The sequence below is a fragment of the Sphaerodactylus townsendi genome, linkage group LG01, assembly GCF_021028975.2.
Source record: "Sphaerodactylus townsendi isolate TG3544 linkage group LG01, MPM_Stown_v2.3, whole genome shotgun sequence".
NCBI classification, from domain to species: domain Eukaryota; kingdom Metazoa; phylum Chordata; class Lepidosauria; order Squamata; family Sphaerodactylidae; genus Sphaerodactylus; species Sphaerodactylus townsendi.
In genome coordinates this window covers 87937492-88057249 of record NC_059425.1, presented here as the reverse complement: position 1 = coordinate 88057249, position 119758 = coordinate 87937492, and the positions used below count along the sequence as shown (strand labels likewise).

Genomic DNA, 119758 nt, shown 5'->3' with positions numbered 1-119758 from the left:
CGAGTGTCTTCCATGGCAACACAAGTGACACTGGGACTCTGCCAATTTGTTTCAGGTGCCACACTTCAAGCAGGCTATGTCCTGGATTTGATCTTCAGTATGGGGGTGGATATTAGTTTGATCTCTATTGACAACGTGCCATTTTGCCTAGAAAGCCTCTTTAGGCATTGTATAAGTGGTGAGCAGATTTATGCTTGCCCATGGAGACTTATGGATCCAATTAGATTTCAGAATTCTGTGGGGGATCCCATGCCTCCAGCTCACTGGAAGACTGGCACAGCCCATTGTTTTGAAGCCATTAATGGGATTGCTCCATGACATCCTCTTAATTCCCATCCCAAGCTAGCTCCTGGATATACCTTGGAGCTACAGAGAATGAAATGGGAACTTAGATGACTGGAGTGAGTCTGGCAGAGTACTCAAGGAGGCAAGAACATTTTATATGACATTTATAAAATCCTATGAAGGTTGCAAAAATGGATTTTAATACAGTCAGCATTGCATCTGCTAGCTTTTGCATGGTGCAATTGTTTAGGGTAATTTGTTCTCTGACAGCCCTCACAGAGGGCACTTCAAATAGTAGAAAGTCAGTCAATAGCTGGAAGTCATTTGTGAACTTTTTTGTGAATAAAATCTTGTCCCTCCACCAAGGCTTCCTCACCAACTTTGATACAATTAGTGAACTAGGTGCCCCTTGACTGTCTTCAGGTCCAACACTGGACCAATTCAGCCAACTCAGCAAATTTGATGTTGACAGGATCATGGTGGCTGTAAAGCCTGTCACTTGCCCCTTGGATCTTTTCCTGTCTTGGCTGGCAAAAGCCAGTGGAAATAGTGTGCAGTGGGAGAGCCCTACAGTGGCTCATCTCAATTCTCTGGGGACTGGGGACAGAGGGTAGCACTAGGGGAGAGGACATCACTATGATATTCATTGGTGTGCAGTGTTCCACAAGGGGCGATCCTCTCCTCAATGCTGTTTAACATCTACATGCACCCCCTTGCCCAGTTGATGTGGAGTTTCAGGCTGGGTTGGCACCAACACACTGATGACACCCAGATGGATCAGTTGATGGATGCTGGCCATATTCTGCCTGGATACTTTGGCCAGTTGAAACACAGCTATTGAAACTGAATCCATCCAAGATGGAGGTACTGTGGTTGGGTTGGGGAGACTGCCTCCATTCACTTTCCTCCTCCTCTTTCTTTTCCTTTTCCTCCCCCCCCCCCTTCTCCTTTTAATTCATTCCTCTTAGTTTAATGAGGGATTAATTTTATGGTGCCTTCATAATTTACTATTGTAAATGTTAATCTGGTAAACTGTAAACTGCCCTAAACCCATTAAGAGCAAGGGTAACCTAGAAATCAAATTATAAATAATATAAATAAATAAATGTCCATAGTCATTACCTCTTCTTCATTTTGCTTTTTGTGATCGTCTTAAAATGTAGGAATGAATAGCTACCATTACTGAAATCATACTTTTTGAAACAAATACCACACATTTCTGCTTTTCAGTGGATTGTAGGGCAAGTTCATAATAAGTTGGAATAATCTCACTTCAGAAAACAGCATCTAAAGCCATAGCATCCAAAGCCATATTTCTGCCAAACAAGTAAGCTTGCATGATTGAAATAACATTTTGTGGGTTTATTTTATTTTATTTTGCTGCTCAGCAGTTTTAGAAATCTTTTTTCAAATGTTGAGATCATTTTGCAAATCCAATAAGACCACATTTGCAACACCCTTCAGGGAAACTAAAAGTCAGCCAGAAGTGAATTGCAACATGTTTTTTGAAAAGAGGGATTGAAATTTGAAAGAACTGGTTTTAGAACAGAAAAACAAGATCTATTTTAGTAGTTCATTGAGTCATTTAATACAATAAAAATATGTTTTTGCTTCTACTTTTACTTAAACTAAAAAAAACCCCTTTTAATTAGATGTGTATCTAAGGATGCCAGCCACAGATGCAGGTGAAGCGTCAGGAGAGAATGCTGCTAGAACACGGCCATACAGCCCGGAAACCACACAGCACCCAAGATGTGTATCTGTCTGTCTGTCTTTCACCGATCCAAGGAGATTGAAGAATAACTGCTTTTTTTATTTTGGGCTTTGAATCTATGACTGCAAGACATTTTAGCCTTACTCCATTGAGAGCCAAACTTAGGTGTTCTAAGCATGGAGGTTTCCATATGATCAAAAGAAAAAGAATTGTTCCCAAGATATACCTAGCAGTCACTGGGTGCTGCAGATTGTTTTTTTAAATAATAATTTCAGAATTGAGAATAGTAGAGGCATTTGTAGTACAAATGAGCATTCTATATTCCCATTATGAAGCCAAGTGGAACAAGAGCTACTTTAAGCCCCTTGTGTTAAAATGCACTACAACTGTGGGGAAAGACATTTTAAAAGAATATTACATTTATTGCTTTTCTCTCCTTTTCCTTGTACTTCTTTTTCTTTTTGATTATCTCTTTATTTCACATACTTTCTCACATAAAAAAATGGAATCCCACTGTCATTATACAGATGGCAGACATTTGGGGGACCCTTGGAATGGCACAACACAGTAAAAGAGAAGATACTCAAGAAGTGTATTATATTAGCATAGACAAAAGACAACAAAAGTTCACAATGTATTGGAATAAACAGAACTGCTGTGCATGCAGCCTGAAAATAGCCTTTGTGAGCCAAAGATGTAGGATGTACTGTTATTACAATGGAGATACAAAGCAGTATTTTTGTATATAACCTGATCTTTCAAAGGGTATATATATGTTTGAGTGAGTGAGTGAGAGAGAATGAATGAATGAACACACTATCTTCCAAAAGGCCCTTTTGCTTTCCTTTACAGTAACATTTTTATATCTTCCAGATACCAGAAATTTCAAGTATATAAAAGCTTTTTTCTCAGCCAAGGGGAGCTGTGTTAAAAATGTTTGATCAAAAACAGGTGCAAGCCTGCTGGTCTGCATAAAAAAGTTACAGTTTATTTTGAATAAGTCTTTGGCAATAGAGGGTAAAGATTGTATATTTTATGAGGAAAAAAATAAGTGTGGTTTTAGATTTGGCATTATAAAAAATGAGTGTGATTTTAGATTTGGCATTATAAAAAATGAGTGTGATTTTAGATTTGGCATTATAAAGAGAATTAAGAATTATGGTTCCTGTGGTAAATTTTAGCTGTGCCTTAAAAATGTTTTCAAAAATACTTGAATTTATTACCTCAACAAAGTGTATTTTGAAACCAATCATTCTGTCTGCCTCTTGCATAGAAGCTGTGTTGATCAGATGAAAACAGTCAGCCCCCCTATCTTAATGGAACAGTTAGATTTGAGTCCAGCAGCATTTTCAAGAGCAACAAGAGTTTCTAAGGTGCTACTGGACTCAAACCGAACTCTTCTACTAAAGACCAACTTGGCTACCCTCTGGAACAGTCTTAAAGGTACTACAACCACCTTGCTTTGGGCAGCTATTCGTGGGTTTTTTGGCGGGGGGACAGGTTATGGCAGATACTTTCTCACTGCAATGCATTGAACAGGGGTGGAGCGAGGGAAAACTGCACCCATAGTGCATGCACAACATGCACCCCTGCCGCAGCACAGCCCGCCCCAGCCCCGGAACAGCCCTGGAACACCCCCACCTGGTGCTACGCCACTGCTGTGAGCAGTTACCATTTTTGGACTCCAACCCTAGCTTTGTATATTGCCTGTCATAAAACCCCTTTGTTTTTGCAAAAATTGGTGTAAAGTGTAAACTAAGAGAGTGCCCAGAATCCTTTATAAAAATGTGAAGGGTGGGTAAAGTGCACATCCAGTAGTACCTGAAGAGAGGAAACCAAAATTTGGTACATCAGTGGCCGATTACGCACAAAGTCTTTGCTGCATAGTGGAGGCCAGTATTCACCGCAGCAAGATTTCTTGTACGAATGTATTTTGTGGAGCCCTACTTCCACTTTCCACTCTCTTCCTGGCAAGTGAAACCCCTTATAGCATGATTTAAATCTTGCTTTACCACCAAAGTGGAACAGGTTTGCCCCAGACCTCTTCCCTCTGCCCACGGCCAGTCTTCCCACTCCCTCACACCACTTTACATGCCTTCCCTCTCACCACATTCCTTCATGCTGTCGGCTCCCCATTGCTTCCCTAAGTGCACTGACCAAGTTATTGAGAGATCAATCTGTCAGATGTATGGTGGTGGTGGGAGAACACCCCCCCCCCCCACTCTGTCTAATGTCTTTGTTCAATCTCTCCTCCACCAGCACAGCCTCAGTTGCCAGGTGTCCTGGAGTCTTCCCCCTCGTCCCCCTCTCCTTGCTGCCGGCTCCTTCCTGCATCTCTAAAGTGTATACATTGAGAGATTGGGAGATCGATCTTTTGATACAAAATAAGAACCAAGAGGATTTTTGCAAGGAACAGTAGGAGCAGGCATCTTTTTGGCTCTACCCCACCTCCCCCGCTCTGCTTCTGGCTTCCCTGATGACTGAGAAGGCTTTCAAAACTTTATTTCAGGCAAGACTCTGCTTTAAAATAAGCCTCTCTCTTCTCTTCTCTTCTCTTCTCTTCTCTTCTCTTCTCTTCTCTTCTCTTCTCTTCTCTTCTCTTCTCTTCTCTTCTCTTCTCTTCTCTTCTCTTCTCTTCTGATGGTGACAGAAAGTTTGCTTGTGTGGAGGGGAAGCGAGTGGGGAATAGAATATCAGCTCTGTGCTTTTAAGGCTGTTGATGAGTTAAGAGAACTGGGAGAAGCAGAGACCCAGCAGAGTTCTGCAGACAAACTGTGCTGTATGCTGTGGGCTGCCCCCTTGCATGTAAACAGAAATGCAAGAAGGGCCCACTGCACATAGAACAGGCTCAACGTAAGTTTTCCATTCATAATAGGCCAGTAAGTTATGATATAGGTAAGCCCCTGAGTTTGGCTTGGTGAAACTTAAAAATTTAATACAGTTTTGCAAAAGACAACCAACTTTTCACAAACATTTGTAATCAGAATCTCAGCATAAGTGTTTCAAGCCTGCTTTATTTGTTCTGCCCTTGAAAATTTCCCACTGGAATTCCCAATTCATTTTCCCCCTAGATGTTTGATCCATCCATCCAACCCCATTAACATATGGAAGCTATGATTCTGACAAGACCTGTTAATCTGACCTCTTTTCTATTTCAGTCACATTTCTTGTCCTCTGGGAAATGAATCAGATCAGCATTTCAAATCCACTCCTTTGTGGCACCAGGCAATCTGTTTTCAAACTAAAAATTGACTCAGGAAGGACAATGATCTATTTGTAATCTCTGTTTCAGAGGTCAATCAATCAAAGCACAGGGCTGTCAGAACATTTTCCAAGGTTTTCAGTTTCAACTCTGGGAGCCCCGTTTATGCAATACAGAGAAAAATGCCACAAATTGTGAAGTCACTGCAAACACTGCAGTGTTGATTATGGAGTTCCCATTTCACTCAGCTGTGATTCCCAGAATAAAGGAGCAGCTTTTAATAATTCCTTTAATGGATTTTTATGAACACTGTACTTTTTATTTTCTAGGAAGTAAGCTGTCAAAAAATATTTCACCATACCTTTCTCACATTTGAATTACAAAATATGGGAAGAAGGACTGGAGCAGACAGCTGGTGAGAAATTATTTATTAACAAGGACTTAGATTGCAAATTCTTTATCCTTTTCAATGAATTACATGGAAATCTGTGCTCAGTGGCTATGCTCAGACCCCAGTCTTCCCAGATTACTGACATGGAATTTAGAAGAGTTGCATTTCACTGCATTATTATACTCTGCTTTCTATAAAAAAACACACACTGCATCTTTGGAGATCAGGTGGATGCCCCAACACAATGTATGCTCGGCTGAAGAAAAAAAAAACCAGGCCCTACAATGACGTAAGGGTACCTCAGGTAACAAACACAAGCCAAGTGCAATGAGATGTCTACTTATCTGATGGATCCAGAAAGAAGATAAACTTATAGGAAATAGTTTCTGATGGGCTGGTCAGAATCATTCTATTTGCTCAAGGAAGCCCAAAACATCATTACTTTGAAAAAGAAATGACTGCTTAAGGGGAGTTTACTTGCTTTGTATAGTGCATTTTTCTATTCCACCAATAACAGTCCATGAGCTGCCAATGACAGGACCAACTTTCAGATTATTTTCAGTCTAATCCTCCATTTTATTGAGCTGGATTATAAAAACATCTGCTCATGTGGAAAAAACAAAAGGAAAATGCAATGGGAAGAGTTCTAGTGTGAGACAAGTGTACTGGGAATTAAAATAATGTTTCATAAAAATGGCAGTGATTACTTATAACTCCTCATTTCATGCAATATAAGTGATAGATTGGACTTTGTATCAATACAAACTCATATTTCTAGTGTGTGATATATACATACATTATATACATTTCAATCTTAATTTTTTCAAAAACTTTATCGTAATGTGATCAGGGTGAATATAATAAAAGATAGCAGATTTCAAAAATTCCCTATTTTCAATGACCTGTTAAAAGATCCAATCTTTAGAACTTGATTTAAGAGACATATACAGGGAAAGCCAGACTGGACTTTGTCAGATGTTCATAGTCAAGTTGATAAACTAAAAGAAAGAGAGAAAGCCTACATGTTACAATTTGTATGCCGAATTCATCACTGTCTGAAAACTTACTATTATGACTGTCTGTTGCAGTGGGTTTTAATTGGGACCACAGAGGACAGGTCTATGCTTCTCAACGGGCAGTAGAGCAGTCCTCCATGAGGCTAAGATTCTTGTATGGGTGTCTGCGTTTCTTTGCAGACACCTCATTGCAATAGGATGAAAAGGTGCCCCGGATCAGCCCCTGCAAAGCAAATGTACTGGAACAACCTTCAGCAAATGAAGGTGGGGAGACTCCCTGCAGCAGCACACAAAATGTTGGGTGCAAGCTGAGGAGAAAACTGACCAGAGAACTTACTGGTCAGGCAGGAGAATGCCTCTATCCCCCTTTGAAGCCTGTGTTGTCTGGACAAAACATGAGAGGCAGCTTTTTAAAAGCCGTCTGCAGGATGTAAAAAGTAGTCGCCTCTTTTTAAGATGCCCCCCAGACATCTTTTTTTGTAACGTGCGGAATGGACCTATATTTGAATTAGCCCAGACTACTGAACTCCAACTGTGTAAATGAAGTTGATTTCAAATGATTTAGATCATTTATATGATTATGTAAGGCTAACAGGAGATACTTCTGCAAAGAAAATTACCTGGTGGTCACATTTGTCTGATTTTTCTGGACAGCAGATTTCATTATTTGCTGTGGTGTGGTCAATTAATAGCCTCTGCTTCCTATTTACTTCTACCAAGATTCTCATTTTGATCTAAGCAAGTTCTTAAGGGCTAAAAGTATTGGGCCTGTCCTTTGATTCACTCCTGCACAAATCAAGGTCTAGACGAAAGCCTCTTGACCCCCAAAGTAAACAGCAATGAAGGCTTTGACAGAGTGGCCGTACCAAAACAAGCTAGTTATTTCAAGTCTCAGGAAAATGCTGGCTCTCCTTACACTCTGTCACTTCTTTGGTTTTATGATGGTGAACCCATAAAGGCCACAGGCTCCTGGGCAGAATTTGTCAGGCCAGTTGATTAAGTGGGAGAACAAACCCATTTGAAAACTTTCACTCACTTGCATCAGTAGTAAAATGTGCCCATAAAAAGTGAACTACGCAAGTAGGTAAAATAAAAGAAAAGTGAGAAATTGAGTTGAGAATGCTACACTCAAATATTTATCTTTTACAGACTTTCTAGTTAAGTACATTTTGAGTTTATGCTTATTTATACTTACCTCACTTATATTCAGATTAATGAAGTCTCTGCTTTTTGTGCTTAAGGCTTGAAATACCCCTGCAAGAAAAAACAGAATGCTACAGGTAGCTTCCACTCTAATTTCATATATGCCCAAATGCCCAGAGTCTGTTGCAGTAAATATCAAACACACACACAGAATGGTGACTTTTACTAGCAATTCTTGAGATTTGAACAGTCTCAGTGGGAAACAAAAGATATGTTTGTGTCAGCTTGCTTTTGACATCACTCATAAGTAAACATAAGTAAACAATATAAATAAGAGTGGCATTTGAATATTAACTGAAAGCACTCATGTGAATACCATGTTTCTCTGAAAATAAGACAGTGTCTTATATTAATTTTTGCTCCCAAAGATGTGCTATGTCTTATTTTCAGGGGATGTCTTATTTTTCTGCTCCACAGCTGCATGCTCTGGTGTTCTGTTCGACGGGCATGCTTCCAAACAAAACTTTGCTACATCTTATTTTCGGGGGATGTTTTATATTTAGCCCTTCAGAAAAACCTCTACTATGTCTTATTCTCAGGGGATGTCTTATTTTCGGAGAAACAGGGTATTATCTGAAAGAATTTCATTTGGGGGATTTGCTGGTGATTCCTTTGACATTTGATTCCAGGCGTCTTCAAATTTAAAGAATAGCAAATAAATGCAAATAACTTAGGTAAACTGCTGAAATTGACTCCAATGTCTCCATGCACTACCTTTCTACATAGTATGCCATTAAAACTTGAGTCATACTGCCAGACTGTCAACCCCCCCCCCCCATCCTTGGTTTCAAATGAGTGATGAAGTTATGACATAGTACTGTGCAACCTTACATTGAGTTACAGTTCAGTAGACTTAGAGGGGTGTTTAGGATTGCCCTATAAATCTCATAACTGCACTTACTATGGACAAAACCAGAGCAATAAAGGACAAAAATAACATGTACTGGCCATCATGTGCTAATAGGGGCTGTGCAAAAAGGATGTCAAAGAGTACTAATGAAGGCTCTGTGATAGGATACTCACGGCATGCATTTTCTAGACGAATTAGACAGTTTAAGAAGTCATCAAATTCAATCTGGTATTGGTCATCAGAGTATCTAAGAACCATCAGCTGAAGTAGGTAATTATTAAGCTGAAAACCTTTAAAAACAGAAATATGCTTCCTCAGCAACTTTTCTACCACTACTCCTCTTCTAGCTAGCATCTTTAAACTTTGTGCAGTCCTCAGATGCGAAGTATGCTAAGAAAAATTGTGGGACTAAAGCAGAATCTGGCCATCAGAAAACCTTGGTCATGTCCCATATATGTTTTACTGTCCACAGTTATGGCTTCCTCTATTCCCTTCAATCAAGGCAGAAAATCACCACTGAAATCTTAATTCTTGAAAGCAGAAAAATCTTATGCAAAATATATATTGCCAATATGCTACTTACTTTATTCTGACCAAAAACTGTATAAAAGCAGAATCTACTGGCAAGAAAAAATGGAACCATATATCAAAATGGTCTACTTTGGGGAAGAGGGGGAAACAATATGGTTATGGCCACTAACCTGGATAGCTTTAAAAAGGGCTTGGACAGATTTATGGAGGAGAAGTCGATCTATGGCTACCAATCTTGATCTGCCTTGATCTCAGACTGCAAATGCCTTAGCAGACCAGGTGCTCAGGAGCAGCAGCGGCAGAAGGCCATTGCTTTCACATCCTGCATGTGAGCTCCCAAAGGCACCTGGTGGACCACTGCGAGTAGCAGAATGCTGGACTAGATAGACTCTGGTCTGATCCAGCAGGCTAGTTCTTATGTTCTTAATATCCTTCGCCACTAGTTGAAAAGGAGCGGCTGCGGCTCAACTGGGGCCCGCCATTGCAGCCAGCCGGGCCTTGGCACAAGCCACACTCACCCAGGCAAGGGCGGTCATGCGGCTCAGCATTCCCGCGGAACCGAAGAAGGGATGCCATATGCAGGCGCTGGCTAGCGCTTGCATATAAAAGGGGGTATCCACGCGGGCGAGTCATTCTTGCCTGGATGCCCGAGGAAGGAATTGCCCACCAATTCCTGTTTTTTCATGTTATTTCAAGGTGTTTTCTTTGGTTGCTGTTTTGTGTGTCATAGCCAGTTGGTGGGTTGCGTGGGGCGGGGGGTGATCGGCTGGAAAAGAAAACTGTGGAAACCTTGAAACGCCTCCTTAAGAGGTAGGGGTGGAGAAAGCCAGAGGTCAGGACGCCCGGCAGGGGCTACCAGGCTTGCGCCCTAGCGGCAGATTGGAATGGATGCCAGGAAGGGGTCCATCGCTCAACTGGCATCCCCTGTTTCAATCTGGCCCATCATGGTCAATTACTCTAAGCAGGCGGGCTGAGGATTTGCTTGGCTCTGGGAAACAGCACTCATGCTGCCCAGATGTTCAGATCACCCCCTATGCTGCACCATTTCACTTCCTGTTAACTCCTTACCAATAAATACATCTGGCTATGGCCAAATTATTTTCTCACAAAAAGAATGTGTTGCATGCTTATTGGGCCAAAAGAGGGGATGGTAGTATTTCTTGGGCCAACAGGGTCCTGCCTCGGCCCGCAATGTTATACGCACGACTACCCTGCTGGTTTCTTGGGTCTGAACTACAAATCCTTTGCTACATGTAGGGGCTGTGGCTCTGTGGTAAAGTACCTGCAGAAGGTCCCAGGTCTATGCTCTGACACCTCCAGTTAAAAGGATTAGGCAGTAAATGATATGAAAGACCACTACCCAAGACTCTGGACAGCCACTGCCAATCTGAGTTGACAATACAGTCTTTGACGGATAATGAGTCTGATTTAGCTTCATGAGTTCACCACAGCAATGCTTGATACATACTACTGCTGTTCATTCTGTGTCTGATAGAACGAATTCATATGGTTGATATATTCATGGTAGGTCTACTAATTCTTAAAACAGAAATATTGGGGGTGGATCCAACAGAGGATTTCTACAGACAAAAGAGATTTCTATCTACTGAGCATAACTTCCTCCCTCCCCCATCATGATGTAACCCAAATATCCCCCAAAGGCTATTTATGGGTAAAAAGGGACCCCCGAATAGTTGGAGTATCATAGATCTGTCCACAGGAGGGGAGATTCAGCAAAACTCCTCTCCATCTACAAAATCATTTATGGGATCCAAGTCTCTGGTTCTTGGATGAGACTTAGGGACAGAGTTTACTGTGAATCAAACTAACCCTATGGTTTCTAGTGGGAGGTTGGACCCAGAGGTTTCTTGCAGACTAGGGTGTAGGACCTGGTCGTTTTTGATATTTGTAGTAGAATAGCAGAATCTGATAGGTGTGAGGGAGAAGCAGCAGTTTTTGGTAGAGTCATAAGGCAAAAGCTTTCTATTCCCAGACAGTGTCCTGCTTTGAATAATAACTCAGCAGAAAGGAACTGGTCCTGCCTCTTGCTAGTTTGGCAGCTGATCCTAATGTAAAAGGACACTTTTCTTCCTGATTGGTTTAGAACTTTTGCTCAGGGTGGATAATTTTTTTAAAAAAATTCATGCTTACAGTAAGCTGACTGTGTCACCGATTTGCCATGAGCAGAAACTGCCAGTTGGCATATTACCACCAACCTACGTCAATGTGGTGTAGAACTGGCAGCATCCACTAATTTTATATGAGCCAGATGACCTACTTACCTCAAGTTAGCCTGACAAAAGAAGCAGCCAGCTGCCTCAAGCCAGCTGTCATGTTGATTGGCTCTTATGGAGGCAAACCTGGAAGGCCTCCACAGTTCACTCATCACTGGTGCCTCCCAGACTCTTTCTGAAGGCTCTCCAGGCAGTGCATCTTTCCCTGCCTCAGGCAACCATCTTGGATCACCAAGTGCCAAGGCAAGGATTGAGGAAAAAAAGGGGAACAACAAAAAAGGGAACAACAAATTCTGTACCTGCTGCTTTTAAAGCAAGACGAAGTTCATAGGAAGACATGGTGCCCGAATGATCAGAATCAAAATGAAGAAAGATACCCTGAGTGGAAAAAGGTATAGGCAATTCAACGCACAGGAAATATATATATATATACATACACTATGAAGTATTTGGACTATTTTGTTTGTTTTTAGGTATCTTTTAAAAGCAATTATGATTTTACAAAAATCATGTGAATAGCTCTGATGTGCTTTGTATCGGACTCATTTTAAGTAAGAATATATGAAGACTAGAGGCGTAGCTGGGCCATACTGTGCCTGGTGCGAACTCTACATTTTCTGCCACTCCCCCCCACTCTCTTTAGTTCAGCCTGAAAGTGAAGGCTGGAAAAAGCGGCCTGTTCACTTAAGGCTGAAAACGGCCTAGTGGGAACTATACATCCCAGGAGACCTTGGGGCTCGCAAGGTCTCCTGGAAAGTGTAGTTCCCACCAGGCCAATTTCAGCCTCAAGTGAACAGGCCGCTTTTCCAGCCTGCACTTTTGGGCTGAACTAAGGTAAGTGTGGGGGGGCAGGGGAGCCGCAAGGGGGAGTAATTTTCTCCCCCCCCCAGGAGTGTGCCCGGTGTAATGCGCCCCCTACCCTCTGGTAGCTCCACCTCTGATGAAGTCCCTAATTTTAATAAATTTAGAGTGCAGTTCTCACTGAAGCAATCAGGAGTCCCACATCTGAAGGGATAGCAGAGCAGAGAACATTTTTGGAGTGCCTTTGCAACCAATAGGATTTTTCTTACACAGTCTAGGGTTTGCTCAAGGACGTAGGTAAGGGGGGGGGGTTCTTGGGTTCAGACACCCCCATTGCATGTCCAAAGCTCTGCCCGCCGTTTGTGGGGTTTTGTATTTTTAAAGTGTTTTTCGGTTTTTGGCCTGCAGGGGGCGCAGTTTTTAGACTAGCGGCACCAAAATTCCAGGCTATTGTCAAGTGACACTCCTGATGATACCACCCCGGTTTAGTGAAGGTTGGTCCAGGGGTACAAAGTTATGGACTCCCAAAGCGGGTGCCTCCATCCCCCATTGTTTCCAATGGAAGCTAATAGGAGATGGGGGCTACACCTTTGAGAGTCCATAATTTTGGACCCCCAAACCAAACTTCACCAAACCTGGGTGGTATCATCAGGAGAATCTCCCAAAGATACCCTGAAAGTTTGGTGCTGCTAGTTTGACAATTGTACCCCTGACAATTGTTCCCAAATTTTCCCAGATTCTCTTTTGAAATCCACCTCCTTCGGCATGGATTTAAAAGGAGAATCTGAGGTCCCCAGTTTAAACATTGAAAGTGATGTTGTTTCAGGGTGGGGGATAATCCACCCCAAAACAGCATCACTTTCAATATTGTTTTATCTGGGGACCTCAGATTCTCCTTTTAAGGTGGATTTAAAAGAAAAATCTGGGCTCCCTAATTTAAACACCATTGAAAGTGATGGGGGTGGATTCCAGCATCACAGCAGTCACCCATGGGGGGGGGGTGTGCGCAAACCTCACATTTTGCACTGAGCTCCATTTTCCCTAGCTACCCCTCTGCCTGGAGGGGAGAGAGAAGGGACTGCCGGCTGCCAGCTGGGAGTCCAGCCGGTGGGGGAGGCGGGGCGGGCGGGTCATGGGAGTCTGCCATCCCTTGCCTCGGAGAGCTGCTTTTATAAGCACTTGGGCCGGGGGTGGGGCTTGGGGAGGCGTGGCCATGCCCTCAGAGGCAGGTGGGGGCGTGGCCTCGCCCCCAACCCCCCCCATAAAAAATCTATACCTACGTCACTGAGTTTGCTACTAAAAGTTCACTGACTGGTCACAGAACCACACTCATTCCTCTCCTGAAAAGTGGTCTTCATTTACTCATAAGGTTTATCAAAAGGAGAAAGATTCTTGGAAAATCTTGGCTTTTCATTTTCCCTTCACATGAAGTTCAGAAACTGAAAACATCCTGATTTGAGGTGGCAGAAAGTTCCATCAAGACACTTGGCAAACTTACAACAACCCCATAGAATTTTCAAGACCAGAGATGAACAGAGGTGGTTTGAATTGCCTGCTTCTGTGTAGCAGTTCTGAAGTTCCTTAGTGATCTCCCATTCCATAACTAACTTGGGATGATCCTGCTAAGCTTTCAAAATCTGATGAGACTGGCCTAGCCTGGCGTATCCAGGACCTGGTCTGTAGCAAATTTATCATTTTCTGAATCATGGTTTCTTTCTTGTCTGCAAATTCAAATTCTAAACCAGATTTAAATCCAGGTTCGAGGCAAGGCAACAGCAGTATTAAATGCTAGCTATCTAATTGGTTATGGAGCAGAAGTGGTGGTGATGGTGGTTAGCAGTCAGCCCTTCTACTGCAAAAAGGAAGAGAACAGAAGCAAGATTCTGTATTTGCCAAACAAAAGCAGTATTGAGGTCAAGAAAAAGTTAGTGACCCACCAACCACAAACTATCAGTGACCCTCAGTGACCCTCTAATGAGGAAGCAGATGCCTTTAGGGGTTACTCAACTCTTGCAAGAATTCAGCAAAAATATCCAAGTGCCCCTGGACACATAGCCTTATGTGCTTGTTCACTGTTAAGTGGCTATGCGATTTCAAATCCCATTTGCTGCTTTAAGCACCCGCGATAAGCAAAGGAAACACTTAGCAAGAATGTTTTCTCCAAGTCATGAGCCAGCAGTTTTTATTAGGACTAACATAAATATATTTTGTTCAAATTTTATTTTACTTGGCCTCCTTCTGAGGAACATTTCTGATGTTCCTTATCACAGCCATAGTTTCTTACCCTAAGAAAAATGTCAATTCTCTCTATTGTGGTTTGGGTTATGGAAAGCAAAGAATGCTTCCTAGAAAGAACAAGCTGCTTTAGAACATACATAAATTAAAATGCAGTGCTTCTTTTAAAAGGTTACGGCCATACAGCTGCTTCTGAAATGGCCTAAGAAAGCAATTGATAAAATAAAGATAAGAGTATATCAACTTACAATCCATTTCTTCAGTTTGTCCCAGAAAACTTTGAACTCGTTGAATTCCAGTTTTCCATTGCCACTAGTCTGATAACAGTCCCCATTAAGGAAAAATACCAGTACTATACATAGCCTACATTTTATGGCCCAATGCCACAACAGCTGCTGTGGCAGAACAGCACTGCTTCCTCTGCAATAGCTAATACAAATCCACACGGCCAAACTGTGAGGTCAGCTTAACAACATAAATGAAATGAGGTGGAGGCTTCCTGATGAGTTCCCCGTGCAATGTGATTCGACTCCTTTATTACAGGAGAAGAGTTGCATACAATTAAGGAGATGTTCCCACATACGGAACCGATGAATCTCTCACTGCATAAAACATGGGTTGGTTCCCTCAGGTGGTTCATGGAGCCCAACCGGCAGGGTCATAAACCCCCACATTTTGCTGCTAGTGCACGTGAGTGGAGAGCAAGAATGCCATGTCCCTACCTCTCTTCCCATATGCCAAGAAGAGAAGGACAGCGAGTCAAGGTTACAAAATGGTTAAGGGAGCATTCTATGGCTCTGAACCTCGCTACAGTTTCCTCTTGGTTCTTGGCTGATTCTTCCTGGCTGTCCTGGAATGTTTCATGTGATTCTACTCTTGACCTCTGACTCTTTATTCCTGTCATGTGTTCATGATGCCACATGCTGTCTGTGGATTAAAAGTAGACCCCAGTTCTGGAAAAACTGAAGATCACAGGGCCACTGGACCAGAGCATACTAGATTCACATAGCTGGCTCCATTTTGGTCTATGCTGCAAGGGGAACAGTGCTGGTGCAAGAATCCTAGCCAGGAAAGCCATCATTGAGTTACCAAGAGCAGCAATCCTGCACTTCTACTTTTTTTTCTGCTTTTACAATGTCTATTACAAACTATGTGATACAACTATGTGATAAGGGAATTCATGAGTTCCTTTACTCCAAGTCTTCAATAAAAAGCAATGCTGTGAGTAAAAACAAGCAGTAAATCCTCCACTTCCATTATTATGATTGAACAATTTAAAATTTCACTTGTTTTTATAATAAAAGCTGGAAAAACATTAAGATTACCCATTCAGCCTTCTTCCAAGACAGATATACTTGTTATTGATTTTATATCAAGGTTGGGAAAGCACAGGCTTCATATCAGTTTGGCTCATTGAAGTTCTTAGTCACTATTTGAAAGGATACGTCCATTAAGGAAATGATGTTTCTACATGACAGGAGAGCTATTTTCTTGAATTTAATGTTCTTTGCTGCAAAGGAATAATCACCACCATAATAAATAAAAATCAGCTAGTGGGCATTCTCCCCTCCTTTAACCTAACCAGAAGCAGACAAACCCCCCCCCCCCCCCCCCGCTCCACCCCAGCCCAAGTGAAAACGTCTAGAAGTTCCCTGGATGTAACATATATATATGTTTGGTCATGTCACAAAAGAGAAAATGTGATGGCTACAAGAGGACATGTGGCTCTTGTCTGCATGTTCTCCTGGGGGAGGGGAATCATCTCACAGATGCCTAATTAGTATCACAGATCATCACATAAGCTGCACTGAGCCCCTTGGTTGATATCAACAAAACCAGGACATTAGACTGTGAGGCTTTGGATTTTTTCTCTCGAATGCTTCAATGCTATGCTAACTGCATGAATTACTATGGTATCCTCAAGTCTGTTGAGGTAGAGTACACAGATTTATGTCAGGCTGGTGCCATGGAGGGTGAAAGCTGATTAATATTTGCAAAGTAGTGAGACCAATTTTGAAGGACTTTTATCATGCTCGGTTCAAATGTACCTTTTCCTCTCCAGAGTCAAGCTTGAAAAAAAAGCACAAACAGACAAATTCTTTGGAACATTTCTTAGAAAGTGGATAACAACCTGCTGCATGTGGGAAGAACAAAACTGTTGCCTGATCTAGGCTTTGACGTGGTAGATGATACATCTGTTATATTAATTGCAGTACCCAGAAGGGGGGCAGGCTCACATTACATATGAAGAACCACACTGTGACGTGACCTCTCTTTAAATATTGCATCTATCTTTGCCTTTATCTAAGAACTAAAAAACTAAGGCTAAAATGCTATGGACACTTCCTTGATGTCAAGTCCAGTTAAATATAATGGGACTTCTGAGTAATACTGTAAAAAAAAAGTGACATCATTTGACATAACCCAAAAAAAGTGATTTGACATAACCAAAAAATGATTTTACACAGTAGATCTATGTACAGGGCTGGTCAGCAAAATATGATCAATAAAAGCAAGGGTAAGAAGAATTGCAGTCTTGTGGCACTTACTTTTTTCTAACACAGCATTGAGAACATATTCAAGTTCTTCAGCACTTATTTCCATATCCTACAGGTAAAGAAATAAATGCAGCTTTCATATTTATATGTTCCACATGAGACCTACTTTCATAATTGTGTTTTTAAAAGAATATTTCTACTTATCCCCCCCTTCCATTTTTTCTCTAGGTGACTAATGATCATTAAACGCTAATATTTCTGATTTAAAAATAAAATAAATCATCATCAAAGCAGTTGTATGAAGTCAGTCTCATATTCCTTCACTCCTCCTATTTTTCATTTACTAGTGAAACACCATGGTAGAATGACAAGCCTTACAGCACTGGCTAAACTAAAGGAAAGAGGAGCGCAGGTGGATCTCATGAGGAAGGCTATTCCAGAGAACCCAAGAAGCCACCAAAAATTATCTGTCCTCTATTCTCAGACACCCTCATGTTCCAAACAGAGGGAACCTTCATGAGGCACCTGACAGGAATAGAGAAGAGCTTTCTGGGATATGTGAGTTGCATGCCCGCTTCAGAATTGGGCCTGACAACTTCCTGGCAGCCAATGCAGTTGGAGCAGAACTGCGCAGGCAGTACTGGAGCCCTATCTGAATGTCACATATTTTTGGTTTTCATGAATGATCTTTCAAGGCAGAAAAGACCATATTACAGCACAGAATTATTTCCAGCACATTACTGTCCAGCCACGTTAACCATTTACCGTCTCTGTGTGCCAACAAATCTTATATGTGACACCACAATTTAAAAACAAGGATCTGTGATCTCTTCTCAGTCACTGTGATGGAATAAAACTACCAACTATAAAATGTGAACTTTTTATAAGGGAAGTAGAAGGTCATTTTGGATCAGAGAAAAGATTTCCACAGCAATGGGCATTTGGATAAACAAGCAGTCCTACAATTCTCATTGTAGGGACACACTCAATGGCCAAATGACACAAGATGCAATGTTGGGGATCATGGTACATGCATAGCCAACCTCACCTAAGTCTCCATGTGGGTTGGGAGTAGTAAGGAGCAGAATTAAGTGAGATTAATTGGAAAACCTGATTGGGTTCAACTACCTATCTCCTGCCAAGCTCTAGGTAATAAAAATATGCAGCCAGGAATGTCCTGTAAAAACAAGGTTCTTATGACATCTAGGGTTTCAATAATACACTGCAGTTAACTAAGAGAACGCTTACATTTCCATATTATCTATAATTATGAATCAGAAACTTTTTTTCAAGCACATAACTCTCAATCTTCAGATTCTCATACGGAAAGATAATTTATAAGCATGCTGCTGAATGATGTTTTGTGTCCTGAACAAGATGGTGGACATGCTGACTTCAGTAGTGTTAATCCCATGGATAGGGGAGGAAAAAGGTACATGGATTCCATGACCACACCCTCTGTCTGTGGAGTGGATGTGTACATAATCACATTTCAGGAAGAGACATCATGCATTGAACTACAGGACTGGTTGTGAGTTTGTTGTGATTTTTGTACTGTATGTACCATGTCTGGGTATATGTGGACTGCATCAGAGCATCTGGGTTGCACTCACTAGCCATCTAGAGATCTGCTTAGAGTGTGATTTCACTTCTATTTTATTTCTAAGCAATTACCTGTCCTGCAATCTGTTCAAACAATGCTCGGAATTGTTTCTCTTCTTCTGTTTCTTCTGGTGGTGGTGTTGGTTTAGGAAGCTAAAATGACCGAAAAATAATTAAGGGAGAGGAAAAAAAAAAGCATTTTAAGGTTTGTATTTGCCAAGCATAGATTCCGCTGAAATTGTCTGATAGCCATTCTTTTTCATTGGGGTTGTCATAAACATAAGCTCTTTTCAAAACTTCTTACTGAGTATGAAATGGGTAGGGGAGCTCTTTTCTGACCTTCCATTAATATTATATTGATATAAAAATACTTCAGATTAAAAAAAACCGCCTGAAAAAGACCCAGGCCTTGGCATGGCTGCTGCCAGGGAACTGAGAATAAGAAACTACAGGGAAACCTGCCATGTATGAGCCCCCTTAATTCTGAGCTATCCTGACAGCTGCAGAAGCAGATGAGAACCACACTGGCCAGTCCCCATGTACAAGACATCGTAGTCTTCTTTAATTTTACTAAAATATATTAGATAATTTTGTCCTCTCATTAATTTAATTAGTCCACTCACTAATTTAACTCTGATGACATACCTCTGGTAGCTCGATATCAACATTTCCATCCATTTCCCTATGAGAAACAAACAGGAATCCAGTAAAAGCAAACAAAAAGAGTATCCTGGTAAGATGAATATCTTTAGAATCCTGTAAATGCAAATTAGATACCCAGAACAGAATCCAGATCTAGTTAAGTGTGCCTAAGGCCCAGTTGTTAGATTATGCAAAGTTTGGGTGCAGCTTCATGGTGCCCTGTTCCAGAGTATGAAAAAGTGTAGCAATCAAGTGGGATCTTGAAAAAACATGGTAAAATTCAGATGCTAGAACAGAGGGGTGACATTAACCTGGTTTCCCCCATATAATCCCCAAACTCTCATGTGGTTTCTATATTCTGCCGGTGATAACAGGAGCTACGTGGGAGCAGCTCCAAAATGGTGGTCGCTGTGTCACTCCAGGTAATACACGGAGCAGGCTTCAGTCCTCCCAAATGTACATTGTTCCCAGAATGCAAGCCAAACCATGGTCAGACTGGAGCAAACTGGAATGCATCAGTGAAAGGAAAAACATTCTTTTCATAGGATTCAGTCCCAGCTTCCCGTTCCCTCCAAACTCTTAAGAAATTCAGAAGGAAACATGAAAGAGAACTGAAGCTAGTAAACTAGAAAGTACCTTTCAAGGGCCCAATCCACCTACAGGCTATGGGACTTTTGCTGCAGATTTTTATGGGACTTTTACTGCAGATTTTTAGTTAAAGATGGTTTCTTGTATTTTGAAAATGTCTTTCTAGTAAGGATATTTGACATGTTAATACTTACTTAGTAACAGCTTTTTTCTCAGAAAATATTCTCAGGCAGAAATCAGCCTCCTGATGTGGCTCAAATGTGGTTGGAATAATAATGTAATTCCCAGGGGGCAGCTTGAATCGGTCAGAGACTTCCCTTACGTTTATATAACTTTTGCTCCTGGCTTTGGATGCGTGGTAGCGGAAAAAGTCTTTTGCCAGGTGTTCATCATCACTAGGGCTCTACAATAGGATTTTTAAAATAATAATAATAATATTTTGTTAGAAATTCAAATCTTATGTAATGTTGATTCACTTCTCATTTCAATCACTGCCTTTATTTGTGACTTTTCATACACTATCTAGTTCTTTTTTGTACAAAAGCAGGATTACAAATACTAATGTGTAACTTTACACCCCTTAGCCCTTGAGAGGGCCCTCTCAAGGTTGTGGTACTATCAATGAGTACAACCACAAAAAGCCCTGCATTTAACTTAAGTGTAGCAAAATGAATACTGGACACAAAATCCAAAGCTATGTAAAAGAAGGCTGCTGTGAGGCAGGGGTAAATATCTGTCACAGCAGGATTTCTTGTACAAGAGATAAAACATAGTAAACCTCCATATGGTTGACCTTTGGTTTTGTCTGCAGCCAGATAAAAGGAATTATATCCAGTTAGTTTGCAAGAGTTACTTTTCCAGGATTCCTGCACCATAATACAATCAGTGGTGGTTAGCATTGCAATGCCATCAGTGTCTGATGTTTCCTTATTCCAACCTGCTACATTCCAACTAATGATTTTTATTTGCTTTCAAGAGAGATTGTTGGCATCCTGGTTACTATTTAGCCTTAAAAAATTCAATTTTGCCACTAGCTTGATTTTGGACGGAGACATTTGATATCACCACTTTTGGTGAAAGATGTTTTAGCTACTGAAGAAGAGGCTTTTGTATTGAGTCATCAGATTGAGTTGCTCTAATTTCAAGTTCAAGTTCTTTTCCTATGGAGAGATCAAGAAACAGACCATTTTAGTGTAGTGAAACATCCACTTGCTTGCTCCGTAGTGCCTGTAGAGATTCTTGACTGTCCTCTTCTAGGTGCTTTTGGTGGCTGATTTACCATTTCGTCCATTTTTTTTCTTTGGAGGATCACCTCCCGACTAAATTTGGGCATTCCGTCTTTCATGTTGTCTGCTGATTACTTTCCAGTTTTGTAATTTTTTTTCTTTCAACAAGTTTTATGAATTCCCCCATTGAACACTCAGGGTAAGTGCACGGCTGAATACACTGCTCAGTCCAATTCAGCACCACAGTGACAGGAACTGCAGTGCTAGCCTCAAAGCCTGAATTGATCTAATAGTGATGTCCCAGACATTTAAACATTTTTTTTGCTTGCATCAGCACAAACAGCAGCCAGAGACTGAAGCTGGCCTCTATTCCTCAGGGGCTTTTTTCTAAGCAGGATTTGGTTCAGAGACAGAGACAGCATTTGAAATGATAATATATCAAGGATCAAGCAGCTGATGAAAAGACAAGCCACATAGTAACAGTGAAGGAAAGCCCTAAATGTGCTCAGTGGGACTGGCAACAGCATACCTTGAGCTGAGGCAGCTGCCAGGGCTCAGTGGGAGCCTATTGCTTCTGACCTCCACCTCCCCTGCCATCTGCTTGCACCTATGCTCTCAGGTGCCCAAATATTATTGAGGAAGGGAATATGGGTGGCACATTCCTGATGGCAGAGGCAACAGCACTCACAACTGCATTCACTGGCCAGTGCTGTTGAGGAAGGGGTGTGTAGATGGTACAGGAAACTGAGCATGGGAAGTGGGAGAAGGATGCACAGGCAGATAGGTGTACGCAGGGGTGGGAGTGGAAAGGAGGACATGAGGGTCCTGTTGGTGGCCAGATGCCCAGGGCACTTCAAAACTAGCCCTGGTAATAGGGTTGCAAACCTCCAGGTAGGGCCTGGAAATCTCCCAATATTGCAAATGAGAAAACTGGCTGCAGAAAATGGCTGCTTTGCAGGGTGGACTCAGTGACATTGTACCCTGCTGAGGTCACTCCTCAAATTCTGCATCCACCAGGCTCCATTCCCCAAATCTCCAGGTATTTCCCAACCCACAGCTGTCAACCTAGTGCCTATTAGTTATCACCAGGTGAGAGTTTTTCCCTGTGAAGAGCCTGGCACATCTTTGCCAGGGCTAATTCTCAGAGTGTAGTAGAGGAAAATACCTCGTAGATAGCATATCCTATTGTTAACATTTCAGCTCCCAGTTTCTTGAGTTTACGGCGATCTTTTTGCATCAGAGCTGCTATAAATGTGCATTCATCTTGACCATCATCCTTTTCTGTCAACTGGAGCTTGATCTGTGGATTTGTCCAAAAGGTTTCTGAAAAGCAGACAGCAGAAAATAAGGAATTAGTGCTCACTATGTACTGGACTACTTTCATGAAAGTATTCACACCACCATAATATCTTTCCAGTGGTAGCAGCCTATGGCCGATTTTCCATGGTAAAAATGCCCCGTTGTTAGCACAGAGAATACTCCGGTGCAGCCAGGAGTTCTCCACAGCTCCTGGTGCTGCAACGTGTCTGTCACACTGTTGACCTGGCGCCCCCCCTCGCAGCATTGGCTTTGCTCCATAAATTTCAAGAACTGCCAACTTTGAGGTTCTTTTGAAATGCCCCTTTGTTGCTCCAGTGCCTTCTGCTGCTGCGGAAAACTCCACGGCAGAAGAACTGGAGCCATTTTTCCTGCCTCGCCACTCTGGCCCACCCCAATGAACTGGTGCTGAGAATCAGCGTCCTTTCCCCACCCTTTGCAGTGGAAACAAAAACATGGAGAGAGAAACCTTGTTTTTTAAACAGAAAAGCGGCATGTGAAGGCACCGTGAACAGGAGGACGGCGATTCTCTTGCACATGCAAAGATTTTAGATTTAGATTTTAGACTGGGGGTGGGTGGAGGGTTAGGGCAATTCCCTCGTACATGCAAGGATTTTAGATGGGGAGGGGGCGAGGGTGCCGATTCTCAGCACCTGTTTTGTGTTCAGAATCATGTAAAACTAAAATAGTGAAAGTGAGTAAGGGGAACGGGGGAGATTCAGAACGCAGGAAACTGAGGTTGTCTGCACATGCGTGGAAGACATTGCGGAAGAGTTTGCGGTGCAAATGGAGAAGCACCGGGCTCGTGAAGAAACAGTTGGGACATAATGCGCTTGAATCCCTGGAAGAACCGGGGAGTAGTGAAGAATCAAAAGCAGGGCAAAAAGCGCCACGGCAGGTACACTCCTGGATCTACCATGGGGCATTTTGACTGTGGAAAATCAGCCTATGAAGACTCCCATATTTCCCCACTCTCCTACATTCTCTTTGGAGTCTATTGAATTCTGAGACTCTATCTACAGATTACAAAGCCTTTGTTTGGGAATGACATAAGTATCACATGTGCAACGGGTGTTTTGTGCTTCCCAGGTGCACACTGTCTCTTTTCTATTTGCAGCCACAGAACATAAGGAGAAGCTGCCCTGTCCACCATTCCACCACCACCCCACCCTCAGTATCTGTGCATCCTCAGACTGTCCCGTGGATCTGCTATATGGCAAAAATCACATTACTTATATGGATACACTAAAGTTTCACAAGCCTCCCATGGCATGTATGATACAAAGTCTGCAATAAACATGAGACCTACTGTTGTTTTCCAGTAAACATGATGGCTTTGTAATATGGAAATGGAGCCTAAGATCACTATGACATTAATCCTTGAAGGAAATTCCAGGGGACTTAATATCCATGAGGTTCATTAAAAATATTTTAAAAGTATAACAGTAATCAAATGTCAGTGTTTTTTATTACTTTTATCTTGGGCTATTAGAATCTACCTTTAAAACAGTCAATATTGGTAACTAATTTTAGATTACACACATGCACACACTAAGAGAAGCAACAAAGTATATATATATATGAACCACTTTGTTAATATTTATAATTGTAACAATTATAGGATCTGTTTCTCTTTTTATCTTCTTTCTCTGTTACACAAATCAATTAAATTTTTTTGTGACTGATGTGAGCCTGGTTGTGATTCTGCACAACCTCCTTTCTCCCCTCATGTGGCACCCTGAGATTGAAGGCAAGAGGCCTTCCTTTAGTTGTGTCCTCAAAACATAAGTATTTCTGCTGTTGACTCATTAACTGGGAGTCTTAACCAGGAAACAAACAGTAAACATGCTGGAAAATATCTAAGTGGTATGAATCTAGGGTGATTGTTTCAACTTAGTGTGCTACCAGTAATAATTATGTATGGAAGGTTTTGACACAAAAGAGAACCCATGGCAGTTAAACCATCATTAAGATATAGATTTGATTTGAGATTATAAGGATTGACTTACAGGACACATGTCTTGCCTATGCAGACAAACCAGACAGCCTGTAGTATCATATTCATATGGGCAATTGTGGCATCTGATTCAAGTAATCATAGATACAGCTGGCTTTATCTGTGGTACTTTTCTTTAAATTTGCATGAGTGTGCATCAGAGGAAGTTATGTACTGCTTAGGACAAACAATGTAGTGTATGACCTGGCCCTTAGTGAGAGGGTATCCCAGCCCCAACACCTAGGCACAAAATCTCAGACTGTTTAACCTTCTTGCAGTGCCATCCTAAGCAGAGTTATATACTTCTAAGCCCATTGAATTAGGCCTGTTGCTGTGTTAGAAAATGAAGATTTATAGGTGTCTCTTCTGGACTGTTTCCTAAGAGTATAAAACTATGATGTGCACACCTATAAAGTTTCTGCATCCTCCAGCAGTGGCACCCCTGACCCAGCTGCCTTGATGAACTGTCACCTCCCACTTATGAGTAGCATTGCTTTCCAGAGCATCAGGAGTGAGGTTGCAGATCTCAACTTTGTCAAAATGGGATAGGAAATCCTCATACTTCATCCTGTACAAGATGGAAAGAGTAATCACATTATGGACTTCTGCTTCCCCAGCAAATATGATCCCCCAAGTTTCTAAGCTCGTTATCGTAATCAGTCTGAATGCTCAGCATTGTGATCAAGTGCAACACAGCAGAGAATGAGCTGTGACCCAGAACTCTCACAAGTGAACTTTGGCCTCCCCCAAGACCTCACTAGACAGCTTTTAGAAAAAGCCTCTTTCTCTGATGTCTGCTCCTTATCTCATGGGGACAATGATATAGGATACCTTGCATGGCAATTAATAAATTAGATTTGATAGACTGCTCACCCCCGAATGGTTCTGGGCGATGTACAATACATATATTAAAACTATACAAATAAAACAATTTACAGTGGAAGCATAGCAGAACATAGTAGAAACATCTTTGCTTTGGCTATCCCCCCCCCCCTCCCCAAAGGCTCAGTGGAATAATACCATTTTGCAGTCCCTGCGGAACTGTTCAAGGTCCCATTGGGCCCAGATGGACATTGGTAAAGAATTCCACCAGACGGGGGCCAAAACGCTGAAGGCCCTGGCCCAGGTGGAGGCCAGCCAGATTGTAGAGGGGTCCGGGACCACTATTGTGAAGATTATATCAAGTTAATGAGTGCAAACCACTTTCAGTACTGAATTTGCTGTGTAAATTGTTATAATAATTATTAGTGTACAGCCTAGACCAGGGGTGTCAAGCATGTGGTCCAGGGGCTTATCAGGCCTGTGACCCAGCTGAGCAAGGGGGGGTTGCCTCAGCTGGCTTGCGGGCCTGATAAGCCCTCTCAAAGCAACCACTCCACCTTGCTACAGGCTTGCCAGTCCAGGCACACACTCCCCCTACTCCAGTGCCATTCTGGGGCCAAGCCAAGACAGCCACCTCCCTCCATGGGCCAGCCTGGCCAAGTCACATTTATGTCCTATCTGGCCCTCGCAACAAATGAGTTTGACACCCCTGGCCTAGACGACTGCATGGGTGAAAACTGCCATCATTTTAGCTTAGGACTCAGCAGCTAAAGTGAAAGCAATTTACTGCAGTGTCATTGTCAGGCCATACAATCTAATAATGATAGCTTAATCTATATATGCAGCCCAATGAGAATGTACTCAAAGAGTGTTTTCCCCTTCCAGGATTAATTAATCTGAAATAAAAATCCATCATCTGGTACTTCTGGGTCACTAGAGTAAATTAGAACAATCACTCAACACAGTAAGAAAATTTATTAATGTGAGTTAACTCATACTGTACTCAGTTTATCAGCCTTCAGTTCTTCCAATGTAGCAGGAGAACTCATTCTCAAAGAGTTCACTCAATGTTTGTGGGAATGATCTGAAAATATGGGATTTCCCTTTTCTGAATTAAATTGGAAAGTTTTTTTACAATCACTACCACTTTGCATCAACACTTTTCTTCTTTAAAATACGATTTAGAGGTTATAAAACACACCCTTTTATTATATCCTAACACAAGTGAAATTTGTACCAAGTGTCCCTTGCATGGCAGTAGCAGCAAACAACTTGGGAATGGGCAGGAATGGCATCTACATGTCCCATCCCTGCTGCTGTCATATCTTCCTCCACACTCATCTCATCTGTGCAAAAGAGCAGCTGCAATAATAATAACTTTGAATCCCTCCCCACACTGTGGCACAGAACTCTCCTTGCCCTAAAAGGAGAAGGGAGAATGGCATGTGGCAGGGAGTTGCTCCATGCTATTTTGAATGCTTACCTTAGTTCCGCTACCCTTGCCATGATGATAGTGTGTCAAAGACAAGCCACCCTGAACCAGGCTTTGCGAGGAAAAGGCAGTACAAATCAAATCCAGTAAAAAAGAAAAAGAAGGACTAAGTCCACTGGTCTCCCTCTCTCCTAGACAAGTCTACTTCAAAATGAACACAACACTATATGGGTATAATTGCCTTGTGATATTTCTGCTAATGGAGATGATGATGCCTATGTGCTAACATTCAGTATGTGCATAGGATATTATGCCCCCATTTGGGTGAATGTACAGTGGTGGAGAAGAGGAAGGTCAGCATACTCAGACGCAAGCATGGTACACTTGTTATTTTTTCCCCTCTGGGCATATTGAATATAAAACCCAGTGGGCCCATGGGAGGTCCTCTTCTCCAGGCCCTCCCAAACCTAGAGCTGTCTCTGCTTAACATATTCGCTGTTTCCTTTATGTCTGTCAGCAGATGGTCAACAAATCTGATAATTTAAAAGCAAATAAATTCAAAGAAAAAAGATACTGACAGGGAAGTTCCAACACCCTTTTGTGACCATTGACTTCAGTGGATACAGAAGTGTGTAACTTCTAACTGCTTACGATTGCACTGTAAATGTGGTAAAAATGATCAGCTGTAGAGAATGTAAAATAAAGTATTTTAAATATTTTCATTGTATTATGCTTGCCTTCTGCTTCAGCTAAAACAATAATCAGCAGTGGTTTGCTCTTGCGAATGCATTTAACATTGTAATCAGCATGTTCATTTACCAGAACTCTCCATCATCTAGCGCTGTCTGATGTAAACGCCTTTGCTCAGATGGGCTGACAGAACGCCATTCAGAGGAACTTGGAAGAGAAGGAGGTAATCCTTATTAATGTTTTAGAACTCATTTCGCAAAGAGATTCTAGCATCTCACATTAAACTTTGTTACATTTTTCATAGTTCAGTCCATTAGTTGATGTCTTAATTTCTGTCACTGGCAAACTTTCACCAAGCGCAGAGGACTAGTAGCAGAACTAAACATCTGCATATTTTAAAAGCTTAACACATTCTGGAAAAATTGCAAAGATATAAAATCTGTTAACAAGATAATTGTATTTATTGAAACAGATTTATAGAAGTAGAGCTTTGGACACATAAATCCTTCGTCAAGCTAGACTTGACCAATGATATTTGGTGCACTTTTTAAAATCACAACTGCATGAAAAATAAAGAAGTCATGTAAAAATCTGACAGTCCTTTTACTAATATTTGTGGCAAATTTATAAACTATTGATACAAATTATCCATAGGTCTATTGGAAGAATGATTGCTGGTAGGCCTAAAATATTGCATTAATTTACAATTTATCTTTTATTGCACTGATAGTACTTTCTGTACATAAGACAGGAAAAACTATCTTCTGGGTGTATTGTCTTCTGTACTTTTTAAAAAATCTCAACGTTCTCTGATTAGATTCATATAATCTTCATACATATATTTACTCCTGTCTCCTTCAGCAGCCTAAAGCACACTTTGAAATCCTTCTGCTGGGGGGCGGGGGGTGGGAGGGACGACAATGTATCTCATAGAATTGTAGAGTTGGAAGGGGCCTTATAGGTCAACTACCTCAACCCCCTGCTCAATACAGGATCTGCCTAAATCATCTTGTCCAGCCACTGTTTAAAGACTGCCAGTGAGGGGAAGTGACTACTTCTTTGGCAGCCAATTTCACTGCGGAACTACTCTAACAGTAAATCTCCCCTTCAATGTCCAGCTGGTACCTTTCCACCTATAATTTAAACCCATTATTGAGAATCGTATTCTCTGCTGCCAACAGGAATAGTTCTCTGCCCTCTTTTAAATGACAGCCTTTCAAATACTTAAAGAAAGCAATCTCATTTCCCTGGCTTAAATTTCAAAAAATGTTACATAACATTTCCTATTTTTATAAACTTTTTTTTTTTTTTTTTAAATCTCTTTATTTCAGACAGTGAATTAGCTTTCACACCAATTCCTGGGTATTTTATTACAGTGTCAACATTTAGTAATTATAATACATTTTTAAACGTGTGTTTGAGTTCTCAGAACATAAAATACTAACTTGTCACTCCATGCGCCATTCCATTCTACTTGACCCCATGGATTTCTAATTCGAATAAGCTTAACCTTCCGGCCTTGATAGCTTACCTACAAACCAGCAGAAGCAAACAAAAGAAAGACGAATTAAAAAATTACATGTAAGAAAACTGTGGCTGCATGCTTTACGAAAAAACATCATGGCTCATAAGCTACTGAATCTCATTTTGGATACAAAATGATCTCCCTAATATGGACACTCTGCATTGTTTACTTCTTGAATCTCAGCAGTTTTACAACATTCTGTATCATTAACCTGACTGTAATCATTGGAGGGGGGTGGGATGCAGTGGGGAAATAAGAATCCTTGAAACTCAAAACAGTGTTTTGCTCCCTTCTTATTAAAGTAGCTTCTCCCCTCCCTTCTGTCAACTTTTACTCCATCAAAAGGAAATCACAATTTTTAAAAAAGCTTCTTACCTCATCAGTACCAGTTACTGAATATGCGTGGCCCTTTATGAGACCACGTGGGGTTCGAGCTTCTGACTCAGCTGAACTGCTGATCTAAAAGATGGAAATACATGCGGTCAAAGTTGTGCCTTACTGAAACTATCATTTACAACAGGTTCGATCCTAAGATGACTTGTCCAGAAGGAGATTACAGGGGCAGATTTTTTGTGCCATTTCTCATCCTGTTTGGGATGCCAGTCACCAGGTGGGATTTGGGGAGCCTCCAGAATTATAGCTTACCTCCAAACTACAAAGATCAGTTCCTCTGGAGAAAATGGAAGTTTTGGAAGATAGTCTCTGGCATTTTCCCCATGGACCATATATCCTGGGATAACGAGGTGAAACATCCTGGTTTGTCCATGACTACCGAATGGCTTCCGGGCCTAAATTGGGCCCACCCCACAAGATTTCCCTTATCCCGCGGCTTTCAAAAAACGATAAAATTGGAGGTTCTTTTTAAAAAGCTTGGGCCGCTCCTGCTCCTGTCCAGCAACCACCATAGGAGATGGACCAGTTTATTTTTCTTGCCTCACTGGCTGCTCTCCCCACTCCACAGCTACAGCTAATCGGAATGTCAGAAAAACAGGAATGTTCGCACATACACAGGAATCTACATAAACTATGTAAATGTAAACTACATAAATTATGTAAACTACGTCAATTACATAAATGTATATATATGTACGTAAACTACATAAACGTAAACATTCATGTGGAAAATCAAAATAAACCTGGGCCTCATGGAGTTCTTCCTCCCGGCCTGAACATGCTGACGGGGCAGCTGTGTGAAGGGAGAAACCAAGATACAAACAACCCGGTATGTTTGATCCCGGTTTTCCCTCAGGATATTATGTCCAAAGGGAAAATGCCCCTGTAGCATTGTACCACATGGAATGTCCTGTCCTCCCCAGGCTCTATCCCCAAACTTCTAGGAGTTTCCCAACTTGGATCTGGCAACCCTCCTCTCCCCCCATCCCCATTCAGTGCTGGTGGGACCTGGCAACCCTACATTCCTCAACCTCCCCACCCCCCGCAATCCCTAAAAGTACAGCCCAGAGCCCTAACACCTGGTCAGTAGCAGGGCTGCGAACTCCTGGTTCATAAATTCCTAGAGATTTGGGTGTGCAGACTGGGGAGGGTGAGAGCTCAGCAGGGTATACTGCCCTACAGTTCACCCTCCATAGCAGCCATTTCTCCAGGTGAAGCCATATTTTTCAGTCTGGAGATCAGTTGTAATTCCAGGACATCCCCATCTATAGGCTGGCAACCCTAGCAGAAAGCTAAGACTATGGTTTATTATGCAAGGAGTGCTTTCTGCGCCATTCCTTGGCTTGCAGTGCCTTCGCAGTGGAGTATCCTTGCATTTCCTTGTTTACATGCAAAGAGGTGCCCCACTGCCCACTACGCAGTTTGCCTGCCCCCACTTGTGGGTCACTACTCTGTCCAAGCCAAGAATGAAAATTGCTATTTTTAGTTTTTTAGCCCTTTAAATGTAATATTGATATTCCTTATATAAATACCGTGCAGGCTGCTGTCAATATTGTGCAGGCCCCCACTCCTCACAGGGATTAACAACCCACGTTTCCCTAAAACCCCCCAAAATAATAGTAGCAGCCTTCACAATATTTATATAAGGAATATCGATATTACATTAAAAGGGCTAACCTCTCCCCGTGGCAATCTTCATTCTTGACTTGAATGGGGGAACAACTTGGAAGGAGTGAGACCCCAAAGCAAGGAAAAACTGAGGTTTCCCCACTCACACTAACCACAGGGCATCCAGCACCACCCTAAGTATAAGTGTGTCTGTACAGAAATCTCTGCCGCAAAAGGAATCATAGTTAGTCTATGTGTCAAGATTCAGCTCCATCATTATTTCTTAGCATTGCATATAATATTAGAAAAAGTCAGAAAAATTCTCATGTGATTGCCTCTGGACACACGCGGAGTTTATGGTGGCTCAAATGGAAGCACCAGAGACAATGGTCTGGAGACTGCTGATTGTATAAAGTCACTCTCATATTATGAGCTGGATCATATGAAGGTGACCCACAAATCCTATGAATGGAGAAGAGTGAGGAGGCTCCTGTCTACCTCCATATTTCATGTAGCTTCCATCTATCTGTGTGGGTGCTCAGTGTTCAGGTCAGGCATACAAGCAGGCATACTGAAATCAATTTTACAGTTGGTACATGCATACATCTTATTTGAAATTTAAGCTTCCACAAGAATGTTCAGGAGTGAGGTAGGTGTGCAATATGGGATAATTGGTCAGACATGACTCCACTTCCAATCAAATGCAGAGGAATATGTTGCCTTCATATAATTTGATCTCGCACTTAGAGGCTTTCCGCACAGCAGAGGCGACCTAGGTTCGACTCGTGACCGCGGAAATCGTTACCTGAGCTCGACTCTGCTGTTACTTGGCACAGCAGCCGGGTCGTCTCTCTGGAGCCAAGTTCAGAGGGTGGGATTACCTCCTCACATCTTTCGCTGCTCATTCCCGATTGGCTGCCATTCTATGGCGGGAAACGTGAGTGCGCATCTCTCTTTTTTTGTTTTGCCACCCCTGTCAGAACATGCTACCAGAAAGGAGGGACAGAGGGAGGGTGGCAGGGAGTTTGATTGGCCAACCCACAGAGATGTGGGATAAATGTTACAATTTCTGGCCGTTGCTTCGTGCACGAGAAGGGTTTTTTTGAAGGCATGCTTTTCGTCACGGTGAGTCTCCCAATCTGCGCATGGCCAAAATAGTATACTGTGATTGGCTGGCCAAGAGAGTCGAGGTGAGGGAGATTCCGCACTGTGCCAGCTTCAGCTTGAGTGCAACCTGGGTTCGCCAAAAAGTTGTACCTCCCAGTCGAGCTCGAAAATTTGATGGTGAGAGGAGGGGAGCAGAGACAGACACGAGTCAAACTCTATGGCTATGTGGAGTACCCAGGTCGGACATACATCAAACTAAGGTCTAATCCTACAGTGCAGAAAGGGCCATTGTATCATGGCATCATGTATCACGGTACCACAAGAACATCTGTCTCCGTCCAATCTCATATTTTTTGAGGAAGCTATGGGATTTGATAATTTAGGCAAACTTCACTGCAATAAAGTAATCTGAATTTCTGTGCACAACCAATCCCCCCCCCCAAAAAAACAACCTTCTTAAAGCTTTTACTTACATCAATAGAACAGCCAACCATTGAACCCCTCTTAAGAGCCTTTTCTAAGACTTCAGGGAAGTTTTCTGGAGCCTTTTTAACTTCATACATTTCTCCAACTCCGCCTGTAAAATCTTCCATGGCTTCTATTGTACTTCCACCTTTTAGAGCTTCATAACTTCCATTCAACCTGATTAATATTGATAATTACAATATCACACCATAAAACAAGATTCATTTGATAAAGGGCTTATATGCATAATCCACTTGTTTTAATTGTATCTATTTATTGTTTTACTGATTGTACGCTGCCCTGAGCTCTTTTTGGAAATGGGTAGCCTAGAAATCCCAAACAAACAAACAAACAAACAATATGAACAGTGCTCTTGCTAGAAGTAACCCATTCACTCACCTCCTGATAAATTCTATGACTGCTTCCCTTGGCTTTCTTCCTTTGCAATACAGGATCCTCCAGAAATGCTTTTACATCCCCCCATTAGACTAGGCACAGTAGAAAACCAGCTTGCCACACATTGCTATTTCCACCATTGCAAAACTTGTTATACTTAGTACCAGAGTCAGACAGAGCTAGAAGAGGTCATTGTGCAGTGCCCTCAATATAATGATCATCCAGGGCCACAGGTATGTAGTAGGAATTATTGCATCTTTCAATTTTCATCAGTCTAGCATACTTTACTTCCTTTTGTATTCTCACATCCCAATTTTTTAAACTAAGAAACTTTGACCTTCGGATCTATCATAGTCTCATAATACTATCCCTCTCCTAAGCTACTTCTTGATGTTCTATTGCCCCTGTTCCCTAATACCTGGCTTCCTACCTTCCTATGAGTCTTTGGGTGTGGAACTGTGTCACTGCTGTGTTCTGATCAGGCCTTGGCACACTATTGGTGTTAAGGTAGTTAAGTGGCAGCAGTAGCAAAAGTGTTGATTTATTTGAAAATTTATCAGTTGCCTTTTCTGGAGGAACAATATTGACCAAGGCAAAGGTTCATTAAACATCAATAAAACATCAATAATGCAAAATGAAAAGAAGTATCTCCTAAGAGATCGCAGAGTAGTAGCAGCAGAGCTAAAATGTCAGGGCTCGATATCTGACCCAGTTCCTTGAAGAAACTTTTAACTGAACACACACACCATTCCATCACAAAAGAGTTCAGATAGCAGTGAAATACAAGTGGGCATAGCTGGGAAACTGAAAACAATATCCAGATCACAACTTCTACTGGGCTTACTTGGCATAAGCTTTTTCCAGCAGCGCACTCCAGAATTCATTGTGGTCAGCCGAGTGCAGGAAAACCAAACGATCTTTGAAGGTGGGCAGTCGGTCATCAATGACAACATCCAGCCACTCATTGTGCTGCCAAAACTGTTTGGTAAATGGTAAAAGGGAATAACTGGACAGCTTTTTATTCTGACTCCTCTTATTATCACAGAGTTACAAAGTACACGTTTACTTAGTTGGAACACAGCCAGATTAGAGTCAGTCTGTGTAGCTTCCCTAAAGGTTGGAGGTTGCCAAGAAAGAACCACTATGATTACTGTCACTCCTTAGGCCATCAAGAGAATTTGGATTTTACACTTTGAGTAAGCTTAATTTTTTTTAATGCCTTAACTTGATGGAATTGTTCCCACTTACAGAACAAGTATATAAATATTTAGAGTCAGCTGTGCTACTGTAATGCCATAATTTTACAGCTTCTGGAAAGATGTCTCTTCTTCTTCCAGCAGAGGAGAGACAGACACACGGACACAAATAGGCTGCACAGATACCCAGACTGAGCATTTGCATAGATAAGAGTTTGATATTCTTATATTTAGTGTAACTTCAATTGTTATCCAGTAAAGATCTACAAAACAACTCTCTTGCATCTCTGCCCTATTATTTCCTCTGCTAATTCATTGCAATACCAGATTAGCAATATTTAAAGACACAATGAATTCAAGTATTCCATAAATTTGTTTATTTATTATTCATGAAAACATTTATCTGTTTCTTTTTTTTTTTGAGCGAGTTTTAACTTTCCCAAACAGAGTCTGGCTAAAGGTGGCTAACAATAGCTGAAATATGCAATTAAAATGAATACTCTGTCTAAAAATATAGATTTGGTATAATTTGAATTTTTACAAAATATAAAAAGACATCACCTGCACAAGACAATATCAGTAATGAGGAGAGCCATCAGGGAAGAAGTAATGAGGAGAGCAATCAGTAATGAGGAGAGCAATCAGAGGAAAGGGAGGGAGGAGCGGAAAGGAGGAGGGGGGACAGGATAAGGGAGGCCAGCTAGAATGGAACCATTGCTGCCCTTATCCATAGGCTCAGTGGAACATCTTGGCCTTACAGTCCCTGTGGAACTGAACCAAGTCCCACAGGTCCCAAATTTCATTTGACAGAGAGTTCAACCAGGTCAGAGCTCAGCTAACCAAAGAAGCCTGACCCTGGTTGAGGACACCCAGACACTTTTTGGGTTAGGCACCATGAGTAAGTGGTAACCAACAGAGCCTAATGCTCTTTCCGGGGGGGGGGGGGCTATTGGAAGAGTCAGTCCTGCAGATATGACGTTTAGAGCTTTAACAGTCAACACCAGAACCTTAAACCTGAACCGGTGCTCAATTGGGAGCCACTGCAGCTGGTGGAGCACAGGTCAAATATGTGCTCTCCATGAATTCTCCATAAGGACCTATGCCACCAAATTCAGGACCAGCTTTAGTTTCCAGAGTTGCCTTTTGAATGGTATCTCCAAAGAAACTCACAACAATCTAAAAAACCTCATGAATTATGACAAGAGTTTATCCTATTACTCTGCTTAGCAAAAGATGGTTCATGGTTCATTAAGACTGTTGGGTAACTTTGGGCCAGTCACAATCTGTCAGCCTAACTTTCTTCACAATTATAATGAGGGTAAAATGGTGGACAGACCTATGCATGCTACCCTGAGGTCCTTGAAGAAAAGGTGAGATTAAAATGTAGAAGATGAAAGAAGCTCCTTTTCTGGCAGGACGCACCTTGTGCTGTCAGAATGTGTGGAGTGGTAGATTGCACTCCAATATATTGATGTAGTGTTTGATGTGGCAAGATGATAGCAACCTCCCACAATTCACTAGTCTGTAAAAATGTTTCCATATGACATTTAATCATTTAGATTGCAAGAGCTATCTTACCTGAAAATGAAAGATTCCAGCATAACCTGGTCCAAAATCCTGATCCTGTGGAACCACTCTGGCTAGTGTATTTTCATTAAGGGTAAGAGATGCTATGGCAGCTAATAACCAACAATCACCTGAAAATCAGGAAGAACAAGAACATAAGGATGTAAGAACATCAGACCAGTGGTCCATCCAGTCCAGCATCCAGTCTTACACAGCGGCCAACCAGTTATGGAAGGCCACCAAACAAGGTAGGGGCTGAAGTCTTCCTTGTTATTGCCTCCTGTTGCTAGTATCCAGAGTCTTACTGCCTCTGAATGTGGATGTTCCTTTTAATAACTATGGCAAGTAGCCACTGATAAACAAGCTACAAATTAGTCTTGCCATCTGATCTAAACAATCAGAATGATTTCTAATTCATACTTTAAAAATATGTATTCCTTTAATTCCTAAAGCAACCAACAATGGAAAATTTCTATTAAACCTTCCTTGCCTAAACCTCCTGATCATTCAGTTCATTTAATATGGCCTCCTTCCCTAAAGTGAGTTAAATGGAAGCCAAAAATGTAGGCAACAAAGTTTTCAGTATACGAACCAGACCCCAAAACAGATGAAATATATATTATTGTTTTATGCAGAACTTTTATATGCCCCCTTTCTATTAGAATACTGAAAGTAATTCAAGCAATAACTCAAGAGATTACAAAAAAATGTTAAACGCTAAGATGGTAGGAAAGGTTGTGTGTCAAGGTAATTTTATTTAAAGAATATCCAAATTTATCCAGAGAGCACAGACAGAGTTATAATTTTGTCAATGGAAAAACAATTACCAAGATCTCCTTGACAAATGTCAGTTCTTGTGGCGCCTCCAAGAATAAACTGTGGCTCTTTAACAATGTCCTGGAATAATATTATAGAAAAAAGGTTAAGTACTTTAAACAGAATACATTGCACTATGACACTGTTGGAACATTGTGTTTGCTTTATCCAGGTGGAAGCCTAGGCCTAAGCAATTAACAGACATTAATGTCTGACATGCCCTGGCCTTTTTTATTTTAATTCACTAACCCCTTCCTACTATGACAATTTGACATTGCCAAGAGTTGAAGATGTCCTTTATATAGTACTGCTAGAGATACCATTTTATGCTGCAGTGGTAAATAATGACTGCCCACTTCCCAAATTACCAAAGTATTAGAGAATGCATTTGTGTATATAATAGTTCCTCTGGGAAATTATTACAGAATTTTTATGTTATTAATTTCTGCTTCCTGACTAGTTAGTCAATTGAATGACTATGTTTAAATTGTGATTCATATAACTAAACTGTGATTCATATAACTGAAAGGTAAAGATGCCTTTCTGAGGATTCTGAAGGATGCATGGTACACTATTTAATAAATAAAAATGTTATTTTGTTGTAATAAACATTAGAAGTGCTGGGATTCATTTCACCCCAGGTTAATGTGAGTCTTTGCTTAACCCAAGGTGTTATGTTGGGTGGAAAAGAAAGAATATGCTCTATTTCCATCACAATTTCCCTATCAGATTACCAGTTTCTTTCACCTTAAAAACTCAGTGCGAACAGAAAATAACAGAGCAGAGAGTAAGGTACAGTCCCTTATTTTTGCTTACTCTTCTATTTGCAGAGCATTTTACTATGAGGAAAATAAACAGCAGCCTCATGGCACCCTAACATGGGAAGCATTCCAAAAGTGATCTTCTGATATCAGTCTTAAAATAGTACAGTCCTTTTCACGGACTCAGGTTCTACCACATCATGCCACTCTCCTACAAGCATAGCCATGTCTACGATCATTACTGCATTCCCTATGTGCATGTCTTGCTACCTTTTATACCCCTTTCATACCTCTCTGGTTTTCTCAGTGTAAGATTTTAAGGACCTTGGGAGGGAAAATCAGTTTGGAGATATGCAGCCAATGAGGTCACAAGGCAAAAGTTGTATTCATATAGTGCCCAGGTCGGAGACAGTCCTGTATCCCGTCTGATGGCCAGCAAGAATAAATTTTATGGTTGCCAACTTTGTCTCTAGATCCTGAAGATTTGAGGACAGTGCTTGGGAAGGGATACATTTGGGGTGCAGAAGGATCCTAGCAGTAATGTGATTCTTTTGGCCCATCCACTGAAGATGCCATTTGTTGTAATTCTGGGAGGAATTGGTGGGAGGCAATTGGTGGGAGGGCTGTGGGTGTGGATGTGGAGATGCCATGACATTGACTGCAGCTCTTTGTCTAGTCAGGTAAAACCATAGAGTTTCTGGTGATTCCTTTAGCCACCCATTATGCTGCATGTGGTACTGCCTTTCCCCCCCTCCTGCTCTATTTAAAGTGGTAGTGGGTAATAGGAGCTGAGTCATGGAATCCCTCCCCCCCCCTCCCCCAATAATGCCCAAAATAATGGTTTTGATAAAGGCAGTGCATAAAAATGAATAATTCTCATATTCCTTTGGGACTATATTCTAATGCAGAAGCATACCATTTTTGCAACTTCTGAATTTCAACTGACCATACCAACATATTTTTCTGAGACAGAGTATAGCAACCCTGGGCTATCTCATGTGGGCTGCTGTTTTTAAGGTGGCCAGATGAGGAACTGGGAGAACAGAGCCTGGCACCCTAGCATTGAACCAGTATAAAAATAAAACCAGTTTGCATGTTACAGTGGGTAAATTTCAACAAAGAAGAGAAAAACCCATCTGATCCTAGCCCAAGGTAAGCAAAGAGGGAGGAGCAGGAAAAGCTCCTTGATTTAAAGGCCAAGTTCTGTTCCTCAGCAGGAAACATAAGCCAGTAGACCAAACTTTTTATTCCAATGGCTAAGGAGGCCAATCACATTTACACAGCAGGCGATACTGAGAAATACCCACTAACAGTAGAGGCAATTAATAGAAGCTGCAAACTTTGCTCTAGCTGTGTATCATGAATATAGGGCACAGACTTGGCCTTCCCACTCCCACCACACACCCCTAGCATTTCACTGCTTCACAGCAAATGTCAAGGAGAACAGGTGACTGACTCAGCTGCATTCCTGCTGCTCAGTGTATTTTCAAGGAAGGAACTTTGCTTTGGTTGGTGTGTCACTATTAGGAAGGAACAAAGGCAAGTCAAACCATCAGAACAAAGGCAAATTCATCACGGGCACCACCTGCTTGTTCAACATGCTGCGGTCGCGTTTAGCTTGTTAACTGAACTAAAACACATAAAAGCAGTTATTTATGTAGCACGGGAGATTCAGAGGAAGAAAAGAATTCTTCTGGAATACCACACATTTCTGTAATCATGTATGCTCAGAGTATACAACATGCTGCCTATAGCCTGGAGTGTGCATACATTACACTATGCAAAAGAAAAAAAAGAAAATGTCCCAATAAAAGTTTAATCATTTAACTATGCAAATGAAACACATTCTGTGGCCTCTTGTTGTATACAGATATCCAGGCTCGAAGGTATATGATTCAGGGGAATACAAACTTGCTTTCATGTATAGCTTTCCCCATTTCTTATCTTTCATTTTTCCAGAAGGCACCACATTTTAGAACAGTTAGCACGAAACCAAGGGTTTCAATTGGGAAACAACCTAGGTTTCCTTCCATGGCAGAGCTCCCCAAGTCTGAAAATATATAACTTGAGATAATCCAAAGCTTATTTTGAGATGCAAAGTACTATCAATATTTGTGGCTGAATTCACAATTAAGCAGCTGTGGGTAAGGAGCTAGGAATGAACATCAGAAACCTATCTAGGTTGGTGGTTAATCTTTATGATGTGAGAGCCACTTGTAAACTAACTCTGTTTTTCAGAATACACTTACAAAGCAGCTCCATACTGCTTCCCCCAACATAAAATATAAGAAGCTCACATCAGTTAACGGAACAAGTTTATATTTTATTTTTCTCATTTAGAATTATATATACACACACACACTAACAATCAATGTATACTTTGTGGTCATTTCACAGAGGCACACTTGAATTTGCCATCGAGCCTCCCGGGGCCTTCTCTCCCAGCTCACCCTGTTCTTTTTTCTCCTTCCTAGCCTCATAACTCACCTCCAAGAGAGTTGTGGCCCATCTTGGATCCTGACCTGCAGTCTGAAAACCACTAGCCTAGGCAACTTCATAAGTTCCATTTTAGCATGAAGTATCATCACATCTTAACTTTCAAGTTATCTTCATCTATGTCATATTTTGATCCCTTGTGTTATTATCCTAATTTTGTTTACCATAAAACAATTATGTAAAAATGACCGTGTGGAGCTGACCTCAATTCGCTTCCACCCAGAGTTTGGGTTGGGGGTTGGGTTCATTGAGCCCAATGGAGGGCTTCTGGTGGCAGCCATTCTCTCCCTGCGCCACCGTAAAGACCTCTGGAAGTGGCAGGCTGGGACTGCAAAGGCGCGATTCCCACCCACCTGGGGCTCTTGATTGGGCTGCCCATTTATGATAAATCCAAGTATATGTTAATAAATATACCAAGTAATGTCCCAAAAATGTAACATGAACTATTCAAATATATGGTGATAATATCTAAAATAATATTTGCAGCAAAATGGAAAGCAAATAAATGCCCAAGTCTAACAGAATGGGAGAACAAATTAGCTGAATATGCTCTCATGGCAAAGCTAACATCTTACATACATAAAAATGTCAGAATTTCAGAAAAAATGGAATGTTTTAATACCTATAAGGCTAGATGAGAATTAAAGCAAAAAAAAAGATTTAGGAGAAATTTTTGTAACAAGAAATTATTCTGTTAAAGGAAAACCAGACTGAGATGTATTGCAAATCTAATGTAATGTTTGATATAAAAGTCATTTATTAGAAATGTTAAGTAATAAGTTCTATATATAGCAGTCAAACTTAACCCAAGACACTTTAGCAAAAAATTCTAGGCAGTATACATTTCATACAAAAAGACATTTTTAGACTTGCACAAAAGTCCTCAAAAGTTTGTGAGGGAATACATCCTGTTTTTGAGCATGAAAGATCTTGATCCTCCTTTCATTTTTTAACTCCCTTCCCCACAGCAGCTTTTTGTGATACCTGAAAATTCATTGCTGGAGCCTGTGGAACTCCCAAGGACAAAAAAAAAAACACACTGGGTCTCACTGGGAGTGACATTGGGGATGGAAAATCTATCAAAGTTATCCCCCCATTATTCTAGTGCTGATGGACGTTTTAGTGGAGGAAACACAGCAGAGTCATTTGGTGCAAAAGCAAAGTGCAGGCAATACCTGCTAATTCCTCCTTCTTTAATTATAAATAATCAGATGCCTGATTCTCCACAACATTGTACATAATGAGAGTAATAGAAAAATACATTTCTGCTCACCCCAGGCCTTTTCCACACAAAGGGAACGGGAGGCTTCTCACTGAAGAAAAGTGAAGAGTCCTTGGCTGGGAAGTCACAGTCCTCAAAGAGTATCCCCTTCTGTTGGCATTGAAGCTTTAGCTCCTTGTACGACTGGCCCGTGGAATGTGTAGAGCGTGCACTTTGGGGCACAGAGGGAACCTGTGGACTTGAATCCTGGTAGATGTAAGGCATTGCTGTACCCTTAGTTGTGCCAGGTAGCTAAGATGGGGGAAGCAAAAAGCTAGGAGGAGAAACTGTAAAACTCCAGCCCACAAAATGAGGGAGATACAATCAAATTGATCCTTACAGTAAGCAACAAATTGGGGAAGTGAAAAAGCAAGTCTCTGGGTAGAAAGCCCCTCCTCTTTTGCACCTTTTTGACTGGCAGAAGAAACAATGAAAGAAAGGAACACCCTGATAACAAACAGAAAAGAAAACTTGTTTGGCCTCTTCAGGTGCTCCAGCTGTTCAATGTATGCCCTCTGGGACATTAACTCAGAAACCACAGTGCTGAGCACAGAGAATATTCTGTACTGACCATTACTCTCGGTGCACCCAGAGACACTGGGCACTCCCAAACCAGTTCTTTTGTGTCCCAGTGATAAGCAGAGGGCGTGAAAGTTGTGTCATTACCTTAGCTGGCTGACTGGGTTTGAGAAATGTTAATAGGCATGATATCTGAAATATAAGAAATGTGAAATGAAGTGGTGTTAGGAGATTTTTACTAAGTTCCTATTACACTGAAAGATCTTAGTTGAGTCAGTCATGTTAGAATGCCCACAGGTGTCTGCCATGGGTCCCATTGACCAAACATACTCTGAAAGTTCTGAAAATTCTGTAATTTAATTCCCAGGTATGTGCAGGACCAATTCAAACTTTGGCTGTGACAAGCGAGAAGGGGCTTGCTTGATAGAAACACAGCTGGAAGGAAATAATGTGGTAAGTCTCTCCAAATTAATGCTCCCTGGTTATGCTGTCCTCCACCAGCCCTGTGGCCATGGGTCCTTCAACTTCTACAAATTTCCGGTACACACTATAACTGGCATTAACTATGCCAAAGATGCCTCACCAGCCCAGGATTTTATAGTTTCTTTCACTGCCTTGGGCCTCTATCAAATTGTGTCAGGCCCAACACATGAGAGAGGTCACACACTGGTTTTAAGCTTTTGCACAGACCAGCTGAGGGATGGCCTGGTTTCAGTTTGATCTGAAGCATGATCTGACCACTACCTACTTAAAGCCAAGGTAAACATAACTTCAATACCCCTTAGGAGAGGTGGTCCCATTAAAATGGTCCTCTCATGGAGGCTCGTGAATCCTACTGGATTGGAAAAGGCTCTGGGGGATTTTAGAATCCCAAACATACGTTCAACTGTGGCTTGTGAAGTGCCTTGAAGCTATCAACAAAGTTGCCCCTCTAACAGCACTCCCATCCCTGGGGTGTAAACTGACCCCCAATTTACTATGGAACTGGGTGACCTGGAGAGTGCTGGGAGACATCTAGAATGACTTTGGCAGTGAGCCCATATTTAATCTAACTGAACATGCTATAGAGCCCATTGGAAGATTTATTTCCTCTCGGTGTTCACTTAATTCCTTCACAGAAATGGGCAGCCATGGTCGATTCCCCACTTACGATTAGATGCGCGCTCGTCACACAAAATATCCAGGTTTCCAGCAGAACTCCCCACTACACCAGCACCGAAAATGCATTCACTCCGACTCTGCCCCCCCCCCCCCCCTGCTCAGCGCGTGTCTTTTCAGAACCTGGAAGAAAGTAGACCTTTTTGAAAAACACGCGCCAAACAAGGAGAGGTGGGAAAGCTCAGGGGGTGATTCTGGATTCAAAATACCTGCCTTTGCGAGTGACGTGAAGCCTCCCATCCAATCAGGAAGTAGTGGGCATTGCACAGCCCTCTTATTTTATTTCCCGGTGCCGAGATCTATGTCGATTCGTGGCAAGGTTGAATCCAGACATGGGTAGGGAAAGGGAAAATAGTGGAATGGTCTGGCACTAAGATTACTAGAGAAGTGGAAGTAAACCTTTGCTTATTCTCTGGAAAAGCTTATCCAATGATACCCAATTCTTGCAAAACCCCTTACCAACAGAAAGGTGGTAACTCTTACTTACAGCCAAGATAGCTTTCCCTGTATCTAGCAAAATACCAAATTAATACAAATAACTATGGCCATTTCCACACAGCCAGTGAGCGGGGGTGCATCGGCATAAATTATGTTTATGCCAATGCACAGATATAAATGGTATGTTTATACCGTTCGCACAGATGGTCCCGGTAGGGGTGCAGGCGAAGGCACAGCCTTCTCACAGGCTGCGCCTTCCCCAGCCGGCTTACCTTTTCCTGCTGGCTGCCATCGCGTTATGACAATGAAATTATGAAATTATGACAATGAATTATGACAATGAAAAAGATGACAATTGTTATTAGGAATATGGTAGAGGAAAGACGTGTATCTCCAGAGAATCTGCATGATTTCTCTGAGGCATTTTCCTTTACAACAGAAGTTTCCTGATTAAAAATAACCACCAGCCTTGACCTTTTCTTTTTTCTTTTCAGAAGTTTCAGTTATACACTGCCTATCTGTTATCTATCCATCCTTCCATCTGTGATATATCTTCAATCACATGTTTATCCTATCTGTTTTGCAAGGAGCTAATAGACCACTTTCAATGCAAAGATTTTCCCCTGTGTGGCTGGCCTGATGGACCTACTTTGCTTGCATGCTTTCATACAATGTCCTACTGATGTGAGGATTCTATAACTTTTCTGTTTGAGCTAGAGCAAAAAACAAGCAAACAAAAACCTTTGACCCAGCTCAAAGGGAAACTGCAGTTGGAGAGTCTATTTGGACACTGTTCCTACACACATTGCTAGTGGGTGTAACATTCTTCTTCCACACCTTCACTCACTCAGGAGTTTTTATCACTCTCCACACCTTGTCACACAAGTAGGGTTGCCAACTCCAGGTTAGGAAATGCCTGGAAATTTGGGAATGGAGACTGAGAAAGGTGGGGTTTGAGGAGGGAGCTTGGCACGGTATAATGCCATAGACTTCACCCTCCAAAGCAGCCCTTTTTTGCTAGGGAACTGGTATGGAAACAAGTTGTAATTCTGAGAGATCTCCAGGCCCCACCTGAATGTTGTCAACTCTGTGCACAGGTTCAGGATTGCAGCTAGATCAGGCAGTTATTGTTCACCGCATGTCATGCCCCTTTTAAAATGCAGAGACAGCCATGATCATTTCACATTCCAGGTCTCTCTCTTACAGAGAGACCACCAGACATGGTAGCCCCGTTCCCCTTAATAATCACTCCTCAATCAGACACTCCTCAATCACTGCAGATGTGTGTGCGTGCACGTGCCAAGCTCTTAGCATGCATGCGTGTGTTTGCGTATTTTCCTGAGATAATATCTTGCCCATAATATCTAACCAAACAAGAAAGTGACATTTAAACTGTGTATGCCAGCCTGAACTCCTTAGAGGAATCTTTAATTTTTGAACTCAAATTAGCAGCAAGCTTCTGGGAAGGGAAAATCAGGCCTGTATTAAATTTTACATTAAAAATTCAAACACGCTCACAAGAAACACCCTTTTCAAACAGCAGGGTAACAGCTACATTTCCCAATTGTATGCAGAAGAAGAAAACTTTATTTACAGTCAATGACCAAATATATTACAAATCTCCAATTTAGTAAAAATATCTACAACAAAACAAGAATGCAGATCTCTCTCCCGTATTCCAGCACTATCCATCTATATATCATTTTACATTGTAAACACACCAAACAGCATAAAAATACTAGACAAAACAAAAGTATCTAAGGGGGATGCCATATTCAGATCATTTTTTCTTTTTCATAATGAATAGACAGAATTTTGCTACCCATTTAGTAATATTATCCTTATCTTGTAATAGTTTTTTCACAACAAACTTTATCAGAAAAATATGTCATCTTGTGTAGTAGATGTGACAGGCATTTTTTCCTTGCCTCCTCATAAAGGGGACACTTTAATAACATATGCTCTATAGTTTCTACAGAATTCCAGAGGAGCAAGAACATAAACCTTTGCAGGCATGATAGGTATCTTTTGATATTTCCCTTCTAATACAGCAGAAGGTAAATGTGCACTTCTTTGCAAAGAGTAAAAAGCTCTCCTTAGATCTCTTGTTATCCAGATAAGTTAAATAAGGAGCAGGGGCAGTGATATATTTATGTGTATAGTATAGAGGAAAATCTGAATATCTTGCCAGATCAGACTCTTGTGATACATCTTTGATTCTTTGGGTAAGTTCCACTTTTAAAATGATCCCAATTCTTTTTGATCATATATGGATGTTATATGGAAGGTCAGCATTTATTACAGGCACTTCTCCATATCTCTAGAGCTCCAACCCTAGGTTTATAAGGATCTTTTGCTAGAAAAGGTCAGAGACCATTTGAATGAGTGTGTAACTTTATCCATTCATATGCCGTTGTTATTATTATCTTATCCTTCAGGCTCATTACTCCTGTTTCAAGCCTAATAAATGTATTTGGGACTCCTGGAGGAAACTGAAGGATTGCTCTTAAAAATTTGGACTGTAGCCTTTCTAGCTGTATCATACTCGATTGTGCAATCCCCAAATAGACACCATATAGAAGTTGTGTCAATATTTTAAATTGTATGCAGGGCAAATACAAACAGAACAATCTACTGCAATTCCAGTTCATGATCACAAGGGGGCAGACTCATCTAAGAAAAAGGAATCAAATCCTTTATGGATCCATATCTGAGCAAACTCAACTTTTTCATCTATGAATGTGTTAGTGCTTACACATATATGAATTCATGTATGGTTGTTAGTAGGCGTGTGTATGTGTATGTGTGCGCACCAACTAATCTAATTCTTCATAGTATCAATTTACTCTGTCTAACATTCCATACTATCCAAACACAATTCTAATTTTATTTTGGGCCTGCGTGTCCCTGATGTGCCATACTTTTGTTAACTTTCTCATTGGGTTTAATGCGGTTTGGTTTATTCCCTAGCACTTTATTCTGAGTTACTGTGGTTGATATTACAGTTAAATTCTTCCTGTGTTACCAATTCATGGGAACTTCTAGAGATTGCAGTATTTTGTTTCCTTTAAATGAGGGAAGACTGGAGCACAGTGGCATCTTCATATCTCATTTATCGCAAATAGAGCATACACACATTCAAACAGGCTGCTCCATAAAGGTGGTCCCTTAGAAAGGAACTTACTTGTCTTTCCCCGAAAATAAGACAGGGTCTTATATTAATTTTTGCTCCAAAAGATGCATTAGGGCTTATTTTCAGGGGATGTCTTATTTTTTTCATGATTTTGTGCCCCCTACCAGCTGCGCCGGGGAATCTGTAACTAGGGCTTATTTTTGGAGTAGGGCTTATATTCAAGCATCCTCCAAAAATCCTGAAAAAATCATGCTAGGGCTTATTTTTGAGGTAGGTCTTATTTTCAGGGAAACAGGGTAGGCATCCAACTCCAGCTGGAAGTTTTCAGCATTATCTCTTTGTGTGTGTGCCTCCCCTCTCTTTCTTGTGCTCTTTTTATGGCTGCCACTTTTTATTCAGCCAAAACTCTAGCTGCTGTTTTTTGCCCCTCCCATTCCTCCGGATTCGGAGTCCCCCTGTCATCTAGGGGACCCACTTCTGTTCTACCTCCCCCTCCTTGGGAGGGTTTAACTGGGTTTGCGGACACCATTTTATTTTACTAAATTTACTGCTGTATTTTTAAACAATTTTAAATTTATATTTAAATTAATTATTTAATGGGGTTTACCTGTATATGTGATATGTGAAATTTGTGTTGTGCACCACCCAGAGTCCTTCGGGGGTTGGGCGGTATAAAAATCCCATAAATCAATCAATCAATCAATCAATCAATCAATCAATCAATCAATCAATCAATCAATCAATCAATCAATCTAGGATATCCATTTCTTTTCAAAAGTCATTTACGTCTAAATAGTGCTTTTTGTGATGAAAGCCACCCTGGCATTTTTTGACAAAGTTTAAATTTATTCCATACCCTTGAAATGGCACATCTAATATAGTGGTTGTTAAAACCCTTGCCAATTTTAACTTTATCACACCCATAAATAGGCATGCCAACCAAATTTTAAATAATGTTCTTCTAAGTCCAGCACTCTTCTGTTTCTCAATGTAATCCATTCTTTCATCCAAACTAAGCACCAGGTGGCAAAATGCAGCTTCAAATTTTTCTCTCTCTTTTGCATCTTAGAGTACCTTATACTTAATGTGTGGTCTTTTCCCTTGTAAAAAATAAGGTGATATATCCTTCTTCTGCCACTGTTCCAATAATGTATCTTTTAACATAATTGGTATAGTCTGAAATAAGAACAACATTCTTGGTAAAATGTTCATCTTAATCACTGAGGCCCTTTCCGCATGGGCCAAAAACGACAGCCTGGGGGCGGTAAAAACGCTGCCCCCAGGCTGCCGTTCGCACAGGCGGCGCTGCTGCAACGCAGCAGCGCCGACCTGACTGCCCTCCCCCTCCCCCAGGGCGGCGTCAGGCCGCCCTAAACAACAACCCTTTAAAGGGTTGTTGTTGGGGGGAAAGCGTCTTCCTGGCGGCACGGTGCGAACCGCACCGCCGGGACCATGCTGTCCTCTGACCCCTGGAGGTCGGAGGGCAGCGTGGGCGTGGGCTTCGACGGGCCAGCAGGCTACGACGGGGACAAGGTGAGTGGGACGGGTAGAAGAGGCGGCTCCGTGCGGAGCCGCCTGCCGTTTGCCGGCCTCTGCTGAGGCCGTCCGCATGCGTGCATGCGAACGGCCTTCGCCTCCACGCCAGCGGAATTCTCGCCGGCGTGGAGGCGACAGGGAGGCCGTGCGGAAACGGCCTGAGATTCTTTCTAGCAGTGATAACTGTAATTTACTCCATTCTGAGAGGTTCTCATTCCATGTTTTGAGATAGTTATTTTGAAGTAGCATACAGTTCTCAGACAACACAACACCAAGGTACTTCACCTTTTTCTCAGTTCTAAATCTTGTTTTACTCATCAGCTCTATTTGATCTTCTTGGGTAGTTTTATTTTTAGTTTTAAACCTGGCAAAGCACCAAACTCTTTCTGTCTAGACATTACCTGTTCATTACCTGTTATGGGGTTCTCCAAAATATACACCAAGTCATCAGCAAATACTTTTTTTTTACATTTTTATACCTTCGGTGCTTTCATCCAATCTTATGACTCTATTTAAAACCTCCAACACAGGAGAAAGTGGTCATCCTTGTCATGTTCCCATCTGGATCTCACATGGATTCATTAAGTCTCCATTAACAATTATTTGTGCAGTTTGTAGTACCTAAATCAATTTCACCCATTTCATAAAATTCTCTCCAAAGTTCAAATTTTCCAAGACCTTAAAATAAGAGAAGAAGTTCAAATTGTCAAATGCTTTCTCAGCATCCAAAAATATCAGGGCTGCTTGTTTTTCATTGTGTCTTTCCAAATATTCCAGCACATCTATTACAGTCCTGACATTGCCTCTATATTGTCTTTTAGATTTAAAAAAGCCACTCTGGTCTTCTTGAATAACTTCTTGTAACACAATTTTCAGTCTGGCACCTAAGATTGTTGTAAATATCGTATAATCATTTTTCAATAATGATGTTGGTCTATAGTTCGTAGTCAAAGATATGTCTTGCCTTTCTTTAGTTATTAATACTATGTTAGCTGTCTTCCATGAAGCTGGCATTATTCCCCTTGTAAGATAGAGTACACCATATGTTGTAAAGGTTGTAATATCTCATTTTCAAAACATTTATAATATAAACCCCAAACCCCATCCAGTTCAGGAGCCTTTCCTAATTTAATTTTTAATAGCCTCTACCACCTCTATTATTGTCATGATGCTGTTCATAATACTCTTCCAGATGTTTTGTCAATTGTAGGAGAAAGAGTCCTTTCTCCCCCTACTGTCAGATCATCACTATGCCACAAATGCTTAGCATAGGGTAGGTATAGCCTAGTCAAGTTACAGAGCAAACCCAAATAAGTCTACTAAAAAATCCCATTTTATTCCATGGGGCTTACTCCCAGGAAAGTGTTCTTAGGATAAGGACTTGTGTACAACACTGATATATAGTCCACTGATGTAAACCCCATAGTTCATTCTCCCTAAATCAGCCACTGATTACTTAATTTTTGGTAAAACTTCAGACAATATCAGGTATTGAAATAAGTCATTTATGGAACTTTTGAGAAATCATTATTGATCTGGATTTGTCCAGTGACTTCTCTATCAAATCAAATGGAATGAACTACTGCATAGGTACATTTATTCATGGCAATAGGTCATTGTGTGTGCTCTGCAGATAGGCTTTCGTCATTATGCAGACGTTCTCCAAGTGGAATACACCTTTACAAGCTTTCTGCCCTCAGGGTTATGTTTATTTAACAACATAAAAACTGCCCTGCTGGATCTGGCCAAAGGTCCAATTTTTATTCTAGCATTCTGTTTCTTTCCAATAGTAACTGGGCAGATGCTTCTGGAAAGCTTCCAAACAGGGTGTGAAGACTTTGGTCGCTTCCCACTGCATCTGGTGCTCATTGATCATGAAAATTCTATTAACTAATACCTAACAGCTGTTGATAGACCTGTCCTTCATGGATTTGTTTAAAGAACACGAGGAACATATTGTTTTAGATATACATTCAGCCTGTCCTAGATGTTTGGGTTATTTATTTACACTTACATCCCACCAAATCTCCCATAGGACTCAAAGAGGCTCACAATAAAAACATACAAAACAATCCATACAATAAATATTATAAATAGTTTTTTTTTAATTAAAACATTATGAATAACATAATCTTAAAAACAGATTACAAAAACAGATGGCGTTAAAAAAAACCTAACATGGCAGCATAAAAACAGATGCACGTGCCATATCCAGATGAGGACCAGAAATTATCTTTTAAAGAAAGGGATGCCCGGCTGGCCTGGCAGAAATGGCCTGGCAGAACAACTCTGTTTTACAGGCACTGCGGAACTGAGACAGACTCCACCGGGCCCAGATGTCACCAGGGAGAGTGTTCCACAAGATAAGCTGCGAAAGCCCTGGCCCGTGTCATAGCCAGCTGAACATCCCTGGGACTTGAGACCATCAACAAGTTCCCCTCCACAGACTGGAGGGGTCTTTGAGGGCAACATGGGGAGAGGAGGTCACGCAGATATGCAGGTCCAAGACCACTAATGGCCTTAGAGGTTAATACTACGATTTTGAAGACGATTCAGTACTCAACAGGCAGCCAATGTTGGTCTTTCAGGCAGGTGTCATATGGTCCCATTAACAATAAGCTAATTTAAATATCTAACAAATGCAAGTATCTTCTATTCCAGAGATATAAAATAATAGCTGCCTGGAAAATGAGTAAAAGATATTTTCTTTATCAGAGACAGATCAGTACTGTTAGGCACCGTGACCCAAATAAGGAATCAAATTATTTTAATCAAACATTTTAATCTTTGCTTTTATAAACTCATGTCCATGATTTGCTGTGTATCCGAATGTAGGAAAAATCAGCTCTGTACAAATATTATGTTCGCAGTTTTGTACATGTGCGGGAACTCACTGCTCCTCACAGCTTCCTCTTCAAATCTTTACTAGACACTTGGCATGATCTTCACACATGATTTTGCCTGCACTTATGTTGGAAAAATGTTACCTCGTCAAGTATATACTTAGCTTCACACTTTACTATAGCCAGTTGTAGCTTTCTAATGAATTTATATAGTATTGGCTTTGAAACACAAATTTGTCATTTTCCTACATTATATTTTACCAGTTGAGGTAATGAGGGACTGAACAGCATTTCATGCTTTATAGAGCATTCAGCTATTTTGGTGAATTTTTTGGAGTTTCTCTGCAGCAGCTCCTAAAGTATCATACAACAAATCTGACAATTTACTTTTCCTATCAGCTTTGTTTTGAAATTCCTTTGTAAAATACAATCGTAAAGCACAACCTCTCCTATTTACTTCCAATTAATCTTCTAAGAGCTGAGTGCTTCTCTATTCAACAGCACGTTTTGAGCTCCCTGAGTGTGTATTCAAGTTGAGGTGGGATTGGTGAAAGTCCCTTTGGTGGCATTCTGTGGACAACTCATTGGCACATGAGCCAGCAAGACTACTATAAAATGGACAAGATGGCCTATGTGGCCCTTTCAGCGCTATGATCCTATGATTGTTAAAGAACAGTTCTATTTGGTTCCACTAATGGTATTATGGTTGATGGAAATCATGGGAAAAGCATAATTCTTCCATATCACATTTCTTACCTTGAGCAAATACATATGGATCCCACACAAGTATCAACTGTGGATTTAGTGTATAGGAAAACTAATTAGAAAATCTCTGTTGGGTTTGGACCTTTACAAAATCTAATCATCAAATTACTAAATAGAGGACACATATGAATGATTAAATACAAAGATAATGCTGGTGATCTAAGAAGACATAAGGAACATCCAGTGATTTTCCAGCACTCATACTGCTGTGTTGTATCACTGAGAACACAATGTTTGCCAGTTTGCAAGTGCATCAGTACTATGTAGGTTGTGAAATGTGCCTGCATGGGTGCCATGGACTTCCACTGAACTGTGTCTGTGATATCAGTTATAGCTAGCAGTATTGCTCCTGTGCCATTTTTTTAAAAAGTTTGCATATAATATATTTTTATTTCACTATTTTTCCAAAGATTTATAGAGGCTCAGAGCTCTAGTGCCAACCTACTGAAATTTAGGACTGTTATGTAAATTATTGAGAAGAAAGTCTGGCTATCTTTTTGTTATGTGGATCCTGATAGCAAGTAAATGGTGCCCAATTCCACTGAAAATCATTGATGAAGATAGAAATTACCTTATTCTGAATCAGCTAAGGGCCAGACATAACTGTGAATGCCTCAGCCATTTAAAAAGGATCAGACCACAGTTCAGCAAGCTGAGAAACTCTAGTTTCTTCCCTTTCAATTATGATAATGGTCACACACTCCCATCCTTGCAGCCATTTTGGCACTTGAAAAAAGTGTAGGAGGCCCAATCAGGACAGAACTGTTGCATCATTTTAAAATCTCTTAAAAATGGCAGCATCATCTGAGGGTGCTATCATGTCTTGTTTGGCCCTGATGTATCCATCTTTACAGGGCATGTTCTGTCAGCAGCTTTCCATGGCCTTAAGCAGGGCTGTCTCCTAGCCCTGATACTTGAGATAATTTTATTGTATAGTCCTAGACATTGTATCCTTCTGAGTCAATGGGAGCTAATGGACTTAGGCCCCTTCCGCACATTACAGGGAGAGTGGGTTGCAGTTGGGATAAAGTAAACTGCTTTCTTGTTTTCGTGTTCACATGCCTCCATGCAGGCAGCGACTGCAGCCTGTAGAAACAATGTGAATTGCTCTTGTGCCTTTGCATGGAGGCACATATTTTTTTAAAAAAATTACCTCTCTCCACTGTGTAGCTATGCAGGCAGGCACAAATGTACCTCCACAGCCATGCTGATGTCTCACGATGCCACGAGACGTCCCTGTGACCCTGCGTGGCTACACAGCTGCAAGGCAGGAAATTAAAAAAAAGGAAAGTGTGCCCAATTAAAGCACCTCCTGCTCAGCCATTCGCTTGTGAGTAGCTGCAACCTGGGTTTTAAAGAAAGAATCATGGATAGTGCAATTCTCAAAAAACCCAACAGACTTAACACTGGGCAGCCTCGCTTTAGGGACAGGATCTATGCGAAGTTTCCCCTCGAAACAGTTTTTTTCTGTCCGTAGTCTGGGTTTATTGGCCCATTTGGAAGGGGCCTTAAAAAGGTATAACTCTGTTTAAGATTCGTGGTGCTAATGAGAGACACCAGGGATTGCAGGCAAAGTATTTTGAATACCATTAGATAGCATGCGGTACATAAACGTGCACCAATCATACCATCTTGTTCAAATGCCATACCTTGTTTAAAAATAATGCTGTCCTTAGTTCAACCTTCTGCAAATATAATATTGCAAATTTGACAACTTCATTTTGTGCAGGTAGTTACAGAGGGTAGCAGTGTTAGTCTGCAGTGGAGGACCTAGATTTGAGTCCAGCAGCACCTTTGAGACCATCACAATTTTGGGCTACAAGCTTTTGAGAGTCGGAGCTCTCTTCCTGAGACACAGAAGTAATTTACAAAACATTAATTAATTAATTTACAAAATAATCCAGAAAGGCTTTAATTCTCAGATGAGCTCAGCCCCAAGGGATGCGGAAGGACAGCAACAGAAACTCCAGTGGAGCTTGAAGACACTGTGGGAAGCAGAATGATACAATGGTCTGAAGAACACAGCCTACAAGTCCTGAGTCTCATGTTTAAGATCTGAGCTTCCCCTGCATATCATTATCCCCAGTTACACTATATAAAGCTATACAGGTGACAATTTACATAACTTCCAGCATGAGCCATTGTTTGCAGTGCACACAGAGGGCAGGATCTAGTCTGCTTCAGGTTCAGAGGAGCAAGTACCTCCAAGGGACTAGGGATATAACAAGCACCAGCCCTGATGAAATGGTCTTATAGGCCAGTATTTACTCTTCTCACTGGAAATGGAAAGAGTAATGAGTGCAAATACATGGAAAAACACATATCCCAGAACACTGCGCTCAGAAGAGCAGGCAGGGGGAAGGGAACAGCTAATGTGTAACTTGGTTTGGCAATCAGACGAATAAAATAGGAACTCAAACTGTCAGCTGCAATCAGACACTGAGTGCACAAAAGAGCTGGATATTCTTATCCTGAGAAAGTGGATCTAAGAGAGGTATGTGCTCATTTTCTACCCTTATAGTTATTGAGAGCAAATGATCTAAACCACAGAATATATACATAGTTTATCCTTACGCCCTCAGTGTACTGTCTTTTTTGTGAATTCCTTATTGACAATTTGACCTTTGACCTTTATTTTTCCAACATCCTCCTCCATGTAAAATACTGTAATGTCTTTGTTTATTTGTGCATGCTATTTTCACATCGTAAATTTAACAAGGTTTAACAATGGAAAACATATTGGCCTTGAGTGATGTATTAATATGCCCCCTTCACATGTTACAGAAGGACACCCCCAACCCCAGTTTATTCTATTTTGGATCTCAGTGACTTTGATTTGCACCAATAATTTACAACTGCAAATAAATTTAAGCATGTAAAATTGGGTATTAGCACTGTGACAGAAATCAGTAAATACCACAATGATGGGCAGAGAAACCCTGTATATTTGCATCTATCCATGCTCTGTGGTGGTTCTACTCATAACTCTTTCCTTTCCCTGCTAGACTTTGAGTGATAATCTTTGCTCCATATGTTGTCATTGGCAATGGCTGCTCCTTTACAAGCCTCAGACTCCCATAAGGCTGATTCTTCATCTTCTTAATCTGATAACAGGTATATTTTAATGAGTTCCTACAAGTGGCACATCCCATTAAATAACTTTAAAAAGACTATACTGAAACCCATGTTCAGAAAAAAGTGGAATGTGCATCTAATAAGTCACCCATGAACAGCAGTTTCCCTACATGAGGGACACCAAATTCTTCATTTGCACTGTTTGTGGGTTGCATCACATATAATGGAAATTACTCATAAAATGTCAACTTTGTTTTTTCTTATGCAGGCATAGTTGAAACAGTAGGCAAACATGAACCCAGGAGTGAGTTTGCTGTGCATCCTTGTGTGTGCTATCTCCATTGGTTGTGATCGGGTGTATGTTCACCCCTTCCATCTCTTTGCATACAACCAAGAGAGCTGCAAGGGACTGGAAGACAAGGAACGACTGGAGAAAACCTTTGTTCCCATCTCAATTGAATCTCCCATCACCCCGGCATATGAAGAAAGTGTCAGGAACAAGAGTGAGGAGGAACCACACATTTTAGGAGTGGACTATTTAAAAGACTCCGCCTACGTGCTTGGGGCACGTATCTATAGAAAGCTGATGGAAATGCACACGGGGGAAAATATTCTTCTGTCTCCCACAAGCATATACCAGTCCCTTCTCATCTTCTACTTAGGGGCTTCTGGACACACAGCAAGTGAACTGCAGAGTCTGTTAGGATTTGACTTCCCCTCAATTAGTCAAGATTGCACGTCCAAAATTGATGGGCACAAAATCCTTCCTGTCCTGAGGACCATCAGCAATCCCAGTGGGGTGGATGAGTTGCTTTTTACCAAGCTTTTCTGCCTTTTTTCTGCTCCTAGTGTCCATTTATCTGAATTTTTTGTCCATGAATTAACCTTTGCTGACATTAATTTCTATGTACGAGCCATTGACTTTACAAATCCCTCTCGAGTAGGAGAACAAATTGACGCTTTTGTCAAAACCAAAAATGCGCACCCGGGCAAGTCCTCGATAACAGACATTGATCCAGCAAGCAACTTGTTGTTTGCAACCTATACTCAATTCAAAGGTAAGAGGGAAAATCCTCACATCTTAATACTTATGACAGTCACTGGGAAAAATCAAAAAATAATTTTACTTTCAGCTGCTCCATTCCACTTTGAGTGTATAAATTAATGTTTTTGTTTCCAATCATTCATATAGTCTACTAGAGAAAATGCTCCAACATGTTGTGAAGGCAGGAGATCATGAGGAGTTAAATTCCAACCTCCTTTATACTCAGACCTTAATTCTCCTAAGATCTTCTTTTCTTTTGATCTTTGCTACTGGTCAGATTTTCTATATATGTATATATAACCTTTTGGGTGCTATCTTCAGTTGTCTCACCCTGTACCTCTTTAAAATAAATGTACATCTGAACTAGCTTAGGGAACTTCCTCTGTTATCTCAGATAACCATGTAAGAAACTTTTCCAACAAATAAATAGTAGAATTGTGTAAAACACCTCAGAAGATTAGGATAGGAGGGAATATTATTAATAAAGAAGCCATTTTATTTACATATATTACAATGTTTTCAAAGTTCAGTAGTGTGTGGCTGATTGTTAAGATTTCAGCTAGACACAGAGTACTTAATGCTCTAAAAATAAGATAGAGGTATTTATTTAACTTTTATCTTGCTTTCACAGATTTAACCCAAGCTAGTATATAGAGGTTCATGTGTTAACTCTCATTCCTATAAGTTATGTGGAAAGGACCTCCTCCCAACTCACTTTCCTTTCAGACTTCTCAAAACTTTACAATCACTTCACAGCATTTGAAATAATTCAAAACTAATAAGCTTTCTAAGAATGGCAAAAAACTGTTGCAAGATAGAGCTGGACATTCTAAAAATCGAAATAGGCAGCAACTCAAAATCTCATTCTCCAAGCTACATTCTCTCCCCACTTTCCAGCCTTTGACCCCACCATTCTATCTGGCACACACACAACCCCCACCGCCCCTGACAGAACATAATAATCCTAGAGCACAATCACATTCTAGAAACAAATTAAAACCACCAAATCCCTAATTATACCAGTATTCCATCAGGGAGTAGTTGCTGAATGTACCCACTACAAAAAAAATATGGGTACTTGACATGAGGAGGTAGCCAAGAAAAAACCACCATATGGTGAGGAGGTTATCTATACATAACCTGCACATTGGTGGCAGAGAAGAAAACCACAGCAAAAGGAGGAAAATGGTTGTCTAAGCAAGATCTGCACACTAAAACAACAATCAAATGGAGAGGGAATGAAAGGAAAGTCCCACCAAATATAGTGAAGAATTGACTTGTGCTGGAGGGTGTATGCCTCATATTCCAAACCTGCTCTCCTACCCTATCATACCTGCTCTCTCTCCCTGACAACCCCTCATTTGCATATACATGATATAGATGGCCATCTGAGATCTTACTAACGTCCTATATCATTTAGAAAATTTGACACAATGCTTAGAACAGGAACAAAATAATTTTGGCCACAAGTACCCATCTACTACAAAAATTATGGCAGTTCCATTTGGACTTCCAGTTCAACATTTTTTTTTCATTTTCCTTCTTTTCTCATTTGTGACACATCTGTGTCCTTTGGGGTCCTTTGATGGTTTCTTGAAAGGATGGCTGATGTTTCTCATCCCTAACTTGGGTGTTTCATCTCCTCTTATATTGGCCCTGAACTTATTCATGCTCTCCTCCCATATACTCTCTTATCTTACTACTAAGTTTTTCAATATAATTTCTATGTTTTGATACAAATTTTTTCATGCGATGAAGAAAAATCATTCACATTTTAAAAATCAGTTGACTTCTCTATGGAGTCAAAATCAGAAGCCTCATTAAGAGACAGAGAAGCATTGTTCATGTCAATTAGGTTGACTTCTGTTCTTACAAAGTCTGACTTCTCCAAGTCTTCTCCAACCACGTAAGGATGATGATCCAATTAACTACCAACAAGGGATTTGATAGGCAAATCATGGAACATTCTAATTGATCATAAATGGCCTTAAAAAGTGTTTCATTTTGTACAACATTGAGGGACGGGTAGGTTGTTGGATTGTCAATAATACCCTCTTAGTTGCTGGCAGGGTAGGCAGCCAAGAAATGGCTCAACGATTGGGATCATTATATTCAATGTGAAGAAGCTCACACAGGGATTTTCAAGAACCTTTCCTTGGGTGTGGTGCTGAATCTAGTTGAACAGAGAAAAGGATACCCAGTTATCAAAGGTGATATCCTCACTGGCAATTAATCCTGGGATAGTCACCCGAAATATCCAGGTTCCCTCGAGATCTCCTCATGGCCAAATTGCAGGACACAGATCGGTCCTGTTTCTGGTGCCCCCCCCCCCTTTATCATGGGATTTTCCTGGACCTGCTTGTTTATAACCTTTTGAAAAAACACTCCAATGGGAGCTAATAGGAGATGAGGGCTACACATTTGAGGGTCCATAACTTTGGCTCCCATGAACCAAACTTCACCAAACCTGGGCGGTATCATCAGGAGGGTTTCCTAAAGATACTCTGAAATTTTGGTGCTGCTAGCTTAACAATTGCACCCCTGACAGCAGGCACCCCCCCCCCCCAAGGGGCAGGCCTAGATGTCTTCACTAGAAACATGCTGCAGTGAGGATGTTGGAACCTGGATGAAAAGGTGCCAATTCTTTTCAACCTTAGTTGTATCTAGATTCAATTTTCAGTGGGAATTCAGCCAAACTCTCTAGGGAACAAGAAACACAGTTTACCCCAGTGACTTTCTCAAAGTCAAGTGATACGAGCTATAAATGGGAGAGATGTCTGGAGATGCTTCTTGCTATTATTTCCACAATATGTTTCAAGATCCCTCTACCGACGCCATAAATAAATAGTCAGAATGAAACTATGAAGCTGAATTGAAAGGCACTCCTCTAGCTGCAAATGTAAAGACATCTTCCATCAGTGGAAGGGCACCTTTGGATTCAACCAGCGGTGGGATTCAAATAATTTAACAACTGGTTCCGTTGGTGTGATTCATATTTCCCTGTGTTCTTTCTTTTTTTAAACACCAAATCTAATTGCATAAATGTGCTGTGGGGAAGCTTATCAGAAAGCCAAATAAATAAGTTCATTCCATTTTCTCTTTTTTTTTTCAGCCATTGTGAAGGGAGCCTCACTTCTGAATGAGCCTCAGGAATTCTGGACCAATTCAGAAACAAAGATCTTAGTGCCTATGATGAGAGTCACTGGAAACTTTGAGCATAAATTTGACAGTAACCTGAATCTGTCCGTCATTAAAATCGCTGTCAGTGAGAGCATCGTTCTGCTGCTATTACAGCCCATCAACAATGAAGACCTGACCAGTGCTGAGGCCCAGTATTCTTTGCAGCCTTCTTATCTGTGGCTGCAAAAATTGTCACTGAGGTATGTTATTATGGGGAACAGCAAGGTTTATTAGACTGTAAGAATTAGCTTTGAGGATCAGTGACCATCTCAGGTAGTATCTCAAATGTCTTGCACTTGGGTCAGTCACTGAACAGATTAAGGCTCATTAAGTTACATATTGGAATCAAAATCCAATTATAAAATGGTGCACTCCAGCTATAGTCTAACATCATCCAGATAAGTTAGTAACTACCCTGTTTCCCCGAATATAAGACATCCCAGAAAAATAAAACATAGTAGAGGTTTTGCTGAAGTGCGAAATATAAGGCATCCCCCGAAAGTAAGACATAGCAAAGTTTATATATATATATATATATGTTTTTGTTTCTGCCCTGCTTCTCTAAACACAGCTGTCTAATTTTCTCTTTTTCACATGGATAAAAATGGTTTAATAATCCAATTAGACCAAACGGGAGACTTTGTGTGGGTCTTCAGGCAAATCATTTATTTACTTAGGATATCCATACAGAGTTTTTCAGTCATAATAGTTATCTAACATAATAACATAATAGTTATAAAATATCTAGGCAGAATTTCAATATATTAAACAAAATAAGATGTGAATATAAGAGAAATCAGGGGAAAAACATAAACATACGAAATAAAAAGTTTAGAGAAGACACTGAAAATGTAAACGGTGGTGCAAAATAGGCATTTCAGGAATCTTAGTAGAAAGGACATGGTTTATCAATGTAGCTCACAGACTGAGCTACCATCTCGACCCCAACAGTCAGTCAGTTAAGTTCAAGATGAGGTCCCTCCGTTGTGCAAAACTGAAGACTATCAAACTAGTTGTGAACACCTTGTTTGCAAAAAGAAGTCACGGAAGACTGACCTCAACTGGACCACATGACTTTAGGAAATCACTTGAAAGTCTAGATTTAATTTGCCTAGACATATTTGAGAAAATAATGGTTGAAGACTGTTGGGCAAGAATTAAACATTATTCCATGTTGGAGTAATGTAACAAAACTCTGGAAATGACAACATGCTTAATGGCATTTTGTAAGAAAGGAGACAAATGGTAGGTAGCAAACTCATTGAACTGGAAGTTTAAACATGGCTGCAAGACTGGCTCAAAATAAATGCAAGATTAGAACACAGAACATGGCATGTAATGCAGCATATATCGCATCCTATCACATATTCTCTCCTTATTCGGGAAAGCTATCTAAACATGCAGCAAAAGGGCATCAAAAGAGCCCCTTTTATTATGTGTATGAAGTGGTAGCATGTCAAGTATGTTTACATGAGTACTTGATATCATGTCATGAAACATTTCACCTGTCCATTTCTAAACATTAAGCCTCTATAAAAGGAAAAATATACTTTTCTCCAGAGCTGTTGGCAAACCTCAGCATGTGGAGAAGGGGAAAAATTGTACAAAATATGTCTGAAAGTCCAAGGGTTGGATCTAAAAGAGGATAAAACCCTTCCCCCACCCCCCCCCCCCCCCCCCGGCACCTTGAAAGAATTCCTCTGAAAATATAATTGAGGTCTCAGGACTTGCATGCATGGCCTAAAAACGATGTGGCTGGGGCTGGGAGTCAAATTTAGGAGGGGTGGGTGCATAAGGAGCCCACATTGCAGGAGGGAGGATGTTACTGAAAGAAAATTATAAATTGTTAAAAAATGCCTCTCTTTTTGTATTTCTTACAGACGAATCAACTTAACTTTGCCAAAGTTATCCTTTGAAAGTGTTTATAACCTTCAGGACCCCCTTAATAAAATGGGCCTACCTGAACTGCTGGGAAAGAATGCTAACTTCAGTATAATGAGTGATGTTAACCTGAATGTTAGAAAGGTACAATTCCTATTTTGCACATGTTTCACATGCACCAAATTCTATGTAAACTGTAGGATAAGGAACCAGCTAAAACATACAGTGGAAAACAAAGGTAGCTGTTTTAGGGGGGAAATAGATAGTATAAAATAGTGAATTTCAACAGTGGAAGCAACCAAAATGAACACTATGGGACAGTGAAAGTTGGATGAAGGAACTTATCAGAAAATAAACATTACAAGTAGAGGAGTACCTCGTTTCCCCAAGCCCACTTTTGCTTCCCTGAAAATTCTCATAGTCTCTCTCTTTTTTATGTTTCTTTCTTTCCTACTCACCAGCACACACCAGTAAACATTCCATCTGTCTTCAGCTTTCTTGCCTTCCCGCCCTTTGGCATCCTCTTTCAAGGAAAACTATGAGCCTGTGGTGTGATGCCCAGATCCCCAATTTTTTAAAAGATTTCAGATTTTTCTCATACTGTGGGCTTTTTCAGGTTTATAGAAAGATCTGGAGAGTCTTGACCTGGAGAACCCAGGCTACGTGATCTTGTTTGATCTTGGAAGCTAAGAGGGTTGGCGTCAGTATTTGGATGGGAAACCACCAAGGAATACGAGGGTCATGGCATGAAGGCAGACAATAGCAAACCATCTCTAAATGTCTCTTGCCTTGAAAACCGCATGGGGTTGCTATACAGCTGTGATTGCCTACTCATGGCCCCAATCTCTGGATTTAAGCCATAGTGAGAATTAGATATATTTACCAGTAGGCCACACGATTCTCCCTCGCTTTTGCCTCCTCGCCTATCCCTCACCCTTCTCTTCCTTTCTGTCTCTCTCATTCTTTCTCTGTCTCTCTCCCCATACCTACTGTCATGCCTTCTGTTTTTCTTTTTCTTTCTCTCTTATGTCACTCCTCCTCTCTCTCTCCTTTTTCCTTGTCTACTTAACCCATTCTTTCTCTCTTACCCTGTCTCTTTCTCCCTTCCCCCTATGCCCACTGTCAGTACTCCTCTCTTTCTCTCCCTAGCTCACCACATCACTCTTCCTTCTTTTGTCTCTCCCCCATCACTTACTTGGATCATGCCTACTGGAACTGTGAGTCTCCTGTGCCAGTCTCGCTTGGAAAGGGTAATAAACAAACAAATAAAAATATTAATATTTTAGTCTCAAAGCAACAGTATGAGGTCGGTCGGGTTGATGAATCACACACAACACTGTTTATTTGCACACCTTGATATTGAAGGTTCCAGTTACATGGTTCCAGTCACATGGGTAGCATTCACAGTCAACAAGTGGACATCTCAAGCATTTCAGGGCATGTAGCTGTTTTTCACAGGATGTTTTGAAGATAAGAATAAACTAATACCACTGGTATATCCACTTTAACACTTTGAGAATCATAATAGCAGAACATAACAGATGTGGACACTATGTGAGGCGCACCAAGATAAAATACAAGAAGTGATCCAATCTAGTATTTCATGGCCTCTAATTCCAAAGAGAAGGGAGCAGACTTTAAGAAATTCTAACTAAAATTGAGCTTAGCTAATGTTATACAATTCAATAATGTTTTAAAATACAAACTCTTTAATATTATCATTGCCATGGCCTTTCTGTAGTACAAACCTCATTAAGTCTTCTATAAACATTATCAGTCACATCTTAGAGAATTTTCATTTGTGATGATTGATATAAGCCCTTTTGTTTTGCACTTTTAAAATACCTTTTCATTTACTGTACTTGGATTTTCATTTGCTGTCCCTCTGTCATGCCCTGTAGCCTCAGACTAGCAGACTCACTATGTTCGTTTGCAATTGCAGATTATAAATCAGCAACTGTTTGAACTCCATCCTGGTGAAGCAGATCAAGCCGAAAACCCCACAGAACAAAATGAAGACACTGAGACCCTCAGCATAGCACTGAACAAGCCTTTCCTGATAGCAGTGCATGTAAAAGAGTCCAACGCTTTGCTGTATTTTGGTAGAGTGGTGAACCCATTGCAATGAGCATAAATTTCACATTAATATGATTTCCCTGACTTTCTTCAGTATTTTCCCTTTGTAATTGTTTTTATTGCCATGTTGAACTGTCATTTGACATTTTGGAATAAACCTGACATGTTGTTCAAACCTATGTCTGATATAAGGATCAGTAGCTCCCTTTCACTTAAAGGTGGTTATAAGCCTCATTATACCACCAGGGATGTCTGTGGATCACTCAAATGACTCTATTCTTGAATCTGATCAGAAGGTTAAGAATAGCAGATTCAGTTTATTGGTGAGACAGCACAGGTGACCAACTCTCTAAGTAATTACATAGACACTGCTGTATGTTATCAGTTGATAAACAGTAGCTTGTAAATCACCCTGCTTTTTAGCTAAGGCCAAGGAAACGATGAGCTTCAGCACACCGGCTTTTTCCACACAATCAAAATAAGTCATCCTGCCAACATCTTTAGAAAACCCATCTCCTCACTGTTGATCCAGACAGCATGGACAAAAATAAAGCATTTGAGGAGATAGCAGGAGAATGCAAATCATGCATTTTATTGTTCCCGCCCAACTTATAAAGCTTTTTATTTTCATTTTCCCCTGCCCGCCATTTTCTGCTGCTTGACTCCTCTGTGCAGCCTGCCATTTGCTGAAGATCCCTTTGGATGGTTGTGGTGGGTTTTCCAGGCTGTGTGGCCGTGGTCTGGTGGATCTTGTTGCTAACGTTTCGCCTGCATCTGTGGCTGGCATCTTCAGAGGTGTCTCACAGAGAAAAGTGTTTCACACGGTGTCTAGAATTGGCACGGAGTCTCATTTCAAGTTGTTCTAGCTTCAAAGACACATCATTGAATTTTTTTAAAAAAAACAGAAAAACTATACATTGCCAAAATAGACAGGAAAAGCTGAGTTCAATTATGTACTTTATTGACTAAAAAGGTGAGTAGCCATGACATTTGCAGAGAAAATGTCCCAGGAGATCTTCAGAAGATTGCAGGCTGCATGGAGGAGTCAAGCAACAGAGAATGGTGATCAGAGGAAAATGAAAGTAGAAAGCTTATAAGTCAAGCAGGAAAAATAAAACCCACCACTCCCTTACCTTAGATCAAGGATTACTGGCTTTTTCAGCTTTCCATCTGCTGATCAGTGGTGGCAATTCCATCAGTACAAAGTCCCCACTGGGTTGGGGGGTGGGATTGGCTGGCTACCACACTGAGAAGGTAGAAAAATAGAATAGCTTGGCCTGTTGCATGACTGCAAAAAGACATTATGACAAACCTTTGGTTGAGCTGACCGCAGGGATGTCTTGTTCTCCAGCTGGTGGACTCTCACATTCCTCCCCTTACACACATACAGAATGCAATTGAAATATTACTGGCTCAGAGGATTTTCAAGTTCCAATTTGCAGTGATATCCAAATGAAGGTGCCTGGTCAAATTGGAGGCTTCTTCCCTCCTATAAACTGGGATACTAAATTTCAATTTAATCTCCATTGGCAATGTTGATGTGTGGGTGTGGGTGTGGGTGTGGGTATGGGGAGGGGGGCACACTTCCATTTTGCCCAGGTGCCTGCAATGGACACAACAGCCTATTGGATCTTGAGTGAAGCCATCACAAAGCAGGAAGGTTCCAGTTGCCTTTTGCATGGGAAGGAAGGAAGTATGTATGTGCGTGGATGGGTAGCACAGAGCAGTGGTGGCGAAACTATGGCATGGGTGCCAGAGGTGGCACTCAGAGCCCTCTCTGTGGGCACGCGCAAACAGAGTCATCCTCACCCCCCACACACGCACACCTAGGCTGGGCCTGGGCTGCTGGGCTCGATTATTAGCATTAAACCTAAGACCTAGTTTTGGGTAAGCAGTGTAGGTAACCCTGTTAAGCGCTGTTCAACCCCACTAATTTTCATGCGAAGAACTAAAGCATGATCCTTTACCTGGGAGTAAGCTCGGATGCTGGCAGTGGGGCTTGCTTCTGAGTAAACCCTCCTAGGGTCGTGATTCACCAGTTGGAAGAGTTGCACGGTTGCTTCAAAGTTACCACCAAGCTTACTCCCAAGTAATGCACGCCTCAGAGTCAACTGTTTTTTTCTAAACTAAAACCTCAGTACTCAGGTTAAATTGCCTGGTTGGCACTTTGCGATAAATAAGTGGAAAGGAATTTGGGCGTCTTAGTTGATAGTTCCATGGGAATGTCAACTCAATGCATGGCAGCTGTGAAAAAGGCAAACTCTATGCTGGGGATAATTAGGAAAGGAGTTGATAATAAAACTGCAAAGATTGTCATGCCCTTATATAAAGCCATCGTGCGACCGCACTTGGAGTACTGTGTTCAGTTCTGGTCGCCACATCTCAAAAAGGATATCGAAGAGATAGAAAAAGTGCAGAGAAGGGCAACGAGGATGATTGAAGGATTAGAGCACCTTCCTTATGAGGAGAGGCTGCAGCGTTTGGGACTCTTTAGTTTGGAGAGGAGACGTCTGAGGGGGGATATGATTGAAGTCTATAAAATTATGCATGGGGTAGAAAATGTTGACAGAGAGAAATTTTTCTCTCTTTCTCACAATACTATAACCAGGGGGCATTCATTGAAAATGCTGGGGGGAAGAATTAGGACTAATAAAAAAGGAAACACTTCTTCACAATACATACATGTGATTGGTGTTTGGAATATGCTGCCACAGGAGGTGGTGATGGCCACTAACCTGGATAGCTTTAAAAGGGGCTTGGAGGAGAAGTCAATCTATGGCTACCAATCTTGATCCTCCTTGATCTTTTGAGGTTGCAAATGCCTTTAGCAGACCAGGTGCTCAGGAGCAGCAGCAGCAGCAGAAGGCCATTGCTTTCACCTCCTGCATGTGAGCTCCCAAAGGCACCTGGTGGGCCACTGCGAGTAGCAGAATGCTGGACTAGATGGACTCTGGTCTGCTCCAGCAGGCTAGTTCTTATGTTCTTAAGTGGGTTTTGGGTTGCCATTTGGGCACTCCGTGTCAAAAAGGTTCGCTATCACTGGCATAGAGGCAAAGCTGACGAGCCATGTTGGGCAGCAACAGGCACAGCACCTGTGAAAATAACTTTGCTGGATTTGATAGCAGACTGTCTTCCACCTGTGAACAGCCTGATGCTTCTATAGGTCAACAAAGCATGATGAGGATATTCACCTCCTGCTCCCCACCCACCCCCCCGGTCCAAGAATCAGAAGTGTAATGCATCTGCATTGTATTTAGATGCTGTGGCTAATTACTTCTAATAGGATTTCATAAATTTACTTATTGCTTTTTCAGGCCACCACAGTGAGTGATCTTCCCTGAACTTTGCAGTAATGGATTCTATAAGTACAAGGACAGGCAGCAGGTGGCCCAAGAGAGGAAGTCTATCTCCTCTCCATCCACGTCCAGTTAAAAGCAGGCCCTTAAACCAGTTTAAACTTAACTGTCTCACTCAAATCAACACAGGACATTAGTGACGACTAATGGAAAGTATTCAATATTAAATTTAACTAGGTTGGGGTCCGGATTGGTCAAGTACTTCTGTGACCTAACCACCATTCATTTTAATAGGCCTTGAATAAAGATTGCCCAAAGCAATGGTCTAGTAAATTAATGAACTGTTATGAGTGAGACAGATTAAGCCCAGGATGGTCTATCCTGGTCATCAACTGTGACTCATTTTGTGGAGGGTCTTTTAAATGCATTTTCTGAAACCCTTCAACTGGAAAATGTCAGAAGTTGAGCCTGGCACTTCCTCCATGGACAGCATATATTTTGCACAGGACTATACAAGTGCATCAAGGCACACCCTAATCCCATGCCCAGATATCTCTCAATCTGCCTGCAACCGCATCTCCAACTTCAAACTGGTGCTTGGCAGTCAACATCTACACTCCTCTGACATTTCCATTTGTAATTGCATGTCAACCAAAATATATTCATTCCATTGTATTTACATATTAGCATAATCCTGAGGAAAAGTCATTTTAGAAATATCCATTTTTACAAGACAATGGTGTGGTACCAAAACAAATCTAAAAACAAATCTGCCTCTGAGTGTTTACGTGATACTGCTGAGGAATACAGGTTTTCACTTTTAATATGTCCATTTGTTGATTTTCTACAAAGCTGCTTTCTCTGGCCATAGTTTGTAACGGTTTGATTTCTCATGTGCTTATCAAGAAATGCATTTTCTCAGTATATTACTACACTGTCAATTATGCAAACCACAAACAAAAATATAAATGCCAGTTTCTTCTGAATGTGTTTTAATAAAAATGGAACATACAGCACAAATAGTTTTGTCTATTCTTCCAGTTGATATGCTATATCTCTTATAATTTCCTGTTCACTTATCAAGATTCAGTCCCTATTACAGAAGCGATTTCATCTTAACATTTAATAACTATGTATATTATTTTTATGTTTTCCCCAAATTCCTTTGATTCATGCAGTAATCATGTTAGAGGCATAGTGTGCTTCAAGATCAATTTGCATGGTGGTGTCTCACCTGGAATGCTGATGAGAGTTCTTGGCAAGGAATATTCTGAATATCTATCACTACTGAACTCATTAAAAGCCAGCATGGTACACAGTGCTTAAGAACAGCGGACTTCCATCTGGAGAACGAGGTTCAGTTCCCCACTCTTCTACATGAGTGGTGGACTGCAATCTGGAGAACTGGTTTTGATTCCCCACTCCTCCACATGAAGTCCTCTAGGGAACCCTGGGCTAGTCAGTTCTCTCTGAACTCTCTCATCCCAGGCAGAGGCAGGCAATGGCAAACCACCTCCAAACATCTCCTGCCTTGAAAACCCTACGGGTTCACCGTTAAGTTAGCTGTGACTTGATGACACGAGCCCACCCACGCATTGAATTCAAAAGATGGAGAAGCAGTTTTGCAAGAACTTGCTATTTTAAAAGTAGTGAAAATAAAATATTGGACTGCTATAACACTATATAATCGAACACACAGAAAGAAAAAAATGGACTTTATGTGAATTTCTTTTCTGCACTGGTATCAGAAAGGGGGATAGCAATGGTTCACTGCTGTCATCCTAGGTCAGAAGGCAGAATTTCAAGGACCTGTTCCACATAGGATCCTGCCACAAGAGCAGACTATTGCCCCTTCAGATCAGCTGCAGAAATTAAATTGTAAAAGCGGCCACTCGGGCAGTTTTTCTCCGATGAAAATCATGGGCTTTAGAACCCTGGCTGCTAAGGAGTAGGGGTGCCCAAACTTCTGTGGGCTCAGATGGTCCAGAAGCCTCCAGATGTGATTACACCACTGATGGGATCGATTAATCAGCAAGCCAGTCACTAGTTTGCTAGGCAGCTTTCTCAACAGCACATATAAACATGTTCAGCTTTCACATATGCATGTTGATTCTTGCAGCTTGATGGTGATGAGTTCAAGACACATTCACAGGCATTATTATTTTTTCTGCAACACAATTTAAATCCACCATGTCCTCCAAAATTAATTTAAAACCAGATCCTACCATTTACTGTTCCCATTAATGATTTCCAAGTATAGCAACCTTGGCATGGTTTTTATACTTTCCCATAAAACATGGAATGGATCAAAAACGAGAGAATGGCCTAATATGGTATCTGCAAGTAAACTGAAATTGCTGTTGTTTCTCCAGGATGTAAGCTGAGAGGGAACGAGACCTTGAGGTTGTAGTGGACAGCTCAACAGCAGATCAACTCAGTGTTCTGCAGCCATGCAAAAGGCAAGCTTTGTACCGGGAATTATCAGGAAAGGGTCTGAAAATCCAAAAGCCATTATTATGACACTGTATAGCTCCATGGCATAGACTCACTGGAATATTATGTGCCGTTCTAGTCATTGGATATGACAGAGCTGATAAAAAGTATGGAAGAGGACAACCAAAATGACTGTGATTACAGCATTTTTCCTATAAGGAAAAGCTGGAAAGTCTGCAGTTTTCCCTTTTTTTCCTTGAGAAAAATTGCTAGGATTTAAAGAGTTTCATAGAATGGGAAATAGTTTTGTGGACCTCATAAAGCAATTAAAGTATTTTCTTTGTGAACAATTTGGATTTTAAAAATGCAAACTGTTCTTTGGATTTTTTATTCAACAAGTTGCAAATATTGAGCTTCCAGATTTTATAGGACTGACAGTGAAAAGATACACAGCTTTGATTACAGTACACAAGACTATTTTAAAAATTAATCTCAACACTGTCTGTAGCTTCTAGTAATAACCAAACAAGACACATGAATCCAGGTCTTTAATAATCTCTCCCTGTCATATCAGGTTACAAAGGAAGACTGCCTTTATTTTTAATCATATTAAATCAGCTTTCATTCACAATAAGATTTACAATAAAAATAAAAAGACTCCCATAGCTCTGTGGTAGAATGTTTAGAAATCTATAAAGTCTTCCATATAATGGAAAACTGGCATAAGTACTCTTGAAAGGTCTTCCTTTTTGGTGAAACAAGTCTTTGTATATCTCAAGATCAGACACTTTTCACTTGTTGCTGAAACTGCATTAGGAAGCTCTTCATCGCTACATAGGATTTGGCGAGAGGAATAAAAATAAACCCTCTCGAGTTTGGAGACCAGACTGGCTCTCATCACACTTCTGGAAACTGTTTTATGTTTGTTCTATTGATATCTGATCCTTGGCAGCTTGAACAAGCTCTGAAAGAGCAGAAAAGCTTTTGATGTTGCTCAACTGCAATCCAATCTTCTGCATCTGAAAATATTAAATTATTTCACTGTTTTTGTAGTAAAAGATGACACGTCACATGATCAGAAAGTCTAAAAACAGGCTCAAGGAGTTATCACTTATATGAACAATCAAATTTTCATTTCATATGCATTTGCAGAAGCCAGTTGCTGGCTGCAGAAGGATTTGTTCTTCAATAACCAAGAGTTAATCTATTTATTTATATCAAGATCACTTATATGCTGACATTTATCAAATACGAAATAATGGTTTGGATCCAGCACAAGGAGCACATATCTTCCCTGCTTTCCCCTCTTCCCAGCAGACATTTTCAACTCTGACTAATGTTTATCCCCAAGGTCACAGGACCCACAGGAAGAAACAGACATGTGGGTTGAAAGGCTGCAGTGGGGAGGGGGATGCAATCCCTCTCTCTTCTGCCAGCAGAGTTGGGCTTCTGGAAGACATAGGAGGAAGCAATTTATCCCAACTCCCCCTCTCCACTGCAGCCTTTCGATCTATACGGCTTTTGCTTCCCCAGGAATAGATTACGGGGAAAGCTGGGAAGACCGGCAAAAGATGGTGCTTTATGGCAAAGGACTGTGGGACTCATCCCAATGCGTGAACAATAGTTAATGGCATTTGACGAAGTTGTGTAACTTGACTATCTGAACACTGACACAACAGAGTGAGTGCAGAAGTGGGGTGTACCATTCTTCCTTGCAGCCTGAAATGAAATAGCTTTCAGTCCAGAAGCAAAAGTAAAAGAGCTGTGTATGAAGTCACCAAAGAACAGCCCTGTTATATAAGGCAGTAGTATCTGCAGTTTTATCTCTGTTGCATTGGTAGAGGTACCTGCACTGCTGAGAACAAATGGATTTTTGAAAATGAAAACGTAAAAGAAAATTTGTGGTACTAAGAGATAGTTTGGTAAGAGCAGTAATATTATTTAGCAAATGTCTATGCCACTGCTCCAGTGACATAATCCTTACATTTGCTTCTTTTTGCCTGTCAAACTGTATGCATGAAGTCAACACAACACACACCTCTACCTTTATATATATAAAATCAAACAGCAGTTATTATTTGGTGATGTATTTAAAACAGTCTTAACCAAAGCAACCATTGGTGCCATAAGTATTATGTTATACTTTTTTGCAACAAAAGGTTCCATCTCTGTCCAGAAATACTCTGTGGCTTGATCATGTTAAAAGGAGAAGGTTGCACCAAGCTATAATTATACAATTGCAGAGGTTGGAAAGCCCTCAGGAGCTCGTTGTTTTTGCACAACTGAATTCTACTAATTTGAAAATACAGAAGCAGCTACAGTAAAGAAGGTTCTAAAAATTAGTTACCAACAGGAATTTCACTGTTTTGTTATTATTAAAAGGGGGGGGGGGGTCATCAAGTCTCGTGCTGCCAAGTTTTTAACAAGTACAAATTACAGAATAAATACCACTAAGTCTTCCTGACTGTTCATTTACACCAGAGGGCTTTTTCAGGCTATATAGTTAGCTTTTAAAAGCAGCAGCTGCAGTCACTGACTTTCAGTTTTGGATGTGGCACCTTCTTTGATCCTGAAAAAGTAGCTGAAGTTCTGTTTCTTCATGGTTTTTGCAAAAACGTATGTACCTTATCGAGATGTTACTGATTCTGTTTTAAAATAGCTTAGAAGCTCCTCCAACTGAAAGCAGTAAATGTTAACACTTAAACTACTACTGTGTATTCATTCACTTGTTCAAGGGGGAATAGGCAGATAGTGGAATACTGGTTGCAATTGTGTACTGAAGTCCTTTACAATGAACCTTCATTACTTACCATGAGGGCTCCTTCTGCTCTGAGGAAGGGAGGGCATCTTCAAACATGGGTTATTCTCATTGGTTGCTGAGGAAGGCAGGACTAAACTTCTGCTTTTTGTCCCCTGGTGGGCTGTTACTACACAGTTTAAAACGTTCCGAGCTATAGAGGTCAACTAAAAAATTACATAACTCTTGAAACTTAGAACCCAACTATGTAACTATTAGCAACTGTATAGATCTCCTAGTGTTAAGACAGAAGGACAGATTGAGATAGGCTAGTAGGGAAGACAGCCTCTGGTTTTGCTAGAGTGCAGCATCTGCTGTGGCTTCTCTTCTGGGGCTGTCTTTGATAGGGTGCTTGCTTTTTTGGTGTTTGTTGCCTTTTGCACGTTTTACTGTATGTATAAGGCTGGGTGGGCATGTTACCCTCCCTTCCTCTGAGTAGAAGGAACTTCCATGGTAAGTAATCAAGGTTTATTCTCACTCTGAGAGGAAGGGCATCTTCAAATGTGGGATGCCCAAAAGCGGTGTCTTTCTGAGTGGGTTGGAAGTTACAATATTCTGTCACTGAACACCTCCCTCTTGATGGCTCATTTGTTCTTGTCCAGCTCCTTCCTTGTTTCCCTCAGGCTCGGACCCTTCTTCTCCCTTGGTTCTCCCCTGTGCTGCCCAGCTCCTCTGTATGGTCAAGGGCAAAAATGGTTGTGGCTAACAGGGAATGGAAATCCTCCCAGTTAAAAATCCTGGAGGACTGTTCCGCTGGTGGTTCTTCTTCCTCCTCCCCTCCTCCTCCTTTTCTTCCTCTGCGAGGAAATGAGCCCCAGCAGGCTCCTGATGTGGGGGCTTTCATGACTCTTTGGTGGGTCGGCAGTGGACCAGCAGTGTAATTGCCTTTTCTGGGTATCAACACTCTCTTCTGAGCCCAATATTTCTGATGGGATGGGCGAGGGAGATCTATGGCCACTTTGGATGGTGCTGGATGGGGGATGGTTGGTCTGGAGCAGGGGTCTGCAACCTGTGGCTCTCCGGATGTTAATGGACTACAAATCCTATCAGCCCCTGCCGGCATGGCCAATTGGGGGGTACTCGTGCTTTTGGCCATGCTGCCAGGGGCTGATGGGATTTGTAGTCCATGAACATCTGGAGAGCTGCAGGTTGCAGACCCCTGGTCTGGAGGCATAGAATTTCCTCCCTCACTACCCTCTGAATGAGCTGAGAGAGATCCCAGGAACAATATGGTCACCCTTCCTCCTCACAAAAAGGCTGCCAACCTCCATTTGGGGAGAGGGCGCTGGTACTTAAGTCCTGCCTCCCTGAGCAGGGAGAATAACCCACATGCAAGAAGGACTATTTGTTTTAGGGCAAACTAAAGGTCCTCCAGCATCTTATATCCAACAACAAATGTCACTATGTGCAGCCAAGTTACCTGAACTCCATAGTACTCTACATCCAAGGCCAACTGCAAGCGGATTTTATTATCATCACTCATGCCTCCATTTGGAGAGGTACTGTTTGTGGTCACAGTTTTCCTAGCCTGCTTCAGCCTTTTCAAACTTTCTTCCATTTTCTTTACAGAATTGAGAATATCTGATATAGTCTCAAAGTACCTGAATGAAGAAGTTAATTGAGAAAAAATTCAGTTTTTATATGAAGGATATACAACTCAGTTTTGGAAGGAAGTCTTCCTAAAAGTCTTTGCATAGATTTCTATGACAGTAGAGCAACCCCTAGCCACTTCTTTATTTCTTAGAACATTTCTGTTCTACCCTTCCACCTCATATGGAATCTCCAATTGATTACAAGAGGAAGTGATGGATCTGCATACCTGTCTTTTACAGTTACAGATACTGGCCCCACGGCTGGGGGAAGGTAGGTGGAATCCTGTGCAACTATGTCAGATGAGAAGGTAGATACTGGCCCTGTTGTAATGGAGATATTTGCTTGTGTTATCACGAAAGGGAGCTACCCTGTGAAGTTCTGAAGGTTCAAAGAGGCATATGTGGTCTGTCATCTGCCTGTGAAGGCCCAAAAAGCAATGGGCCAGGAAATATTTGCTCTGGTACTCCCAAGAGAAGTGAAGTGGTGCCCAGAGTGGAGGCCAACAAACCAGGGAAATTTCAATCCCCTTCCCACTAGAAGAGGCCTTCCCATATATAGTGCTGGTAACTGCAGTTGAAAATTGCGTACCCTTCCCCACGATCTTTAAGTCTGTCATAGATGGCAGGCATTGGCAGACATTCAATGACGCCAAGTGTTAATGCCAGGCCTGGGTTTACAGACAGATATGGCTTAACAAGAAATTGGGGGACTAAAGGGATAACAAATGTGGCTATGGCCAGATTATTCTTTGTGGTGCTATACTCACAGACAAATGCCTCTGTATACACACATACAAGAGACTTAATTCGCTATTAAACATTGCTGAAGAAGTCTGCAGAAGTCTACATGTAACAAACATGCAACTCAGAGATATGTCTTGCTGTTGGCAAGTCAACAAGTCTTGCTGTTGGCAAGTCTTGCTGACTGCAACTCAATCTACAACTTAGCCTAAAGCAAAATGACTTATTTGATACAATTATATCCTGCCTTTCTGCCATTTTATTCAAGGCAATTTTCAGTTCAAAACATTACCTACAATATCACATGAAAAGAAAAGGACAGAAAGAGGAGAGGGAAAAAAGCAATTTCATGCACTTCCTCTTAAATGACTAATGGTATATGCAACATTTTAAATACTAATAATTATTCAATTAATGTATCTAATGCAATAATAAAATAACACAATGACACTGTACTGGCAATTGCTTCACTGAGTTTTTTAAAAGTGTGGCAGCACAGCTGAGGCATGTAAAGACTGTTCGCTTCACCAAAAGTCCCCATATTCCGTGGGCTTTTCTGCTAATATTTCCAGGGGAATACATAAAAGGATAGCTGAAATAGCCTTGCCAGCAAAGCACTCCCACTTTAACAGTATAATGCAAAATTTATGCTAAACACAGAAAACATCAAATCTGTGCAAGATATAATCAGTTCTAAGATATATCAGTTACCACACTGTTCATACACTTCAGAAATGAAACGAAAGAGATAATGAGAGAAGGAATAAATGCTTTTACTGACTATGGGAGCTCCTCCTCAACTGAAAATGAAAATAACTTCATTTAATGTTGGCGCACCCCTGCACAGCTGTATTAGAGTGCCACTTACTTCTGAGTGCTGTGACTGAGGGCTCCTTCAAACCACTGCTCAATGACAGCTGGTTTCAAAGTATCTTTATACTCGTTCTTCAGCTGATGGAAAGGTTTAAAGGCACTGTCAACATAAGGTAAGGCCTTAGTCGGTACCTCCTGGTTAATGGAACACAACACAAAGGAAAAAAATAAGTAAACAGCTGGTTATTTTAACATCTACTGCAGGCTAGCCCCCACCAACAGAGAAATGCAAAGCATGCTCACATGTATGCTACAGCACATGAAGGCTCAGACACGTTCTCATGTGTTTGCTTATGCACAACAGAGCTTTGGAAATATTCAGCATCAGCCAAAAAACTCAGCAGATGGAAATCTTAGGTTAAGATAATAAGGCAAAAGGGCCTTGGAAGAAGGGCTAAGAAGCAGGATAGATTCAGCTCTCATTGCCTGCATGTGACTTTCTCAAACTCCATTCTACATGACTGGGGAAGATAAGAATTAAGCAAATGGGTCTGAGCCTCGATTTATAGCTCCAAGGTTCAAACCGACATTACGCCTATCACTTCAGTTTCTACCAAATCTAGCAAATTTTAAAAGCAATGACAGAAGACACAGGGCGTATAAACTGTAAGTGGAGATATGAGACATTGCATTAGCTTTACTGCAGATGTGATATGACATTATTATTGGGATAAATCTAAATAGTTGATGTTCCACCATTTCATGGAGTTACTTTGCAATGTCTCAAGCAAGAAAAAAATGATATGCAATCATAAAAACCACTTTAGCCAAAAGTGATGCATAGACAAAACATAAATGAATTGTCAGGAGGTTGCAAGGGCATGTTCTATCAGCTGGAAGGCTGGCTTCCCACAATTTAACAGAACAGCTGAACTGATGTCCTGACAACAGTCTTGCTCTTAGGCATTCTAATGACCTAACAGCAATATTTTCTCCAATTGTCAGTTGATGGTTTCTCTTTTCAGCACACAGATATTGAATTCTTAAAACTTTGAAATGAAAGTGCTTGACATATGAGAGAAGCTCTTCATTTACATGAGAAACAAACATGGTCCTGGCAGTAGACATCTGCTAATTTTCTCCTGTTGCTCTGCTGATGTGCTTCCCACCTCATGGGAGAGGGGAGCAAAGAAGCAACTCTGAAGACAGAAGGGATTACCAGTTTACTCATGTGTACACATCAGGGAAGGAGGTATGTTTTAGGGTAACTCAGCATCTTTGGATGTATGTCGGCTTGAAAGTATCACCATTTTTCTTAGGCACAGTGGGACAAATTATGAAACTTCAGAATTTACTTCCTAATCCTTGTTGACATAAACTGGTTGATTAAAAAGGAGAGTAAGCTGTTGTTTGCACACATAGGACAGGGCCCAGTACTAGTAGGGGAGGACTGGCTAGGATGTATGAATTTGCTTGGCGGGGAAGTGGAAACACAAGAGAAGAAAAGGGTAGTTGTAGAGGGTAGTTGTTCCTAATTTTTAGAATGGGAACCAAAAGATGTGTTAGGGAACTCAAAACAGATTTTGGGGGCTACAAAGTGACCAAGCCAGCCTATATCATTCTTGTAAGTCTTTATTTGTCACACACTGACCTTATTGGTTCTTCTATAAATTCTTGGAACTTCCAGGGCGCTCTTCAGACAGCTGAAGCATGAGTCACTTAAATCCTGTACAATCTTATTGTTTAAGGTTGGCCAGCAACTTAGTAATGACTCCTTTGAGTCATCCAGTGCTCCTGTTAAGAAAGGAAAACTTTAGTGCAAGAACTAAGTTGCCCAGATCTGTCCTTGATGGACATAGAGGCTTGGCGCAGATATATTTTCTGATCTTCAAGAACAAAGTATTCAAAGGATCCGCACATTATTTCCCCACTCCGTTCTTATCTGAAATGCAAATGTACCCTCTGCTTCATTTTCAGAGCAACCAATACTACAACATTATGCCTTCATCAACTTTTTCATGAAGCACTTCAAACCACAGTTTGCAGCTACGGTCAAAACTGGATTTCCATATGGTTCAGAACCAACCAAGGATAGCAAAGATGTCAAGTCAGATATTAATATAACAACTTGATTGGCTCTGCGATTGAAAGGGAGGGAGGAAATTCCTACAGGAGAAGGTGGGAAAAGAAGAAGAGAATGCAAGTTTGTAAGCACTTCCACTCTCTTAACCGTCGTCTGCCAAAAAGGAGTAAAGGACGGCATGCAGGACAGCCAGTGGCAGGTTGGAAAAGCTCTATTTGCATGATTCAGACCCACTCCAGCACTGATGTTTCCTCCGTTCAATGTTTTTTATCCCTTTTCCATATTTATGCAATGTCACCCAGTAAAATAAGCTCAGCAGAAGATACGATAACAAGTACATACCTGAGATGCAAGCTAGGTTCTTAAAGCCAACAGTTTCAAGTTTTGGTTTGATAATTTGCAGCAATTCAGGAAGCTGGATTTTTAAAAAATAGATGCATTTGAAAACATTTTCTTAAGATCTACATTGCTCCTGCACATTAAAGAGAGAATTGCTTGTGTTGAATTGCAAGTTTAATTTACTGCCAAATAAATGAAATGAAAAAATGCAGATTCAACCAAGCACTATTTATAGATAAGAATGAAGGATTCTGAATTCAGTGACCCTACACTATCACAGCTCTCCAGGCAAAATGGCTAGAATTAATGAAAATTTTATTCAGATGACACATTTGCTCCTTGAAGCATTTAATTAAACTTGAACAGAAGTTACTTTCAAACCAAATTATGGCATAACAGCTATTTATCATACTCAGGTTTTGAAATGAAGTGTTAATAGTGAAATCCTGTGGTAGTCCAAAAGGCTTAGGCAAATTCACTTCGCAGATGCCCCACGCCAAACCACACACAGCTGCCATTTGCTATTAAGGAAGAGCTGCAGAATCTCATGCTGGGGCTAAAAGTGCATTCGCTTCAAGACACCTCATTTTTGCTGCCTCTGTCCAGTTTGAGATGCGAATTCTCTTCAGCCACTCATGTTTTAGTGTAAACAGAAGACAACCTCCCTAAGTGTATTTTGCCTCTAAGAACAAAGGCTGAAGGATTCTGTTGCTTACAGCATTAGCAACCAATATTCATACAAGGATTCGCGTATTACCTTATGTTGGATGTGCACAGTATCCTTTCTAACATTTAGGCTCTTCCAAAGACTAAAAATGGCAGTTGTCACTGAATTATAGCCCTGGCTTTGTTTTAGTTTTCCAATTGCAATCCATCTTAGTAGGGTCAGAGGCAGAACACTGGGCTCAGTCCACAAAACAGAACATACTAACCCATTCCTGAAGTTTATCCACATCTGCAGCAACAAGAACTAGCTGGGCAGTGGATATGCCAGGTAAAGGCTGTGCTTCTGAAGAAGAGTCGGATCCTTGGTCCTCGGTAGGGCTGGGGTTCAGGGGGGATTCCTTGCTCATGCTGGCCAAAGATTTTTTATTATCCTTTGTGGTTTCACTGCAGACAGGCCTGAGCAAAAGCTAGACAGACAGACAACCCAGAATAACACATTACACATGGGCTTGCTAGACCAGGTTTAGGCAATTTCACAAAACCCAAGTAGATGGCTTGAGAGAAACAGAGATGTGAAGTGAAAAGATGAACCTGTGGCTTTCCTCACCTCATTGATAAAAAAAGAGTAGCGTGCTATGATCTGCAGCGAGAGCTTCCACAGGCGGTGTGTTAGCAATGGTAGGAACATTTGATCTGACCAACACTTCTGCAGACTTGCCCATGCTGTGTGTGTAGCCAAGAGGCAAAACGGACTTCCAGCTGAAAGTAAGGAACACGGGTGGGTAGGTCATTGTACAATACACATTTCCATATTAGTTATGTGAAAATAACCCTGATTTTAGGAAAGATGCACTTACCACATACAAATGAGTACTTTTTTTGCTTTTGTTTCCTTATTTCCAATCCACAACTGCTATGTGGCAACTGCACATGTCACACAAAAGCTTTCTGCAACCACCAGCAAAATGAAACCTAGACATTTAGCTGCAAGATGTGATGGTCTGTGTACCCATCAGCTGCCAGTGAATCTTGTGCACTGACAGATATATGCATCAGCTGATTTACTACAGAAGGATATATTTTGAGGAAAAGGATTTAGCGGTCCCCTTCTATCCCAATTAATAATTGCAGGTAAGAATAAGGTACAGCCTATAACCTCTGGACTGCTGAAAAAGGGAAGCAAGGAAGAGGTAACGGCGTAAGTGTCCTTTCGGAGAATTGTCTCTCATTATAAAATCATTAACAGGGATACAAAGGATATTTTTTCACAATTCATCCAAACAACACTTGTATGCAACCAACAATGATCCCTCCAGCCGTATTCTGTTTTCTGAAAATAGCAACTCAATATTTAGGTTTCTGTATGAGAGCAATAATCTTTCTCTTCTCATGTATTTGTTTTATTTGTATCCTACCCTAAGGGGCTCAGATATACATGGTATCTTCCTCCTTTTATCTTCACAACTATCCCATAAGATAGGCTAAGCTCAGAGATAATAATTGGCTCAAGTCACATCAGCCTGAGAGTCTAACCAGGCTGCTGGACCAACTTGGCTCTGATAAATCTCCATACACATGCATTTCTCACTGTGATTCAATTTCTGGCCTTTAGAGGTGACAGTAGCAAAGGCACGTACTCAAAAGCAGCAAATCCTTTAACACCAGTGCCAGGAGGCAACAACAGTGGAGGACCTTGGTCTCTTTGTTGGTCCTTCAGGGAAACTGGCTGGTTGCTGTGTGAAACAGGCTGCTAGACCAGATGGATCACGAGTCTGATCCGGCAGAGCTGTTCTGATGGCCTCATTGCACAATCAAGAGACAGAGCAGCATCTGGATAATTCCTACCTGGCCTGTAGGGCATTAAAGAATTCTGATGCTGGGAGGAGGGACTAAAACTGATATTTAGCAACAGGGACAAATATATTGAGAAGATTTACAGGAGAAGGAGAACAGAGTCAACTTTAAGCAAGTCAAGGACTTCATAGTCACAAAGCAGGATATAAATAAATGCATAAGTGAAGCAAGCAAGGATCCACTATTAAAACCAGATTATTATGTAAAGTGTTAATTTTGTATAAATGGAAAGTGAATATTTGGCATTCACTATTAAAAAACCACTATTAAAAATGCATTAAGGTAACAAGCCTAATTATAATAAAAAGAAACTTTACCTGGAGCCTCTTCTAACCCATTGGAGAGGGTCACTTCTAAGGTCCCCGCTACTTCTCTAAACCTGAAAAAAAAATTAAAAATCTCTTTGAAAGCCAAGTAAAGAGTACTAATTGAAGTTTGTTTGGCAGCTCAGCATTGTAAGCTGTGGAACACATTCCCACCCAGTACTGCTTAAACTGGAATATCAGAGCAGTCTCCATAAGCAGAAAGGTTACAATAAATCCATTATTTTAAAAGTCCATTATACCGCTCATCTCCTGTCACTTAAGGATGTCAACCCCCATTTTGTGGGCAGGCGGGCGGGCGGGTTTGGAATGCAAAAGTAGCAGTCACATGACATGAGGCTAGTGGGTAGAGAATCCTAATGGAGTTGGCACCAGGGTAATTGAAGGATTGCTTCCTCCCATGCTGCCCAGCCCACCCGCTAAGATCTGCCTCAAAAGCCCTCTCTGTACCCAGGCCTTCAGGGGTGAGAAGAGTGGTAACCAGAGATGGGGCTTTTCCAGCACTGGCAACTTGCTTGTGAATGGCATTCTCCAGGAGGCTCACCTGGTGGCGACACTGCTTTCGTTTAGGCACCAGGCCAAAATATTTCTGTTCACCCACTTTTAGCTACAGGGTTGATTTTTAACCCTCTCAAAGCCTGAAAAGTGGTGTGTTTTTATTATATGTGTTTTTAAACTGGGCTGGAGATTTTTAATGCAGGATCTTAATTTATATTTTTTTACCATTTTGTTTTTACTATTTTTATTTTGTAAGCTACACTGGGCAGGTTCCTGGAGAGGCAATATAAAAATGTCCTAAACAAATGTTACAGAACCAGAAGCTGGTGGGCCATATCGCATACAAAGGCCTGGCAGTAGAAAACCCCCAAAAGATTGTAGCATCAACCCATTTACAGGGCCAGGGGGCACACACCCACTCCTGGCAGTTCATGCTGGTTACAAATATTAGTGCTTGCCATCAAGCCTGAAATAAAGGCTGGTAGATTGCAGAGCGTGGCAAATAGAAGACATCCAATGTGGTAGGAAGGAGTGAATAGGTAGCAAGCAGTGTCTGCTGGAAGGGGGGTTGACCTTTGACACTCCTACCACGCCTCTGCAAAGGTTGGAAACCTGGAAAATGAATCAAAAGTATTCCTGGTGTCTTGAGTCTGCATCAGAATTCTGTATATCCAGTTAAAAAAAGTATTGGGGCTTCACAAATTGTAAAAAAAATTATGTTGCACAAGGGGGAAATGCAATGAGGACATGTCCTGATTCTTAGAAATGCCTCGTAATATCTTACTCTCTTTAAGCAATGAGCTTTTGTTTTAGACGAAAGAAAAGAGTTGTCAAAAGAAAAGCTATACAGATGGACCCTAGTTCTCAAATTTGCTTTAGATGTCCTAGGGCTAGGTCTCATGACTGTGGCACCAACTCTGCCCTCCATGTTTGCTAATGGACACCAGCGCAAGGTTGTACAAACAGTTCTAAGGGACAAAATCAATAGTTCTTTCTAATACCTTGAACATTTCTATTTAAAAAGATAAACTCCACAGGCTACTATCACAACCTGCCAACATTTTTCAGATAGATTTCATCAGTGTAAGCACCTTATGGGTTACTACCATTTTCTCTGGAGGAACTCCACAGGAGGCAAAATGTCTATATGTAACATCTGTCTGGAACTTTGGGATTCATGGAACCACAGAGTTGGAAGAAACCACAAGGGCCATCAGTCCAACCCCCCACCATGCAGGAATACACAATCAAAGCACCCTTGACAGACGGCCGTCCAGTTTAACAAAAGCAGGAAGCTTGGCTGCCATAATACAAATGTTGTTATTCACCCATTTTTCTGCAAGCACTGCTTCACCAAGTTTATTTAATTATGCTCTCTGTTGCTTGTAGAAATAGCAACATGAATAATTGGTTTTCTATCCTCTGTGAGGAAAAAATCTATATATCAGATAAGACAGATATTAGTAACCTACTTCTACATCTGATTAGAGGTGTAACATTTTCAGAACTTTAAAGAAAGTGAGAAAAAAAACACAAAGTTATAATTTAGTTAACATATACAATCTGGCATATTTACAAAATTTAAGGGCTTAAACGATGAGCCTTCATTTTCTACGAGCAAAGTTGTGAGTACTAACGGATGTGGAACAGGTTACGGCCAGGATCCTTGGAAGTTTGATGCCTACCACCTACCACCCTTGTCCTTCCAGATTATCTTCCAGGCAGGGATGGGTGGCTGGATTCAAGATGTTAATGATTCCATAAGAAAAGGGATAGCTACTCCAGCCTTGAAACAAGCTGTGGGGCATCTACTTTTTAAGGAACCTACTCTTGTCACAGGATGTCTCAATAATTATCCACCAGTTTCAGATGCTCTATTCTAGCGAGTAAGATGACTGAACAGGTGGTGGCCAGACAACTCCAAGCCTTCTTGGAGGTAAATTGTTTAGATCCTTTTCAGTCTGGTTATGGGGCTGAAACAGCCTTGGTTACTTTGGCGGATGACTTGTACTGGGAGTTGGACAAAGGGAATGTGACTGTTGATTCTTCAGGATGTCTTAGCAGTTTTCAACACCATTGTTCATTTCTGGACTGCCTATCTGGACTGGGATTGGGAGACACCATTTTGTGGTGGCTCTGTTATCACCTGGAGGGTAGATTTCAGAAGGTGGTGATGGAAGACTGTTGTTCAGCCCTTTGGCCCATAGAGTCTCACAAGGTCCCTTCCGCTCTTTAGCCTCAACATTAAACTGCTGGCTGAAGTCATCCAGAGACTTAGCTGAGCTGCAGACAACACTCATTTCTATCTTGCAGCTAATCCCAGGGAGGCTCCAGAAATTCTGGAGGCAGTTTTCCAGTGGATGACGAAAAGACAGGATTAAGAGGTCATCCATTGTGGATGGGGTTGCCCTCCCATTGAAGGGATAGCCCCATAATCCAGGGGAGCTCCTGGAATCAGTCTACAGCTAGATAAGCAGATGGCAGTTGTGGCCAGGAAATTTGACTGGCTAGCCATCTGCAACCTTTCCTGAGCAGAAAAAAATCTGACCACTGTCGTGGGATACCATGCAATCTATTTAAAAACACAAAACTATGCAAGTAAAACATACGGCTTTCCACACTTAACCACAATGTAAGATATATCAGTTGTTTCTTCAGACTAGCAGTTGATAGGGGCCCCTTCCTCCCTTTGTTTGCTGCTGTAACATCACGTGGCCCCTACTGCCCTTCTTTTCTGATGTATGTCTGAGAGGGAATTGATAGCAGGCGCCATCTTGAGCTAACATTAATATTAATTTTATAAGCTGCATTTCAATGGGGTAGGGTTTATTTTTATTAGAGCCATCTTAATTCATATTTATTGTATTTTAAATTGATTGTGCTCTATTTGTACTGTACACCGCCCTGAGCCCTCCAGGGGAGGGCGGTCTATAAACCCAATAAACAACAACAACAACAACAACAACAACAACAACGCAATAAAAATGCACTGTAATTATTAAATCACTAAATAACCTGTACCAGGAAAGTATTCCTGTTCAGTTAATATTCTCTTTCACGTTAAGAAGCTGAAAAAGTAAACAATTACACAGTGCAGAAGATGTAGAGGATTTGAAAACTGGTCTATGCCAGTCCTAGGCAATCTTATCAACAGTTAGATAATGAAAGACAAGTTCAATGCACCGAAAAAGATTACCTTTGGCTGCTGATTGTACTGATGCAAATGTGCCACATGCAATGATATAAAAGGGCATTTCTCTCACCTTTCATTTCCCTTTTTGTTTTTGCCACACTTTTAGTAGGCAGTGAACAAGTGCCTTTGTCTGAACATACCCATCCATTCTACATGAATTTTTATAATTCCAGTGAATTGAGCATTGGTGAGCCCCCATTTATGTAAACACTGACCTTATTTGGAAATAAACAGGAAGGTTCCATTTATCATTAAAGCTGTGATAGGACGGATGTGACCTCAACCTTTTCACACTGGCTTGTGAGCCACATTGCCGTTCAAATTTCCTTACAAAATCCATGCTTTTAGTGTATTTCTGGAGGGAGAAAATATACATTAAGGTTGCGTTCCATTCTCTTAACAAAATAATGGGGTGCTATCCCTCACTTTCATCCTTTGGAACACATGACAGCAGAGGTTCAGCTGATAATCAATGTATAAGATTCATTCAGCTTACTGTGCATCTTAAAAGAAAAACTAACAGTACTTCCATCCTAACAGTTCAACACGATGTATATTAAAAGGAAAGGAAGTAAGGAAGGTGAATCAGGTTAGGAAAGAAGGCTTGTGTGTGCTTCCCTAGAATTTCTTTGTGGAGTCTCACTGTCTCATGTGAATGTATTTTTTACACTGTATTGTTTTTTATTCTTGTGCACCTTACTGTGGATATCTTTGCAAGAATCTGGCAAGTGCATTTTTAAATTAATTGGAATAGATATTTTTAATCAATAGAGTAAGTCTTTCTTAAGTTTTCACGCTATGACTAACCAAATGTTGTTCATTTATGGCTGCTTCACATGCTATCAGATTAACACTCCACTCCCCCCTCCCAAATAATCTCTGAAAAGGAAACTGCAAGTCTTGATGCAACCCTCAACGGTTACATTTAAGCCCTCTTTACTAAAGCTACATTTAACAACTTGACTATTTATCTAAAGGTCGGCATCTCCTTAGTTATGGTCTGTTATGTCAAAGCTAATGTATATATTTAGTTACCTCATGAAACACATCTGGGTTGCCAGGATTAAACAACGATGGAAGTTTCTCTTCTAGGCCACGAACTATTTCAGGCCACACAGAATTGACTAAAAAATCGTAACCAGGAACTGTATTTCCCTTTTCACTGCAAGATAAAATTGAAACTTCTCCGAGACATACTTTTAAAAATAAACTGGGATGACTGGTAAAAGTTTCGAGAGTAACAGTAAAGATACTAAAATGTTTCACAGTAATTTGATAGCACACCATTTCAAAACTAGGAATACTTCTAACAGTCGCGCATATTATTCTACCATTCCGATCATTTTAGCATTTATAATACTTTGCTGCTATTACTATAATCATATCAAGTAGGATCTGCATCTATCAAAGCATATAAGCATTTCACATATGAATACTTTCAAAGAACAGAGCTAGACAGAAAATAACTTTTAATAGAAATTGATTTCCTTTTACTCCAGATGTAAACTCAATCCTGAATGGAAACCAGCAGCCAGACAAGATGTGCAATTTTATGTACCTTGTCCATTTACGGGTAGATTCGATTTTAATATAAAAAAAAATCTGTCCCTCCTCATCTTCCACCACTCCTCCAGCACAACTCTGAAGAGAGCTGGGCAAAAAGTGCATGTAGCAAAAGACTATAGGGAGAGACCAAGAAAGATTCAGCTCCCCTCAACTGCAAGATCATTTGAAACCATGTCCCTCTCTAATCGACAGGTGGACAGGACAGACTTGTGAAAACCACACATAGTTACCTCATCAATCTCATATGGTCGTAAGGAGGCTCTAATTTCCAAGTGTAATTGATATCAAACATACAAAAATTTATCTTGTTTGTGCCAGTTGAAAAGTTTAGGGGATGGGAAAAAAAAATCCATCATCATTCTTATTTGTCACACGCCAACACATTTTCATTCATTAAAGAACAGGATTAAAACCTGTTGAGGGGCTAAGCAAACTAAAATACTAGCAAAATATCAAGTAACTTGAAAAGAACCATAGTGTCTAGCTAATTAGAAAAGTATTTCTGCAGCCTTTAGCATGAAATCCCAAGCAGTACTAATTGCAACAGGGTACTGCATTGACTGGTCTGTTAAGAAAGAAACAAATGGGTTCAATTTAGATGGCTGAAATTCAAATTAGAAATTTAACTGCAATATGAATCATGTGCTCAACTGAGAACATCACACAAAGCATCTGGAGTGAGAGGAAGGAGCAGCAGTGGTGTAAGAGGTTAAGAGCTTGCGTATCTAATCTGGAGGAACCGGGTTTGATTCTCCGCTCTGCCGCCTGAGCTGTGGAGGCTTATCTGGGGAATTCGGATTAGCCTGTACACTCCCACACACGCCAGCTGGGTGACCTTGGGCTAGTCACAGCTTCTCGGAGCTCTCTCAGCCCCACCCACCTCACAGGGTGTTTGTTGTGAGGGGGGAAGGGCAAGGAGATTGTAAGCCCCTTTGAGTCTCCTGCAGGAGAGAAAGTGGGGATGTAAATCCAAACTCTTCTTCTTCTTCTCTTCTTCCTCCTCCACCTTCTTGCTGTCCTCAGCACAAGGCACAGAAGCACCAGCAAAAGAATGAGATGGCCAAGCTGCCCAGAGGAGAACAAGCTAGAATGTGGAGGCAGGGGACCAAAATTATGACCACCACACTGCTGTGGTTAACTTTCTCTTTCCCCTGATGGCTGCCAAGATAGTGTTTTTACTTTCTCTAATCAGAGGGGTTTGTTTACTGAGAGAGTTACTAATTCAAGATTACCCTTGAGACATACAGCTAAGTGGGGATTTTTAGCCAGGCGTCACAGATTCTAGTTTGATACTGAAAAACCTACTCTGCACTGGCTATGAGAGGGTGTATGTGCATGTTTAGAACAGAATTTTATTTATTTAATTTATACCCCGCCATATGCAGAGGTCTCAGGATGGCTTACAAAATTAAAAAACAACCATTATTAGCATTCTGTCTTGGACACACATACAAGGTATGAGGATAGCAATTCTCAGCAATTTTACTAAGGGAATACTGTAAATTAGTAAGAAAGGAATCTTACAATTTGGTGCATTTTCTATTAGCAGCAATAGTATGCTGTATGCATCTTTGGCAACACCTAAACCTATTGATATCACATTTGGGATGAATAAATGATAGCAAATGGTGTTGTCAGAAAAAAAAATCCCTTAGATAATTTCATTTTCATTAAGAATAGCAAGAACAAACAAATATGTATAATTTTTTTCTTTTTGTCAATTTTTTTGACTGATTATAGGTGAAGAAGTCTACTTACTAGGATTTTGGAAAGAGAATATAGAAGGGTGGATATACACCCATTATAGAGACTAATAGCTAGGTCAAAGAGACCGCTATTAGTCTTTTATGTTGATTCACTAAGTTTTGTCTGATTTGTCCTGGTTTGTCCGTCAGTTTGTCTTTTGTATGTTTTTACCAATGTAAATTATACAGATTGTTCATTGTAAATATACTACCTGAAACTTTAATAAAATTTATTATCAAGATTAAAAAAAAGAATAGCAAGAACACAGATACTTTCAAAACAAGATGGAGTTCTTGTATTGTTTTTTATTGTCACGATGATAGTGTTGCTAATTCTACAATTCCTGTGGAAAAGGTATTTGGATTAACTGGATTTAGAATTTCTGCTAACTGTAAAAATGGATACATTTTCAAAGTTATTTTCAGTAGGTCACAGCACTATTATTCTCTACTGTAGGATTCTGATTTATTGTGAGCCTATCACTACTACCAGGGATCTTGCACACTTCATTGTAAAACAACGTGGCTGTTCACAACATTCACTCAAAACATATTTGTGTTACCTTGAGATACTTCCCCCTGTTACTTCACGCAAGAGACAGCAATGGAGAGGAACAAACTCTAGCAATTTACTGTACATTGTTTGAAGGCCATTAGGATGAGACTGTACGTACTGTTCCACAATCACCTGTCAAATAATATTCAGAATCAAACTCAAGCAGCATGTAGGAGCATTCAAATGCAAACCCTACCCTCACACCACTGTCACACACAATGTTCGAAACTGTGCTCATTAGTTTTGTAGCAGGAAATCCCTACCCCTAACTTTATTTACTTAGTTGCATCCCATTCTTCATCTGTGGAACCTGGGTGGACAGTGAACATTATTTCATCCTAGTACTCACTGGACCCAGATATCCTTAGCTTCAGTCAGACTGCTGCACTATGTTGTTTCAGACAACTTGTACACATACTTTTCCTCAATATTATTGTGAACCAACTCCAGTAGTGTACGTGTTTTAGTACTGGTCACAATTACTAAGCAGCTTTGCTTTCTGTTATATTGCAGCCGACTTAACATTATTTGGTCATTTTTCGTAAGCCAGAAAAGTTAGGCACATTTATGAGAACAGAAATTATTTCCACAATCATTATTTACCTCATCAATATAGGGTTTCACAAGCACCTGGCCAACTAATGCTTCAGCATCCCGGGTTTTATCTATTGTTGCATAGGTTCGCAAACAGTGGCGAATTATGTCAACGTTGGAACTCTGAAGGCCTTCTAACAGCAACCCTTCCAGAGACTGCTGCAACATAGCTGTTATCCCAGCTATACGCTGTGTGGTTCAAAAGGAATGAAATGTTAGTACAAAAGCAGAATTGGCAGGATAAATAATAATTAAACACTGTGATAAAATTAACAGTTGCATGAGAGTGATGCTATAACACATTATTTAGAGGAAACTCAAGTTATTTTCTGTATTTCTGGCTTATTGCTGTGTAAACCTTCACAATTAAACAATGGGGCTGAATATCACCAAGGCTCAAAGGACAGGACTTCCCTGACTTTGCTCTCTCATTGAAGCATATGCTGTCCCCAGGATTCATTTTACATCCAGAAACAGTGTCCAGCACGAAGAGGGAGGAGGAATGTGTGTGCATGGATAACACTGAAACCCCAGGTGCTTGGTACAAGCAAAATGACAACTGGATAGACCCCAAATCCAGTCATAATAAAGGGTGGGTTTTTTTTTTTACATATTTTGATAAGTCTCCTATGTAAAGATTATCAGGCTGAAGCTGTATAAAAAGTGATAACTGAATCTGTAGTACCCTGTCCTTGAAGCAGCCATGTTGAAGTTCCAAACAGAACTGATTAATCACTACCAAGGATTATCACATTGGTAAAATTGCATCTGCTTATAAACAAACTGAAAAACAACACAGTAACCTCTAAACAGTCAAAGGCAATGCTATCATTATAGGAACAGCAACAACAAGAATCTTGGTTAAACTGTCTATAAACACATCTAAGGAAAAGGAACTTGCTGTATAGCCTTAATCTTTCATACCATAAAATCCGAAAATGGCTGTTCTTGATAATGTGAACAATAAACAGTACTATCAATCCAAAATCTGATAATAGCCAAAAAAATCACAACAGCACTGCTCCAAAAAGCAACAGAATGTCTACTGTACCAGTGCCAATCTACTGATTTAAAACTATTAGCCACCTTTCTACCTCATGGAACTCGAGGCAGTTTATAATAGAAATAAAATTATTATTATTAAAAATACATAAAAGATTGCAATTTTGTTGCTACAACACATGATAACAAACAGTATTGGCCCTGAAGTATTAAATCAAGCAAACAAATAATTTCAAAAGAAAGGCTGCTTATTGCATATGGGAACAATGTTTATTTATTTAATTTACCAAAATTGTATCCTGTCTTTCTCTCCTTACAAGGGCCACTAAGGCTGCTAACAATTTAAAACATACATGATAACATACATTACAAGACAATTAAACTAAACCATCTTCCCAAACATACCCCCTTAAACCAGCTTTAAAAAGAGTTAAAAAACAGAGCTAAAATACACACAAAACATAAAAATAGTTAGAACAAATATGAAACATAAAACATTGGTTAGGAAGGAGGGATTATTGAGGGAACGCCCAATTAAACAAAAAAGTCTTCATCTCCTGGCAGAAGACAGGAAAGAAGGGGACAGATTAATCTCCCTGGGAACAGGGTTCTGGTGTTTGGGGGCCATGACTAAGAAAGCTTTCCTCTGAGTGTCTTCCTGCCTAATCTCAGAAGTGGGCGGGAGGGCACTCAAACCAGAGTCTCCAAAAATGACTGTAATGGTTTGGTAGATTCATAAGGGATTAGGCATTTTGGCAGGTATGTTGGTCCCAAATCATCTAGGGTTTTGAAGATCAAAACCAGCACCTTTAAGGGTTCCCAGATACAAATTGGGATCCAGTGTAGGTGGTGCCCGATTGGAGTGATATGGACCCTATGACCTACTCCTGTCAACATCCTGGCTGCAACATTCTGCACCACATAGAACACAGTCCGGCAATCTAATCTTATGTACTGTTTTTAACACTGTTATGTTAAACAGAGGCCTCAGTGAGACATTTCTGAACTTAGCTGGCACAAATCAAACAGACTTGCAACCAAGATTGCAGAGATGAGATTTCAGAGGTATGAGAAGAAAGAATGCTGCAGGGCTAAGCATTTGATAAACAGATTTAATTTTTGTATTCTGCTTGCTGCCTTTGTTCATTTCAAACATGCTCCAAAATAAGAAAAACATTCATATAATCATTGAAGACTGTTTATAATTAGTTTTGTTTAAGACACACAGAAAAAAACAGAAACTAAGAGTATTATATGAAGTAAAGAAATATACTTACTGGTCTCAGTTTATCCAAAAGTGGCATTCCTTTACTCTGTACTGCATGAAACTGTAGCTGGTTGAATTCTGTGGCAATTCTCTCTAAAATCTGTCCAGTCAGAAGAGGGCTTGCAAAAGTGACACACGTAAGAACAAAGTTTTACTATACTGGCCAGACTGAAAACTAATATACTTGTCTGCAGCCTTGAAGGCTGAATTAGGGGAAAGCTGGGATATGAGTCATTAAAACTGAACAGTGTCCCAACATTTCATGACGCTTCAAAACTCATAGCCAGGATGGATCTAAAAAACCTGATGGCTCATGCAAGTCTAAGATCATTTATCTAAGCATACGGGCAGCCCCATCCAGCAAGCCGGGCACCTGGTTATGGTGTTGCCACCATGCTGGCCCTCCACAGAGGCTTCCGGTGACTTGGAGAGGCTTGAAATGCAAAAAAGCCTCCCCACTTCCCAGAAGCACTCATTGGGATTAGTGGGCATACACCACCTTTTGGGTGGCATAAGTTTTAAGCCTAGGCCACTGGTGCAACAGGGGCAATGGCTGGGAGAGACTCGTGTCGGTTCCTCCCCTGATCACATCCCAGCTGCCCCCACCATGCCAGCAGTAGGTGCACAGAGATGCTGGTGAGGCATCCCACCACTAAGGAGGGACTAGTATTGGCTCCTCCCCTGGCCATGCCCTGAATTGCTTCCACTATGCCAGCTTCAGGTGCGCAGGGATTCTGGTGTGGCATCCCACCATCACGAAGGGCCATGGCAGCCCCACACTAACAGATTCACCTCTATACCGGGGCAAGTGACCTGAGAAGGGCAAATCTGCTGGCAAGGCCCTGTGCTCTCCCACCAGTGGATTTGCCCCCCTCCCTTCAGATGGGGCTGTTAGAAAAGGAACTGCAGCCTGTGCAGCTTCAATTTGTCTTTGGACAGTACAGGAAATGGAGATGAGGTTTATCCCTTCAGATGCTGCTTTATTTTAAACACTAAAGCAAGACCATTTAGTCTGCTATTAGATTTTTAAGTAAAACATGTATTTCCTTTACAGTCGGACAACTTTGTTTCCTTTAAAATGCTAATAGCAAAGCCAAGGAGTCACTTCTGAATAGCAAAAGTGAGCAGAAGCTGAAGGCTTAACCTCTCTCCCTTTCCTGTATAGCTGTCACTTCCACATTGTGACTTTCCATCTTGTGTTTTTGGCTTATTGCCCCAGTACCACAAAGGGTGCTGTCAACGAATAGCCGCCCCCCCCCCCGCATCTGCCACTCTCAAGGGGCCACTGTCTCCAATGCCGCTGCCTCCAAAGCAGAGAAGCCGAGTAGCCACCATGGCACACAGGTAGTCAGAAAAATCCTGCAGCCCCATCATTCATTTCCACCAGGAGGAAGCCACTGTGCCAAAAAAAAAAATTGTGGGGGGCACTATACCCCTAGACCCAATGATGTGGATGGGACAATAGTACAGTACTGAAGCAAACAAATAAACCAAGATACCACTGTAGCCTTCCATCTTCACATGTAACTTTTTTCCTAACATGACATTTTGGCTGAATAGAGCTTATGAATATCCTTGTGCTGAACTCTGTTTTGCTGAACTCTGACAAACATTGGCAAATTATTGTTTCCCAGCACATATACGAACTTAAAAAAAGATACCAACTTTTAAAAAATACATGTGTGCAATTTAAACACTATGGTTCACCAATGTTTTATAGGTCTTTCAGACACAGAAGTAATATCCATATAGAATCAAATGTCATGATAACAGCAGGCCACAAACCAGGAAAGAAAAAATTAAAAGATTTGCAGTCTACAACAAATTCATCCCAGAATAGTTCTATTTAAGTCAATCTACATCAGTGTTGTGGTAACTGAAATTTAGTATATTATAATGTTACTGAGAATACAATTAACTACGTTAGGCTACAGAAACACATAGCTAACTGTTGGTTTTTATATTCTCAAAGGAGACATGGCCATTTTTTGCTTGTTTGACTGGGAGTTTTGGTGTACTTAAAGCCTGTCCTGCAGCCAACACCATTTAAGCTAACAGAAAAACAATGTATGCAGCTGTGAGCTCCTTACAAAAAAAGAGAGGATTAAAACATGCCTCATAGATAATTTCACTAAGTCTGCAGTATCTCTTGTACTCACTCCAGCACTCTACTCATTAGAGTCTTTCCCATTAAGTTTGAAAAATCTTTTTCTCTCAAACACTGCCTCCTCCCCATAATTGAAGAGCCATTCTATGATACTTTGGTCCTACTAAAACATACTATAGCACTAGCTGTCATTTTACTGTGACAAGAGCAACTGAGATAAAAATAACTGAAAACCCATACTTAAGAAAATACAGAATGCATCAACTACCAATGTTATACCTGCTTCCTTCCAGTGATGACATTTCTTTAGAGTTTTGGGAGTGCAGAATTTTTTCAATTTTCTCAACAGATTTGATGACTTGAATAAGTCTGAATACACACATCTGTTTAAACAAAACAAAACTTAAGTTGAACCTTACTTAAATTGTTTATGTTTATTGATGTTCTTACTATTTTGTAAAGTTATGCCTATTGATGATTTGTTGCTTGACTATGATCCAAGATGTTTGCTGCTTACGTTACTGTTGTTCGCCACCCTGAGCCCTATGGGGAGGGTGGGTTATAAATCGAATAATGAAATGAAAATGAAATGAAACCTAAACCATTTTGTTTTTTGAAAACATTTTTGGAGATATTCACATAAATGCATAAGGAAAGCCTCTTCCCATTTCCTAGAGACAAAAGTTGAAAAGGGCAGTTACTATAACATGTGACATGACCCCCACTGGACCTATCTGATTCTTATCTCCTACATGGCAGCACAGGCAGCTGAACCATGGCAAACACCAATATGCCAGGGATCTACATACTGGCTAAGAGGTTACAGGAGTAATCCCAAACAGGTCTACTCATAAGTCTCATGGTATTCAGTGGGGCTTATGCCTAGGAAAGCACCCTTAGGACTGGATCCAGCTCCCAGGCATGCCGGTGATTGCTCGCTCAGAGGACAAAGGAAGTTATTTAACACCACATTTTTAAGACAGCACAATTAAAAAAACACATTCAAAGGCCAGCCCAAGTAAAAACACATAAAACACTAAGACCACTAACTCATCATTGTTAATGTTATCCTATTTAAACGCACAGTTTACAATATAAGTGAGAAACAGATTAAGAAAATGTATTGGAAACAGCAGTGGTCCAAGACAAATCTGACACTTCATTTTGTTGCTCTGTAATATCTTATACATTGCTCCAACCTACTGATTAGGGTTTTGATCGCACAGGGTAGTTTGACTAATTTTTGCCCTGTGGTGTGAAAATACAAATAAAACATTGATTGCGATACCTTTTTTCTTCTGATATCTTCTTGCTTAGACACACGCTCATCAATTGCTTGGATTCCTTCACTGACACATGATTTAAGACTCTAAAACATTAGTAAATAGAGAAACAATTGCAGCTGTTTTTCTAAACATCATTAATCTGCCAAAAACCGATCTTGCATTCTGCACAACTGACATTTCATTCCACTTCTATTACTTTAGGTCACGGGATCATCCAGCAAATCTTGCACGATTTGCCAGGTCTTAACAATTTTCCGAATGGTCAACTCAATTGTGTATTTAATCAATATAATCCTACTTCCGTTTCCAATACATAGTAGTCTTGGGTTTATTTTAAAATCCATCTCTATCACCTGTTTTACATTATTAACTGACAAGTCACAAGAGTTAGTGGCTTGCACATTTTGGCAGGAAGAACAGCAATATGGTATTCCACTTTCTTTGTGGCTTCAGGATCTTCTCCCCCAAGACTGTCCAGGGCCTGATCAATCTTATTCCCCTGCTCTCCTTTCTCCCTTAAATGATGTTCAGTTGCCTTCATAATTCCTGCCCTCTCAGGATATTTCTAACCTTCAGCAAATCAGTTTTTAAGGTTTCTCTCTTTAGGTCAATTTACCAAGTTACATTAACTGACCCCACCATATCTGTGCATGGCCTCAGTGTGCGGTTTCTGTCATCCACACAGGAGCCAACCAGTATAGTATCAGATAGAACGATACACTTCATAACATTTTGTTTTTTAACTTGTGTTACAAAACAAACAAAAAAACCCACACACAACTCCTTGGTGTAGTTACAAAGTTTAAAAAAGAAAGACTTCTATGGACAACTCATCCTAAAAGGGAAAAGACACGTTTATGAAAAAGAAGAATTTGGTTAAACATAGTTTCTCCCTTTTTAGGAAGAGTTGGGCATAAAATGTGACATAAAATTAGACCTAAAGTGTGCTATTCTTTTTAGATCAAGAGATTAAGAGGGGTTTACAATTTTTATTAACTGATACTGTGCATTTACTGTCTCCCTACGACATGCCTCTAGAAGAACAACAATTGGAAATGCACATCAGGCTTTCAAAATAAATATTCTGTAGCACCTGCAACATTCTTCTTTACACTGGATTTGATCTCCTCAGTGGCCCTAAGACATTTTATTTTTGCTAGTCAGGTAAGCATTTACAATCATTTACCAACTGAAGTAAGAATCTGTCCTGAAGTCTCAAAAACAATACAAAATGTACTATAAGAAGTATCTTCACAATAAATACAATGATATAAACTGAAAAGTATATTTTGAGCTGCTAATCTATTATCTTAGAGGGCATTTATTAGATTCTCAGCAAAGAAAAAATTATCCTCAGAGCAAACTTCAGCAGATAAGGTATGCAATTTTCTAGAAGATAACATTTTATCGCCACATACCAGGATCCTGTCTATTATTTGCTATTAAAGATAAATATATTTGGGAAACAATGTCCCTAAAGAACTATATAAATTCCAGTTTAGTATCTGGCAGCTTCTCTCAATTGCAGCAGTCCCAACAGAAATCGAGTAACTGAATTAAAAAATCCATTCTATTAAAAAAAATTACTCTTCCAGAAGAAAAATGAGATTGTTCTACTGCACATAACCTTGGAAGCCTAACCATTACACTAACCTTTTGACACTTGACTTAGCCTTAGCAAGAGCAACTCGAATTCCCACTTCTATTAGCAGCAATCCAATTTCTCCTCTCGCCATAACAGAATGTCTAAAATAGTCTACAAAACCTAGCCTTGAGGAGAAACAAAAGTTTGTAGCTCCACTATGCAGCACCATAAAAATTTGTGCATACTACCAGGCTGCTTCATTTTCGCAAAAACTCGAGTGGCTTCTCAACAAAATCTTTACGTACACAGCAGGCATTTTACAGGGATTCAGCAGGACTTCGGAACATACCATGACTTCCTCTCGCAGCTGTCCCAAAGGCACTGAAAGCTGATTAAGGGCTTTATCCATTCCAACCTAAAGAAATTGCAAAAATATGCCATTATTACTGAACAGCTGAAACAAATACTATTAGTACGCTCGCAAACTATATTTTCTCAAAGGGTTGCTGTTGTTACAACAAACCCCAAAATGGTGCTCTCAAGTAAAGCCTGCAAGTAAATTTGGAGGGCTACTTTCAATCCTGTCCAAATCAAGGGGACAAAAACTGAAGACATGGAAAAAGTCTGTGTGTTCACAGACGAGCTCCGTCAACAGCCGGACCAAGGAGGGTCAGTGCTATTGGTGCTTTTAAATCTCACAGCAGCATTTGACAAAGTTGATTATGATTTTTTGACCCACAGCCTCACTGTTACTGGCATGAGGGGGACAGTATTAAACTGGTTGACCTCGTTTCTCCAGAAGTGAGGACAGCAGGTAGCACTGGGGGAGGGAGCATCCCAGCGGCATCCCCTTGTGTGGGCTGCTGCAGAGGGCAATACTTTCCCTGATTTCAACATCTATATGCGACCCCTGGCACAGTTGGTTCGGAATTTTGGGCTCAGTTGTCATGAATATGCACATTACAGCTTTTTATGTTGATGGAGGATTGGCCGGCCGCCACGTCAGATACTTTGGCCCAGTGTTTGGAGGCCGTGGCGGGATGGCTATATCAAAGCATGCTGAAATTAAATCCATTGAAAGATGGATGTCCTGAGGTTGAGGTGAGGGGGACCAGACCGAGGATTCCAACAGCTGATCTTAGATGGCAAGGCTTTAACACCTGCCTCGTCTGTAAAGAGTCTGGGGGTATCCTGGAGTCCTCCTTGTCTATGGAGGCCCAAGTCACACATACTGCCAGGAGGGCCTTTTTTCACCTCCGTCAGGTCAGGCAGTTGGCCCCCTACCTGTTCCATACAGACCTGGTCACAGTAATCCATGTGACAGTCGCCCCCAAGCTAGATTACTGTAACTCACTGTTAGCCTTGCCCTTGACACCCCAATATATATTATTTCATAATATTTTCCTGTTAAACTACATAGGCAGAAGCCACCTCTCATATTTTTGTGTGGTTAGCAGAGTGTCCAAGCTGAAAGCAGGCCCCAGGCAAAAGGTCTGTTTAGCAAGATTAAATCAATAAATGAGTTACTCCAGCATAACATGGAGGTCTCATTTTGTTTGTGGGCATGATCTTGATTACCACACCTTGCAAAGATACTGTTAAGACAAAGAATATGGAAAGCCACTTTAGCATCAGATGCTGCACTTTCACTATCTCTTCTAGCAACAGATGGTTGCTTCCTTGCATTTCCCCAACCTCTAGATTTGATCTCCCTAACAACAAGATCCCATCCTGAATCAATCAAGCCTCATTCTGTGCTTCCTGATTTAATCTAAGAGCAATTGACTCCCATTGTCCCGGGTACTTAGAACAATAGAAGAGATGCTAATTAGCTCAGCCCAGCATGGGAAATTCCAGAGAATTTAGAAAAATGAAACTTAAAACTCACTTGTTCCCGCCCCTACCTGGGCAAAAGGGTATAAAAATACTGTGCACCCCAACTCCAGTGCTCATTGCTAACTTGAACCTCCCTTGGTCTTATTGGTGTGAGACACGAATTCGTCCTTCGCCTGGATTCAGATGCTGGTCATTTGAATTCTTGCCTTCTACAAGATCTTCTTCAGCTGAATTTAGGTAACGTATAGTCCCTGCTTCCCAAATTCCCTCTATCCTCCCACCTACTTTTCAAACCTATCTGTATACTAGGAACTGTGTGTATGTACCTTGACTTCTTACTGTATGATTGCTTGCAAACAAAATTTATATAAAAATATTTAAACTGCAATTTGGTCTTTTGTGAATTCTCTGCAGATACGTTTCAAGCCATTTTCTGGTATACATAGTCTTTAAAAGATCTCTACCCAGTCTGCCTCTCGCATTGCTAAGCCAAGTTATTTTCCCCTTTGCTACTTAAAATAGTTGTGTGCTGTTACACTCTTAGCAACTGGTGGAGATTCCTTAAAAATAAGTTATAACCTGTGAAAGCTGGGTAACAGATTTGGTGGAGAATGCGGGCAGGACCTGGCTAGCATTGCTGGCCTACCCTTGAGACTGCTTCGGAAACTGCAGCTGGTCCAGAATGCAGCTGCAAGAGTGCTCACTGTGATACCAGTGAGGGAGCACATTAGACCTGTTCTCCATCGGCTGCACTGGTTATTAGTTGAAATCCGGATCGTTTCAACGTTTTGGTTCTAACTTTTAAGACCTTGAGCAGTCTGGGACCACTGTATCTTTAGGAACATGTCTCCCTGTACCACCCTGGAGGATCCTCCAATAGCAATCTACTGGGGGTCCCTGGCCCCAGGGATATTTGCCTGAGTTCCACCAGAGTCAGGGCCTTTTCAGCTCTGGCTCCTGTCAAGTGGAATTCAATCCCAGCGGACATTAGGGACCTGCAGGACAGAAATCAATTCCGCAGGGCCTGCAAGACTGAAATGTTCCACCGACATACAATCAATGATGCCAATTCCAAATAGTATCTTGGTCCAAATGCTCCCTCTTCTCTCACCAATAAAAGTCAGAACTGGGATGAGTGTAGGAGTGGTTACCAGTAAGTTGTCGTTTAATTGCCAACAGTGAAGTTGTGCACATTTTTATATATTGGAAGATTTTAATTATATTTCTCTATATATTTATTAAGACTGTTTTTTAAACATGTATATCTAACTACCCTGATCCCGGTGTCAGTTGAGGAGGGCAGGATAGCAAAACAAATCAATAAAATAAAAATACTATATCTTTACTTTAACTATACAAACATTTAAAACTATACATTATTTTGAATAGCTGTAACTATCATCTTCTGTTAGCTGTACATTAAAGTATTTTTAAAGAAAAAAATTATCTTAACAACCATTATATCAGAGTCTAATGCAAGGGTAAATTTTTTGCCCACACAAACAAATTCAATTATGGTCACAAACAGTTTAAATCTTACTCCGCACTTCCTTTCAAATCAAATAGAATCCAAGAGCATTGAAGAGCTGAACTGTACACATACACATATTTTGACAGAAATAAGGAGCACCCTTCACTATTGCCTCAGAATGATGTACTATCAAATTCCAGATAAACTTGTTGGCCTCATGCCAGACTAAGTTAGATCCACTGGTGTGTGTATAATTTAAAGTACCGTAGTCAAAACAACCAAGAACTGTTGTTAGCAGGCTGTATACTTTTTGCCAGCTACATGCTGACCACACTGAAGGCTGTTCATTGACATTGATTGATTGATTGACTGATTTCTTTTCCCCTCTTAGAACAGGCTCAGAGCTGTTTACAACATTTTGTTTCCAATGCAATCAATATAACAACAAATCATGGCACTCTAAAATATTTGCCCCAGTGAAGGATGGAACAATCTATAAGAAGTAGCCTGCTGGATCAGACCAGAGTCCATCTAGTCCAGCACTCTGCTACTCGCAGTGGCCCACCAGGTGCCTTTGGGAGCTCACATGCAGGATGCGAAAGCAATGGCCTTCTGCTGCTGCTGCTCCTGAGCACCTGGCCTGCTAAGGAATTTGCAATCTGAGATCAAGGAGGATCAAGATTGGTAGCCATAGATCGACTTCTCCTCCATAAATCTGTCCAAGCCCTTTTAAAAACTATTCAGGTTAGTGGCCATCACCACCTCCTGTGGCAGCATATTCCAAACACCAATCACACGTTGCGTGAAGAAGTGTTTCCTTTTATTAGTCCTAATTCTTCCCCCCAGCATTTTCAATGGTTCTAGTATTGTGAGAAAGAGAAAAATTTCTCTCTGTCAACATTTTCTACCCCATGCATTATTTTATAGACTTCAATCATATCCCCCCTCAGACGTCTCCTCTCCTTAATCTGAGAATTAAAATACCAATACATACACAACCTTATTGGAAAAAAACAAAAGGAAAACTAAAACGGGGTGGGAGGGAAAGGGAAATCAGCTAAGATGATTAAACAATGTCACAGCCCTCAGCCATAGGCCTGGCAGAACAACTCCATCTTATAGGCCTGGCAGGCCTGTGATAGATCCGACAGGGCCCTGGTCTCACCATTCCAAGGCCAGAGCTGAAAAGGCTCTGGCTGAGGACAGTAGATGAAAAAATACCAGTTGGCCACCTTTGTGACCTGAGCTTCCACCCAGGATTACACCAAGGCTCCAGAAAGATGGCTCAGGTGTCAGTTGCATACTGATCCTGCATCTCCTTGGCCCAGTCACAGCACTTGCTTCTTTGATGGATTCAGTTTTCAACCAGCTCCATTTCATCCAAGCCGTCATGGCCTCCAAACAACTGGCCAGAACATCTGGGGTGGTACTTGGCTGACAGTTCATCAACAATAACAACTGGGTGTCATCAGTGTACTGGTGACAACCCAGCCTAAATCTCCAGGCCAACTGGGCATTAAAACCTATGTAGCTATTAAATAACACTTCCCCAAACATCAGTTTAATCAGTATCATAACCTATGTTAATAGCATAACTAGAAATGACACTAACCACATGTAAAATCCAACTAGAAAATTTACCAGATTGGTGGAAAGATTAACAAAGTCGGCATAATCCTTATTTATGAGCTCCACCATGGCAGTTTTAAGAAGTTTGTAGTACAGCTCGAGATCATCCCGGAGTTCTTCCAGCTGCACATGTTTTCTGCATTCAGACACAAACTGATCAACATCAAAGTTCGGCTGCATATGAAAAAGGAAAGAAAAGTACAGAGGTTTATGGATCATTATATCACAGAAGCTTGGGATTCCTCGTGAAGGATACTTTGCTTAAATTACTTCCCACTATACCCAAAGAAACAATACAATTTGTTCCATTATTTATTATCTGTCATGTACTTATCTAGCTATTTTATGGCTCTACTGATCATATCCTCAATGGTATCACAATTTGAATATTTATTTATAGTCCTAGGAACGAAGCTGTTAGTATCTGCTGGTAATAGAGTTGACTACCTGGCTGTCTTTGTGACTACGGTTTTCCTTCAAAATAATGGCTTCTACTACTTCCAATGGATAGTTCACAATAATCCACAGGATATGGAACCTTTAGACAGGACACAAGATGTGTGGTGTAATAGTTTTTAAAAATTAAATTCCATCACATTATTTGTTATGATCAATACTCCTGCAAGTCTTCTTGCTAGACATCATGCCACCAGCTAGGAATCTGATACATTGTACAGACCAGCCTTCAGGTACATGTGCTAAGGTAGCACAGGATGTGGCAGTTTACATCCTAGCTTGCTCTCCTCCAGGCATCTTGGCCATCTCACTCTCTTGCATGAGCTGCTGTGTCTCTTGCTTTCCTTCATTCCAGATTCACACAGGCTGGCTAAGGTTCAACAGTGGTTGTGAGAGGCAGCCCTACATGCTCAGATATACTCATTAGTATGTGTGCGTGTCTCATGGCACACAGGCACACTTTAGTCACATGGCTCTTCTGGTTGACAGTAAATGCAAACATGGTCCTCCAACAGCCAAAAAAATAGGTACTACTGCTCTACTGTTAACACATCAGTCAACTGACCACATACTATTTAACCACCATTAAATACTGCCAAATATTCCATGAAGCAAAAAATACCACAGTGTAGCTTATGTTTTTATTTCATTATGCAGGGGAGGGGGTTGTACAGCAAAAGCAGCCTTTTGGACAGCTTTTCCCTAGAGTAATAAGAAACACTAAGATATGTAAAGCTATTAGGTAAGCTGCCTTGACCTGAGTGGCCCAGGTTAGCTCAATCTTATAAGATCTTGGAAACTGAGCAGTGTTGGCCTTGTTTAAGATTTGGATGGGAAATCACTAAGGAAGACCAAGGTTGGTATGGTATGGAAAACTAATTCCGAACACCTCTGGCCCTGACGTCTATCTGAGGTCACCATAAGCTGGCTGCAACTTGAGAACACTTTTCTCCACTAGGCTGTCACACCTAGATTTTTCACATTTCATAGATTACCAAAAACTGTAAATGGATATCAGTTCCACATAGGACATACCCACATTCAAAATTCCCCAAAACTGGCTGACGTATGACAAGACTACATGTACGTTCAGTAAGAATGTGCAGCAATTCACACATTTAACCTCCTCCCGTGGTAGGGTTACATTTACAGGCTAAACCTGTAAACTAGACAGCCTTTGGTAATGTACGAAAAGCCAAACAGTAGCCACTACTGCACACTAGCTGCTGATAAGGAAGTGTGTGAGCCTTTCAAAATAAAATATTAAAGGGTGGCATTACAGGGTCTTAAGATCCAGAGCTGAAAAATCTGCTTGCTTTAAATATATACATATAACTGCCTGGTGAAGTGCTCTGATGAACTTAAAAGCTTGTGTAACATTTTGGGTCATTTGGGTTTGCCCCAGTAAAAGTATTATATGGATTTTGCTCCATCCCTCCCACCCAAACAACATGACACACGTACATCTGGCGACCTGAACACGACTAAGGGGACAGGGGGGGTAGAAACAACTGTTAACTCGGGAGGGGATGTAGGTGTGTGATCGCTAGGCCTCTAATCCATTAAGTTCGATTACAACCCCCCACCCCCTGCACTGGCCATCCCACCGAATCCTTCCTCCGCCCCCCGCTCCCTCCCACCGCTCCTGCTTCCTTTCCGGGAACGGACTCTATCCCCCAACCCAGCCAACTGCGCTCCCTCCTGCCCCTCGTCTACCTTCATGAACTCGTCCTTGTCGAAGCACAGGTTCTCGGGCCCCCGAGGCAGGTTCATGTTCCGCGCCTCCATAACTGCAGGCAAAAAAAAAACCCCACAGCAGCCACGTCTCCCCGCCTGCCCAGTCGCCGCCGCCGCCGCCGCCGCAAAATGTACGCAAGCGGCGCTTCCGCCAACGAGCCCGGCATCAGGCGCAGCCCGCACTCGAGGGCGCCCTCCAGCGGCCAGCGGCGTGGCTGCGGTCGGGAGAGGAGGCGGCGCTGCTCCCCGGCTGGATTAAAGCAGGGGAGTTGGACGTCACGCTGAGATCGGCCCCGGACTTTCGTGCTCAAACTCAGCTTCAGGTTATAAGAAAAGGAAGTTTGGCCTGAATAGCTGCAGACGGCACGTAAAAGAGGTAGGGTGGCTTTCTTGCAGTGCGGGTTCAGAAGAACTACATCTCCCGACAGCCCTTGGCTGCAACCCGAGGAACAGCAGCCTTTTACCAAGGGATGGTTGGAGGAGAAAGAGAAAGTGGAGGTCTGATGGAGAATTGCAGTTGGAAACAGGCTTCTGAGAGCTGGAAGGACCCCAGCGGAGATTAATTTTTATGATGTTTATCTATGTGAGCCGCCTCGAGTCCCTTGGGAGATTGGCGAGGTAAATATGCAATGCAATCAATAAGGAAGCCGGAAGACCGCTATCAGATTGACATGGACGGTAGAGATTTCCATTCATATAGGTTGTTTTAAGAGACACCGGGAAAGGAGGGCATACAATCTAGAAGGGATTCGTATTTCTTAACTGGCCCCGTTAAATTAAAGTCACCCTTGGCTGCGAGTTATTATTTTCCTTCTTAGATGAAACTTCATTCATCAAGGTCCTTATTAGTTTTGTTTTAACCATATGTCACTGCCCTCGTTGGACCCCAGCAGACTTGCAGTGCTTTCCTCACTTGCTTCTTATCCGTGCTGGCACACTACTAGTTTGTTCAAGCATTACAATTCTTTTTATACACAGAGCATATGCCGAGTGCCTACCATTCAGTAGCCAGTCATATCCTCTGAATATTAAGCACCAGCAAAGTTAAGGTAGTCCAGCAAGCATCATAGGCTATGAGAAACAATCCTACAGCTCCTGGTCTGATTAACAGGGCAGGAGGAATCATGGAGTTGGAAGAGATGACAAGCCAGAACCATCCAGTCCACCCCCCAGCTCTACCGGAATACGCGATCAAAGCACTCCTGATGATGGTCATCCAACCTCTGTTTAAAAACTCCCAAGAAGGAGACTCCACCACCTTCCAAGGCAACACCTTCCACTGTCAGGAAGTTCTTCCTGTTGTATAGGTGAAATTTCTCTTCTCTGAATCCATTATTCCTTGTCCTAGTCTGGAGCAGCAGAAAACAAGCTTACTAACTCTTCAACATGACATCCCTTCAAATATTTAAACATGGCTATCATGTCACCCCTTAACCTTTTCTTCTCCAGAGAAAACATATCCAGCTCCCCAAGTTTCTTCTCACAGGGCATGGATTCTAGACTTTTTAGCATCTTGATCGCCCTTCTCTGGATACGCTCCAGCTTGTCAATATCCTTGAATTGTAGTGTACTTGAATTGTAGTGCCCAGAACTGGACACAGTATTCCAGGTAAAGTCAGGACAATGCAGAATAGAATAGTACTATTACTTCCCTTAAAAATTTTTTTTATTGTATCATTTGAATTTTACAGGTTACAATAATTTCCTTCTTCATGCATTTTCAAACAATACATTTTCCCCCTTTTCTCCCTCCCCCCATTCCATCTTCCTCATAGTTTTGTCACACGAACAGCAGTAAGTTCATTCTCTGTAGCCTCTTCTCCCATATTTCTTCATTGACTCGAGCTTCTTTCATCCAGTCCACGTATATTATCCATATCTTCAAAATCTCATTCTGTTTATCTTGCCACGTCTTATTTTTGGTTAATATATCGAAAATATCAAGTGTCACTTGTTCCCAGATATATTCTAGCCATTTCTGAAGTGTCCATTTTTTCTTTTCTTTCCAGCCCAAGGCTATTGTTGCATGGGCTGCTTTAATCATTATTTTATACATATAACTATATTTTATCCACCCTTCTGTCTTCCATTACACCCATGAACATTAAGTCATTATTTAAATCAATATTAATCTTCACCAGTTTCTCGATATATAACAATACAATTGTCCAATTTTTTTTACTTCTGCACATTCTATCCACATATGGCTATAATATGCTTCTTGGTCTCCACAGTGCCAGCATTTGGAACTAAGTCCTTTTATCATATATGCTAGTTGTTTTGGTGTTCTACACCATTTTAATATCACTTTTCTTTCTAACTCCATATATTTCTCAATCTTTATATTTTTCCAACTATCTATTACTAATACTTCCCTTGATCTACACTCCATATTCCTATTGATGCAGCCCAGGCTTTCATTACTGCCACATCACATTATTGACTCATGTTTAGCTTGTGGTCTTCTAAGGCTCCCAGATCCCTTTCACGTGTATTGTTGTCAAGCTAGGTATTTTCCATTATATATCTGTGCACTTCATTTGTTCTGCCTTATATCTCTTCCTGTTGAAATTCATTTTCAGCCTCATTCATCCCCATCCAAATCCACCATTGCGAGCAGCGTGAGACTGTGTGGAGGCACTCGTCCTAGCTGAGAGGCAAATCATAGGAGCTGAAACCCCTCAGGAGACAGTGTGATTCCAGCGCCGGTGTAAACACCGTTTATGCCATGCTAGTGTTGGGCATAACCACCCAGGGCGCTACCACAGTTTCAACGTCAGTACTCCTCTGGCCCTGGCAGCATTGAAGGGGGGTTCCTGGGGGCGCAGGCAGCTTTAGTCATCTTTCAGAGCCGGTTTGGACGGCAGTTCACCCTTTCACTGGTGCTGACTTATGCCAGCAAAATCAGTGGCGCAGTGCATCAAGCTGCTCAAGCCACTTGCAGCCAGGGAAAGGGGCAGCATCCCTTTTTGCTTGCTGGCTATGACAGAGCAAGCCCCTCAGGAGACGGCACAGCTGCACCACCCGTGGCTGCGCGGCAACTACCCCTCTCCCTCAGGATTGCACTAAAAGTCCTGTTTGCTTTCAGCATTATTATTGCTTAAGTTCTCATCTTTAGGTGCAGCTGAAAAGATCCTTCCCTTGCAAAATCCTTTCAAAACTGAGAGAAAATTCAAAACTGTGTTTTTAATTGGCTCTCAGGGGACTTTCCAGGTGCTTAAGTTACTTTCCATGGAGGACACTGGATTAATAGATACCTGTCCCATTGAAAGCCCTTGGGAAGACCATAATTAGAACATTCAAAGTTGATAAATTATTTTATTGCAGAAGTGTTATCAAATTATGTGGAAGACTGGCGAGACTGCAAAGTCTGCAGACTGCTGCCATTAGAGATCACAATACTTCTTCATCTATAACAGAACAAATCTTCCTTGATGTTATAAAGTCACTCTTCCCTAGATAATGGAATCATCTTTGCCTTGACAGATTCCAGTGAGTAGTCTACTCTCTTTGAAAGACTCCAATTCCAAAATACATTATCTAAATCAGGGTGCAAAAACATTTTTTTAATGTTTTAGTCTCTTTCAAATGGTTTTTCTTGACATGTCCTTTTTTTCCTAAAGAGCACTTGGTGATTTCAGCTGTAGGCTGGCTGTGGCGCATGCAATGGAAATATTTAATCTGTAGAGAAATATTTACTAGATCAGCAAATATATACAGTCAAACCAGTACTAGAAATTCTGAGGCCAGCCAAGCATGGACTGTATATATAGAGACACAAGGCAATGAACTAACTGGTAATATTTACTATACAGAGGCAATCTGTATTAAGCATTAGTGAAATAAATGTGACATGAAACACAACTGTGTGCTTACAAATTGTTATGTTTGAGAATCTCAATCTTTGTGGTGAGCAGTTTACTGACGTTATGGTGACTAAATCTGCACAAGCACCCTGACCAAAAGCCTTCAGAACAAAAATAAACATATTCAAAGCCACCATGGTGTGGTGGGTGGTTAGAGTGTTGGACTAGTATGTGAGAGACCTAGCAGCCAGCCATTCTCTCTTGTTCCATCCTACCTCATAGGGGAGGGAGAACCATATATGCCAAACTAAGCTTCTTAAAGAAAAGTTGGGATAAAAATGTACTGGACAGATTTGCTTAAATCTCAGTCTCATTGCAGTGCCATGATGTCGAGTGTTACAGTCAGTGATTTCTTCCTATGGAGTGATAGAAGAGCAAAGCAGTGGTAGTATTAAGAACATAATCGTAATAGGATGATGGCCTGAGAGTCTTTGTCACAAACACAATGAATAAATGTTATGGTATACTTCATGTTGGCCATTGTCTTCTGTTTCTTTCATTTTCTTTCTTTCTCTGCATTTTAGCCTCTGCCAGGCCTACAAAGGACTCACATACTAAATAAACTCATGGCTTTGTTATTATTTTAGGTTAATGGTTGAAATCTCTGGAGGAATCTTTTAAAAATAAATTTTAGTTATTGTGCTACCAGTAACTTGCCAAGTAGTGGTATGTGATGGAATCAGAACACAGTCAGGGTGCGCTTTCCTTGTTATGAATCTTAGTAGTCTTCCTCAGTGAAAAATTGCTGTGGCTGAAACCCCATATTTTGATTTAGTTTTCTGTAGTCGAGCCACGTGGTCAGAAGCGCATGAAACGAGGCGAATGTGGAGGATAACATCTGGTGGAGATGCGCCAGCGAGAATTGTGGAGGTCCGTGTTCCTATTAGTCTCCAGCGTGCTGGTTCCTGGCACCTTTATTGTGATTCTATCGAGTGTAGAAGGGAGGAATGGAGGGAGTTCGGAGGAGGTAGGTGAGAGATCATCATATGATGCATGATCTCACCTGGCGCTACGTCTTGGAGGCGTAAAGCGATCTGGAGCCTAATCCTCACCTGGGGCTTGAAGACCATTGTCCCTAAGCCCGGTGACTGAGACAGACAGTTCCGCGACCCGTGACTCATAGGGGGGGATGAGAATTGGGGTCGCGGTCGCGATTAGAAGGCAGTAGGAGTAGGTGTTCCAGCCATTTCGACCCGCGATTATACTGGGTCAGTGATTGCATTACTACATCTCCTCCTTTTACATTTTAGAAGGGAGGCGAGATTGCTAAAGAGGCGATTTAGGGGCGCGCTTGTCTCCTCCGCTGTTTGAATTAGGAGTTGACCGAGGGCTGCCCGGTACAACGTGGGAACTTGGTTGCGGGGCAGGGGAAAGTCGAGGGAGAAGCTTCTTACACATGTTACAGGCAATATTAGATACACATTGAGCGAAACAAAGACCCGACGATGGGGCATACAATCAAACCAAGCTGCAGAGGCACTGCTATGATAGCACTCAACCATCACTCGGCAGCCAGCTCCAGAGGGGCTGACCACCAATTGGGCAATACATCATACTTTAGACTGGATACAACCTTGTACACGCAATTCCGCACTTTCATATGAATCAATTGCAGGAGTTATCAGAAAGATTAAAACAACACATAATACGTACATTCTCCCACAACCTTGGTGATGTAATAACAATAAGTAATCAATAGCTGTACGATTATCTAGGGTCCTTAAGCAGACGAAGTTCCTGCTGCTCCGGAGGCCAGAGCATCCAGAGCAATATGGAGGTAGAAGTTGATGTATACGCCGCGAGACACAGGCCAACAGCGACCAATAGTCTTAGCATGTGTAAGGCCCGAGGAATCGGGGGACTCCCACTAGAATGTCAGCGAGAGAGGCGAACTCGCTTGGAGAGGGCAACGCATAAGCTCCGGCAAGAGGGGTCGAGGGGCAGAGTGGGCGGCGCCGGAGCTCTTAGGTGGAGCCTGAGGCAGGGCGATGGTAGAGGCAACCTAAGGCAACAGAGTCCCGGCAGAGAGCGAACAGGGATAGTAGCTGAAAAGTTCTCTCCCGCAAGTCCAGAACCAACCCGCCGGGAGCAAGATGTTCCCGAACACGGAAGAATGTCCTCTGTGTGCGTGCGGATTCCAGTTGGCGAACGGTGGAATGGGCCGGAGTCCGGTTCCACCGTCTACGCCAGCGCGCCCGGAGATCGCGGGCGCCAGGTGTTGGATTTCGTGATTGCGCGACAGTCTTGGTGACAAGGAAGGCGCCCGGCGGGGAGGAGTTTGGGCAGCGGGTCCCCAGTCAGCGCTCATAGAGTACTTGATGGATGAAGCATTCGCAAAGGGGCTTAAGCCGAACTCAGCTAAGGAAGTCTCGAGGGGAGAACTTTGCAAGCGGGGAGCAGGCAGGAGCTTAGCAGGCTCCGACTCCCTGAGGTACTGGCCCGGGCAGAAAAAGATGAGAAGGCGTTGGCAAAAGCGGCAGCAAGCTGCTCCCAGATGTTGGTCTGGTGGCTGCGTCAGGGGGTGGCCGATTGCCGCCGGTAGGAGGCAACAGGAGCAGGCAAAAGGATGAGTGGCCGCCCGGGTTGGCGGTGATGATATAAAGAGAGGCGGCACAGAAGAAGGTTTCCCGGGTGTCGGGGGGGTGGCCCTTGCTGGCGCCAGCGACTCTTGAGCTTGAAAACGGCTGGCGGTTGCGTTAGCGTTTCCCCAGGTCATCCGGGTCTTTGAACCAAATCTGGGCGTCGGCGTCGGCGTTCCCGTTACTTAGGAAGACGCTGGGGCGGGATCCTTCAAGAGATGTGTTCCCATCTCTGGGATGGGGTTCGGTTTCCTCCTGAAACGCCATTCCATGGAAGCTGGCCGATCATCTTGATCCGGAATCCACAGGAGCCACCTGTAGGAATAGGGACTGAAACACACCTTCCCCAGGTTATAGGAGGGCGGGTCCCACGCCAGGCTTTCGAGTTCTAAGCGAGGTGGCGGGAAGATCCAGATCCCGAGGATTTTTATTCGAGTTAGAGTTTAATGTGTAGAGGGCTGTTGCGAGACTAGTGTAGTGCAATAATTCTGCGCTGGGGAGCCGCCTATCCCTCTTTCTTAAAATTATATGACAGAGAGAGGGCAGGGTGCGGACCCTGGGGAATTAATATGGGTATGCTATGCTTAATCCAGTAGCAACACGAAAGGGGCTTCGAACTCTTTTGGGGATGATAGGGTCGTCAGGGGAACAAGGCATTCAAAGGTGGTTGAAAGGCAAGAGGACTCCACATGCAAGGGGTTTTTTTCTTGTAAAGGAAATGTACTTACGTGATCTTGGTAGCCAACGCAGAAGGGCTGGATAGATTGCTAAAATTTGTGTCGAATTATCTTGGGGAAAGGCTTAGCCATGAAAAACCACTCCTTAAAGGGGCGGTTTTGACCAAAGCGTCTTAGAGAGTGATGATAGTGCTATAATACCATCACACCACTGGAAGCCGTAAACACTGGTCTGTGAAGGCGAACCTGAAGTGCGGCAGCCTCGCTTTTTTAAACTGGGGCCTGTCCTGGCAGTGCTGCGGTATCAGGGCAGGGCCAGATTTTAATCAGGGAGGAGCCAGTCAGCCAGCAATTGGCCCTCCCGCCTCCTACTGAAAGTTGAAAAGACAGAGGGAAAAGGAAGGAGAAAAGGGGTTGGTTTTCCTCGCGGAAGTTGAGAAGGCAGTTCCGAAAGTACTGGGAGTTAGTGATCTGTGTGATGATTTATCCGTCCCAGACTAAAGATGCGTTTTGACCTGAAGCCTCATGAGGTCTCTTCCCCAGAGATTCACATATGGATGTCCAAGATGATGGGGCGTACCGTGAGTTGTAAGCTCCAGTCCTGGGCTGTGGACCCGTGGCCGGGCGGGCCGCTCCCGTCTGGCGGTTTGTTCCCCACCGGATATGCGGGCAAGCCTACGATGCGGCCCACTGGTCAGGCCACTTTCGGCTGCCCTGATGACAATCACATCAGCGCCCGGTGTCCACCAGGCCCTTAAGCATACATCCCTGTAAAGCGGCGAGCTCCAGATGCAGGCGGGGAGCTTCCGATGGAATGTTTCCACCGCTCGCGATGGTAGTGCTGGCTGCGCCATGTTAGCTACCCGGGGCTTTATGCGCCTTTATTAGCAGGTCGGCCAGCCCGAACTGGCGCATGGGGCAGGAAGGATCAGCTGTCGCGCGCTGGTTCCGGTAGGCTTAACTCCTGCTGCCGGAGATGTTCCGTCCAGATTTGGAGATGGATGGGTCCCTGGTGCGTGGAGTCGATTACTCGGGGAATGATGGAACACTCCCCTGCTCAGCGGCGGAGAGCCTTAGAAGGCAGCACCAGCCCAATAGTCCCGGTAAAGGATAGAATTACATGCCATTACTAGGTTAGGGCGACAAGGACATAATGGGGAACGGAAGAGATGGGCTGGAGTGCACGTGGCCGAGATACCGACGAGTGGGGCGGTTTGAAGCGTGGGCCTTGGTGTCTGGGTCTGCTCCTGTATTCTCCTCTCTCCTTGGTCCTGGAGCTGGGAGGCGCCGAGCTGGGAGTTTCAAGCCGAACGTCGCTTCTCAATAGAAACCTCTCTGCGCCATGTCGTAGGCACCCGGGTCTTGGGCTGACCTTCTCCTCTTGGGGAGGACCCTCCTCCATGAGGGTTGTGGCTCCCCCACCGGACTGCCTACACTCCCGCCGGAAGTGTCGGGTCTGCCGCAGTTAAAGCAGTCATCCTGAGGCTACTCCCGCTTGATGGAGAAGTGCTGCGGCGGGAGGCTGGCTTGGTGGGCGGAGAAGATCCGATGTCCTGGCAAGAGCCTTAAGCATGTCCGGCCAGTTCCAGGATCTTTGCCCAGAGCCCGTGGTGCTCTCTGCGGCACTCCGTGGAAGCGTTCTCTTTAGCGGCGCATGAGGGCGCTTCGTTTGGAGCCTCTTCGCTATCACCTGCACCTCTTGAAAGCGCTTCCTGGAACCTGTTCTACAGAAGCTTCAAATAGGGCTCTTAGGACTTTTTTGCGTATGGTGGAAGAAACTCTGTGTGGGCTGGCCAGAATTGGGGACCTTGACCAAGCCTTGTAAAGCACTCAGAAGGCTGACCCGTAGGAGGGTGGCCTCAGGCAGGTTTCAATCTGATTGTTGGGGTTACTGAAGGCATGTCGAAGCCGTGAAGCTTCAATAGCCGGCGGTGTAAAGGCGCCGCCCGGGCTGCCCTGCTAAAGCATTGCTGGCTGAACTTCGGCTCTCCCAGATCACAAATTGATGCAGGGCTCAGGAGCATCTTGGACCGGTGAATTCTTTCCAGTGCGTCGGAACCATTAAAGTGATTCCCTACGCGATTGCCTCTAGCGTAATGCCTCTCCGTAGGGGCTAGTGATTCCCTCGTCTCGCATCGCTGCCGGAGACTCAGTGAGGATGTTATAGCTTAAAGAGGCGTTTTCGATAACCAGCTGAACAATGCCACCCTCCCCTGGTATCTGTGAAGTGGGCCCGGGGCACAATCACGAGAATGTCGGCATCGTCTTCCGTTAGGGTTTCTTTCTTTACAGATGCGTGGCTATCACATCTCTGCGGATTTCAAGGAAACCAGCCGCCATGCTGGCAGCTGGCCCAGTGCGTGGTGGCCGAGGAAGATGAAGGCGGAGCAAACAAGGGGAGGCGGCTGAGCTGAGCGGGAGGAATTTGGGAAATGGGCGGAGGAGCAAGGGGGGGGGCAGAAGGAGGACGAAGCGTCCAATTTAGCGGATAGAGAAAATTCGAGGGGTTGAAGTGAAGGTGAAGATGAAAGGAGTGACCTACAGCAACAGGGAGCCATAGGTCTGCCATACCCAGGCTGATGGCGACATAACGTATCTCCGTCAGTAACCGTGACATCGGTAGCGAAACAATGTCGCCCGAAAGAGTCGCCCGATGTTTTCCCAGTCCTTAAGATTCAGTAATACCCCCTCTGGGTACCAAAAGCGGACGTGAGCTTCAATCCTCAACCAATTTCGCAGCTCCCTTATAACTACTGAGGGACCCTGCAGCATTTAAGCTAAGCAGCTTTCAGTTGATCCAGCGTTAGCTTGTCATAAGCCCTGCTTTGCAAAACTCCCCATACTCACCGGTGTTCCGTCCGGACGAGGGAAAGTGCCATCCTGGAATGCCAGCGATGTCTCTGGATCGCCCGATCAAGAGGACGATACGATGCAGCGGTGGTCCCTGGATCGCCCGATCAGCCGGACCGGTATCATGACCCTTTCCAGGCGAAGCGGTGAGCAGGGTGGAGGTTGAGATTCCGGGTTTAGGCACCAGCATTAGTCGATTACGTGGTCGAAGCGCAAAAGAGCAGGCGAGGCGGAGATAACATCTGAGTGGAGATAAGCATACAACTGGCGGGGGCCATGCGGAGGTCGATGCCCTAAGCGAGAGGTCTCAGCGTGCTGGTTCCTGGCACCTTTTATTGTGATTCTATCGAGCGTGTAGAAGGAGGAGCGGAGGAGTTCGGGGAGAAGCGGGAGGTAGGAGAGATCATCATGTGATGCATGATCTCACCTGGCTACGTCTTGGAGAGGAGCGTAAGCGTCTGAGCCTAATCCTCACCTGGGGGCAAGACCATTGTCCCTGCGCCCGGTGACTGAGCCAGACAGTTCACGACCCGTGACTCATAGGGGGATGAGGAGTGGGGGTGCGGTGCGACCAGAAGGCCGTAGGAGCGTAGGTGTTCCAGCGCTCGACCACGGTGCTGCTGGGTCAGCGGTGCATTACTACAGTTTTCAAACTGCCATTTGTTGGATCACCAGTAGTTATTTGTCTCACTATCCTGTTAGCTGTAGTCTGTAGCTTTCAGGTACAACCTCATAATTAATTGACACCGGCGGGGTAGGCACCAATGGTGGCATTGGGGTGCACTAGCTCCAGAGGGGGATTCACCTCCATCCTGGATGGGGCTGCCTGTGTTCTAACCTTGAGGGTGTACTCTCTAGTCCTAGAACATTCCTGAGGTTAGAGAAAATGTTTTGTATTTTGTAAAGTCCAGAGTTGGCTGTGGGCACCAAGAGGGAACTCAGAGAACTCTACATTACTTCAGGGGAAACCTGGAGTCCAGGAAGGGTGTTTGGGGGTTGACCAAAAGAACCTCAAGTGTCAGAAGTGGCTGCCAGCCAGCCCCTGAAGAAAAGTAAATAAACACAATGTAAACTTGTATCAGATTGCACAAGATCTTAATTTCCCTTGTCTGTCTGTGCAGATAATAAACGTCACTTGGCTCTCCACAGTTTTGTGTGATTATTGGCTTAATTTCACACAGGAAAAATGGCCCCCAGGACTGTGGGGCCATCAAGGCTAACAAACCTCCAAACTGTAGTAGCCCTGTCTTCCCCACCCTGGGGGGAGTTCTGGCAATCTGCCTTTACAGAGGATAGTAAGCAATTTTCTTCCATTCTTTCTATTGCTTGAAGGACCTGGCTATTGCTTTCTCTTGATTCCTGCTTCATTCTTTTCCTTCAGTCTCATATTTTCATTACATTTTACAGTACTGTGTGCTTGCTCGAGCTGAGAATGTGGTCACTTAGTAATATGAACACTTAGCAATATAATCCCTCCCCAATGGATCCTGTGAACAAAAGGAGCCTATGGTTTGACAATGGCAGTCTGAGGTACCTCAGGCCAAGTGGGACTACGTGGTAGCTCTACCATTGATGGGCACTCTTAGAATTTTGAAAACAGGCAGAGGGTGCCACTACAAAATGGCAGCTATAGGAGGGAGCAATCACGAAATGGCTGCTATGTAAGACTAGATCTAATTCAAAATAATAGAAGGTACCACAAGCTATTAAAAGGGTTTCCTTTGATGGAGGCAGCTGTTTCCAAGTGGGCACTCCTTATAGTCACACCCTCAAAGCTGGAGTCTCCTGAGCTCTTCTGAACCACCTCCTGCTGCAATTAAGTGGAAGAAATCCAGGAGTGGTTCTTTACTTTGGGGGAAAGCAAGTAGGCACCAAGAAATGCAGTGGCAAGCTGCCACTGTGCCCAAAGGCACTACCACGGTGTCCAAAGGCACCACCTGGGGACCACTGAGTTAAAGTGTCATTTCTCCCCTAAACCCCAAAAGGCAACATTTTAGCTATGGAAATTTCTCCTGCTTCTGTTATTCTGCCTCTATATGCCATCTAATTTTTAATGAGATAACAGGGATAGTGCAATTACTGTATGTTTCCACTATTGTCCTAAATAGGTTGTCTCCACTTTTTTGATAAATTAGCTGGAGACCAGAATGAGAGAGGGTAACTGAGGCTGATTCTGCAAGGAAACATGGGTTCATGTAACCTGTTTCAGTTGTCGGTTCTGCGGTTTGCACGGCAGGGGCAGGGGCCAGCCAGGATCACTGGGATCCTGGCGGCTGGAGGCGGCATGATTCGCTCAGGAAATGCTGTGTTTCTGTGTGAACTGTGCAAATGAGAATCCCCCCACTTGAGAATCCACTCCCAAGAATCCTTCCCACCCATTTATCAATGCAACATGATGGCCTCCTGGGGAATCCACCATAATGGCGGATGGAAGGGGTGGAATTGAATGCTCCCTGCTTGTTGTAGTTTGCACAGGCAAGCAGGAAGCATTTGAAACCAGGAACAAGGTTAAAAAGTAGCTGATTTAGAGACTTTCGGTTAACCTGGGTTCAGGCAAATAGAATAGGTCAGAAATGTTTTTTGGGGGTGTGTGAGTTCTGTGGGAACTCCCTCACCCCAAAATGCTTTTTAAAGGGCCTGAACCCATTCTATTTAGCCTGTGCAGAATCATCCTGTGATGGATAACCTGTGTATACCAGAATGCTTCCCCTCTCTATTTGCTTTTTGATGTATGTGAGATACCACGGCTCCCAGCAAATGTTACTAGAGTTTCCTGCTAAGGATGGAGCCACTGGATCATCAAATACAAGTTATGGGTGTTTTCCCCTCTTGTTTTGATATTCCCATAATGTTTCCTTTGATGCAATGGGAAAAACACAAAAAAGCGACCTTTGAAAACTTTGGCCTAATTAAGCCTACTTTTCTATTGCTGTAAAGTTATGGAACTAAAAACAAATGCAGAAGTTCATGGTTCACATGCGCAAGGGAAATCAATAACAAAATGATTTAGGTTGATTCCCCACGGGGGAAATATCCTGGGATTGGACCAGGACCATAAAATACTAGTACCTTTTTATCCTGGTCTGTCCTTCCTCACAGCAGCCAAGGTCTTGAGTTGAAACCAGGATCAAAACGTCCACCTCCTTTCCATGAGCTCAGCTCAGTGGTTCTTTTGTTGCTAGTTCTCTGATTGGCTGTTGCTTTGGGGCAGGAACGTTAATGAGCGTTTCCTCCCCCACCCACGTCACGGCTATGTAACTACGTAGCCACAAAGCATAGAGCTTTGAGGCCAAGAACAGCACACAAAAAAGGCGCATTCCAGTTTTTTCCTTTGCATAGTCATAGCTTCATATCCAAGAAGAAAACATTTTCTAAAAGGTGTGTTCCTTCCTGCCCTGAGTCACCTGTTCTGAGCATGGCCAGGCCACTGTGTGCTGTGATTGGATGACAGCTCAAACGGAGATTCGGGGCGGGAAAAATAGCCCAAGATAATGGTGGACGATTCCCCACGATACTGACCTCATTCGTGGATCATCAGAAAAGATCCTCCTTCCTGGCAGTTTTTGAAAATCCCGGGATAAGGAAGATATTGCAAAGCAGGGCCAGGACAGAGCCAAATTTGGCCTGGGAGCCATGGTGAGTCCCTCCTTGAACCAGGATGTCTACTGTGAGTATCCCAGGATATTTCTCCCATGGGGAATTAACCTTAGAATTTTCTCTTAAGTAGGACATTAAGAGTAACCCTTTAATTCCTTTTGGATAGGTTTCTAGGGGATGGACACTAAATTTTAGGATTGTTGGATACTATTTCAATATCAGTTTTCATGGCAGAAAAACAATATAAAGATCCTAAATAAATTGAAATTAAAATGGTTTTGAATTCTCTCCCTTAACAAAAACTCACTGCTTGCAAAAAGCATGCCAGAGAGAACTATTCTAGCCTTGTTTGTGATATTCTGGCTTCCACTTGGAAGGCATTTTTAAATACTGAGAATATTCAAATGTGCAAATTCTCACCTGATGTCTGAATAGTTACAGTCTTAGAAGAATTCAACCCTCTGCTGTAAGGAAAATCATGACAGCAGCTTTTAATATCCCCAGGTGATCCTGCTGCATTATAAATAAGTCTTAACTAGATCATACTTTCCGACCTGGGAGTTTCCAGGAAGTGCTTGGTTTCATGGTCTGCTTCCAGCAGTCCAGATGTGCAAGATGCTGTAGCACTGCAGGACCTTGCAGCTGTCAGGAACTAACACAAGCTGTTCAGTGCAGTCATTAGGCCACCTGCACTTATTTTGAGCCTCTGCATTTTTGAAGCATTGCTCCAGACCCATTTAATACCTTTGCTCTTTTGATTTTGGTTGTGCTATATTTATACACTCATTCTCAATAATCTGCCCTTCCTTACAACTCCTGTATGCTACCCTTCTGGTTTTTGAATCGTTAAATCACAGAAGCATCACTTCAAAGACAAGTATTGAATTGCTAAGTGAAGAAATATTGCCAAATCATTGCCACAGTATGCAAAAAGGGCCATAGTTCTCTAGGAAAAATGCATGTTCCCTGTGATTTAATGGCCAAAAGTGTCATTTTTTGGATCCTGGCCATAAGTAAAAACTGGGTAAATAATTGGATATGTTTTTATCCAGCCTGTGACTATTATGCATGCAAATCATGCCATTTTTCTTTTTCAAAAGATTACACTGAATGTATTCAATCTAGCATTTGTTCAAATAGAATCTACTTCTAAGAGGTGAAGTGGTGTCTCATGACAGAAATTCTTGTCGTTTTTATTTGCTTGGCAAAATTGTGATACAATATTCTCTTTGGAGTCTGAGCCCTAGGCTACGTAGATTATTCGGATGGTCAAGCAACAGATTTTTGCAATTGTGTTCATGCTGTGAAAAGATACATTTCATAACATGCTTCATTTTCGATAATGTTGCCCTACTGTCAAGCAGAAAAGGTGTGCAAGTGGATGAGTGTGTATAAGCTAAGCCCCTGCTACTGTGCAATTGGTGGCAGAAGAAGAATGGTGTCAACTCAGCTGTCCCAGCATCTTTGTGAATCTGCCACTGGATGACTAAGTTCCAAATATTTCTCCACAACACTGGCACTCTCAACAGCATTTTGTGCATGCCTATCTATTGTGAGTTGCCATGGCACTATGGCATCAGTGAGCCCTAAGTGTGTCAGATTAAAATGATACATTATTGTATTCTCACTCCTTAATTTTTAATAAAGTGGCTGGCAAGAGTTCTTGCAGTTAAGCAGTATCTATTTTTATCTCCACGATGGCTTAACTATTATCTTTCCCTACAGTATTCTTATGTTAAAGATAAACATAAATCACTGGAGATGTAGTATTTCACTGAAAAGCTATCCAGCAAAGTATTATTATAGGCATTATTACAGGGAATAAAGAAAAGCCAACTTTACATGCTAACTTGGAAGTTTTCTGACAATCTATTAATATTATGAAACCAAAGTCTTTGTTTCTTTAATCTCATTATTTAGAGATCACCATTGATTTTTGCAGAACAGTCCTTTTTTGATGTGAACAGAGGCAAAGCACTGAGAATATAAAAAGAAATATTATAACGAGCACAAAAGAACTAACCCAAAATTTCTCTCTCCTTGCTATACTGGTGAAAATTTTATTTTTAAAAACATTGTGCAAGTGACCTGAGACATGCTAGTTGTCAATGAGGCGATCATACCTAAGACAGTGGGAGGCTCACATAATTGAATGCTCCACTGTAGAAAAACATTTTTTTTAAAAAAATCCTGCCTATGGAAAATGGGAGGAAGATTCCAGCCCAGCCTGCTATATGGAAAAACAGCTTGGGCAGGATGGTGATGAGCTGAAAAGAAGTAACCTCTATTTGTGTGGCCATCTTTGATCAGAAATGTAGTATGTCCGTACTGCTTTGCATTAAAAGGACCCTGGAGAAAAGAAGCCCAGAATACCCAGATTTTCTAGTATTGAATAAAAACTAGGCCAGAACAGGAGGGAACGGAGGGTGCAACGAAAAAATAAAGGCAGCATGTAATTATAACCTTTCTGCAGCTTAGGTTTCAAGTTATTAAAAAACCTTCCAATTTCTGGGCTCAGAACATTTGCAAAGCAAGTTTATTTGCATATACATCTCTTCACTGGCACATGACATTCAGATCCTTTGGCAGAGGGAGACATGTCAAAAGCAAAAAGGAGAATTGGTGAGACTGAATTAGATCGAGCAGTTGGGCTTGGAGCACACTGCTTGTTCCCAAATCTATGTAAGTTTAAGAATTACAGAGTGGTTGTGGAGTGGGACTCCTGTGCCCTCATTCTTATCATTCTACGTTAGCTGTACAAAAAATGAAGAAGAAAGAGTTGGATTTATTCCCCACTTTTCTCAACGTAAGGAGTCTCAAATGGCTTACAAACTGCTTCCCTTCCTCTCTCCACTTGGCCCTTTCCACACAGATCCTCGAAAACGTTTCTAAAACATTTTCAGCCTGACCCTTTACCATGATTTATTCCTGCCCTCATCCCCTTGAAACACTTTCTGGCCACCATTTTGTGATTTTCACCTCTTTTTTGTGTGTATCAGTTGTCAAATTGAAACAATTCCTGGCTTCTATTCTTCTCATTTTTGTGCTGTGATTCTCCGTTGAAGATTAGCTCCCCCAAAATGGAAAAGGCTCCAAAACAGGGGAGGGGGATAGAGAGTGAGCACAGAAAATAGTGCCAAGTCCAGAAATTGCAGAGTCATGGGAAACATCTTAAAGAGACCGCACAGGCAAATAAAGCACTTTTTAAAATGTTGCAACTAAAGGATCTTTTAAAAGGGCATTCATTTAAAACTTTTTGAAACTGCAACTAAAATGTTTGGAGGTAAAACAATGTGACAAAGACAAATTTGACAAAGTTCCTCACCAGAGACTATTGAGAAAACTTAGCAATCAAGGAATAAGAGGGGAAGTCCTTCTATGGATTAAAAACTGGTTGAGAAACAGGAAGCAAAGAGTGGGTGTAAATGGGAAGTTCTCACAATGGAGAGATGAAGGAGTGGTGTCCCCCAAGGATCCATTTTGAGACCAGTGGTCTTTAACCTATTCATAAATTATCTGAAAGTAGGGGTGGATAGCGTGGTGGCCAAGTTTGCAGATGATACCAAATTATGTAGGGTGGTGAGATCCGCAAAGGATTGCGAAGAGCTCCAAACGGACCTTGATAAATTAGGTGAGTGGGCTAAGAAATGGCAAATGCAGTTCAATGTAGCAAAATGTAAAGTGATGCACATAGGGGCAAAAAAAAATCCAAACTTCACATACACACTACAGGGGCCAGTGCTATCAGTCACAGACCAGGAAAGGGATTTGGGCGTCTTCGTTGATAGTTCCATGGGAATGTCAACTCAATGCATGGCCGCTGTGAAAAAGGCAAACTCTTATGCTGGGGATAATTAGGAAAGGAACTGATAATAAAACTGCAAAGATTGTCATGCCCTTATATAAAGCAGTGGTGTGAGCGCACTTGGAGTACTGTGTTCAGTTCTGGTCTCAAAAAGGACATGGAAGAGATAGAAAAAGTGCAGAGAAGGGCAACGAGGATGATTGAGGGGTTGGAGCATCTTCCTTATGAGGAGAGGCTGCAGGGTTTGGGACTCTTTAGTTTGGAGAGGAGACGTCTGAGGGGGGATATGAATGAAGTCTATAAAATTATGCATGGGGTATAAAATGTTGACAGAGAGAAATTTTCTCTCTTTCTCACAATACTAAAACCAGGGGGCATACCTTGAAAATGCTGGGGGGAAGAATT

The 119758-nt window shown here is 41.8% G+C and overlaps 3 protein-coding genes across 5 annotated transcripts; 1 reads left to right on the top strand and 2 right to left on the bottom strand.

Moving 5' to 3' along the window:
- Positions 1 to 4907: 4907 nt before the first annotated feature.
- Positions 4908 to 41206, bottom strand: CAPN9 (calpain 9). Its single transcript, XM_048486459.1, has 20 exons — positions 40878 to 41206; positions 36359 to 36428; positions 35544 to 35662; positions 33614 to 33747; positions 32382 to 32550; positions 29176 to 29259; positions 28721 to 28806; positions 27405 to 27482; positions 24739 to 24899; positions 22184 to 22341; positions 19987 to 20195; positions 19208 to 19244; positions 18635 to 18715; positions 17012 to 17069; positions 15908 to 15972; positions 14711 to 14779; positions 11726 to 11804; positions 8835 to 8951; positions 7804 to 7862; positions 4908 to 6590 (listed from the first exon to the last, which is right to left on the bottom strand). The coding sequence occupies exons 1-20, from the start codon at positions 41088 to 41090 to the stop codon at positions 6564 to 6566; spliced, it is 2073 nt and encodes a 690-aa protein (XP_048342416.1). The 5' UTR covers positions 41091 to 41206; the 3' UTR covers positions 4908 to 6563.
- Positions 41207 to 53577: 12371 nt separating this feature from the next.
- AGT (angiotensinogen) lies at positions 53578 to 62693 on the top strand. Of its 3 annotated transcripts, XM_048486447.1 has the most exons (6): positions 53578 to 53751; positions 54263 to 54371; positions 54601 to 55390; positions 58490 to 58757; positions 60438 to 60582; positions 62381 to 62693. In XM_048486447.1, the coding sequence occupies exons 3-6, from the start codon at positions 54625 to 54627 to the stop codon at positions 62564 to 62566; spliced, it is 1365 nt and encodes a 454-aa protein (XP_048342404.1). In that variant the 5' UTR covers positions 53578 to 53751; positions 54263 to 54371; positions 54601 to 54624; the 3' UTR covers positions 62567 to 62693. The 3 variants fall into 3 exon arrangements, with proteins under 3 accessions (XP_048342404.1, XP_048342385.1, XP_048342396.1); XM_048486428.1 differs by lacking the exon at positions 54263 to 54371; XM_048486439.1 differs by lacking the exon at positions 53578 to 53751 and having other exon boundaries at positions 54130 to 54371.
- A 5922-nt stretch (positions 62694 to 68615) lies between these two features.
- On the bottom strand, positions 68616 to 102105 carry COG2 (component of oligomeric golgi complex 2). The gene is made up of 18 exons (XM_048486415.1): positions 101959 to 102105; positions 99799 to 99960; positions 95200 to 95265; positions 93268 to 93348; positions 92259 to 92362; positions 89883 to 89991; positions 87613 to 87792; positions 87017 to 87141; positions 84178 to 84304; positions 83358 to 83497; positions 79446 to 79507; positions 77882 to 78033; positions 77541 to 77741; positions 76612 to 76684; positions 75838 to 75980; positions 74242 to 74381; positions 72461 to 72641; positions 68616 to 69262 (listed from the first exon to the last, which is right to left on the bottom strand). Exons 1-18 carry the CDS (start codon positions 102028 to 102030, stop codon positions 69161 to 69163), a joined length of 2220 nt encoding a protein of 739 aa, XP_048342372.1. The 5' UTR covers positions 102031 to 102105; the 3' UTR covers positions 68616 to 69160.
- Positions 102106 to 119758: the final 17653 nt, after the last annotated feature.

Bases quoted from the DNA above. Each gene is read 5' to 3' on its own strand.
- CAPN9 (XM_048486459.1), bottom strand. From the start codon at position 41,090: ATGCCTTACATCTACCAGGATTCAAGTCCACAGGTTCCCTCTGTGCCC. The intron at 27,483-28,720 runs GTTAGTATTTTA...TTCTCTTCCAAG, and splicing joins AATGGCGCATGGAGTGACAA to TTCCTCTGAATGGCGTTCTG. The intron at 22,342-24,738 runs GTGTGCACATCA...TCTGCTTTTCAG, and splicing joins AGGATGCAGAAACTTTATAG to AAACCTTTTGGACAAATCCA.
- AGT (XM_048486428.1), top strand. From the start codon at position 54,625: ATGAACCCAGGAGTGAGTTTGCTGTGCATCCTTGTGTGTGCTATCTCC. The intron at 58,758-60,437 runs GTATGTTATTAT...TATTTCTTACAG, and splicing joins CTGCAAAAATTGTCACTGAG to ACGAATCAACTTAACTTTGC. The intron at 60,583-62,380 runs GTACAATTCCTA...TTGCAATTGCAG, and splicing joins TTAACCTGAATGTTAGAAAG to ATTATAAATCAGCAACTGTT.
- COG2 (XM_048486415.1), bottom strand. From the start codon at position 102,030: ATGGAGGCGCGGAACATGAACCTGCCTCGGGGGCCCGAGAACCTGTGC. The intron at 92,363-93,267 runs GTATCGCAATCA...TTGTTTAAACAG, and splicing joins AAGATATCAGAAGAAAAAAG to ATGTGTGTATTCAGACTTAT. The intron at 74,382-75,837 runs GTCAGTGTGTGA...TCCATTAACCAG, and splicing joins TTTATAGAAGAACCAATAAG to GAGGTACCGACTAAGGCCTT.